Here is a 121,896-nt window from a genome sequence, read left to right as displayed (position 1 = left end):
CCCGTCGACGAAGAACAACGCATTTTGACTTAAAGAGGGACTCACCCACATACATAGACACCATAGGGTTTCCTCGGGGTGTTCCAGACCAATATAAATTAGTGGATCAAGTTGCAGCGGGATTTGTGTCTATCTGGATATGGGTAACTCCCAACAAAAACGTGGATCGCATTAACTACGTCCATTTCAATTTCCAACGCCTCACCAACCTTACTCGAGACGCCATAACAGGCCTATCCGAACAGCTCGCCCCTACGTCCCTTATGGTCACACAGAACCGAATGGCCCTAGACCTCCTACTGGCAGAAAAGGGTGGGGTGTGCACTATGATAGGGAGTTCTTGTTGTACATTTATCCCAACAATACCGCCCCTGATGGCTCGGTGACCAGGGCCCTCTCCGCCTTACGCACCATGGCACAGGACATGGCCGCAGACTCTGGAATTAACAACCCCCTACATAGCTGGATGAACACTGCATTCGGCAAATGGAAAGGGCGAATTGCATCCTGCCTCCTCTCCCTAGCTATCTTTTCAGCTATCCTAGTCACCTGTGGCTGCTGCTGCATCCCTTGCTTTAGGACCTTGCTCAGCCGACTCATCACCACGGCTCTGACCAAGGAAACCATGCCCCCTCCCCCACCCTATCAGTTGCTTTGTTGGGTGGTGATGATAGTGATGAGTTTGCATTGGATGTGATGGAGGTTGGGGAGTTCGTGGATGATCCCCAGTAAGTTGTTCACACCATGAAATGGTGTGAAAGGAGGGATTTGTTAAGACTAAAATCTATGTTCTTCTTTGAATATGTGTCTGTGAAGATGGCAATGAAACTGAACTAAACAAGTGCAGTATGTTAGACAGGGGTGGGGGCAGGGGCAGTTTGGGCTGAATCTGAATAGGTGGGAAAATGTGTGGCCTTCACATAGTGACTGATAGTAGCCGTTGCTGGCTGGTTTTAATCTTGAAGTTGATTGTTGTGTGTGTGTGTGCGTCACATCGCAGTTCAGTCTTGCACCTGTCTGATAATGCCTGTTTGAGAAGACTGTACATCTGTGGCAGACAATACACTGTACTTTAACTTGTTCTCATACCTAACTTACTATATTACAGCATAAACTCCATTAGCTTTATTTCAAAAATCACACATAGATGAATGCACTGTTTTCTTAAAAAACTGTGACATACCCTTAGAAAGAATTCAAGCAGCGGCCACTAGGGTCTGAAGGACAGATAGGAAAGGCGTTGTTTTGTCTAGAAAATGCGCATGCCATACTGAAAGCTCACAAGCTGTCAGCCGATTCAAGGCTTGTTTTAAAACACCAAACCAAACACTGTCAGAATGTGAAGATTTGTCCCAGCTACTGTCAAAGGAGGGACGAAACTGGGAGCGGCTCCTCATCATTGGCGAATTCCAGTGCCTTGAGGCTGGGACCAGCCTGTGCACTAGCCACGTGACTCCCCCTCCTGCTGAAGTTCTACCTATTATTATAAATATTGCACCCACCGTCCGCTCGGGGCGACTCTTGACTTCCCTGGCGGTATTAGGCGGCTTGCGGGTTGTACGTTGAGTGCCCATAGCTATGTAGTAGCTGTTCATTGCTTCTAAATAAATACTTTTTTGAACCAGACCGACTCTACCATCTCTACCTAAGGAAAAAAGAACACGACAGGAGTAATATCACACTCTTCACATCTATTAACTGATTCCGGTTCCTGAATCTACAAATATATGTGATGTTTCTACCACTCACTGTGATTTGTGTGTTCGGGCATTAGTTTATACACATCATTGTGAAAATATTTAGCATAAGGCACAATAGGCCTCTCTCTACTGATCTTCTGATCAAGCTCACAATGGTCAATAGCAATCTTAATCATCTGTTCTATGTCTAACATTAATTCACATGGTGTGTGTGTAACCGTGTTCTTACTATAGTGACGTGCTTGAAACTCTCTCTCTCCATCTCAGTGTCCTCACCAGATGAATTCCTTCACTGTCCCCAGCTCACCGCTAATCAAATCGCACTGTGTGCGCTGCTTCCCAGGGCATTCTCTTGCCCACCTCTTGGTGGAGCTGAGTCCAGATCAGAATCTAGTCGGAAACACTGAGACTGGAGATTATTTCAGTTCCTGCATATTCACTTCAGTTAAACAACATCCATACACTCTTCAATCCAGCACAAATATCCCTTTCATTTTTCCTTTTCCTTTGTCCTCTCTACTTCGTTCTTATTCTTTGTATTTCTCTCTTTTCACACGCAGTTTAGTTTTGAATTACCAAAGATAATTTAAACTCAAACTTCCCATGCTCAGAAAAGACAGTCATCCTCTCTATTTTAAAACCTATTTTCTCAAATAGGTTGTCTCAGCAATTGTGAACCCGACTCTTATTTTATAAATTTAAACTCTGGTTTGTTCAGCAGAATACGAAATTTGGAAAATAAAGTTCTGCTTATATGGGAAAAGAACTTAAAAGTCTCTTAATTTAATTTTTTAACCAAATCGTTTCTATCTCTTAAAAATTTATTTTAAGATTTATTATGAGGTTGTTTATTTTTCCTTTTACTATTAGCTTTTTAAAACGCAATTATACCCCAAATATATTTAAACATATACTCACCTTTTTCTCCAGTTTCGAGGATTCTCAGATTCCTCTCTTTTTCTTTTCTCCTCTGCTTTCTCAGCTGAAATCCTCAGCTTAAATACTCAGTTTAGTTTCATCAAATTCTACATGTTTCTTCTTTCACAGTCACACATATCCATCAACAAAAATGTGTTAAGTTTTAGTTTATTAGTGTTTTAGTGTTAGTAACCTTAAACCTTCAACCAACACCAAAATGCTTTTAACCTTCAACCAACCTTCAAAAAATGCTTTTGTAAGGAACAATAAAACCCATCTCCGATATAATGTTGTCTATTGTAATTACCTCTTGTAATTCCTGATCACTTGGCAAATTTCTCCATTATTGTTCCTACGTTTTTGATTCCTTAATACATTTTAAATACTCTGCCTGATATAATGCCTTAGAGAAATCTCATATTCACACTTCTCTTTAGCACCTCGCATGCAGGTATAAAATGTACTGGAATTATCAGATTTTTAACAGATTGCTGTACTGAGACGATCCGGACCTGGCCTTGGTCCTTCCGTCCCAGCTACACCTCTATTGCAAAATAATAATAATATTACTATATATTAATAATAACTACTAGTCATGAGCCCGACATCAGAGCCCAATCTTATCTATAATATTTGACCTTTTCCTAAAGATCGAAACCGAAGCTTCATGGATCCTACACCGATTTCCAAAACCTTGCCATGCAGACACGTCTGTCCCTCAATACAATGAATGAGTGAATCTCTTTTTCCTGGATCTTTTCCTAATAGATCATATCATAACATTTTAATTTTACTTACCCGAGAGACAATGCTTGTTTTCCAAACCAGGTCCGTTGGATCACCTCAGTGAGTGCACTCCTGGCTCTCAAGCATTCGGCCCTCATTTTGTTGAGGTATGAGTCCCAGACTTTCCTCAGCGTTGAGATCCAGAGTGTCTGCTCACACGAGTGATCCTGCCGACAACGCCAAAATTGTGGTGGCAGTTTCTGTTTAATAATCATACTCTATTGTATAATAATACACACATAACATTGTCTCTAGGAAAGTTCAACCAAAACAGAGCACAGAGCACAGGAGAATCACTTCACTTATACAATCAGAAGCCCCTCCCCGCGAGGAGCCAAAAGGTATTCTTCAGCCTCTTGATGTCTGACCAGGTTGGGCAGAGTTCCTGTCTCAGATCTCCGTCTCAGACCCCTGGTGTGCCCTTCTGGTGTGAGACAATCTGTCTCCGAGATCCCCTATCTAGATCTACAACATCAAAAGACTCCAGTCCTGTATACAATGCAGAGTTCCCCTCACCCATCTCTATCAGACACACTAAGTAACCCCTGCAGTGAAGCATTTGCTAAGACACACATGTGAGGGCCATAAACACTTCCTTCTCCTCTGCAACTCTTGTAAGTCACAGAAACACATTTGTTATCTACTTCTTCTAAATACATATCTGTTCTTCTATTAAACATTACACAAATGCAAAATCTGCCATTACACGTCCTAGCAGCGACTCGATGTCCTGCTTGCAAACTTCAGCCAGCAACTGAACTGAACTCAACAGAAACCAGCAAGACGACACAAAACTGCGAACTGCACAGCAACTTCCGTTTTCCCCTTTCCACGGACTGGTAACACATCTGGGCTTAATAATTATACTAGGCTAAGCAAGACTTGTTTATTCGATTCTGTGTGAGGTTTATAAGTTTGATTTGTGGTGTTGTGATATTTTGGGTACAAGTTATTGAGAAAGTAATGTTGGTCTGTTATGCTCTTCACAGTCTTTCGTTGCATCCAATCTAGTAACTTCCTCTAACTTGGCACACACACAGACACACGCATAACTCTTCACCTCATTATCTCTACAGGTCGTAAACATTCCAATAGGTGGGGGACGGGTGTTATCTCTTTGGCCAGCCACCATCTTGAAAGCACGCTGACTCACACAGACACACACACATGTATACACACATACCTATCTTTGTTTAGCAATTAGACCGTTAGTAATTTGTGTTTTTATACTTTATTATATTCATAATAAATGTTTTTCTTTCACAAATGTTTTTTCATTAATGTTGCATAAGTGAATTTCGCCAACCTCTACACTGTCAAGAACCCCCTATCCTTCAACTTAGCTAACTATCTATATGGTAATTTTGGTTATAGTTATTAATTTAATTGTTAATCAGAGTTCCAAATTTGTAGTTAGAACCTTTATCTATGAGACTTAATCAATAAATTGGCTATCTTTTCCCTTCCTTTGAAGGGTGGTGCCCCGAGGTAACTTTAATCAATTAAAGTTATTATTTAATATTAATAATAAAATATTAATATTTAATATTTTTTATCTTGATAACCAAATTTATTGAATGCCGAAAGGCACACCATTTTATGGTATCACGTTTGATGCATTATGGCACAACATTAATGGCGTCCCTGGGTGGGCAGAGTACAGTTGGCAAAAAATCATAATTATGCAACATTAATTGTTGTTATTTAATTAGCAATTAGTAATTTTTATTTTTAAGAATTTCTTTTCCAACATTTATGGCGTCCCTGGGTGGACAGAGTACAGTTGGCAAAAATTCATAATTATGTAACATTAATTTTTTCCTCTTCCATTTTTGGCTAACATAAATGGTGCCCCCGCGTGAGGGAGAGTACAGTTGAAAAATGCATAATTATGCAATATTAATTTGTTTTCATTTCGGCAAACGCCAGAAATAAGTGGAATTTTGAATTTTCAGTCAAGCCAAAGGTTTGAATTCAATTCCACTGGTCTGCCACCGGAGTAGAAATTCAACCGTATTTACAAACAAGTGCATTGTGGTGAAATTTAATTTATTCATAAATTAAATGTTTATTAATAATTAATTATTCATAACTACCATTTTAGGTCCTCATAGTGTTACGCTAAAAGATTGCTATCGTTGCTAATAACTCCAGTTGAATATTCGTTGTTGAAATTTTAAGAATTTCTTTTAACATTTGAATATCACATATTCAATGTTAACTGGTCAAGCTGTGAAATTTCCTGTAACTGTTAAGTGCTTTTGAATGAAGACATAGCGCGCCACCGGCCCTATGTAACAGAGCTTGTACCTGGCTGTTACTGCCAAGCATTTCAGCCCAAGTTGGATAAGAGAACCTGAGAAAGAGCCACAGCGTGCTTCCAGCCCTGTGAATTTATAGAACCCCTAACTGTTACTGCCCTGCATATCAGTTAGTGATTAAAAGTTTGGTGAACTGTTTAACCCACCATAGTTTTGGTTAGGCTAGTGTACGATCAAATCCACACTACAAGGTGTCTGCCAGTGCAACACCAAAGCCAACCACACTGCTTTTTGATTTATAAACTTGTAAATCTAATTTTCAATTTCAGACCCAACAATGGAGAACCCCTGTGTAGAACAGTTTGTTTCTTCCCTAGCACAGAGTCTGACCCCTGGCTATCCTGAATTCATCAGCAAGTTGAACTTCAGTGAGTGTAATAAAGAAATAGATTCTCTACTTAATGACAGGTGTGATGCACAAACAGCATCAAATGGTCCATTGTTGAGATGCATGATTCTAAATTTCCACAGGCAAATCAACCTTGCCTGTCAGAGCAAAGCAGCCATGGAACAGGAGGTAAATGCCCTAAGAGCGCAAAATGCTCTTCTCCTCCAGGAGGTTCAAACTGCTAGTAAGAAAGCCCTGCACTATTTAGAAGACCTGCACTCAGCAGAGTCAGATCTCATTTCACACAAGGAGGAATTGTTAAAACTTAGATTAGAAGGCCCGGCCTCACATCAGTTTTTGAACCAATGTGATTCTGGTTATTCCGATTCACACTCCTCCAATAGTGTACGGTTAACTCCCTCTTCACTCCCAAGATGGGACAGAATCCCATCCGACCCGAAGTCTTTGGGAATTAAGTCACCTCCTGATCCTCCACTGACAGGAAGAGGTAACAGCTTCTTAACTTCCCATCTCCCTGACTCTGACACTGACATTGATGACATATGTAGTTTACCCTCAAGAACACATTGTGCCTCATATTCTTCTCATCCACGGATGCATGACACATTTTTCCGTGCACAACTCTCCAAAGGGGGGACTTCAACATTTCAAGATGTTTTAGCACCTCCCCCTCAACCAGAGAGACCTGCAGCAGGTGATGCACGTGCCCGGACCTCAGTGTCCTCGCTTTGATTTGCTTGAGTTTCTAGCTAAAGATATTGAACAATTTGATCCAGACAACTGTGATAACAATATTGATAATTACTTTAGAGAACTAGATCTCAGCTTAAGTGATGTGCCAAATGCAACAGAAAGAGAGAAGGTTAGACTCGTGTTAAAAACCAGCTCTACAGCTGTTCACAGGTTTATTCAGTCACTTCCTTCCAGTGTCACAAGTAACTACACAGAGCTCCGTCAAGCACTAGTCGAGGAATTCTCTTCTACTGCTGACGAGATCACATCCATTGTTACAGCATCCCAAATTAAACATTCACGTCGCGAAAATCCCAAAGATTATTTTCGACGTTTGAGGCATGTTTATTTTCAGGGAAAGAACGCACCAGGCCTAGAAGAAAATCCCACCTTCAAGTCCTTGTTCTTACGTAACTTACATCCATGTATACGCACACATGTTGTACTGATGACACAGCAAGGAAAACCTTCAATGCAGCAGATCAGGAAGATGACACAGGTGGCTTGGGAAACTGTTATCACTTTCAAGGCTACAGTAGGTGCAACCGAGTCCGTCAAAACAAACAGCACGGTGCCAAATTCATCCGCTGCCTCAAAACAAAACGAAGGGGGGTGACAACAGGCAGCGTAGGGACACTGAGCGTATCCGCCATGTCCACCAACTTCCCAGAGATAGGCATTCCCACAGTAGAAGCTGTAGGAAGCCATACTCTGAAATTCTGGCCCAGACAACTTACCACTACTCAGAAGATGACGACAGCGTCTCTGAGTACAGTTTAAAATATGGTTATGACCGAGCACACAGTGACAGCGCCTCTGAAGTCCTCCTGGACTCTGGCTCCCCAGAGCGTTACGGCCCTGAGCCACGACACAGGCGATCCAGAGCTCGCTTCTCACGGCCATAACCAACACAGTTAACTCCTGTACTGACAGTCAGTATTAAGTTTCTTGCAGTTAATAGGAAAACTGTTTTGTTAACAACAGCAGCAAACTTCAAAACCTAAATTCTGATTAAACTTATATACCACTGCCAACTTTGTAAATATGTTTGGATCGACTACTTTTCATTTCATAATAATGAAGTCCATACCACACGTTAGGACATTAGCATATTATTACAGAAACAATGATAGTCATTTGGATCTTGAGAATTTGAAAAATTATGACAACCTTCCGCAGGAAAACCTGCTGAAGATTAAAATTGTTAAGTCTAACAGATCAGACTGAGTACTACATTGAGTAGGATTCCATGAGTGAACAAAACTCTTGGACATTCCAAAAATGACCTTATCATTGTACGTGCCACTCTCTCTGCATCTTATCTTACAATTTACAATGTCTTATTTCTTCCTTTTTCTCCCTAACCTAGTGAAGAGCACAGGTTATTCATATTGTACTGTCATTGTAATCTGAATTATTTGTCTAACTTGAATCTTGCTTAGCCAAACTAGATAGTATACACAAATGCCCAGATGTTACAATCCAAATGAACTGACAATTGACTTTTCCAGCTTTGGACTAAACATGTTCAAGTTCGAGAGGAGCACAAAGGTGCAGCTTCCAGCTCATCTCACCAAGGAAACCTCCTCGCCCTCCAAGCTCTACCAACGTCCTAGCAGCGACTCGATGTCCTGCTTGCAAACTTCAGCCAGCAACTGAACTGAACTCAACAGAAACCAGCAAGACGACACAAAACTGCGAACTGCACAGCAACTTCCGTTTTCCCCTTTCCACGGACTGGTAACACATCTGGGCTTAATAATTATACTAGGCTAAGCAAGACTTGTTTATTCGATTCTGTGTGAGGTTTATAAGTTTGATTTGTGGTGTTGTGATATTTTGGGTACAAGTTATTGAGAAAGTAATGTTAGTCTGTTATGCTCTTCACAGTCTTTCGTTGCATCCAATCTAGTAACTTCCTCTAACTTGGCACACACACAGACACACGCATAACTCTTCACCTCATTATCTCTACAGGTCGTAAACATTCCAATAGGTGGGGGAAGGGTGTTATCTCTTTGGCCAGCCACCATCTTGAAAGCACGCTGACTCACACAGACACACACACATGTATACACACATACCTATCTTTGTTTAGCAATTAGACCGTTAGTAATTTGTGTTTTTATACTTTATTATATTCATAATAAATGTTTTTCTTTCACAAATGTTTTTTCATTAATGTTGCATAAGTGAATTTCGCCAACCTCTACACTGTCAAGAACCCCCTATCCTTCAACTTAGCTAACTATCTATATGGTAATTTTGGTTATAGTTATTAATTTAATTGTTAATCAGAGTTCCAAATTTGCAGTTAGAACCTTTATCTATGAGACTTAATCAATAAATTGGCTATCTTTTCCCTTCCTTTGAAGGGTGGTGCCCCGAGGTAACCAATCAATTAATCAATTAATTTAATCAATTAAAGTTATTATTTAATATTAATAATAAAATATTAATATTTAATATTTTTATCTTGATAACCAAATTTATTGAATGCCGAAAGGCACACCATTTTATGGTATCACGTTTGATGCATTATGGCACAACAACTGTAACACACAGAGCCCCCCCACTCGTTACGCCGGGTTACACCGGACGCGGAAGCGCCGCTGCGAGGCAGCGCAGCGGCGTTCTCAAGCGCGCAGCCGCCTGGCTGTTCACACGGGACGTGCATTTCTCCGCTGGTCAGCCCCATAGACTGTATATATAAGGTCAGCCCGCGATTCTGCTTTCTCCGCTTGTTGTTGTACCCGTTGAATGTCGGGGTTCGGGGGTAAATGATGGTCTTCATAGCCCCCCCCCCCACCCCTCTCTTTCTCTCTCTGTCTGTCTGCTTGTGTGCTTGTAGTGGATGGGCAGAGGGGGACATTTAATTATGTGATTGGGAAAATTTAAACTCCAGGACAACAGAAGGGGAATACAAAGTATGGGATGTATATTTGATAATTTCTATCATATAAAATATGTAATTTATATCGTTTAAAATCATGGGGGGAGAGGAGGGAGGGGGGAGCTGGCTCATTAGCATTTAAAGGAACAGGCACTCAAAACAGGTCACTCTGTGGAGGGCTGTTTTAGACAGGGTAAAAAGGGTGCTGTTTTAAATGATCCTTGTGGTATTTTGACCAAAGTATGTTACAGACATTTCATTAAGACCCCAAGGAACCATATCAACTTGTGGTAAAATGGGCATGCTATGTCCCCTTTAAGTAAACAAACGCACACTCACTCTAAGTGTCTACACTCCAGACCAGCTGGTGGCGGTAATGCACCAAATGGTTATTTGCCAACCGCCGAAAAAAAGATATTACGAATTTATAGGGCTTATTCTATTGAAATACAAACGCAAAGTTTTTATTTTAGGCTCACTACAGAGTTAATATAACTTAGATATGAGGATTATATCCAGTTTTTTTGCAAAGAGAGCATTAGAAAACCTTAGACATCTTACACACTGCTACTTTGAGACTTTATCATTTCTTTATTTCATAAAACACATCAATAAACCTTAAAAAACAAAACACACAAAAAACAAAACAGATGCACCATGTGAGAAATCACAACATAAATTCAACATTGGTGCTCAACTTTCAACAAGCCACCCACCTTCAATTTAACATTTATTAGATCTGACATCACACTACCAAAACTAGTGGATTTCAAACTAATAGTTCATTAAAAAATTTAAATCATTTAGCTTCAGGAGGCAAGATGAATAAATAAGATAAAAGTTCAAATGTAGATCCACTCACCGTTACTGAATTATAAAGGGATAGTTCACCCAAAAATGAAAATTTACTCATCTACTCACCACTATGCCGATGGAGGGGTGGGTGAAGTGTTTGAGTCCACATGACACTTTTGGAGTTTCAGGGGTAAAAAACGTTGCAGCCAATTCCAATACAATTGAAGTAAATGGTGACTGATTCTTGAAACGTGGAAAAAACTGGAAAAAAACCCATAAAATGCCTCCATACTGTTCCTGTGTCCCAACATTTAAATTTGACTCGAAACGGCATCATTTCCGCCATGTTTTTAGCCTAAATGTCCTCTGATATCCTCCAATGGAGCCGCATTCAAGCAAGGATTATAGCGGACATTTAGGCTAAAAACATGCTGTAACAGGACCTTGTTTCAAGTCAAATTTTATTGGCGGGGGTTACGGACACTTGGATGACACCACAGGAGCAGTGTGGAGGCATTTTCTGTTGTTTTTTTGACGTTTGAAGAATTGGTCACCATTTTCGTCAATTGTGTTGGAATTGGCTGCAAAGCTGTTTAGCCCTGAAACTCCACAAGTGTTTTGTGGACTCAAACACTTCACCCACCACTCCATCGGCATCGTGGTTAGTAGATAATGAGTACATTTTCATTTTTTGGGTGAACCTTCAAGGTTAAAGTGCAGCTGAAAACATACACAGGCAGCTTGCAACTGATCACAGTTCGCCCCGTCATATCATCTCCACTTAATGTGAATCAGCTTAATTTACAAAGGAATTAAGATAAAATATGAAGTTAAATTATTGGTATGGATGAAAAAAACATATTTGTCAGTAAAAAAAGGTACCAAAGTCTCCCATGCCGTTACGTCTAAACTGGTTTCCTTGAATGGAGATGAAAATCTGGTGGTCCATCAGATCCTGGACCGCTCGACTGCAAGTCTCCTTGTTTCTGCTCAGCTGACGACTAAATTGCCATCTCCTGCCTGAGAAGGAGGCTATGTCACCATCTGTGCTGTTGTTCTCTTTTGACTTGGGCTGAGCTGCTGAACTGCTGGAGGTTGGGCTTGCTAAGGATATTGAGACAAGGAGAGAATCTGAAACTCCTGCCTGCTGTCCATCTTCAGCTGTCTCTCCAGCAAAGTCTTTTACAGGGTCGTCTGGGAACAAAGCGTCAGTTAAACTGATTCTGTATTCATTTTTCTTCTGAACATACCTGCTGGCTTTGGATCAGGAAATAGAGTCAACCACTGACCAGAAGGTCGGGGATTCGATCCCAGTCTCCTACACACTGAACCCCAAATTGCGCATGATGGCTGTGCAGGCTGTGTGTGAATGATGTGTGATCGAGAAAGTGCAGCACATAGATGCACTGAATGCGAATGTGTATTTGAATGGGTAAATGGCAAACTTTTACATAAATACAGACTACTTAACATTCCCTCTGCTTCCTTATGTCTCATTTATTTAACGATACATTGTGACTGTATACGGAACACTGCCTACCTTCATTTCTGTTCCGAGGAATGCTGTGTTGAACCCCTGTGTTGGGCTTCACGACAATAACTCCATAGCCTTCATTGTTGTGGATTACATTGTTCTCCATGGTGATGGTTGGCATCACATCCAGCTCATCAGCAAAATCCTGTGTGCACACACAACCATTTTAGATTTTAAATGACACATTGATTAATGACACTGGTTCTTCAGATATAAGGAATAGGACTCCACTTTAGTTGCTTTTAAGTGCTGCCTATAGTCTAATTTCTAAGTGTGTTAAACATGTGATTCATAAATGCGGCCAGGTTTCCACATCTAACCACAGTGTTGGCTAAACTGATAAATCAGCTCCTAGATTATGTTACAACAGTGTTGAACGTAAGAACCCATCAGGACAAGGCTGCTGTGAATTTAAAGCCCCTTTTCCACTTAAGAAAAAAACTTACTGGCTTTTGTATAGCAGGTTTACCAGTGTTTCAAAAAACCTGCTTATACCTGCTAATCTTGGTGAAAATATAACAGCAGATTTTGGCTCAGTGGCCATTTTACTCACCACGACTGTATTGTTTATCATCATCACCAGATGTCCTTTAACAGGCACAAGTACTAAAGGACTAAACACATCATCATTTTGAGGTTTTGTTAATTTATTTATTCAATTTAAAAACTACTATTTGAAAACAAATATTTTATTGTAAATCATGAGAGATCTCAAGTGGCCAGTAATTTCATTATAATCAATTATATATTTAAATGTATTAGCGTTAAAGTTTACATTCACTGTCTGGGAGGCAATGAATAATAATTAAGTTTGATTACCTATATGAGCACCTAGATGTCGTTTGTGATAAAGGTTTTATCATTTTCAGCGCCTCATTTGTTCTTATGTTTCTTATTATTTGCTGATGCCTTTTTTACTCTTGCTGCTATAATACTGCAAATTTCCCCAATGTGGTTCCAATAAAGGATTATCCTATCTTATCAAACATGGTTTCAAATAGCTTTTGTAAACACTGAGAACAGTGTTAAATTCAGTTTTAAGTCTCTTCTCACCTTTATGAGGATTCCGTCTTTACAGTGATGGATGCCATTACTAATCAGACTGCAAACACTGCCAGGGTAAATCTCCACACCAGCCCCCTGTACAGAAAACACAGCACCATAACTAAGAACAATCAAAGAATCACTGTAAATGATAGCCAGTAAGGCCCAATCCCATTTCACCCCTTGGCCCTCCCCTACCCCTTGTTTTCGGGGGTTATCTTGCCCCTTGAAATGGAGTCACAAGGGGTAGTGTTTGAAATCTTCCCCCACGAATTAGGACAGCCCTTCAAGAAGCCGTTACATCATCAGTAGTTGTTGCGAAAACCCGACACGTCATCAGTAGTCGTCAATATAAACAGATGAGACAGTTTTGCTGGGGATGTCATTGTAATAACATTGTTGAGATCTTAAATATACCAATGCTATTGATTGCAGTTACTAAAGTGACAAACCTATAATATTCAATTATATTTGAAATTGAAAAGCTTGGATGCTCTGCATTATTTCACTTATGATTCAAAAGCACACATCCTGCCAGGATGCTTTGTTTGATGCTATATGCGGATTCAATCAACAGCATCGCGTGTCTTCAATGTTATGTATTTACACATAACATGAAGTTATGTGTAAATACGGGATTATCATGCAAAAAAAAGATCACTAGCATGCTAACGCGATATTTAGTTTTAAGGTTTTGTGAAAAAAACGACAATACATTGAAACGATATTAAACTGAGGTATTACAATCATTATCGTAATTTTTAAATCCGTATTAATAGAGAAATTGCTACATTTGTTGGTCTCTCTCCCAGCTTGCCGGTGATTCGCAAGGCATTCTGGGTACCCCTAGGTTTTAAGTGAGGGTTGGAAAAATCTCTGTTTTGTCTCTGTTAAAGTCCCACCCCTTGGCCCTACCCCTTTGTCCCAACAGGTATTGGGACAGCCTACCCCTACACATGAATGCGCAAAGCGAAGGGGAAGGGCTAAGGGGTAGGGCCAAGGGGTGAAATGGGATTAGGCAGGTGAAGTGTCAGTCAGGCTAGTTAGCTAATTAACCTACGTGTCTTTGGCCTGTGGAGGAACCACAGAGAACCTTTAGGGTCCCACACAGGCATATAAACATGCCAAACTAAACAAAAAGGCCCCAGCAAGCAGGCAAGTTCAAACCCAGAGGCTTCTTGCCGTGAGGCAACAGTGCTAACCAATGCACAACTAAGCCACCCTGATATGAGATATGAAACAAAGGCTGACATGTCTAACTTTAAGTTGATAGATTGAACATCAAACAGAAGCTTATTTCCATATACAGCAGATACAAATAAAACATGAGCATCCCTTTTAGCTGTTTTTGAACTCCACTCTAATTGCTCCACTATGTTTACCAGCTGTTCTCAACTATGTCTACCGGTTTTGTAAAGCTGTTTCTCTGAAAACAGGTGCTGTAGCTAAAAACAACAATTTGACTGGTCATGGTTCTTGTACCATTTTAAAAGTCAAATTGAATGTTGAAGACCTTTTTAAGACCTCAATAAATTGACTATAAATATATATATAAATCTAATAATAACCTTAATAAGATATCAGAAAAATAAATGGAGTAGGGGTAACTGTTTGAGCTATTTACTGTTTTCTTTAGTGTTTAATAGTTAAACATTTAGTTTTTTGTTTCGTTTCACATAACTAGTTAGATTATGCCTTTAGAATAATAATAATAAAAAATAATAGTGATATTGTTTTAGTTAGTTTTGGTAGTTTATGCTTTTGTTTTGAAGGTACTAAGCACCAGGTGATATTATACACTGCTTTAAAAAATGAAGGGAACACTTAAATAACACACAGATCTTGACTAACAATTTGTTCAAGTTGAAAATCCTTACTGATGTACATTGTATAATTCGTTGAGAACAAAATGACCTAACAACGGTCAATCGAAACCAAAATTATCAACCCATTGGGGGCTGGATTTTAAAACCACACCGAAAATCATAGTGAAAAACCTAAAATCGCAGGCTGATCCAACTTGCGTGTCTTTCATCACGGCAACTCATAATGTGACTCAGTAGTGCGTATGGCCTCAGTATGCACTCCTGACAATGTTTGGGCATTGTTGAGGAATTTTTGACCATCCACATCCCATTACTGTATATGCCACTATACAGGACTGTCTCAGAAAATTAGAATATTGTGATAAAGTTCTTTATTTTCTGTAATGCAATTAAAAAAACAAAAATGTCATGCATTCTGGATTCATTACAAATCAACTGAAATATTGCAAGCCTTTTATTCTTTTAATATTGCTGATTATGGCTTACAGCTTAAGAAAACTCAAATATCCTATCTCTAAATATTAGAATATCATGAAAAAGTATACTAGTAGGGTATTCAACTAATCACTTGAATCGTCTAATTAACTCGAAACACCTGCAAGGGTTTCCTGAGCCTTGAAAAACACTCAGCTTGGTTCAGTAAACTAAATCACAAGTATGGGGAAGACTGCTGATCTGACTGCTGTCCAGAGGACCATCATTGACACCCTCCATCAGGAGGGTAAGACACAAAAAGAAATTTCTCAAAGAGCAAGCTGTTCACAGAGTGCAGTTTCAAAGCACATCCACAAAAAGTCTGTTGGAAGGGGGAAATGTGGCAGGAAACGCTGCACAACCAAGAGAGATGACCGCAGCCTTAACAGCATTGTGAAGAAGGGTCGCTTCCAGAATTTGGGGGAGCTTCAAAGACAGTGGACTGAAGCTGGAGTCCAGGTATCAAAAGCCACTGTTCACAGACGTGTCCGGGAAATGGGCTACAATAGCCGTATTCCCATGGTCAAGCCACTTCTGAACTCAAGACAACGGAAGAAGCGTCTGACTTGGGCTATGGAAAAGAAGCACTGGACAGTTGCAGAGTGGTCCAAAGTCCTCTTTTCAGACGAAAGCAAGTGTTGTATTTCATTTGGAAGTCAAGGCGCCAGAGTCTGGAGAAAGGCTGGAGAGGAGCAAAATCCAAGTTGCTTGAAATCCAGTGTGAAGTTCCCACAGTCAGTGATGGTTTGGGGAGCCATGTCAGCTGCTGGTGTTGGTCCACTGTGTTTCATCAAGTCCAGAGTAAATGCAGCTGTGTACCAAGAGATTTTAGAGCACTACATGCTTCCGTCTGCTGAAAAGCTCTATGGAGATGAGGATTTCATTTTCCAGCATGATCTGGCACCTGCCCACAGTGCCAAAACCACCAGTAACTGGTGTACTGACCATGGCATTACTGTCCTCGATTGGCCTGCCAATTCCCCTGACCTGAACCCCATAGAGAATTTGTGGGGTATTATGAAGAAGAAGCTGAAAGACACCAGACCCAACAATGCAAATGAGCTAAAGGCCGCTATTGAAGCATCCTGGGCATCCATAAACCCTAAGCAATGCCACAGGCTGATTGCCTCCATGCCACGCCGCATTGATGCAGTAATCCGTGCAAAAGGATTCCCAACCAAGTACTGAGTGCATTAATGGACATTTTCAAATGTTTGATTTTGTTTTGCTGTTATAAATCTTTTTTTTACTTGGTCTGAGGAAATATTCTAATTTTTTGAGATAGGATTTTTGAGTTTTCTTAAGCTGTAAGCCATAATCAGCAATATTAAAAGAATAAAAGGCTTGCAATATTTCAGTTGATTTGTAATGAATCCAGAATGCATGACATTTTTGTTTTTTTAATTACATTACAGAAAATAAAGAACTTTATCACAATATTCTAATTTTCTGAGACAGTCCTGTATATTGTGTATATAGTGGCGCCAGACAGAGAGGCACCAACTTCAACTCTCACCAACTTCAACTCTTTTGCGTATTTCACCAGTTGCAAGACGTAAGGACACAATTCGATTTAGGAATGAATATTTAGACTTAAATATACAATAGGATGCGAACACCTACATGTAACATAGAGAGTGACAGCAATTCTAGCCATTTATGGATGTCCTGTTAGAATGGGTGACGCAAGTAGAGGTATATGGGGATATATGGGGATGCTGTGGGAGACATCTTCAGACTTGGGGGCGACAATTCCTCATGTTACTCTATTGGCGTTCTTACATCGTTTCACCTTCGGGTCGCCTTGATGCATCAAGTCTATATTAAAATCTTCTGCATAAGACAACAGCTGTTGCCTGAGTTCTCCTTTCACCAGCTTCCAGAAAACTTCCATAACAGGCATGCTCCTGATGAGTCGGCGGATGATGTCCTGGGGGATTTCCTCCCAGACCTAGATCAGGGCATCAGTGAGCTCCTGGACAGTCTGTGGCAGTACTTGGTGGCGTCGGATACACTGATACATAATGACCCATAGGTGCTCAATTGGATTTAGGTAAGGGTAACATGAGGGCTAGTTAATGGTATCAATGCCCTTGTCATCCAGGAACTGCCTACACATTCTGGACACATGACACATGCATTGTCCTGCACCAGGAGTAACCCAGGGATCACTGCACCAGCGTAAGGTCTCACAATCGATCTGAGGATTTCATCCCGTTACCTAACAGCAGTCAGACCATCACTGACCCACTGCCAAACAGGTCATGCTGCATGATGTTACAGGCAGCATAACGTTCACCATGGCATCTCCAGACTCTTTCACGCCTGTAACATGTACTCAGTGTTAACCTGCCCTCATCTGTGAAGAGAACAGGGTGCCAGTGGCGGACATGCCAATTCTGATGTCTGAATGCCAATTGAGCTGCAAGATGCTGGGCTGTGAGCACAGGTCCCAGTAGATGAAAGTTGGACCCTCATGCCGCTCTCATGGAGTCTGACAGTTTGGTTATAAACATGCACACCAGTAGCCTGCTGGTCATTTTGTAGGGCTCTGCCAGTTCTCCTGTTCCTACTTGCACAAAGGAGAAGATACCGTTCCTGCTGCTTGGTTGATGCCCTTCTACGGCCCTTTCCAGCTCTCCATGTGTAATGGCCGTTCTCCTGGTATCTTCTCCATGCTCTTGAGACTATGCTGGGAGAGGGAGCAAACCTTTTTACAACCACACGTATGGGTGTGTCATCATGAAGGAGCTGGACTACCTGTGCAAACTGATTTGCTGCAGGTACAGTGCCTTGCATAAGTATTCACCCCCCTTGGACTTTTCCCCATTTTGTACTGTTACAAACTGGAATTCAAATAGACTTAAATATACTTTTCCCCATTTGATCAACACAACATGCATAGTACTTTGAAGGTGCAAAATACCTTTTATTGTGAAACAAACAATAATGGGAACAAAAAAGTTGACATCTGTTGGATGCATAAGTATTCACCCCCCTGAGTCAATACTTGGTAGAACCCCCTTTCGCTGCAAGTACAGCTGCAAGTCTTTTGGGGTATGTCTCTACCAGCTTTGCACATCTAGAGATGGAAATGTTTGTCCATTCTTCTTGGCAAAAAAGCTGAAGCTCAGTCAGATTGGATGGAGACCGTCTGTGAACAGCAATTTTCAAGTCTTGCCATAGATTCTCAATTGGATTTAGGTCTGGGCTTTGACTGGGCCATTTTAAGACATTAACATGCTTTGATCTAAACCATTCCATTGTAGCTCTGGCTGTATGTTTACGGCCATTGTCCTGCTGGAAGATGAACCTCCGCCCCAGTCTCAAGTCTTTTGCAGACTGCATCAGATTCTCTTCAAGGATTGCCCTGTATTTGGCTCCATCCATCTTTCCCTCAGTTCTGACCAGTTTCCCTGTACCTGCTGAAGAGAAGCATCCCCACAGCATGATGCTACCACCACCATGTTTCACTGTTGGGATGGGGTGCTCAGGGTGATGGGCAGTGTTGGGTTTCCGTCACACATAGCGTTTTGCATTGAGGCCAAAAAGTTCAATTTTGGTCTCATCTGACCAGAGCACCTTCTTCCACATGTTTGCTGTGTCTCCCACATGGCTTGTGGCAAACTCCAAACGGGATTTCTTAGGGTTCACTTTCAACAACGGCTTTCTTTTTGCCACTCTTCCATAAAGGCCAGATTTGTGGAGTACAGGACTAATAGTTGTCCTGTGGACAGATTCTCCCTCCTCAGCTGTGGATCTTTGCAGCTCCTCCAGAGTTACCATGGGCCTCTTGGTTGCTCCTCTGATTAATTTTCTCCTTTTCCGGCTTGCCAGTTTGGGTGCACAGCCTTGTCTTGGTAGGTTTGCGGTTGTGCCATATTCTTTCCATTTTCTAATGATGGATTTTATGGTGCTCCGTGAGATGTTCAAAGCTTGGGATATTTCTTTATAACCTAACCCTGCTTCATACTTCTCCACAACTGTATTCCTGACCTGTCTGGTGAGCTCCTTGGTCTTCATGATGCTGTTTGTTCAGTAATGCTCTCTAACAAACTCGGAGGCCTTCACAGAACAGGTGTATTGCAGACAGGTGGACCCTATTTACTAATTATGTGACTTGCAAATGTGACTTGTGAAGGCAATTGGTCGCACCAGATCTTTGTTTGGGGCTTCACAGTAAAGGGGGTGAATACATATGCACTCAACACTTTTCAGATTTTTATAATACTTTTTTATCTGTGATTATACCATGAGAAAAATTTAGAAAAGTCCAAGGGGGGTGAATACCTTTGCAAGGCACTGTACCTCCTCATGCCAGTAGTGACAAGGACACTAGTAACTAGAGAAGAATCAGTCAGGAAGGATAAGGAGAGAGCAATTGTCTGTTGCCACAATATGCAAAACCATTGCCTTTTTGGGGGTTGTCTTGCTTTTGCCACTCCATTGCACCTGTTGTCACTTTCATTTGCACTAAAGTGGTGAAATTGAATCACATCACTTGTGCTTCCTAAATGGACAGATTGATATCCCTAAAGTGTAACTGACTTGGTGTAATACTGTCATGATCAAGTGTTCCCTTAATTTTTTTGAGCAGTGTATATATGGTTAGGCGGGCATAGGCAGGCAGGCACCGGGATGGGCTCATGTTTTATCTATAAGGGCAAGAGAGACAGCAGACGCCATTGCCATTTGTTTGTTTGCAAAAAATAAAAAAAATAAGCTACACAAAACATGACGCTTGCCTGGACAATGGAGTTATTCTCTGCGTAAGATTTACCCCTCAGGCTCTTTGATTTTAGTTTTTCTTCTTTTGCTTTTTCTAATCAAGTTTGAGGACAAATCGCCATTATAGTAACACACACACACACACACACACACACACACACACACACACACACACACACACACACACACACACACACACACACACACACACACACACACACACACACACACACAATTGTTGAGACCTAGTATTTGTGAACTATAGTTGGGCCTACATGTTTAGCAAAAGCATGCAACCACATATTTCTTTGTTCTGGAGACAAAGGAGAGCCTCCAGAACTCAGTCTCCCAGGGTGCTTCAACCTCACACCCAGGTGTTAAACTGCCCCTGGACACAACTTTCAACCACTATTGGTCACTCTGGGCCCCATGACCCATAAGATCACCAGGCCAATATAAGCCCAGTTCCCTCTCTCTTCTTCTCTTTCTACTCACTTCACCTGGAGGAGAGGTGTAGCTCTCCAGCTCACCCAGCCAGGGAAACTTCATCCCTGCCCAAGCTCTACCAACCTTCAAGCAGGCCTGCCGGGAGCAGACTGCTGAAACCTTCCAAAAGGCAGCAACGCGAGAGCCTGCCGAAGAACTTCAGCACAAGAGCAGCATCGCACAGCAGAACCACAACAACAGGTGCCCCAAACCAGCAAGACCACTTCACTGGACTTTAAACAGCACATCAAACTTTTTTCCCCTTTTCATGGACAGGTAACACAACTGGGCTTAATAATTACACTAAGCAAAGACTGTTCAATTCTATTCATGTGATGTTTATAAGTTTGATTTGTGTTGTTGTGATATTTGATAAGTTATTTGAAAGTTAATGTTAGTTATGTTATGTTCTTCACAGTCTTTCTTTGCATGCAACTAACTACATACATGTGACCTCAACCACATGGTGTAAACACTCCAGGGGGTCTTTTGTCTTCATAGTGGCCAGCAGTGTTAATTTCGTTGACGAAAAATATTCGTTAACGACCTTTTTCCCATGACTAAGACGAGACTAAGACGTGACGAAAACGGATCTTTGAAAATAAAAACTATGACTAAATCTATTTTAACTTTCGTTGACGAGACGAGACGGAAATGTTGGTGGTTGACTAACTCAGGGGTTCCCAAACTTTACAGCCCGCGACCCCCAAAATAACGGTGCCAGAGACTGGCGACCCCCACCTACCCTGGATGTGGTATATAATGTTGCGCACAGCCACGCACACGCACTATTAGGCCTATGCAAACACGGGCATTAATACAAAGCAAAAGAACAGCAGCCTTACAGCCATGATATTATTTTATAGCAATTTAAGAAATAGAATATAACCAGAATACAGGGAAACTCCCTGTATAAACAGCAGGGCTGAGTGAGCACATGCTGTAAGTATAAAAAAGTGCGCAGGTGATGTCTGTGTGCGTCTGTATGCAAAACGAGCAGCAGACACCTTATTGCTGCCATGTGCAAAATCTTTAGGGTTATTTATTTTAGCCTAAACATTACTTTAATTTCTTAAACTCACTATAGGTGGGCAATATGCATGGAGCAGAGCAAGTCCATTCTCGGCTTTATTTTGGAGACGGCAACTCAGATTATTCTCCACGTTTAGCTGCGCTCTGTATTTATTCTTTATGTATGTTAGGGCTGAGAAAGTCTTTTCGCACAAGTACGCCAGCCTTGTTAACCAGTCAGGGTCAGTGAGGTGGTCAGCGAGCTGGGATCCATGCTCGATCAGAAATATGCGCACCTCGTCCCGCAGCTCACACAGGCGGCTCAGCACATTTCCCCGCAAGAGCAAGTCTGATATTGAGTGGACGTGTTTTTATGTAGTGGACCATTTTTATTGCAATGTCAAGAATATGTTTAAGCTCTGGTTCAAGTGTTTTGCTTGCAAGAGATTCTCTGTGAATAATACAGAGTGTGAAATTTACATGCGGCGCCACTTGTAAGACACTCGCTTTCAGTCCTTTCTTTTCCCCAGCATCGCTCCAGCCCTGTCCCGACACACACCAATACAGTTTTCTGAAGATAGTCCCTCTTCTTTTAGTTTTGTAAAAATGTCCTCACCTGTGCATGTCCACTCCGGAGTGCGGAGCGCGGAGCAAAACAGGATAACGTTTTCCGTCAAAACTGTATCTGATGAAAACAAGCAGCTGGGCAGAGTTTAATATATCTGTGGATTCATCTAACTGTAAAGCATATTTCCCTTTCTTAACTCTATCCACCAGCTGGCAATTTATGTCCTGGGCCATGTCGGTGATGCGCCGGGCAATAGTCCCGTTAGACAGCGGCACTGATTCCAGATCACGGGCTTATTTATCTACAGCAGCGGGTTTAATTAACGTTTCGCCGATTGTGTGTGGCTTTTTTGCCTGTGCAATTAAATATGCCACATCATATGATGCATTTTGAGCTTCGGCTGGGATTGTCTGTTTGTTTAGTAAGGACTATCTTTTGGCCTTGCAACTCTCACTCGTTCCGCTAATCCGTGTAGTAATAACCTCATGGGTCAACAAAGAAAAGGAAAAAACTGATGGAAATGTTTTTATTGCATGGTTTTATTCTAATTTCAACTCATATTTATTTATACATTTATACAATAATGGGTTAAATTTCCATTTTAAATTATTTTAAAATTGTATTTATTTTTTGGACGGCATCTCGCGACCCCCCGGGGGGTCGGGACCCCCACTTTGGGAACCCCTGGACTAACTCACAATAAAAAAAAAATTCTAAACTTGCATGCACCTAACATCATTGGTTGAATGTTGCCGGGTTCTGTATCCATACTCCACGCCCTCCCTGACATGCCCAGACATGCAAGTGAAGCCCTAACGACTGGTTCAACATTGTATGATGGCTCAAGGACAAGGTCAAGCGTCTGGAAGGAAAAAAAGAATGGATATTTGAACACACTTCAATTATATTGTGACGGAAAAGAAAACCCAATGCACCGTAATAACGGGAGATAAATCATGCGGTTTTAAAATGAGTGGGAAGAACACAACGAACCTCCAAAGGCACCTGAAAGCCCACCATCCTGCAGTTCATGCCACGGTAAGTTCGCTAGTAACTGTCAATGATAACTAGCTAATATTAACTAGTTATTAGCATATATTAGCCAACGTTAAGTCAATTTCAAAAGGGGCAGTCGAGTGTATAGGATGTCAACTTGGATAGCTAGCTAATAATTATCGATTGAAGCCTCCCGTTAGCCTTGGCAAATGATTGACAAAAGTTTTAGCTAGCTAACGATGAGGTAGCATAGCTAACTTAAACTAGCTATCGATAACTAGCTAGTAAGCTTAATTGCATTAATCAAGAAAAAATTAATGAATATGCGATTGGTTTACATATCCTTGTCTATTTGGGCAATTGTTATTATCATTGGCACCGTAAAATGATTATTTACATTTAATTAATTGGAATTCAGCTGTAGGCATATACTAGGAGATCTGTATATATCCTAGAGACTAATTGTATCCACAATTTTTTCACCTAGATCCCAGACACAACAAGACCGGAAAAACAGTAGCCTGATTCAGAGAGGATGGGGTCAACTATTCAAGCGTTCTTCTCTTCACCATCGAAGTATAAAGCCGACCCAGCCGAACAACAAAGTAAAGAAGAGGCGATTGCCCAGTGGATTGGACGCACTGGCCTACCTGCCCGTTCGGTTGATGACGAAGATTTTGTTCAAATGATGCTGACCATTGATAAGAGGTTGACCATACCCAAAAAAGCAAAAATAACTAATTTAGTTGATAAACTTTACAATGCCGAAAGGCAGAAATTTAAAGACAAGACTCACCACAGCACGCAAAATCACAATTGGGCTGGACATATGGACAAAAAAAGGGCTCACTGCAGCATTCCTTGCCATTAGTGCATGCTACTGTTGTACTCAGCAAAACAGGGCAAAACACATACTGCTGAGGCTTGAGCAGATCTCCCACTGCAGAGTGTATAAAAACGTCATGTGTTGACCGATGCACAGAGGACTGGGGAATATCAAAAGAAAAAATTCTGACTGTAATAACAGATAACGGGAGCAACATGGTTGCAGCCTTCAAAAACGAAGATGATGATGAGCCCAGCTCTGAGGATGAAGAAGTCCAGAACAGTGATGAAGAATCTCAGGAGGGTGAAGAAGAGCAAAGGTAAATTATTTTAGTTTGTAGCTGTTTTAGTAGTAGGCTAGATAATGTCTTTGAGCTATATTTGGTTATTTATTCTATGGCGTTATGATGATGTGTGTTAATACATTGTATATTGTGATTGCATTGTGTTGCTCATGGCAATTTAATTTCCCTTGGATGATTAATAAACTGCCTGTCTTCTCTCTATGTTTGTCTGTCTGTCTTATCTATCTAGGTACGGAGCCATAAAGAGGACACCCTGCGTTGTACATATGCTGCAACTCGTGGTGAACTTGATGCAGAAGGAACAAAGTGTCAAACGACTCTTTGACAAAGTAAGAGGACTTGTCAGGCTCTTCCGCAAGTCGTCTGTAGCAACTGAGCGACTGCTCCAGCTGTGTGGATTTACTCTGGTCAAAGACTGCCTCACTAGATGGTCCAGCTCATACTAGATGATCTCCCGCCTTCTCGAAGTAAAGGACTCAATTGTCCAGGTTGCTGATGGGATGGACTGGGACTGTCTCCTGCCCAGTGAGTGGCAGAAGCTGGCTGCTCTCAGAGACCTGCTCCTCCCCTTCGCAGAGCATACCAAGATGCTACAGAGTGACACCATGTCCCTATCCTTGGTGGTGCCCGCCCTCTTGGACCTGAGTGCTCACCTGTCTCAGTTCCCCCAGGGCACTGGCTACAGGGACCTAGCTGTCCTGGCACAAAAAATGAAGGCAAACATGGAGCAGCGCTTCAGCTGCTTCCTTGATCCCAGGGATTCAAAGTTCTCGCCCCTCGCCACTGCTGCATGCTTCCTTGATCCAACTGTTTCACCTGAAACCCTCATTGAAAATGAGGACAGCCAAATTCAGGAGCTTCTGAGAAGAGCAGAATAATACATTGCTCAAACTGTATCACCACAGGAGGAGGAGGATGATGCATATGAGGAGGAAGAAGAGAGAAGGGAGGCACCAGAGACAGCCCCATCTTCAAAGCGTCCCAGATTTCGATTCTTCTCAAAAGCAAGTACAAGCCGGCCATTAAGACCAAAGCCCTGTGTCAGGCAAGCGCTACAAAAGTTCAAGGAGCAGCTTTCTCAGCCCATACAAGAAGAGAGTGCTATTGACTTTTGGGCTGCACAGGGTTCTACTGTGTACCAGACCCTAAAACCATTTGCCTTTGACCTTCTGGCAATGCCAGCATCTCAAGCATTTGCTGAGCGGGTTTTTAGTATTACAGGCGACCTCACTCGTGGTCGGCGAAATAGAGCAAGGCTCATTTTAGAGAGAAGTGCTTTCCTCAAACTGAAGAGAGATCGGTAGCCTCATTCTGCTGACTCGAGGTGGGGGGTTCATGTTGCTGTTAAGACTGCAGACTAACATCTGATTGTTAAAGCATGTGTGTGGTTTTTTTTGTGTGTTTTAAGTTGTTACACTGTTCTGTTTATGTCTTGTACACACACACATCCATGCACACATACACGAACAACAAGCACACACACATACTCACGCACGCATACACACACAAAACTTATTTTTTTGTACGCACACATATAAACACTGTTCATGCGCACAAGCACACGCAATCTGTTAAAAGTTTGATATATGTGTGATGTGTTAATATGTGTTATGTTTTATGTGTCAGAAAATAAATAGACCGACTGTAGACAAAGAGACTGTTTTGTTTCTTTTTGTTGGAAACGGAGATACAGACATAGAGATTTGCCCATTTATGTGTTAGATAACTCATCCCTTCCTCCTACATACGTCACATCCTATAGACCTATGCTAGGAGGGATATCTAATGGACAACCTAAGTACTGCAAGCTAGACTATTATGCAGTTGTAGACACAACACAGGGGGTCCCTGGGCCTGAGAAGGGAAGAAAAGGAGTTTATTGTGGCTATTAAATGTGACTAAAACTAGACTAAAATGTAATTAGTTTTCGTCGATGAAAACTAGACTAAAACTAAGAAGGATAAAAATGACTAAATGTGACTAAAACTAATATGCATTTTCGTCTAAAGACTAAGACTAAGACTAAATCAAAAATAGCTGTCAAAATTAACACTGGTGGCCAGCCGCTATTTTGAAACCACACTCACTCACAAATACACACACACGCGCATACTCACATACACATCTGTATATAGCAAGTACACAAGTGTGAATTTTGCCAACCTCTACACCAGGGGTCACCAACTGGCGGACTCCGGTCCAAATCCGGACCGCGACTCTCCATAAAAAAAAAAAAAGTATAAATACATCGGCGGCCTTGTTTGACTTTTAAGAGACTTTTAATCAGGCATAATGACGCCAGCCCAGTGGAGCCGCTTGGGTCCTATGTGTTGTTATCATATACTGTGTAGCCGGGTTGCTAGGTAGAGAGAAGCACGCAGACGGAGATGAAGGCGAAATATGGCGTTATCAAAAGTTAGGGAAAGTTGACGTTTAAAACCGAGTCTTCCGAGCAGAGTGGACAGAAAAGTATGTGTTTGTTCTTTCTGCAGTGAGCTCAACAAGACCGGTGTGTCTCATTTGCTCTGAGTCTGTTGTGGTTGTCAAAAGCGGCAATTTAAAACGCCATTATTAAACCAAACACAGACACTTTGAAGACTCCTACCCGCAGCAGTCCGAGGTAAGGACGCGGAAAATAAATGAGCTCAAAGTCCAATGTGAGCGATCTACGCGGGTCCTCTCTCATTCCCTCTCCGCACAATAGCGGACATACGAGTGTTCGCTGAGAATACAGTGGATTTTGGGACAACATAAAAAGCCCTTTACAGATGGGAGCATCGTTATAGAGTGCATCAATGCTGTGTCCGAAACAATTCTGGATGGAAAAGAAAGACGTGAACTGACAGAAAAAATTCAACAAATCCCTCTCTCAGCCACAAGACACACAGAAATATTAGGAGAGGATGTTCAGTCACAGCTCACTGCTGCTATTAAGAGTGCACCGTGCATAGCTTTAGCAGTTGATGAATCAACTGATATTAGTGACAATGCTCAACTTTTGGTATATGTCAGATTTTACCACGCAGAGAGGAACGATTTCTGTGAGGACATTTTAGGCATCACAGCACTTACAACACATACCAGAGGGGAAGACATATACTTAGCTATAAAAGAAATGATAACACAGAGAGGTATCAGTATGAAAGATGTTGTGTCCATCACCACCAATGGAGCTCCCTCCATGATATCACTGCATTATGCATCAGTCTGTTCTGCTCTTTCAGAAGAGTATGAAGAGGTTATGAATACTGTGATGAAATCGTCATCACATAAACATCGCCTCCTTCGAGAATTCCTGACGGAAGTTGATGCAAATTCAAATGACCTACTGCTGAATTGCAATGTTAGATGGTTGAGCAAAGGCAGAGTTCTAGCACGCATTTGGGCCAATCGAAATGAAATAAAAATGTTCCTGGAACAACAGAAGAATCATAAGGCCAGACAGTTTGCTCATTTTTTGGAAGATGAGAGAAAAAATGATTTTATGGCCTTCTTAGTTGACATAACCTCACACCTAAATGACCTCAACTTAAAACTGCAGGGCAAGAACAACTCTGTGTGTGATTTGGTAGCAGCTGTCCAGTCTTTCCAGCGGAAGTTGGAGATTTTCAAAGTGGATCTCCAAGACAACTTTACACATTTTCCAGCAATGAAGCAAATTCAGGGTGAGAGAGATATTTCTTCTCATGTTGAGTTCATACAAAAACTGATTGGAAACTTCAGTGATCGTTTTGATGACTTCAGCCTGGAAGAACAGGTCCTCCTTTTCATTCAGAATCCTTTTCTGTCAAAAATGTGACCACGTTTTCACAGGAGGATAAAATGACCTTCAAGTGGGTAGATATGGCATCTCTACAGATGGAACTTGTTGATCTGCAAGCAAATGTAGTACTGAAAGAGCAGTGTGGAGTTAGTAATGCTGCCAGCTTCTGGCTACAGACTGTACCTGAGAAAGTTTTCCCTTGTCTCAGTAAAATGGCAGTACTCACCTTGACGATGTTTGGCTCCACATACAGTTGCGAATCAGCATTCTCAACACTTAACATTTTTAAGACCAAATACCGTTCAAGAATGACATTCTTTTACATTTACACACCTACTTGCTTCAATCTTTAAGTGGTTGTTAAGCTCAGTTCAACTTAAAGCACTTTATATGTTTGTCTTTGAGGAAGTTACATCTTTATGGTTGAAAGGAATGTAGGCCTATATGCAAATTCCAAGACAAAATGTTTATTGCACTTTGTTTCATGTTTTTCCAGAATAGGCATTGTATTTTTGCCAGTTTGTGTTTGATTTTGTATTGTTACAAAAGCAACCTTGTGCAATAAAAATGTTAATTAAGCTGATTTAGTCAGAGCCCATATTTGTATGTCTCTAATTATCCGGACCCCAGAAGGGGAGGAGGGTTGATGTCTAGACCTCTTGCAATTTTAGTTGAAGACCCCTGCTCTACACTGTCAAGAACTCCATATCCTTCAACTTTGCTAACTACTTATGTGGTAACTTTGGTTATAGTTATTAATTTAATTATTGATTAGAGTTCCAAATTTGTAGTTAGTACTTTCATGAGACTCAATCAATAAATTGGCTATCTTGTCCCTTCCTTTGAAGGGTGGTGCCCCGAGGTAACATTAATCAATTAAACTGATATTTAATATTAATACTAATATTCTTTCTTTTCTGATAACCAAATTTATCGAATGCCCAAAGGCGCACCAATTAATGCTTAAGGTATAATATTCCCAACACAATATATATACACATTCACAGACGTGGAAGTTCTTTTTTTGTTAATATCCTGTTCATTTACACTTATTGTTATAACCATTATTGTTGTTGTATATATTATATTATTATTGGTCTGTTTGTTTATTAGTTTATTGTACATGTCTGCCAATAAAGCTTCATCGACTTGAACATAAAACTTGTTTTCGATCACATGACATTATATTGCGCAAAAATCTATTGCTCACTTATCCTTTACATACACCTCATGACAACACAAGAAAGTTCTGTTTTGCCACAGCGGGCATGAGGAATAAACACAGGCTACCTACCAAAAGTGCCACGGTAATGTTAATGTTCATAAAAGCTAGCCAGCAGCCCTCGTCAGCTAACTTTAGCATCTGTGTGCTGCCTACAACCAGCAGATCTCTTTTTCTCCCGTTTAACGGTGATGTTTTCTCAAAAACGACAGTGTAAGGAAATAAAGGAATATAAATGATACATCCCTGTGTCTAACTGCTCCACACTGCTTCTTTCTTAAATTTGCAGATGTTTGATTGTGTTAAGAAACTATACTGTTTAATAGTACACACTACAAACGACATCGAGACATAACTGTCAGGCATTAAAGGGCTCATTGCAGTTCCATAGCTGACAACTGATTTGCAAAACTAAGAATTGTGTGGCACTGTGTCCAGCTCTGCCCACATGGACACTAAATATTCAGCGTAGAAGAAATCAACACCCATCGGTGTTATGCTAGTAAAAACATGAAACTGGCAGTTTTATGACCAAAGACATTTTTGTGGTAAGACACTCTGCGTGCCAATTTTCCCGTCAGACTTTTTAAGGTGCCACAGGAACCCTGCTGGTGACTTAACTAGAACAGTGAAATCATTGTCTGAACAGTTACAAAATGAGCTTTAAGATGTTAAAAGACAGTTAGGTTGAGCCTCAGACAAGTTTGTACTTGTAATCAGCATTATACCTTGGATCCATACAGGTCACACATGTTCATGTTTAGATGGGCTGATGTTCGGACAGTAACTCCAGTAGTCTCACACTGCAGCACACAGTTTTCCATGTTCAGAGATCCCTGTCGGACACCTGGCAGTTATAAAACAAAAACAAGTTTATTAACCAAATTAAGACACTGTTTAACTACTTATTTAAACTGTAATACACAGAAACATAACTGTAAGGTAGTGCCTGCTGTATCACTTGTGCTGCCACAAATTGAGCACATTTCCAGCTACAGTGGCAGCAGAAAATGTTTGTGTTGATTGCAGTACAAAGACGAAGGTAGTCTGTGTGAAAGTTATCCAGTTTCTAAACACTTATCTAAGGCCTGTTCCAAAGTGGGGGTTTACGGGTTAAATGTGCCAACCATGAAAGGTGGGACACTGAGAATACTTAAACTCAGTTACCATGACAGTTACTATGGTAACTTACTGGGAATATAACCTGTTTGATGGCAGCTTTTCTGAGTTTCACTCCTCCTTTTGCCAAATCAAAAGTTTATGAGACAGATTTATTTCCATAGTCATACAGTCAATATCAAACAGAGTACCTTAATTTTCAAAAGTTAATGTCGGGAAGATCAAAATTCCTGGTGGATACAGATCTTTATATTATATGGCATTACATTAATTTACCATGGATTCATGATTTACAAATGGAGGAATTGTCCATATTTTAACTCTCTCAATAATTACTCATCTGAGCCAACTTAGAACTTAGCAGGAGTATTGCTGAACACACAAGCAAGAGCATTGACACAGTTTTTTGGATGAGTGGTTCTGATTAAAATTTTAAAAAGAATTACATGTTACGGTACTTGTGGAAAGCAAAGGGTTCCAATGGCTGCTCATGGCAGATTTAAGACACGTGGAACATAGTAATGAGAGCACTTTCTATGGAGTCACTCAGACACTGTCTGAGCGGAGTGGAGTAGCCAACTCCTGCAGTATCAAATGCGCAGTGTCCAGTGCGAGATGGGTTAACACAGGCCAAGCAGTCAGGCCCTGCAATCAGCGATCTGCCAGCACATTCGTTCAGGCAGGTCTGAATGGGCACTGTACTAGTCACTGACTAAAGGAAACATATCGACCTATTAATTCCACAAACGTCTGTCTGTATGTAAAACACATTTTTCATGAATCGTTTATCTAAATTGCTTCACACTTGGCATGTCTATTGTAAATTGCACGAGGATGCTGCAATGCTTTAAATTGAGCTAAATTACAGAGCTTTTATATTGAAAGGTTGTTAACGCGGGTCTGAAGATCGTGTTGATTGTGTAATGGCAGATTTTGCATTTGTGTAATGTTTAATAGAAGAACAGATATATATTTAGAAGAAGTAGATAACAAATGTGTTTCTGTGACTTACAAAAGTTGCAGAGGGGACTATAAGTGTTTATGGCCCCCACATGTGTGTCTTAGCAAATGCTTCACTGCAGGGGGTTACTTAGTGTGTCTGATAGAGATGGGTAAGGGGAACTCTGCATTGTATACAGGACTGGAGTCTTTTGATGTTGTAAATCTAGATAGGGGATCTCGGAGACAGATTGTCTCACACCAGAAAGGCACACCAGGGGTCTGAGACGGAGATGTGAGACAGGAACTCTGCCCAACCTGGTCAGACATCAAGAGACTGAAGAATACCTTTTGGCTCCTCGCGGGGAGGGGCTTCTGATTGTATAAGTGAAGTGATTCTCCTGTGCTCTGTGCTCATTCTATACACGTCACACTAGGTGGCTGTGTGGGGTGAGCCCACCTGCAGGTGTTTTGGTTGAACTTTCCGAGAGACAATGTTATGTGTGTATTATTATACAATAGAGTATCATTATTCTACAGAAACTGCCACCACAATTGCTTAACAGACTGCTTTAAAAGCATTCAGTTGTATAAGCCACACAAATGAACAGCAAGTATGCACTGCAAGGCATTATTCCACAAAAAATAGCCCAGTCTGAACTTCTAATCTGCATTTTACAGTTCCATACAAAATGTGTGCAAGAACTTTTTCCATTAAGTAAAATGAATACATCAATCTAGATTAAGCTGTCCAACAACAAATAAAAAACTAGGGCTACGTTGTAGCACTGAACGGGCCCGAGCACACGCAACTCGGGACCTGTTGCTGTTGGTAGAGAGAGCGATCGGCGAGCAGGCACACGACTCCGCGTTGCATGCGCTTTGCGCACTGCGGGAAGGATAAATGCTTCACTTCCTGCGTCTGTCACGAGACGTCGATCCTTGCCTGCTAAATGCGCATTACGGTCCACGGTATCAATTGCAGATCACACGGTGAAAATTGTATGTAAATCGAATAATAGTTGTAAAACAAAGCTTACTTCCTGTTGCCAGTAGGTGGCGCCATCACTATTATTACATACAGACTAATAGATCTGTTCAAGTAGGGGCTCTGATGTAGCGTGAGCAATTTTAAGTCGATTGGACAATGTTACAACAACTTAATTTTCACACTGATCAGTAGGTGGCACTATGACCCTGCACTAATATTAATATATGGAGCTGTTCAGGTCAGGATTGTGATCATAGGTCAGAATTTGGGGGCCGGTTGGATAATGCAGAGTGGATTTACAAAGTACTTCCTGTCTCATGGTGAATCAGTAGGTGGCGCTATGACGCTGAGGAAATATTGACACATGTAGCTGTTCAGGCTTGGACTCTGATCAAGAGACAGAAGTTTGGTGGTGATAGGACAATTCACAGTGGAGTTATGACAACATCGTGTCCTTTGGCGAAGGATGAACCTTTGCCGCACCTCAATGTTTACACGGTTTGAGGAAATGTCACAATTCTGACCATGGTCCTATGACTTGACTGAGCTCTTTTGAGCTGCATATTGTAAAGCAGCCAGGAGCAGTACATCAAAGTATAAAACATGTCACTTCCTGTCGCCAGCAGGTGGCGCTGTAATGATGAGTGAATATTGACACAGGGATCTGATCAGGTCGGGACTGTGAATGTGTGAATGAGGTTTGAGGCTGATAGAACAATTCACAGAGGAGTTATAATAATTCCCTCTTTCTTGGCGAATCTTCAAGATTCTACGCCACGCCACGGTCACACCGTGTTATGAAATCGTATATACCGAGGTAGTTTATATCTCCATCTTGTTGAGATGACATTCATGTCAATATGAAGTTGATCTGATGAAAGCCCTGGGACAAGTTCGTCAAAGTAAAAATGGCCAAAATGGCCACTAAATCCAAAATGGCGGGCTTCCTGTTGTGTTTTTCACAATGCACCTCAGACTTTTTTGTGCGTCTGGTCATGATACACAGGTGTCCCGATTTTTGTGAAGATCGGTGAAAGCTAACTGAGGGGCTTTTCCTTAGATGGCGCTGTTGAGCCATTTTGCCACGCCCATTTTAAATTACTCCAGAATTCAAATACTTTTTAGGTATTTGAATTTCCTGCTAACTTGGGTGATAATTTGAGCATGTCTAGGCCCTGAAAATGCCCCAAAAGGGAAATAAAAATCCTTCGAAAAACAATAGGGCCTCCCACCGGAGGTGCTCGGACCCTAATGAAAACCGGTCTCTGACTAAAAAGTCCCACACTTTAGATCAGGGGTAATCAATTAAAATTCAAAGAGGTCCAGTTAGAGAGAATTTCCTCAAGCAAAGGTCTGAAACATCATGTCTAACATACTTATGACTTAATGCCATTTGAAGTAGCCTAGTAGTTGTATCAATGTCTGTATGAAGTCAAAAACTAACTGTCAAATAAAATAAAGAAAGTTCAATTCAAGTATTTCATCAATATTTATTTAAAATGTTCACATTGACTCCAATAATAAAATAATAAAATGTTCTTTTCTCGTTTTAAGTAAAATAAGATTTGCATTTAAAAACAAAATAAAGAGCTTTTGAAAAAGGCATCTTTAAATAAAGTGCTTAATTTTCAAATAATAAAAAAAAAAAGTAGTTTGAGTTTCCCCTTTTCTTAACTACATTTCACATATCAACAATCTCGGGGCTGGGACTCATCATTGCAAGTAATGTCGATCATGACTACAGTGCGTTCACGACAACATCAACAGATTGTCCATTTTGGGATTCTGCATACTGAGTCAAGCTCCTCTGAACTTTGAATTAACAGATCTTTGTACAGCTCTTTGTAAGTTCACAGTTCCAAAAATGAACTAGTTCACATTAATTTGTTCCTTTTTTTTATTGGGATGGTTATGATTTAGATAGCAAACTTACGATCATGTATTTAGTCATTATCGATAGTGTCAGATCATGAATCTGGATCCTCCTGTCACTCTACCACTGAGTCTTGACTGTGAGCGTCACGTCTCGAGTTGTACTGAGTGCGCACAAAATGATTAAAGGCAGCCTCACAAACTCTGGAGCCAAACAAACAAACACAAAGTAAACTTCATGTACTGATCAGGTCCTGATAGCTTGTGATGAGTGTTGGTGTTTATTAGTTAAAGTGAGGGCAGGTCAGCAGGACAGTGGAGGGAGGACACAGGAAACTCCAGCACCGTATACTGCACACTGCACTCAGGGGTACGTGTGTGTCTCTGTGTGAGTGAGTGGGGGGCGGGGCCCCGGGGCCTGTTTGAGTGTGTGCGTGCGTGTGAGTTAACTTGCTCCCAGTCGCAAACAAACTAGCTTCAGCAGTAGTAGATGCATCTATACCGTTAACACCAGCCATCTTGGAACGTCTCTGTGGAGACGTCATGCAGTGTGTGGTAAAACAGTGTCGTAGAACATGTTCATCATTTGTAAACTGATTCGTTCAGTTCAGCATTCACAAAAAATAAAAAACACATTCAATGAACGACATTCATGCACAACACTAACAAGCATGAAACCGGGCATCTATTGCTCCTGCAAATATTTCACAATAAAAAAAACCTTTTTGTTAAACAAAAGAATGGATTCGGTCAAAAGAAATGCTGGAGTGCTTTTATTTTGAAACTCTTTCGGAAAATGTTGCAACCATTTATGTTTGTGGTATAAATTCAACAGATAAACATGAAAAGACGAGCAACAGACTGTTGATTTTCTTTTCTCCCTTCAAGGACAACAAGTGATCTCAGCCGCCTGCAGATGAAGCCCACTCTCTTTTCACCCCAGTCAATTCACCGTTTTCCTCCGCTGCCAAACCGAGGACCAGTTTGTCGTTATATTTGTAGAATAACTGCCAGAGGAAAAGTAAGACGCTTTTGTCTAGGCAGAGACAGGATAGATGTTTGTGTTTATTGTAATGACTTGACTACTGTGTAGGTAAAGACTGGAAAGTCTGTTCTGTGCTTTCACCGTGTAACTTTGAGTCGATTGTGTTGCCCATGCCATTGGGGCTATTGTGTTGCTTGAAATTGAAACTTGAAATAATAAATGCTGTTGAGTAAATATTTCAAAAAGTAGAATAGACACCTGAAACTTTGACCTCAGTTTTACAGACACTTTTTCCAACTGCAAATCATCAAAATTATGAGTCTGTTGCTGGGTCAGACTATAAGGTATTCATCAAATCTCTAAACTTGTCTCAATTGTTTGATCTATATATTGCCCTTCTGCCAAAAGCACTGTCTCGATTTGGTTACAGCTGAATGAATATATTCAAACATTTAATCTAACAAAGTATGATTTCAGCCTTTTATAAATAATTAAGGAAATCAAATAACATGCTGTAATATTCTACACAGAATAAATTTAATAAATATACAAAAATATACTCGTTGATTTTAGGGACATGTGATCTTAGTTTTAACAATATTGCAAGATAATGGTAATTAATACGTCGCTTCCTGTCTCTGTCTGACGCACCTGTCTGCTCCAACTCCCGCCTAAAAACGTGGACTCTGGATAATTACACAAGCTGCTTCAGGACAGATGCTCATTAAAAGGTCCGGCCGTCCTGTGTCAGAGTGTCAAGTAAAGCCAGGCGCCTCCCATCCACCCCCGTTAAACCTTTGTGCGGTTCACATGGGCCGCGCCGCGCCAGCGCCCTTCACCGATGGTTTCGGCGTGCGAGCGAGCGTATCGCGCCAGGAAACAGACTGAAAAATGATTTTAAACGATATAAATGACATATTTTATATGATATAAATGATCAAATATGCATCCCATACTTTGTATTCCCTTCTGTTGTCCTGGAGTTTTAATTTTCCCAATTATCCCAATCACATAATTAAATGTCCCCCTCTGCCCATCCACTACAGCCACACAAGCAGTCATATAGATAAAAAGAGAGAGAGGGGGGGGCTAAAGGCTTGCTTGGAGAATACGTCATTTACCCCCGACACCCGACATTGAACGGGTTACATACAACAACAAGCGGAGAATCGCGGGCTGACCGGCGCGGAGAAATGTGGGTCCGGTGTGCACATGCGCAACAGGTACTACATACAAACAGCAGAGACAATGTCGGCAGCGTCGGCTGTGTGGGATTTCTTCACTGTCTCAGAGAAAGACATGTTCAGCCGACATTTCAAGAGGGGGTAATACCACCAAGGATTTCAACATGGCATCTAAAGTTACACTTGTCACTTTTTCTGTTTTTCATATTATTCAAGTAATAAACAAATATCGGTATCGGTATTGGCTATCGGCTAGATTGTTGTTTTAAATATCGGTATCGGTATCGGCCAAGAATTTCCATATCGGTGCATCCCTACTTATGAGACATGTTACAACCTGCTACACAGCAACGAGACATAATGTGACGCTCAGTCAGGACATCAGGGTTAAGACGCAGTGCAGAGTTTTAACTTCATTGTTGCAGAAGAAGCAACACCCCGTTTATCCAGGAACATAAATATGAGTTCAGCATGTTTTTATAAAGATCAGTTCTTAGTGTGATGATTAGAAAACAACAGAAGAGCAGAGTCACTTGTTGACCCCTGAGTTATGAGCCTCAGTGCAGTGGCACTGCTAAGGGGGGCCAACTTGATACAGTAAAGGCTATAATCAGAATTTGTCCTTTTCTGCACACAAGTCGAAACTGAATGAATGTCAAATCAGTGTGGAGAACACTGACCACTGTCATACACTTACTGTTGTAGTCTGATTTATGAATTGAAAAAAGTGGGCACACTTGTAATAACATTAACAATCTATAATACTTTTTAAAGCACTTTCTAAATAAAAAGAGAGTTCATATCATAACCCCTAACCCTAACCCCCCTAACCCTAACCCTGTCCGACTGATTTTCTTAACTGATATTAACTGATGAAAAAAGCAGCCAGTATTGTAGGAAATTGTGGATGTGATACATTGAAATAAATCAAGTTGCATCGTTGTTTCCTTTGTGAATACTAAAGAAGACCATGGTCTCTGTGTGAACTGTTGAATATTTAACAATTGCGTGAGTATGAGGGTAATAAAATAAATTGTTAAGTAAGTCAGAGATGTTCTACTATATTCAACTTTTTGTTTTAAAATTATAACTTTTTTTTATAAATATGAGAAGTGACCTTTTTCTCACTTGAGCCCCTGCCCCCCAAAATGTCTGTGTACGTCCCTGACTACGGGTAAACTCCGTAGCCAATTCTCTGTATTTTACCCATAGGTCATGTCTGAAAACCGCTTCTGTGAGGTTAATCTGGGGGTGATGGGCGCATGTCAATTTGTGACCCACCTTACAGGTTCGGCACATGGTTTCGAAGACCGGAGAGAAAAATTGTGTGGTTTTGCAATAGCATTTATCAAGGGGAACAGTTCCACCCACCGAGAGTAAAAAAAAACATCTCCCAGGGCTGTTAGAACATGAATTGCTGAGGTTTACTTGCCTGTTTTTTGTTAATAAAGTTGACAAATTTAGAAGTTGTGTACATGCTGTCCACCCAGCTCAGCTTCAGTTAGTAGACCAGGACAACACGGTAGATAAGATCCTCCATTATGGTGAAGGAGGTGTTTGACTTGATGACAACTTTTCTATTTTCTACAATCTTTTGGTACAGGGTCTGGCAGTCAGAGTCTTATTGCTGAGCCGTCCACACAGCCTCAATGGAGATGGGAAGCTCTTTTGAATGTTTTGGGGAATCAGACTTGATGGTAACACACACAGGTATGGTTGGCTCAACTGTTGGGGCTCTAAATAGGGCATCTGGTACAGTGTTGTACTTTCCTTTACTGTACTTGACATAGAAAGTGAACTCCTGAAGCCTGAGCGCCCACCTGATGAGCCAAATGCTGGGTTTGGTGGTCTTAAACACCCACAGAAGAGAAGCATGATCGGTCACCACAGAGAACAGTCAACAATTCAGAAAGGTCCTCCACTTTTACACTGCCCCACACCAGTCAGGCATTCCAACTCAGTGGCTGCTAAGTTTCTCTCAGCTGGATTTAGGCTGGGTCTGGCAAAAGCAATGACTAAGCCCCATCTCACTGATGTCAGTATAGACAACAAAAGGAGCATTGAAGTTTGGGTGGCCCAGGATGACAGTGCATTTTTGTATCAACCGTCCTCTGCCTGAGGGAAGAACAGGAGGATCCTGAGGGGACTGTAACACACCTGCCATATCCACCATTACTGTAGATTGAAGGCACTGCCTCTGAGCCTCCCCCAGCTCATCAAGCTTTGGGGCAGCCTGAACAGGGACAGTTAGAAGTGCAGATATGTTCAGTGTTTGTTTCATTGTCACCATTTCCTGTGACATTGAATCTGTACTCTGAGACAATTTCCACACATTATCATGCAGGGGATCTACTGTTTGCACGACTGTGGTCATTAACTCTTAAATGTCCTTCAACATCTCTGTATAATGACATGTAAGACGCCAGTTAAGACTTGCTGCAACCAATCCAGTTAAAAATCCAGACAAAACAAACAGCTCCGGATTTTACCGTGGATCTTAACAAAACAACAGATCAGGATATTCAACAGAAATAGAATCCCTCGTGTTGCAGTTAAATAACAACAGCGTTCTTATATACAATATACTGTATGTACAGGGCACTCATGGTACCGTCGACGGTCAGTCAGTCAGACAGACGGGCATATGGCGTCAGCCTTCAACTCTGTCAAGACCGGCAGCTCCAGGGAAACGTCACAGGGAAATAAACAATTCACTGGACTTATCTCCTCAATGCTGAGATAAGGTGTCTGCTCCCTAGGAGTGACTTTAAAATGCGCCTTTTCAAGCATTAGTAGTCACTTCCGTGTAATGATTCAGATTACACTGGGGTATTGATCGGACTATTGAATCAGTGTTCTACACAGGTTTTCAGTGAGGTGCCATCGTAGTGATGGATGTGCGTTTACTTTCATCTATACTCACAAAGAATGCCCTCGATAGCATCATGTTGGATAAACTTAATGTTGGACAGTCTGACATCCGCTCCTGAGGATTCGACAAAGGAGTCGCCCTTGTTTGTCTTCTCAATCACCACATCGTCAGGAAAACCAAAGCCTGGCATACACATTCAACACAGGAACAAATAAATCTGTCAGTATATGGCAAAGGTTGGTATATCCACATATTTTCTGTCATTTACTGATTTTTCTGGAACGGTGAGCGAAACATATTTGTCAGGTTGAAACACTGTAACAGTAAGTAATTTGTACAACACTGTCACAAGCCACAGACGGAGTTGTACCCCGGCAGACAACAGCCTTCCTCTCCCAATGCTAATGCCTCGATGCAGTTAACCAGCAAAGTATAAAGTAGGACGGATTATGTCTCATAAAAGTAGAGTGTTTTTCCAGTATTTTGATCAGGATAAAATAAACATATTACAAACGTATTTAAATACTCACTAGACATTTATGAAATCATGGAGTGGCCAATAGAGAGAACAAATATGTATTGAGGCCAGTTTTTACTACACTGAGTGCTTGAAATATTATTGCCCAGGCACAAAAAGTCCCCACCTTTTAATTAATTTATGCAGACCAGCTAAGTGTGGAGTAAGAAGTTGTACCTTGTGTTTATAGGAGGAATTCCCATTGTTAGCTTATTATCTAGCAGTAGAATAAGGACTACTCATTGCTAGGACAGTATCATTTGCCTTTTACCCTTTTCTACATCAAAGCACCTTCCTGAATATTGAAAGTGCAATATGTGGCTTCACAGTGAATCTGTGGTATGATCAATAAGATGGTGTATGATCCTCCAACTATATCACAACCTGAACAGAATAATTAAACATTCTTTGATTAACAAAACTTTCCTTTTCTTCACCGTGACCTTAGGATTACGATGCAATTTTTGTCTTCACAATTTTCATACTGCTACACACAATATATTTCAAGCGCTCAAATGCAGTAAAATGTGGCTTCAATATAATTTGTTTCCTTTATGACCACTCCAGGTTCTCATGAGTTTAACCAAAATCTTAGTTGCTGTATTCATTGGGCATGGCCTATTACATATTTCCTCATAACTCAAAATGCCGTAGAGCATCCTGATTAAATTTGGTGAAAACATTATGCACAATTACCTGAGCATACATGCATACATTCAAATCTGATAACGGGCAGATATATGGCAAAACGTTTGGTCTATAATTATTGTAATGTTGCAGGATTTGGAATGATGTTTCATCTTCATCTCACGCCTTCTTAAAACAGAATTAAAACTAGGTAAAGTGACTTTGTTTGGCCTTATTTTAATTAAGCTGCTACATTCTATTGAGCACATCAAACAGAAACAAAAAATTGATAATTGCAGCTATTTAATTTTTGGATTAGAATACATTTATATGTAAGAAAAAACATATGTGGCATTAGTCCACATGTTCCTGACTACCCTAACTGTGTGAGAAAATAACAAAAGAGAACTAACAAAATAAAAGAACAAGATTATATGATCTCATTGGAAATACGATAAAGTTTTTTTTTTTCCAACCTTCTACAGTTATGGAGTCTGGTATGAATATGGAGCTATTGACATTGTAGATCCCTGGGAGAACAATGACCACATCACCCTGATGACATGAGTCCACCGCTGATACTGGCTCTCTGTGGAACTAAACACATAATTCAGAGGTTAGGACAGATGCACAAAGAGAACTTACCCACCATCATACATACAGTACAGCTTAGCACTATATATAAATAATAAAGAGTGCTAAATTGAGTGTGCATTATAACAGATTGCACGTTTGGGTGGTGGGTGTTTTGCTGGTGATCTACTAAAAATAATTGTGTAAATGATAACAGGTGCAAACATGGTACAGGCAGTAGTATTTAAATGAGTGTTACTGGTTTCCACCATGGAGCATTACAGAGAGCAGAGTGACCGCAGGTGCAAAGCGAAATTTAATGCCATGGAATTGGAAGTGTTAGTGGAAGACAAACATGTTGATGAGCTACAGCAAAGAAATACTAATATAACTGATAGAAACGCGATATGGGAGAGTATCTGCGAGAAAGTAAATGCTGTGACCTGGATCTCAGTGTCCCCACAGGAGCACAGGGGCAGTAGTCTGGCAGTGAGGAGGGACTGGAGCTGGACGGTGCTGCAGGAGGCTGTGACAACGTGGATCACCTTCACACCGGATGCTCTGGGTCCGCGACTCTCCACACAATGCTGCCTCGGATTACCTTTATAGCCCAACACGTACCTAGACAAGAGGTGATATGTGCAAAAGTAAAAAAGGCTGGATGAGAGAGACAAAGAGACAGTAGTGGTGATGTTGCAGAGTATTTGTGAGATGTAGTGTGGAGACACAGATCTACCTCAACAAAGGGTTCTCAATTATGTGCAGTTTACGTTTGAACTTCTCCAGTTCGTCATAGAGCTTCAGACCCTCCACCATTGACACACTGTCAAGCTCAGAGTCTGAGTCGGGGCTAAGGACACTGCGCAGAACAGAGAACTGCTGGAAGCACTGGGAGCATTTCTCCAATAAGGACTGGTATTCTGCCACCAGGCCTGCTGGGACTCTATCCTCTAAGATATCGTAGTACCTGACACAAGACACATTTTCAAGCAAGATTAATAGGAATGAACAAACACACAATACTGATTACAAGGAAACAAATCACGGAACCACATTGTGTACTCACAGCCTGAGACGGGGCTCCACACAACGAACAAAGTAGTCAAAGTCATCATCTTCATCTTCCTCATCCCACTGCCTCCAGATGTGCTTATAGAAAAACCTGAAGGGGCATTTGGTTATGCAGCAGTGGGATGCATAGAATTAGCACATATAAAACACAAGGCAAAAAAATGACACCATAATACAAAACACACAATCAGAACATACAAAGAGAAAAACAACTAATTATAACTATGCAAATAACTACCTCAAAGGGGTTTAGGAGGGAAATGGTAGGTGGTATAAAGGAGTGTTTGAATATATTGGTTCTAGTTAGTTGAATTGTGAGGTTGGTAACAAATGAATATGTATAACTGTAACTGTAACTATAATGTAAGTGAGCAAAGACTCACGATGATAAAACAATGTCTCGTCAACTTTGAATTTTGAGGCCAAAGAGACACTGTTGGCTTTATGGAATGGCACATGTGGGCAGGTAATTTAAAATATGTGGACAAACAAGTGAACTCCAGGTACAGCATACAGCAGTCTCACCTGAGGTGCTCCAGAGCAAGGGCGGTCTGATCAAAGTCCCCTGACTCTTCGTACACGACATGCAGCTCCTGCAGTGGGATTTTGTGCTGGGTGGCCTCTAGTAGAGAATTCATGGCTTCTTCGCTGAGTTCACATCCTCTGGTGTCACACTGCATAGGCAGCACCAGTTTAACACATGCCTTCAGATCCTTCAGGACCACATCATGCACCTGAAATCATCAACAGCTATTCAGCACTCACACCTGAACTCTTCAGCACCCATAACTGTAATTAACATTTTTTAGTTCCTGTTCAGGTGTATCTTCACTTCCAAATAGTCATTTAAAAAAAATTCAGCATTATAACACAACAGTTTTAGTAAATTTCTGAAACAGAAACTCAACTTCTCCTCACTCCCTCTGACCACCGCTCACTTTACACTTTAACAATAAACACCACCACTGATCACAAGTTATTAGGACACGTACAGGACTGACATTTACTTTGTGTTTGTTTGATTCTCCAGAGTTTATGAGAACTCACATGTTTAAATCTGCTACACAACACGAGACGTGATGCACACAGTCAGGACATCAGGGTTAAAGTGATCCGGAGTCATGATCCGACATCATCGATTAATAACTAATTAAATAAGAGAAGTTCCTTCCACAGATTAACGCAGTGTTTTAGCTTCATTGTTGCAGAAGAAGTGGCCCTGTTTATCCAGAAACATAAATATGAATTAAGCAGGTTTTTATAGAGCTGATGAGGAGGAAAGGGCATCAATTTCATATTTATTTAAAATATTTGGTCAATTATTATCAAATTAAATTATTGCTGTCTATCTACAATTTTTTTTACAGAGAGGCACCAACGTCAACTCTTTTGCGTATTTCACTTTTTTGTTTGTTTGGACATGATACGTGTGCCGAATTCTGTAAAAATCTGTAAAACGAGACCCTAAGCGCTGCATTTTAGGCAGCATGTTTAGGCCCTCAAATAGGGTCCTCGCACTGTTAGTGCTCTGGCCCTAATAATTGGAGCAATTCCAATAGGGTCCTTGGACTGTTAGTACATGGGCCCTAATTAAAAGACTTTAGGATACTTTTACACAGCTTATTAGACACAGATCCTCAGCATAACCTCTAGTCTCTTCACGTTCTGTGTTTTTGAGGTTGCAGTATAGAGCGTCCACACCTATTATATTCTGTAGGCCTACATTGTTTATCTGTCAAGAGTCCTGATTATATACTATATGGGAATGGACTTAAGTCTTTATTTGATTATGTTTTTTCTCTCTCTTAGAAATTATATTCCCAGAGTTGGGACCAGGACGCAGAGCTAAACACTTCTCTGCACTCCCTCTGGATCAGTCACACAACCACAAACCCATAGAGATTGTGTCTGTCCACCGCCCCATTAAATTATGTGAATCAAACAATAACAGAGGGAGAATTCTACACAAAAATCTAATACAAATTAACACAGCCTCTGCAACAACTCAAGTAACATAACTTTTAAATGTGGACTTTTAAACATAAGATCATTATCATCAAAGGCTATTTTAGTTAATGAACTAGTCTCAGATCAAAAAATTGATTTATTGTCCTTGACTGACACCTGGCTGCATCCTGATGAATATGTCAGTCTAAATGAATCTACTCACCCCAGTCATGTAAATTCACACGTTCCCCGAGAATTTGGCCGAGGAGGTGGAGTTGCTGCTATTTTTAACTCCAGTCTATCAATTAATCCTAAACCTAAACTAAGCTACAACTCATTTGAATGTCTTGTTCTTAGTCTTCCACACCCATCCAAGAAATACCAACAGCCAATCATATTTGCTGTAGTTTACCGTGCTCCTGAGGCTTATTCTGAATTTTTAATGGAATTCCCTGAGTTTTTATCAAGCCGAGTCCTAAAGACCGATAAAATTATTATTGTCTGTGACTTTAATATTCATGTTGACAATAATAATGATAGCCTTAGCGTAGCATTTATTTCAGTACTAGACTCAATTGGTTTCAGTCAGTGCGTACACCAACCTACTCATTGTTGTAACCACACACTTGACCTTGTATTATCATACGGTGTCAAAATTTAACATCTAATAGTACTTCCGCGTAATCCAATTCTATCAGACCATAATTTAATAACCTTTGATTTTTCATTATCAGAATATATGCCACGAATAAAAAACTCCTTTTCTAGATGTCTACCTGATAGTGCTGTAGCTAAATTTAAGAAAATGATTCCAATTACATTTAAACCTGTACTATTCATCGATATAACCAACGAACTCTTTAAAAACCCTAGCTCCACTGAGATTGACCATCTCGTCGATAGCTCTGTAAAGTCATTACGATTAACATTAGACTCAATAGCGCCTCTAAAAAAGAAACGTGTAAAACATAGTAAATTAGCTCCGTGGTATAATTCCAACACACATGAATTAAAACAAGCGTCAAGAAAACTAGAAAGGAAGTGGCGCTCCAGCAACCATGTTGAATATCTCCTAGCCTGGAAGAATAGTGTTAAAGCATATAAGAAGGCCCTCCACAAAGCAAGAGCTGCCTACTACTCCACATTAATAGAAGACAATAAAAACAACCCCAGGTTTCTCTTCAGGACTGTAGCCAGGCTGACAGAGAGTCACAGCTCCACTGAACCCAGTATTCCTCAATCCCTAAATAGCAATATCTTTATGAACTTCTTTAATGATAAAATTCTAACTATTAGAAATAATATCAACCATCTCCTGCCCTCAATTGGCACTAATACCCTATCAAGAACAGAAATCTCAGAAACTGCTGAGAATCTTACCAATTATTTAGACAGCTTCTCTCTGATCACCCTTGATCAGCTGACCAAAATAATGTTCTAAACCAACAACTTGTATCTTAGATCCCATTCCTACAAAATGACTGAAAGAAATTCTGCCCCTAATTAATAGTATGTTACTAAACACAATCAATCTCTCATTATCATCAGGATATGTACCACAGTCCTTTAAAATTGCTGTAATCTAACCCCTTCTCAAAAAAACCACCCTAGACCCTGAGGTTTTAGCCAACTACAGAACGATATCCAACCTCCTCTTCCTGTCTAAAATCCTTGAAAAAGTTATAGCCAATCAGCTGTGCGAGTTTCTCCAGGAAAATAATATATATGAAGACTTTCAGTTGGAGTTTAGAGCTAATCATAGCACGGAGACAGCCTTGGCAAAAGTCACTAATGACCTTCTAATAGCTTCAGATCAGGGATTTGTGTCTGTCCTCGTTCTGTTAGATCTTAGTGCAGCATTCGACACAATTGACCATCAAATTTTATTACAGAGACTAGAACAGTTAATTATCATTAAAGGAACCGCCCTAAACTGGTTTAAATCATATTTTTCAGATCGATTCCAATTCGTGCAAATTAATGATGCCCTGTGCGCACCAAAGTTAACCACGGTGTTCCACAGGGCTCTGTGCTCGGCCCAATTTTATTCAAATTATATATGCTTCCACTAGGAAACATTATCAGGACACACTCTGTAAATTTCCACTGCTATGCGGATGACACCCAGTTATACTTGTCAATAAAACCTGAACAATGTAATCAATTAACTAAACTCCAAGCATGTCTCAAGGACATAAAAACCTGGATGACCCGCAATTTTCTCTTGTTAAACTCAGATAAAACAGAGGTTCTAATACTTGGCCCTAAACACCTTAGAGATACATTATCTAATGATATAGCTGCACTAGATGACATTGCCCTTGCTTCCAATGAAACAGTAAGGAACTTGGGAGTGATCTTCGATCCTGATTTGTCCTTTAATTCTCACTTAAAACAAATTTCTAGGACCGCCTTCTTCCACTTGCGTAATATCAAAAAAATTTGACATGTCCTTTCTCAAAAAGATGCAGAAAAACTAGTCCACGCCTTTGTTACATCCAGACTTGATTATTGTAATTCCTTATTATCAGGCTCCAGCAGTAAGTCGTTAAAGACTCTGCAGCTTGTCCAAAATGCTGCAGCACGTGTCCTGACAAGAACCAGGAAAAGAGACCACATTTCTCCTGTATTAGCTTCGCTACACTGGGTTCCGGTTAAATCTCGAATAGAATTTAAAATTCTCCTCCTCATCTTCAAGGCCCTTAATAATATGGCACCATTATACCTCAAAGAGCTGATAGTACCTTATCAACCCACTAGAACACTGCGCTCCCAGAATTCAGGCTTATTTGTCATCCCTAAAGTCTCTAAAAGTAGAGTAGCAGCCAGAGCTTTCAGCTATCAAGCTCCTCTCCTGTGGAATCATCTCCCACTTTCAGAGGCAGACACCATCTGTACGTTTAAGAGTAGGCTTAAAACCTTCCTTTTTGATAAAGCTTATAGTTAGAGCCAGTCCAGGCTTGTCTTAGATATCTGTGCTGTCTTTAAAAGAATGTTATGAGTGCAGTGACCGAGAGATGTTTCAGCAGTCCAGTTATGTTGATTTCTGCAGGGACATGACCATCCCAAGCAAGAGGGTTAAAATGTACCTTAATAATAAACCCTGGTTCAACAAAACGGTGAAATCTGCATTACAGAAAAAGAAACTTGCTTTTAAAATGGGGGAAACGTCTGACCTGCAAATTGCTACCAAAGAGCTTAAAACAGGAATTTTAAGAACAAAACAAAACTTTAAATCAGATCGGGAGAGGAAAATGGCTGCAAACAACCTTGGCTCAGCATGGTCGTGCATGAAAACTATTGCAGGCCTCCAGAAGAAAAAACTAAAAGCACTCAAATCACTTAAGATTGTTTTGATGGAGACACTGCTTTTGCCAATGCTCTTAATTGCTTTTATAATCGTTTTGACGTGATTGATTTTAGAAATGAGTCTTAAACTTCGAGAAAATCAGCATACGTTGAAAAGGCTTTCTGTTCTTCAAAGGTGAACAAGAGCCATGGGCCAGAAAATATTTTTTAAATATTGTGCAAAAGAACTGAGCCCAGTCTTTAATTTAATTTAATTTAATTTTTAATAAATCTTTAGAGACACAGCACGGTCACACGGTCTGGAAAGATGCTGCTGTGTTCCCTGTACCTAAAAATAAACACTCCAAAAACCCTTAATGATTTCAGACTTGTGGCTTTAATTTCTATTTTAATGAAAAGTGGAGAAAAAACTGTGTAGTCTGAAAAGTTAAGACACTGAGCACGCCCTTGACCCACTGCAGTTTGCCTACAGACCTCAGAGAGGAGTGGAGGACGCCTCACTCACTCTGCTCAATTTGCTTTTCAAACACTTAGAGGGAAAGGGCTGTCATGCTCGGCTTTTATTTATTGATTTTTCATCTGCCTTTAACACAATTCAACCTTACATTTTAACCCGTAGGATTTTAAAACATTTTGACGTCAGTTTTAATCTTGTGGGCTGTATTTTAGATTTTCCAACGAACAGGACACAAAGAGTGAGAGTGAATGAATTTTTACCAGATAAAGTTTGCTCTTCCACTGTCTCACCACAAGGGTGTGTGTTCCCTCCTTTGTTTTTTATCCTTTATACAAATATGTGTCAGAGCTCATTTAAAGATAGGATAATTTTAAAGTACGCGGATGACTCTGTGATTGTGAGTCTGTCTGCTTCAGGCAAATGAGAACAGCCATGGACCACTTGTTGAGCACTTTGTTAAGTGGTGCGAGGAGTTATTCCTCCAACTAAACATATCAAAAACCCAGGATTTGGTAATTGATTTTAGAAAACTTGCCAACACACGTAGACACATTTATCAAAGGTCAAACTGTGGAATGTGTGGAATCCTATAAATACCTTGGGACTATTGTGGACTCCAAACTGAACTTTGAGGTAAACAGTGAAGCTTTGTGCAAAAAGGGGCACCAGCGTTTGTACTGTAAGGAAAATTACTTCCTTTCATATTGCCACTTTAAAAACTAACTGGATATAGTTATATATTTGAGTTCATTAGCTATATTATTAGCTATATATTGCTTGTCGTGTGTCTTTTTCCTTCCATAGTATCAATAATAGTGATATTTCCTCTGACAATAATCAATTTCATATCATGACATCCCTAGATGGTACGATAAGATAAGATAATCCTGTCATAAGAGAATCCCACTCTGAATACATGGATGTACATTACAATAGACATTTAAAAAATGGATAAGATATCAGCATCTGTCATCTACAAATTTTGTCATATAGGCAAAAATGGGTTAAATATGTAACACCCAATAGACCGGATTTTATTTTCGCAAATCGATGAACGTACAGTAAAGAATAGATCAATCCCTAGTTATATATTTTTTTTCTCCTATATGAGCATACGTAAAATAGACATCTGAAGATTTGTATATGAATTATACATTGTCTGAAAGACATATGAAAAGGTCTGATTGATTCCAACTATCAATAATATATATATATAAGATAATCCTTTATTTGTCCAACAATAGGGAAATTTGCAACTAACAGGAAGTGGTTGTAGCTGAGGCCCCACGATGTATCGAAAATCTATTGTTATCGCGATATCAATGTGTGCGATAGACGTATCACAAATGACAGCAAAAACGGAGATAATTGGTGTTCCATGCAGCATGCACTCACACTCTGCATGTCAATATATTTGGCCTCTTGGATGGAGCCCTGCTGCCCTAGATAATAAATTAAAGACATTCAGATCATTGGCGGGTTTTTCCATCAGTGAATAATTGTCGGAAGAAGAGAATAGAGAGAAAAGAGAGAATTTGACAGAGCGAGGACGCTTTCTCTCTGTCTCGCTCTCTCACAAACACACACACACAGTGTGATCAGAAACATGTATAAACTCAGTCGGGGTAAGAACAACAGAATTTATAAACTTAGTAAGTGTATGTAGAGCTGGGTTTGAGGCAGTTGGCGCAGCGCTAATGAGACACAAGAGAGGAGCAGTAAATTACTGACGTTAAAACTTTTCACGGTCCAAACATGTAAGAAAAGCCCTGAATTAACACTGTAGGTGGACTTAGTGGACCTGTGCATGGCTCCCTGGTGTCTGCCCTGTCTTGGTGGCGCTGCGACCAGGCTGTGCGCCATCTCCTGGCTGTGGAGCTGTGTATGGTCTCTGCATCCATAACCAGGGACTGTTTATTTATCGCAGTCATATCATCATCGCGATATTAAACAATGTTATCGATATCGCATGTTTTCATAATATTGTGTAGCCCTAGTTGTAACTAGCGGGAGAAGGCACACAGCCGGGTCCCAGCGCCAGCAAGTCCGCGGCAGACACCAGGGAGCCATGCACAGCTCCACTAAGTCCACTTACAGTGTTAATTTGGGTCTTTTCACACATGTTTGGACCGTGAAAAGTTTTTTACAGTCTTTAGCGGCTCTGACAGTAATTTACTGCTCCTCTGTGTCTCCATTATTCGTGCTGTGTCAAACCAAACGGAGCACTCCCCGCCACCTCCTCCAAATTTATAAAGTCTGTTGTTTTTACCCAGGCTGAGTTTATACATGTGCCCGATCACACTGTTTGTTTGTGAATCTCTGTGTGTGAGAGAGAGGAAAAGAGCGAGCGAGCGGCTGCTGAATGCGCTGCTCTGAAGAAAGATTTAACTCATTATTAAAAGAAACGATCATTATGTGATGAGCAGTGTTGATATTGTGGCGACAAACAAATCAACTTTTAAACTTTAGCGAGTCAGAGACGTCAGCTGAGAGAGAGAGAGAGACACACACACACACACACACACACACACAGAGCAGCGGAGTCAGTGTGTGTGCGCTGTTACTTCCCTCAGGTTCTGGGATCATAAATAAGCTTCATAATTCTTTTATATAATCAACCGCTCATAGTGATGAATTTAACTCGGGACAAACGTGATCACTAGAAGTTTCCACAGTAGAATTTAGTCGGAGGAGGCGGAGCGAGGTTTGACGGAGCCGCGTCGCTACGTCAAATCTCTGTTTTCAAATTGTCTGTTTTCTCTCTATTCTCTTCTTGTTATCTTTTTCCGACAATGATTCACTGATCGAAAAACCCGTCAATGATCTGAATGTCTTTCATTTATCATCTAAAGCAGCCAAATATATTGACATGCAGAGCGTGAAAGCGTGGCGCATGATCATCATTATCGATAATACTCGATAGCGTGAGCTCGCACATCGTTAAAACAACAATTAAGATATTACCGTAGACGATATATATCGCACACCCCTAGTTGTAACGTCACTGCACATGCTCTAAGTAGTCCCTCTGGTTAAAATTTCATTGGAAAAACCTACATTTTTCACAGCCGGCTCAAGACCTTGTAGCTGTATCATGCGACATAAAAAGCAAGAATTCTCCAGTGCCACTCGATGGACCCACTCCAACATCCTTCCTGTTGAGTCCCAAGCGAGTGCCTCTTAGTGAGCGTGTTGGCCGGGAAGTGGTCGCGACACTTCCCGCTCATACTTGCTTGCAAGTTTTGTTTTTTGTTTTGTTTTTTAGTGCACACTCTAAGGGAAGGATAAGGAAAGTATAAAACAATGTCTGGTTGGTTAAGTCAATCCCCGCCCCTAAGACACCCATCTCAATGTCCCCTTGTTTCAAGATGCGCCAGGCGCATCCTTTAACCAAGTGCCAAATGTGCACAGTCACGCTCCCTTTACAATGTTTTCATTGACTCATAATTGCAAACGTTTGCACAACAGTGTGGCATCAATCAGAGTCAGTGCAGACAGTGTGTCTCAAACTAAAGCTCATTAAAGAGGCTACATCATGTGATTAATTGAAACGTTTCAGTTCAGTTCACCAGGTCTTGTTAGCAAAGAACAGATTCAAATCTCGTGGCCCACAACTTAATAAGTTGGTCAACTCATCAAGGTACACTGCGGGGCAGTCCGTGTGCAGCAAGCTTAAAATTACTGTATCTGACTGCTGCCCCTAATATTGCCTGATTTTATTTGAATGTCTGAAGGTGTTGGTAAAAAGTGGGTCCACAACTTTTAAACCTTATGTAATATGCATGCGTCATTGAAAATCTGAAGATAAATATGAGATATTATTAACAAGCTCTTTTTAAATCATTAAAAAATATTGATATCCTTTTTATTGCACGTGAATGACTTAATCTTTCTCTGGGGACATTGCCGTTTTAGATGTAGTGGGAAGACAGTAAGTATCATCGATTTTATATAATAATTGTTGCATTAAATTGAAGGGGATAATTGTGTTGAATATATTCTCTCATTAATCTCTCATAACATCTACGACTGAAAATATTTTCATTCTTAAACCCAATATCAGTTTTAACTGCTGGACGTGTTTTGTCCCATGTCTCAAGAATCAGTGCAGTGTGGTGTTGTAGATATCATTAACTTGAATTATGACGAGTCAGAATTAAATTGCAGATATCTGAAACTGGAATTTAAGATTATAAAATAACATAATTATAAAATATAATAATTAAACTGAATTGTAGATATAAATAATGAGAAACTGCAAACACAAATGACAGACGTAGTTTAAATCTTACTATGTTCTACAGATGTTGAAAATTGGAGTTTTGGTAGTTAAAACAGAATGAATAATATTGTTTTGACAGTCAGAATGATGTTATATATATATATATATATATATATATATATATATATATATATATATATATATATAATACAAAAATTCGTACTAGTCACAGTGAAAGTACGACTAGTCAAAATTACATTACTGATATATGTGAAGTCAATTCTGGATAATCACACTTGTTTAACTATTGTTAAAACGGCATCACCTGCTGAATGTGTCAGAGATAGAGAGAACCTAGTCATTTATGATTTGTCAGTAAACTGAGTTAAGAAGGAGACACGTTTTCTCTTCATGTTCATACCACAGTGAATTTGTGCTGCTGTTCCATGTGAAATCAGCTTTACACAGTTTGCAGCGAACAGCCTTTTAAGGCTTTAATGTAAAGTGTTCCCACACTTGTGATAACAATTCTCTGCTGCACCGTTAGCGGTGTTTGCCTCCGCCATTTTTCAATTGTTTACTCCTGAGGAGACTGTGTCGTCATCTAAGCTAAACAAGGCACGGGATTGGCTGGTTTACTGCCCCCACCTTAAACCCAAATCATGCTTCTGCGTCGAAGCTATGCTGTACCTTATGCATAGATGCGTACCCAATGCAGAGGCCTGCGCCGTACCCTGACATGCACCTCCCCAAAAATGTAACTACGAAGCGAGGCGACGCAGACCGCAAGAGCTGTTCTGGGAGATCAACGCCATTTTTGAATTGAGTTGAAGGATCGAAAGCGGACAACGCAAAACGTAATTGCTCTTCAACATCTATCAGCTCCAACACGATCCGCTTAGTAACACTTGCCATTGTTCTGAAGTAAACAGAGACACCAGAGAACTAAGTTGAAATAAGTTGATCACCATAAAAACTCTACCGCCACTAGCGTTTCCGCGGTGTAATTTCTGCACGACTCACACACACTCACACGCAAAACTATGAATGCTTCGGACCCTCAAGTCGGCTACTTTTCCCACTTGCAACTCAATATGATTGTGGAAAGCCCCTGCAGTCTTTATACTAGAAAGGAATTGTGATAATTATCAATATCGACTGATGTGACATTTTTTATCTTGATAAAATGTTTAGCCCCGAATCCTAATTACGGTAATTAAAGACTGAAACTGTACAACAACATATCTGTCTTTTTGCAATTGTTTATCATGAAAACAGTCACAATTTCATCCTTATGCATCATCGATCTGTATATACAATCTATGGTATGAACGGATATCTCAGGACTGATGTTGTAACGTGTATGGTGCAAGTGAGCCTCACCTCCAAAAGAACATCAAAGACATCAGTTGACCACAAAGCCAACCAATCACATGGTTCCACGACCTTCTCTAGGTAGTCTGCTGTGAAGACCTTTACCTCAGAGGGCTTACAGTCTCCTGCACACAAATATAAATCCAAAAACTAAGAGCAGCAGTCTAATGAATCTTACAGAGTATAATTATAATTTGGTATTTGAGTTAGACATGATGATATGTATGTGCTGTTACCAAGCATGTAGTCCTGATATGCCTTAAACCTCTCATAGAAGAGCAGGTGGCTTGTCTGAAAGGTGTCGGGAAGACTTAAAGTCCCTCCTCCATGACGTTCACGTCTCTGCAGCGTAGTGCCTGACTTTTCAACGTTAGAGTTGTCTGTGCAACTGTCATCAGTATCACGCTCATCTTCACCATCCTCATCATTCTGAAACAGAGCTGTTGTGGAAAATAAAAAAATCAATCAATCCAATTATATTTGTATAGCCTATATTCACAAATCACAATTTGTCTCAACAAGAGTAAGGAAAAACTACAAAAAAAAAAAAAAAAAAAATAACAGGGGGGGGGGGATGCAAAGGGATTTGGGATTAGATAAGATTTAGTCTAGGCCAGATATCTTTTTTCATTTGTTAAATAAAATTAAACTTTTTTTTTTTCAATAGGATAGCTATCCTGACAAAGCACTGGATACACTGCAGAGTAAACTCAAACAATCTGCTGAACACTGTTCATTTGTAAACAATTTATTTCTATATGATACAGCCTGACCATCTGCCACAGGTTTTTTCCTGCATAGAGAATTGCGAGGTGGCCGCCTCCTGGCAAAATTCAAGTAAATATTAGACAAACAGTAATGTGTTTTTTAGCTGTGTTTTAATTAATACTTAAAAACTGTACCACACTGTACTGTAAAGCTCTTTGAGTGGTCCACAGGACTGGAAAAGCACTATATAAATACAGACCATTTACCATGAAGTGACTGTACTAGTTTGTAAAATAAAATACAATTATCTTAATAATTGTCATTAAAACTTAAGTTAATGTTACCTCAGGAAATACTACACTTAGGTAACATTATTCCAGGGGATGGTAACTTTTAGTTAATAAAATAAAACACATATGTGCATATAGACCTACCAAAGATTTGTTGTTGTTTTCGTGTTGGACATTGTGTGCAGAGGGAAGTTGGGCAACTTTATGTTCATTTTTGCAATGATTTTCAGTTATTTGACTTTGTCAATGTTCACATGTATGGTTTATATAAGTTTGAATGATATACTTCTTAACTGGTATTATTTTTCATACCACAACTCCGAGCTCTGTTAAGGAAGTAATACAATCTTCAATCGGTAGTTCACAGCTTTTCGGGATTAAAATCAATATAACACAGCTCGTAACAAAGCACTCAAGTAAAAACGAACGTTGTGCTTTTACTTTGCAAACAAATGAAGAGGAAGTGATTCTACTGATGTTGCTGCCATGATGGAGATTGGCACTTACGTCTCTCCTTAATGTTTTTTCCGTTGGATATTGTGAAAGAAACAAAAATCTAATGATCAAAATTATCTGGTGGCCCAGATATTATTGACAGTTGCCGACCACTTTTGGAGGCTTACGGATAAACATAACCACGTTAGTGAACACATTACATTAACCACCCCGTTTTACATATTTTAAAAGTTCAACAGGTTATTGCTGACACAAACCTTGAGTTGAGGCCGACACACAATGTACATCTCCAGAATCGTTATTATTGTTTTCCACGTCGTCAAGATCAACGTGGACGAAAGACGAAAAATCTGCCCCCAGCGCGTCCGACATCGTGTTTACGGGTTCCATCCTTAAAAAAGACGTGGTTTCCCGAGATTCCTGCTTTATGAAGAGTTTAAAGGAGCTACTTGGTATCGAGTACTATATTATTATTTTATCATTAAGGACTGAATGCCTGAGACATTGCAGTGGCGACTCGGTTTAACAAATTAACTTAAACGGAAAGGCACACGCCCTATTCCTTTCAAAATATTCCCGGTCTGCGCAACCGAAACCAATCACAACACAAAATCCACCGGATGTTCCGCCCCTGATGACAGTTAAAGACGTCTGAACCAATGAGATAGGTGTTGAGCATGGGTAGAACAAGACAAGTCCTGCGTCAAACCAATCAGAGCAATGTTGTGTCAGCCCCAAGTTGCAGTAAGGGCAAGCTCAAATCGTGGCAGCGGCAGCTCGTAGAGGCACTTCCGGTCGCAACAGAAACTGCAACAGATTTATAAAGGCAGTTGACGCGATTTGAGGCTGGTAAAAACTTAACATCTGAATTTAAACCCAATATTATAGGATTTAGAAAGAAACCTGCAAAGTATGATAGTTCTCTCGAACAGAATATATCTGTGGAAACACAAAGGATTAGATCCCACCCTTCAAAAACATTACAGAGAACATTTCACTCTATTTAATGACATGAAGGTACTTACAGTATTCTCTTTTTGTTGTTGTTTTTTCCACAAAGAATCCCAGGTTGTCAAATGATCCTAAACAATGGAATGTGATACACATACACATTAGAATGATGAAATAGATTAATTTAACTGTATTAGTTTTTCAGTTATGTAACACAACTGCTTAACACACATAAACAAGCATTTCCTTCAAAGATATTTAATTTGTTATTGTCAACTATTTATTTAGCAATTATACTGTCAGTTTTGGGAGAGGAAGCCTTTTGATCATGGTAATACTGATGAACAGGGGAGAGATGGTGTTACTCTTCAGTTGGATTCCAAGTCTTTTAGGCAGAAGACAGAGAAAGGGATGAATTCACAATTTGCCAAAGTCGTGTGTTGTTAGTTTCTACTGTCAGCATGATATATAAATCAGTTATTTCCATGTTTCTTCTTAATTGTCATGGCAGACAAAAGACATTATCCAGTGACTTAAAAAAATCCTGTCTGTGCCCAGAACTTTAGCTGAGAAGCAGTTATTCCTTACAGAGGTCATTTTCCGAGAGGTGAGCTAATAAGGATATATATACACCGAATGAATAGTTACTACAAGTATTACATTTACAGAAACAAATGACTGAGTAAGTGAGTGATATACAAGTAATCTTTAGCTGTTTGATTCCAGCCTGCATGAATTAAGTGTATATATAACATATATATAACAATCGTAAAATTGGCATCTTAAACTCAAGTTTTCATTCTTGTGTTTTCAGTGACATTCATATATATACAGTGCTGTGAAAAAGTATTTGCCCCCTTCCTGATTTTTTATTTTTTTGCATATTTGCCACACTTAAATGATTCAGATCATCAAACAAATTTTAATATTAGACAAAGATAACCCGAGTAAATACAAAATTAAGTTTTTAAATGATGATTTCATTTATTAAGGGAAAAAAGCTATCCAAACCTACTTGGCCCTATGGGAAAAAGTAATTGCCCCCCCTTGATAAATCATGAATGAACTGTGATTAACCACATTTTTTGGAAAACTGAGTTCAATTTCACTAGCCACACCCAGGCCTGATTACTGCCAGACCTGTTGAATCAAGAAATCACTTAAATACAACCAGTGGTGTATAAAGTACTTGAAAGCCATACTTGAGTAAAAGTACAGATATCTTACCTGAAAGTGACTCCGGTAAAAGTAAAAGTCACCCGTAAGAAAATGACTTGAGTCAAAGTCTTAAAGTAGCTCATATTAAATGTACTTAAGTATCAAAAGTATCTGGTGTTGAAATGTACTTAAGTATCAAAAGTAAAAGTACAAGTACCAAACTTAAAAATGCAAAGTGATTTTTATAGTAGGCCTCTACAGACACAAAACAACCCAAAATTGTTCTCTTCAGGATTTATTTCAACTGACTAACTATAACAAAAATATACATATAATGTATAATTTTACAAATTTTGAACCCCAGATACTGAGGTTCAAATAGTAATGGACTAGTGCATCTGAACTTCTAGGGACAAGAAAGAACCAACACAACAGAATAAACAAGCCTCTTGTGTCTGCCTAAGAACACTAATAGACCACAGTATAACCACTAAAAAATTGTTAACTGTAAATATCACTAAACATGGACCTTTCACTTTCTAATCAGTAGCAGGAATGGCACACAATGCCCCTTATGAAAACTCAGCAAATGGAAACAAGTTCGAGGCACACATAATAGGATAGTTTTCCTCTTTTGTTAACAACCTGCACAGTGCTAGTACAGAGAAGAAAAAATCACTGGACACAGTCTAGTTTTGCTGCAGGCCAAATTTCAGACCAAATAATAAAGACTGAACTGAACCGAGCTCCTGCATGAGCACCTGGATCATTCTAAAGGGAATAAATGGATGAGGAATGTGCTCGCGTTGATTAACGCCTTTTGTACACACATCACTACTACCCATTGGATGGTTTAGTGAGGTCCTCGGATCGGCCCTGCCAGAGTTGGTCACGGCCCTGGCGGAGCGCCGAGAAGACGATCAAACTTGACTATCTAGAGCAGTGGTATTCAACTAAAATTTAAAGAGGTCCAGTTAGAGAAAATTTCTTGAAGCAATGGTCCGGAAGATCATAATGTCTAACTATTTAGTGTGATATATATTTAAGTAGCCTAGTAGTTGTATCAACATCTGCATGTACTAAATACCTGACTGTCAAATCAAATGAATTCAGTACGATTCAAAAACATTTTGACAATATTTATTGTCACGTAACATAGAACTGAACATATATGTATGATTGCAGATATGTATAATGTTCTCTCATTAACTAAATAAAAGTAGGGCTGCATTTCAAAATAAGACAAAATAAATAAAATGTGAAAATTGTGCATGTTCAAATAAAGGGCTTAACTTCAGAAAAATAAAATAAAGGGAGCAAAAGCTTGAATTTCCCTTTTTCTGTTTCACATCTTGACTCAAAAGTATTATTTTACAGATAATAAATCTCAACATATCTTAACAATTGAACAGTTTTAGAATCACTTTCTTCCCCTCTTATATCCCACTCCCCCACTTTGTTCGTCTGTTTCTCTCCCTTTCTCCGTCTCACTCCTGTTTCTCTCCCTTTCTCCGTCTCACTCCTCTGTTTCTCTCCCTTTCTCCGTCTCACTCCTCTGTATCTCTCCCTTTCTCCGTCACACTCCTGTTTCTCAACTTTCTCCGTCTCACTCCTCTGTTTCTCAACTTTCTCCGTCACACTCCTGTTTCTCTCCCTTTCTCCGTCTCACTCCTCTGTTTCTCTCCCTTTCTCCGTCTCACTCCTCTGTATCTCTCCCTTTCTCCGTCACACTCCTGTTTCTCAACTTTCTCCGGCTCACTCCTGTTTCTCTCCCTTTCTCCGTCACACTCCTGTTTCTCAACTTTCTCCGGCTCATTCCTGTTTCTCTCCCTTTCTCCGTCACACTCCTGTTTCTCAACTTTCTCCGTCTCACTCCTGTTTCTCTCCCTTTCTCCGTCTCACTCCTCTGTTTCTCTCCCTTTCTCCGTCTCACTCCTCTGTATCTCTCCCTTTCTCCGTCACACTCCTGTTTCTCAACTTTCTCCGGCTCACTCCTGTTTCTCTCCCTTTCTCCGTCACACTCCTGTTTCTCAACTTTCTCCGGCTCATTCCTGTTTCTCTCCCTTTCTCCGTCTCACTCCTCTGTTTCTCTCCCTTTCTCCGTCTCACTCCTCTGTTTCTCTCCCTTTCTCCGTCACACTCCTGTTTCTCAACTTTCTCCGGCTCACTCCTGTTTCTCTCCCTTTCTCCGTCTCACTCCTGTTTCTCAACTTTCTCCGTCTCACTCCTCTGTTTCTCTCCCTTCCTCCGTCTCACTCCTCTGTTTCTCTCCCTTTCTCCGTCTCACTCCTCTGTTTCTCAACTATCTCCGTCTCACTCCTGTTTCTCAACTTTCTCCGTCTCACTCCTCTGTTTCTCTCCCTTTCTCTGTCTCACTCCTGTTTCTCAACTTTCTGTCTCACTCCTCTGTTTCTCTCCCTTCCTCCGTCTCACTCCTCTGTTTCTCTCCCTTTCTCCGTCTCACTCCTGTTTCTCAACTTTCTCCGTCTCACTCCTCTGTTTCTCTCCCTTTCTCTGTCTCACTCCTGTTTCTCAACTTTCTCCGTCTCACTCCTCTGTTTCTCTCCCTTTCTCTGTCTCACTCCTGTTTCTCAACTTTCTGTCTCACTCCTCTGTTTCTCTCCCTTCCTCCGTCTCACTCCTCTGTTTCTCTCCCTTTCTCCGTCTCACTCCTCTGTTTCTCAACTTTCTCCGTCTCACTCCTCTGTTTCTCTCCCTTTCTCCGTCTCACTCCTGTTTCTCAACTTTCTCCGTCTCACTCCTCTGTTTCTCTCCCTTTCTGTCTCACTCCTGTTTCTCAACTTTCTGTCTCACTCCTCTGTTTCTCTCCCTTCCTCCGTCTCACTCCTCTGTTTCTCTCCCTTTCTCCGTCTCACTCCTGTGTCTCAACTTTCTGTCTCACTCCTCTGTTTCTCTCCCTTCCTCCGTCTCACTCCTCTGTTTCTCTCCCTTTCTCCGTCTCACTCCTGTTTCTCCACTTTCTCTGTCTCACTCCTCTGTTTCTCTCCCTTTCTCCATCTCACTCCTGTTTCTCAACTTTCTGTCTCACTCCTCTGTTTCTCTCCCTTTCTCCATCTCACTCCTGTTTCTCTCCCTTTCTCCGTCTCACTCCTCTGTTTCTCTCCCTTTCTCCATCTCACTCCTGTTTCTCTCCCTTTCTCCGTCTCACTCCTCTGTTTCTCTCCCTTTCTCCGTCTCACTCCTGTTTCTCAACTTTCTGTCTCACTCCTCTGTTTCTCTCCCTTCCTCCATCTCACTCCTGTTTCTCTCCCTTTCTCCGTCTCACTCCTGTTTCTCTCCCTTTCTCCGTCTCACTCCTGTTTCTCTCCCTTTCTCCGTCTCACTCCTCTGTATCTCTCCCTTTGTTTTCTCTACCAGTATCTCTATCTTTCTTTTTCTTTCTACCATCTTTTCATGTGTAACTTGCCTCTAACTCTCTCATCTGTCCGCACTGTGGAGTCGCAATGTTTACCGCCTGGAATGCACAGACTTGATTGGCTGAGTGGTATCACGTGGGATGGCTTAACTCGCATGCAATTGGTCTGTGCGTTTCCTCATCCGCTAAACCACTACCGTAAAGACTACAAAAGCTGCGCCGGTTACAAATAGAAGCGCCCCGTCAGGTTTTAAATCATAACCTTCTGTTTTGGCTGTAGGTCCGGGTCCGTACGGGACGGCTTCTGGGTCCGGACCCGGACCGCGGTCCGCCTGTTAGTGACCTCTGGTTTAGATGATGAAACTAGTGTAGTCAGTAGTAGTAGGAGTGGAGATACCTAGAAGAAACAGAGACAAGCGTGAGTATAAAAATAAAACAGGAAGTGACATAGAACATGCAGCAGGAAATGGTGACCATGACATTTACATAATTATGCAATTTAACCTTTTCAAAGATCAATTAACTTAATTGTTAAGAACATTCAATCCGACCAGTCAAACCACTCACAACTAAAACAACAGATAAAACAGACTTTCCAGCCCTGTTAACAAACATTGCTCTTGAATACATATAAAACATTTGACACAGGATATATGTTACCAGCTCAGTAAACTGCTTCTCTGAATCGTTAAAATCTAAACATTAATATTCTACAATTACAAAACTATGGGACAATTACTAACTGACCTGGAGATTTTTAGATCTTCACACTTGGGATAAGAACACTTTAATAATTACATCAAATAGGAACACAAAAATCTATTAAATCAAAAGATATGCTCAAACATAAAGTTAACCTGGGAATCAAATATTTGAATTGAATACAAATTATTATATACAATTAATCACAAAAAGGTAAGTCCTGTAAATCATTTAGAAAGTCTTAATTATCTCTTATTAGGGTTCTGTTGTTAAAGCAACAGAAACACTAATAATAGTAGACTAAAAATTCACTGTCTGATTACTAGAATTCACACTTGTAACAAATCATGAAAGCATTAGGGATTTGTCTCAGGTGAGACAAACATTGATGGCCCCACCCACAGGGGTGAAGTCCTGCAATCTTCCTCATCTTCTCAGAAAGATTAATTTAATTTACCTTTACCTTTACCTGTGAAACATACAATCAGTGTCAGGCTTTGGGTCGGGTATCTCATCAGCCACACTTACATACTTGGACGTCTGTAATCAGCCTTATTAAGAAAAAATGGGATTAAACATTGGAGGATGCATCAAACAGATCCAGTCAAAGGTCATTATCTATGTTTCTCTTTGCTCATAGGAACTTAGAGGTCTGCTTTGTTCTGTATAGTCTCAATACGTTTGAATGAGAGGGATTTGCCCTCTGCTGTGATCACATGAGCTAGAAAAGTTACCTTTTGTTGAACAAATTGCAATTTAGTTGATCCAAATTTGTCACAACCTGCAGGCCGTCAGGATTTTAACATGAATCCTATCCCTAGACAGCACATAAGGTCTCGTCCTAATAAGTTAATAGGACAACATGAGTTCGATCATCATTAATGTTCCATCATTAAAGGAACAGAATATATTTCTTTAACAATTTTGCCAGAACCGCCAATGGAGTGTATGAATTGACTACTTTCTTTGGGTGGAACAGGACCAAGTCGAGATCGTAGTCCACACACTGACACACTGAGGCATTGTAGGATACAAAGAAGACTTTTTCCGAGCAGATTTATGTGTACGTTCTCATTCATTTGTCATTCGTTCACGTTCATTCATCTCATCATCTTTTTGTGATACAAACGGCATTTCTTTTTTCTTTCCCTACATTCTGATTAATTTTTTCACACGCTCAGTGATTTTAGACGTGTCTCTATCTCCCTCAGATCCTTTTTTTTAAACCTTTCTTTTTGGCTTTCTCTTTTTAATTCACAGATCTATTTTCTCTCTCAACCTTATTAATTGCCTCGGACTAAATGTTCCCCATCTGGGGAATCCGAACTCCTTTATCCATATTGGTAAAGGTCCTGTGGCAACATCACCATATTTAGTCTGCATTATTTTCACATTTTGAGCCTCCAAATCGGGCAAATTATCTGGATTCTCTTTAAATCATTTGTTTCCCATCTCATAGCAGTATCTGATCCCGTAAGGTCCCTGACCTTAAAATGGAAAAGGTCCTTGACCTTTCATGTGTACACTATTTTATTCTTTAAGACACGGTCGTCACCGCAAATTCAGATAGTTTACACTACAATGCTGAAAAAAGCTGTCAAACAGATAGTATTTTAAAGGAGGTCCCAGATCTATATGTTCCGAAAATGTAACATTTCTCTGCCCTGTATTGACTATATCGGCAATCAGCAGATTTCCATCAGATAGGAATTAAGGAACAATTTGTTTGAATAATTTGTTGACTAAATCTGGTTTATATAATTATTCTCAGAATTATTTCACAGTCTCACCGTAAGGACGATGAATGTCCCGTTGTGTGGAGATCCCAGTGGTGACTGTCTGTGGCTCCCGACGGTCAACCATCTATTCTCTGTGTTTCACTGAGGTAGAGGCTAAAGTACTTTTTCTCTCAGGATGATCAGTCACTGTCCGTTTGTGGCTCCAGATGAGTCACACAAGGGATCCCACTTCTGAAACCAAGGTTGCGGTGGAAATTTGACCTGGTGAGGCGTCTAAAATAAAGAGATCTAGAATGGTCTTGGTATACTTTATTCCTTGCAAGGAAGGTGAGACAGATCTTACAGCATGCCAACATGTGAAGGTGTGAAATACAAAGAAACACACTCGCAGGCATGCTCTTCTATAACATCCCAGGGGATAAGAAACAAACTTTTGGCCTCTTCAAGGTCTTTGTGGAGGAGGCAAGCACAGTGTGTTAAGATTTGTGGCTTTGACATCCCGGAGCTTTTGTAGACTGATACCTACTGCATCTGCTGTGAGGCAGGTCATCAAAGGTCATCTTGGCAGTTACACAAGCAGAAATGGTATACATGAACAGAGATAATATATAGTACAGTATAGTAGTATAATTTGCCATTACACTTCTTTGTCATATTTGTACCGATTCTACTTAAATGCTGTTAATGCTTTGCCTATGTTTTGCGTCATTGAACTGAAACTTGAAATTACACTGCTGCCAGGCTGCATTACGGCACCTGCCACGGCAGCTCCCACCTTTGTTTGGTGACATCTGTCTCTGTTACCAGGCTGTTTGGAGGCAGCCAAGATCAAAAGATCAAGCAGAACAATGTAAAGATGTTCTCTTTTTCTCTTAAGTATTGTGTCCTCATATTGCTTAGTAATTGTGTTTTTTGAAATGCATTCAAACATTTAAGTGATATTACATGTTCTGCAGTCAAAAAACTTTTGAGGACACCATCATTACTATTCACTGTAACAATTTACAACAAGTGACAAGTGGACACTTAATTGCACTACCATCTGTATATTCAGGTATTTCCACATGTAACCAGTTTCTGATGCCTACGGGAATGGTGTGTCTTTCTGTGTAATGACTTTTATCCAGGCATAATTTTTAGATGTTGATGGAGAGTTGGGCTGTTATTAAAATGATGTACAACAATCTGGTACACACAAATATGGTAGGAACATGATGCTTAATGACTGAAACTGGAACCCTGCTTTCTTTTCAATGAGTTACATAAAAAGACTCAAATTTGCTATGACTTTACTCCTCTGTCTGAAATGATGATGGTCAGAAGCTGTTATTAATTTTTTAATATTAAAGTTACTATAACCCAGTCCTTACTACAATACCTTTGCTATCTTTGACATATGTAAAACCTGCTGTTTGTGTCTGTTATTGCAGCTCTGTAGCCCTTTTTAAGGTTCCATTATTAACATTTACCATCACTGACACAATATGTCATTACAATAGACAATTCTATAATTTAATGCTTTAATTTAGTTATTATGATCTGCATTTACACAAATTACACAAACATAAAAAATAAAAGGCAATTATTTACACATTTTTAATGTCTATCTGTCATTAAAAGCAACTTTAAAAATAATATTTGTTGTGTATGAAGACGTGAGGTTGCTGTTTACATTTTTTAAGTTCTCTATTCATCATTTTTCTCACACATAAATACAAATTTAAATTTAGTTGATACCCTGTGACTGCTGCATAGGTCCACAAGGGTAAATCACTCTTCCTCAAATCTGGAGAAAACTCTTTGATTGTTTTTATCAATCATTTCAGTGGTCAACTTCTCATAGTCTTCTTGTTTTTGGAACACACTGAAAAGTTCAGCAGGAGAATTTTCATCCTGATCACCTTCCCAGTTTTGCAGGTCCTAATGATTAGGCTTGTTCCTCTTCATTCATCACAAGGACAGTGGAAAGTTTATGTCGTCCTTGAAAACTTGTCTTCCGGCACCAGTCAGCTCCAGCCATGTAAAAGAATGCTCTCCTGCTGTAAAGGAGAAAGTGTGGTCAAAGCATTTAGTCTAGATTGATATTGCTACCAGCTAACACTTCTAACTTGTAAAACATTTACAGTAACCTTTATCATCAATGCATAGATTATATTTTAAAAGAAGCAAATGCTGTCTTTAACACTCAAACCTTTACCATCTAATCTTTATTTTCAGAAATACACAATGTGTATGTTACTGATTTAATAAAAAAATAACGCTAAGGGGATCAATCCAGAGCCTTCCAAATTAGATACAGTACATAATCACTTTTTGCTTAATTGTTAATGTCTAATAACGAATGGTAAAAATCCATAGCTAGAGCTTGATAAATGCACATCATTATGTACTTAAGAGTGACACTCACATTATGTATTGTGTGGAAGGCTAAATTACATTTTATTCTTGTTCTTTATGTTTACTATTTTAATATTTCATACTGTGAACTGTTTTGGATCGCTTATCCGTGACCCACAATTCATTTTATTAATAAAATTAATTTCTATTATATGAAGTTCTGATGTTTGTGAATGCTGTCCTGCTTATACCATCGGGTGTTACCTTTGAGCAAGTCAAGTGGTATGTCATGTTGTTGCTGCTGTGTGTTGCAATTATAGACTGTATACACAGTGGGGGGAGGTGTGTGTGTGTGTGGGTGTGGGGGGGGGGGGGGGGATATATGTGTATATTTGATATCTGTGTCACCTGTTCTGTGGAAAAAGAAAATGATCTGTAAATAAATACATTTCACATGATTTGAAGTTGACCTTCAAATTGCCCCCACTGGCAGAACAGATTTAGAGATGTTGCACATATACATGCTTACTCACAATTCAAAGAAATATACTTGTTAATTTCCTTGGAAGATGTACCCTTCAGAAACCCAGATTTAAAATTTAAAATCGTAAAATTGTTATCTTAAACTCCATTCAAGTTTTCATTCTTGTGTTTTCAGTGACGTTTTCAGTGACATTCATATATATACAGTGCTGTGAAAAAGTATTTGCCCCCTTCCTGGTATCTTATTTTTTTGCATATTTGTCACACTTAAATGTTTCAGATCATCAAACTAATTTTAATATTAGACAAAGATAACCCGAGTAAATATAAAATGCAGTTTTTAAATGATGATTTCATTTATTAAGGGGAAAAAAGCTACCCAAACCTACTTGGCCCTATGTGAAAAAGTAATTGCCCCCCCTTGATAAATCATGAATGAACTGTGATTAACCACATATTTTGGAAAGCTGAGTTCAATTTCACTAGCCACACCCAGGCCTGATTACTGCCAGACCTGTTGAATCAAGAAATCACTTAAATAGAACCTGTCTGACAAAGTGAAGTAGGCTAAAAGATCTCAAAAAGCAACACATCATGCCGCGATCTAAGGAAATTCAAAAACAGATGAGAATCAAAGTAATTGACATGTATCAGTCTGGAAAGGGTTACAAAGCCATTTCTAAGGCTTTGGGACTTCAGCGAACCACGGTGAGAGCCATTATCCACAAATGGAGAAGACTTGGAACAGTGGTGAACCTTCCCAGGAGTGGCCGGCCTACCAAAATTACTCCAAGAGCGCATCGACGACTCATCCAGGAGGTCATAAAAGACCCCAGAACAACATCTAAAGAACTGCAGGCCTCACTTGCCTCAGTTAAGGTCAGTGTTCATGATTCAACAATAAGAAAGAGACTGGGCAAAAATGGCATCCATGGGAGAGTTCCAAGGTTGGTCGGGCTGCCTTGGTCGACCGGGGTCGAGCAGGCTGTACCGGTAATGATCCTTCCGCAGGTTCACCTTCAGAAACTTTGTTACGAGTTTTACTTCCTCTAGATCAGAGGTCACTAACAGGCGGACCGCGGTCCGGGTCCGGACCCAGAAGCCGTCCCGTACGGACCCGGACCTACAGCCAAAACAGAAGGTTATGATTTAAAACCTGACGGGGCACTTCTATTTGTAACCGGCGCAGCTTTTGTAGTCTTTACGGTAGTGGTTTAGCGGATGAGGAAACACACAGACCAATTGCATGCGAGTTAAGCCATCCCATGTGATACTACTCAGCCAATCAAGTCTGTGCATTCCAGGCGGTAAACATTGCGACTCTACAGTGCGGACAGATGAGAGAGTTAGAGGCAAGTTACACATGAAAAGATGGTAGAAAGAAAAAGAAAGACAGAGATACAGGTAGAGAAAACAAAGGGAGAGATACAGAGGAGTGAGACGGAGAAAGGGAGAGAAACAGAGGAGTGAGACGGAGAAAGGGAGAGAAACAGACGAACAAAGTGGGGGAGTTGGATATAAGAGGGGAAGAAAGTGATTCTAAAACTGTTCAATTGTTAAGATGTGTTGAGATTTATTATCTGTAAAATTGGTTGAGACTTTTGAGTCAAGATGTGAAACAGAAAAAGGGAAATTCAAGCTTTTGCTCCCTTTATTTTATTTTTCTGAAGTTAAGCCCTTTATTTGAACATGCACAATTTTCACATTTTATTTATTTTCTCTTATTTTGAAATGCAGCCCTACTTTTATTTAGTTAATGAGAGAACATACATATCTGCAATCATACATATATGTTCAGTTCTTTGTTACGTGACAATAAACATTGTCCAAAAGTTTTTGAATCGTGCTGAATTCATTTGTACGGAAGCGTATTGCATTCACTTGAAAAAAAAAAAGTTCTGTTTTTCCGAGATAACTATCTCGGAAAAACAGGAAAAAAAATTAAGTAGAACAACTTTTTTTTTACATACTTTTATTTTGAAAGTGAAGTTCCTGTATAGACGCGGACCTACTGTTATGAATCTGTAACTTCAGAAAGGAAAAGTTTGATGTTTTAGCGACCCTCCGAAGAGGCACATGCTCTTACGGTGTTGTTTACGGAAGTTTCAAATAAACCTGAAAACATCAGTTGAAAGTCTCGACCATCTTTCGGGGGATATGCTGCAGATAGATAGAGGATAGTTTTCGTTTTTGTCCATAATTCAAATATTTCGTTTGTTAGTGTAAGCTATTTTATTTAGTGGCTTTATTATGGAAGATTGATGTGTAGTTCCTGTTATAAGCAGGGTGTTGGTTGGGACTCTTGTTTTGAAAAGGGTTCTAACGGAAGAGGGTTCTGTCGATAGAGAAGTTTTGAAGTGTGAAGGAAAGTAAACGGGTGTGATGTCCCGATTCAATAACCATCTCTCGTGTCCTTCTTCGGCTGAGGCCTGTGACAGTATAAGAGAACAACACGCTCGGCTACATTAGTCTTTTGTGGTTCATGTTATTTATACAGAAGGAGAGTCTGACAGTTTGAAGCGACGCTATACGTCATGGCGCTAATACAAGAAATCGTGCGAAACAAAAGACTGTCTAAGAGTGCAGCAGCTACATGCAGCCCGCTGAACAAGGGCTCTATGTGAAACGTCCATGCAAAATTTTTTCAAGTGAATGCAATACGCTTCCGTATATTAGCGCCATGACGTAAAGCGTCTATTCAGGAACTTCACTTTCAAATCAAAAGCATGTAAAAAAAAGCTCTGTTTTTCTAATTAATTTTTTTTCCTGTTTTTCCGAGATAATTATCTCAGAAAAACAGAACTTATTTTTTTTTCAAGTGAATGCAATACGCTTCCATACATTTGATTTGACAGTCAGGTATTTAGTACATGCAGATGTTGATACAACTACTAGGCTACTTAAATATATATCACACTAAATAGTTAGACATTATGATCTTCCGGACCTTTGCTTCAAGAAATTTTCTCTAACTGGACCTCTTTCAATTTTAGTTGAATACCCCTGTGCTAGAGGTTTCTTCTCCACAGTTGCCAAAGTGCTTGCTCATTGTGGGAACTATTGTAAAGGTCTTGACCTTCAATGTAAAGTACCTTGAGATAATGTACATTAATATTTGGCGCCATACAAATAAAATTGAATTTAAATCGAAACAGGGTGGCAGCAATGGCAACTGCCCCCAAACAGCTGTGGCAACAGTGGCAGCTGCCTCAAATCGTGGCAACTGCCAATACAAATCAGTGGCAGTTTCTGTTGCCACTGGATGTGCCTCTACGAGCTGCCTATGCCACGATTTCAGCTTGCTGTCTCTCCAAAGTTTCTTCAGCTGAGAGCAACTGCGCGTTGTGACTGCAGCCGGCACATTCCCACGTTTTTTTTCATCCAAACTTTTTAAATAATTTTTTATTGAGACCAATGGTGACAAATAAAAAACATTTAAGGCATGTATCAACATAACAACGTTTACACTGGCGTTGAGACAGTATTAAGGAGAAAAAAAGAAATACTAACAAAGAGCAAATGTAAAATAAATAAACTATTAATAAACTTATTCGATCAACATAAACAGTAAAGAAAAAAGTTTGACGAGATTAAATGTCTTTAGTTAATTCTTCTATCCCTTGATATGGATCTTTACTTTTAAATACTTACAACTAACTAAGTTGTTAACTAAGTAAGGTATATCTAAGGATTGGAGCCACCTCTGAAATTAAAACCAAAATTCTTCAGGATCACAGTGGAAGAAAACATGTTCCACAGTCTCAATGTCCTGCTCACAGACACATTGTCATCGTCATTCCAATTGAATCTTTAATGTTATTTGTCATTCCAAATTTTGACTGGGCAATGGAGATTGTATTAGTCACACCAATCTCTGTTGTTAAGGGTTAAGGGTTAGGGGTTAGGGTTATGATTAATCTATCAAATGAGATAAAGCTCAGATCACTTCCCACAATGTTTTAAGGTCATGTGACCTGTGTGACGGACACAATTTCTAAGCAGCATGCATTTTGTTGGGAGCAGCATGCATCATGTTTACCTAAGCATGTTAATTCGAACAAACCATCTTATGCCTTCTTCCATGATGCATTTAGGGTCTGTGGTAGTCAGAGTATCATATTTAAACAACTTTATTTGTCCCCGGAGGGGCAATTCTAAGGCATTCTAGAGAATGTCAAGTCAAACAAGTAAAAACAAGAATGAAAACAACAAAGACATCAGTGCAATATCCACGGACAATTAAGAATCAGTGCAGTATACTATATTTGTAAAGTAAGAGTCGTGTATATGACTTTAAAAGGGCAGTGAACAAAATAACGGCTGTGAAAAAAGTGATTGTAAGAATGTAGATAAATACTGAATGTTAAAGTGATTTGAGTTTATTGAGGTAAGTAATACAGACATAAATTATGTATAGTTAAGGTGAATGAAGAATATATGTACAGGACCAGGTAGCAGGAGATGAATAAATACTGTACCTGAAAATCAACCTTGACAAGAAAGGGAAAGGCTCTCCCACCCACGACCTGACTATTACCTTTGACAACTCCGTGCTATCCCCCACCCAGACTGCTAGGAACCTGGGTGTGGCACTCGACAGTCAACTCTCTGTACAACCCGCTCCTGTAGATACATGCTGCACAACATCAGGAGAATACGTCCCCTACTCACTCAGAAGGCAGCGCAGGTTCTGGTCCAGGCTCTGGTCATCTCACGCCTAGACTATTGTAACTCCCTCCTGGCTGGTCTACCTGCTAGTGCCATCCGACCTCTGCAGCTCATCAAGAATGCAGCAGCTCGACTGGTCTTTAACCAACCTAAATTCACTAACACTACTCCGCTCCTCCGCTCCCTTCACTGGTAACCAGTGGCTGCCCGCATCCGTTTCAAAACACTATTACTTGCCTTGCTGTGAACGGAGCGGGTCCAGTCTAAATTCAGGACATGGTCAAACCTTACACCCCAGCCCAACCAACTTCAGTCCTGATCATAAATACCAAATATTTATTCATTTTCAGTATTTTAACCCTTAAAATGCCAACGTGATTCATATAAAAGAATACATATACCATATACTACATGGTAATGAGATTTCTTTTGTAGTGTTAACACAGCCTGGTATATGTCACTAATTAGCAACAATATTGACTTCTATGCATTATAATTTTGTGTGTATTGCATCAAAAAACACCTTCTGCATCTTCTTGCCAAAAATGTCAACTCCCTAAAACTGCTATAAAACTCTCTATATTTTAATATTATTTTCACTTTTAATGATTTAATTTTATTATACAACAGCAGTCCTGATCATAAATACCAAATATTCATACATTTTCTGTATTTTAACCCTTTACAATACCAGTTTGTTTATTTGAAGGTTATTTTGCATGGTTTTATATAGATGTTTTTAGTTATTTAATGTGGGTTTTATTATATGTTTTACACTTTTAAGTTGAAAGGGGTTTTCTTTATAACTTCCTGCCACTGAGAGAGCTCAGGCTCCAGGGGGAGGCACATAGCTCTTCTACCAGGAAGTAAGGAGAACCTTGTGCCTCCGGACACGGAAGCTACAGCCAATAGGGAACGAAAGTGAAACGGAGTTGACTTATGGTTGAAAGTTCACAAGTGAGAGAAAGTAAAGACACGATTGATGAACCTGAAACTGCAGGTGAAACCTGTTAATTGGAGGCGAGGGATCACTCTGGATGGTATGGGGAGATCCAAGAGAGACGCGAAAACGGCGGTGGACAGGCACAGCTATGCTGTGAATGGGCCTGAGTGGGGAGAGGCAGACAGATTGGAGAGTGTATGGAAATCAGTCAAAAGAGAGAAATAATATTTATTTTGGTGGATTAGGGGGAGCATGTAGGATGAAGGAGGTAGGAAAGTGTAAAGTGACAAGTGCAAGCCGAGTGGAGAAGGGAAGCAGGTGGAATAAGGGCGTGATTTGGGCAATACCAGTTGAAGTATCCATCGATGAAATAAGAGCAAATCTGAAAGGTGGGAAAGTGAAGGATGCACAGAGATTACAAGTTTTCAGAGAAGATAGAATAAAGAGAGAGATAGTAAAAATATATTCTTGAAACTTGAGGAAGAAATTCTCCCAATAAAGAAGTGCTGGGAAACAGGACATACACAGTAAGGGACTACGTACCAAAACCGATTTGGTCATACTGCTACGACATGAAGAGGGAAAAGAAGGTGCGCTAGATGTGGTGAGGATCATGAGTATGAGCACGGGGGGAAAGGGATGCAACCAAAATGTTGTAACTGTGGAGCAAACCATAGTGTGGCATATGGAGGATGTGAAGGGTGGTAAATCTAAACCAGCAAGACGACTCCACTGGACTTCAAACAGCACATCAACCTTTTTTCCCCTTTTCATGGATGGTTAACACAACTGGGCTTAATAATTATACTAGACTAAGCAAAGACTGTTTATTCGATTCCGTGTGATGTTAATAAGTTTGATTTGTGTTGCTGTGATATTTTGGTTATAAGTTATTTTAAAGTCAATGTTAGTTATGTTATGCTCTTCACAGTCTTTCTTTGCATGCAACTAGCTACTTTTAGTAATTTGTGTTTTTATACTTTATCTTCATAATAAATGTTTTTCTTTCACAAATGTTGTCTTCATTAATGTTGCATAAGTGTGAATTTTGCCAACCTCTACACTGTCAAGAACTCTATATCCTTCAACTTTGCAATCTATATGGTAATTTTGGTTATAGTTATTAATTTTATTAAAGTTAGTAGTAAAGTTAGAGAGAGAGAGAGAGAGAGAGAGAGAATTACATACTGAGCGGGTCTACTGGCCCGCTTGAAAAAGGTGAAATCTTTCACCTTTGCAACTGTCTAAGACATCAAAGATTCCTTTGAGCTATGCCCACTGACACTGTGACATTGTACAGAGCTCCCATTGTTGAAGAGACACCTACACACTAGCGAAACCCTCAAACTAAAAGCGATTGTTCAAAAACAATTAGCCCTATCTCAGAGCAATCCCAAGACTTTGCCGAACGCACAGATATATATTTTTATTGGTGAGAGTTAAGAAATACAAATACAAAAATACAAAAGTATGACTTCAAGGCTCCATCCAGAAATGTTCTCTCAAAATTAACATTAAAGTCAATAGAGAAAAAATCTGACCACCTTCTGCTTTAGACCTCATAGAGCCAAAAGTTTAGGTCTGAAAGATTTCATAAAGACATTTCTGCGAAGCTAACCAATTTTCCTACGTTTTGATGTATGACAACCTCCATTTGTGGCTTTGAGAGCAGTTTAGGCACAGAAAAAAATGGCTGAAAATCTGTCATTTTCTCACTTGTTCCTTTGATGTATGCTCCCATTGACTCCCATTATTTAGTTTTTCGGAATTTACGAGCGAAACGTTTGGTAAAAGTCTCAGAAAAATCATAGCACACCATTCCCGACCGAGCCGCACTGATGTAGTTTTTGTGCATGTGCGACAAAAACTGCGGGAGGAGTATTCCTTTGAAATTTATGGCAGAAGAAGAAGAAGAAGAAGAAGAAGAAGAAGAAGAAGAAGAAGAAGAAGAAGAAGAAGAAGAATGGAGAATAATAATATATGTGCAATGCAATGCATTACTGCACACATAATAATAATAATTCTATCATGATTAATGATGTGTTCTCTGACATAGGTTGCGATATTGGAAAATCATTATTTGCTGATGATGGGGCTTTATGGAAAAGGGGTAAAAACTTAACACTAATCAAAGGGAAGATACAAAATGCAATCAGCGTTAGAGAAATGGTCATATTCATGGGATTTAGGTGTTCAAAAGTAGTAATTTTTCTGGAATGAAGATAAGAGAGGCTGGTTTAAATATGTATGGGGAACAGTTAGAGCAGGTAAACACTTTCCAATATCTGGGGTTTTGATTTGATACAAAGCTGACCTGATAAAGAAATGCAAGATGGTTCTTAACGTAATGATCTGAAAGGGCCTGAATGGGGCACCAAAAGAAAAGCTTTGAGGAATATTTACATTGCTTTAATTAGATCAGTGATCAATTATGGACGTGTGGTCAGCAGCAAAAACTATAGCTGTCCAAGTGGAGGTGGAGAAAATGCAGCTGAATCTTAGGTACAAACAACTCCGACTCCGACATGGTTATTTCCCCCAGTATGACCAGATTTTTATATACAATAGAAAATGAGGAGAGGCAGAGGAAAAGGAAATTGGGCAGACATAGTAGAGGGAAGGTTAAGGACTACACATAATACACTGTCCCCAATATATACAGATGGATCAAAGGAGCCAAAGAATGGAAAGACTGGGCTGCTTTTGTTGTCCCAGAACTAAATATAAATATAAAGGAAAGTAAGCCAGATCACCTAACATGATATCAGTTAAGATGTTGGCTATATCAATGGCATTGCAGTGGACAGAGCAAAATGAGAATAAAAATGTTATAGTATGTTCAGATTCACTATCAGCATTGTTATCATTACGGTCCATGTCATACCACAGCAGACCAGATACACTGTATGAAATATACAAGACACTTTTCAGACTACATCACACACAAACAGAAGTCAGGTTCATGTGGATCCCAGCTCACAGGGGCAATGAAATAGTACATCCACTTGCAAAACAATCTATCTATCTCTAAAACAGGAGAGTTATAGAGGTAGCTTTCAGTAAGGCCGAAGCTAAAGCAGTAAGTAAGAATAACATCATGAGGAATGAAACACCAGAGAGCAATAAGTCATATCAAGATTAAGATTAGCACACACAGGATTAAGCAAAACAATGCATTAAATAGGGAAACATCCATCAGGACAGTGTGAATATGGTTTAGGGGAAGAAAAATAAGACGTGGGAACACGTCTTATGACACTGCCAGAAATATATAACAGAAAGAAAAAAATAAAGAAGGAACTAAGGGAATGTGGGGTGAAAGTGTTAAACCTTAAGAATTTGTTCAGCATTAAGGAAGGGAAATATTAAGCCTTGTTTGAGTTTTTGTAAGCTATTGCGTCCCAGTGCTAGTACGAAACCTAACACTCAGTTCCCTAAAACGTAAGATCCTCACAACGGGACCAATTCCCACACATGGCCGAGGATTGGGGCGTTTAAGCAGGCTGATTAGCCTGAACACCTGGCTGTCCTCTGCCTGTCCTGCTCGTGGTGTGCCTTATGTCGACAATTTTAATATCTTCTGGAAACAGGTGGAACTTTTTGTTGCAGATGGTCTTCACCCAAACAGAGTGGGAGCTTGGATACTGGCAGCTAATTTGGCATATGGACTCATCTGATCAGACACACCACACTGAATTACACGCCACCCCTCAACTGTAGTCACTGGAAATGATCAGCCCAGCTGCAAATGATGTCCGTCAGGTCCCTGTCCCTATCTGATTGGACCCACATCAAATATATATAACTTTTCTTCTGGGCTTGGACCAAACACAGACAACTCCGTAACAGAGGTGGGAAGTAACGGAGTACAAATACTTCCTTACTGTAATTAAGTAGATTTTTCAGGTATCTGTACTTTACAGAGTATTTATTTTCCTGACGACTTGTTACTTTTACTCCCTACATTTGAACACAAATATCTGTACTTTCTACTCTTACATTCTCAAAACTGGCTGGTTACTTGTCTTTACAAAAGAGACTTTTTTTTCATTGAAGTTAAACATTTTTACTTTTGTACTTAAGTACTTTTCAGAGCCTGTACTTTCTTAATTTTACTTGAGTAAAGGAGTTGAATCAGTACTTCTACTTTTACCAGAGACTTTTTTTACACAAGTATCTGTACTTCTACTTAAGTAAAGAATGTGAGTACTTTTGCCCGATTCAAGTTTGTTTACACCGACCATGCCATCCCCGTTGTGGTGTTCGGCCGGCTCCATCGCACCGTGACGACTTCATCACAACAAACCACACGTGCACACCGGAAATCTGAGACCCCTCGTCTCTGTTGACAGCATCATTCCCCTCACCCCCTCTACCTCAGCTTCTACCATCACCAACGCAACTTTTATGTTACAGAATGCTCGCTCCCTAAACAATAAAGCACTACTCATCCATGACATCATTACTGACAGGAAAACAGATTTTCTTTGTCTGACTGAAACATGGCAGAACCAACTGGACTTTCTCACCAGTTTTTGTAATCTCTTTTAAAAGCTGGAGTGATAGTTCCATGTGAAAAATCTCCTGTTCGTACACCTATTTTTCCTGTAAGGAAAACAAAGGAAGCAGGACTTCAAACCCGTCTCAGAGCTGTGGCAGCTGCTGAGAAGGCTGTGATGCATCACGCGATGTTGTGATATATGATGATGATGAATTTACTGGTGCCACATGCTGTTTCAATGATTTTGCTTGAGCAAAAGACCTCCCACCTTTCAACAGCCAGGTGGCTCAGATATAATACAGTATTGCTTCAAATGCCAAACATCACTATTAAAAGATGCACTGTTCTTAACCATGTGACTCTCCTCCCTACACCAAGTGATGGAGAGCCAAATGATTGTGTTGCAGTGTTAAGAGTTTTTCTCCCAGATTAGATTTAAAAGATAAACCGCTGATAATGCAGAAGTGGAGTTGTTTGTTGACAGCTCAGCATCAAAAGATGCAGCAACTGGTAGAAACCAAGTGGGTTACAACTTTGTATGATACAATTATGGCGAAACCACTCCCATCACATTATTCTGCACAGGCTGCAGAATGGGTTGCATTGACTGAAGAATGCAAATATGCTAGTGACAAGAGTGTCAACACCTACACTGATAGCAGGTATGCATGGGGGGTGGCATATGATTAAACCCATTACCCTTCATACTTTGGTTGCTGCTCTGCTTGATGCTGTGTTGTTACCCAAACTGAATGCTATCTGCAAATGTAGAGCACTGTGATGGAAATTCATCTTGAGATTTGAAATAATGAAATTCTCAGACTGGAGTTGCCTTTGAGTCTTTATAATAGTAAGCTCTGCAGAGGTTACACAACAAGCACGGGTGCTCAAAATGGAACTGGCCGCAAGTTCACAAAAGCCAGAACTTATACAAAGAGGCGTTTCATAAAACATAATATGAAAAAAGACATGAAAGACATGAGATCATCTGTGTCTGTCCGTCCGCTGTAGCAGTTGGAAGAAAAACATCACCAAATAAGGGCATGCACCCTGTTGATCAAGGTCATAGCAGTGAGACACCACCAAGTAAGGGTTCCATCCTGTCAGGTAGACAGTATCACAGCAGTTAGACACCTGGTCAGGGGGATTTCCAATACCTTAGACACTGGTCAGTTGAATTTTCCACTACACTTCCCCCTTTGATCATCAATAAAAATATGATCACTAACGAAAAATAATCAAGAAACATCATAATCAACATCATAATCATAGAAGAATATCGACGAGTCTTCAACCCTGGCACTTTGCGCACAGACAGGGTCACATCCACCATGGAGAGGTTCTAGAACATACGATGCATGGTGGGGAGGTGCAATAGGTAGCCGCTGCTGTTTTTGTGGAAAGAAAAAAAAAGTTCTTTTCCTGTGATTGAGCAAGCATTTGAAATGAAAAATGGAAGGAAATCAGGTCAAACAACATCATCATCTCATTAACCATTATCAAAAGTTAATATACTGTATAGATTGGCAAAAGTAACTCATATTAAAATGTAATAAAACGTTAAATGTCAACATACAGTATATTTGAGGTTGAAAATATGCAGTAAAAACTTTTTAAATTCTTGCTAGGAAGTAAAAATGTATTAAGGATGTACAAACTTCATAAAGTAACTCACATCAACCTAAAAAATTCACAGAGATTCAAATTAAAGCATCATAAAATATGAAGTTGAAAGGATAATTACAGTAGCTGTTTTTGTCTTGTGAAATCATTAAGAAACACATAAGCAAGCTGGGGGGAGAAAATAACATAAAAAAACCTAAAATTGAGTATCGTCATCAGAACCATCTGTGCTGTCAGTGTCCAGGTAGGGAGGGATGGGGAATAAGTTACAGATCAAGGGGACCTGAATCACTTCTCTTGTGTCTAGTCAAATTTGCATGTGCTGGATGGTTCTGAGAGGACACCGTAGGAAAAGACAGTTCGTTAGATCATCAGAGACTTTCACAGGAGTGCATCTAGACAGAATAATGTGCAAAACAATAATAGAGGAGATCATGAGTAACACGTATAGCGAGCCTCTCAGGCCACACAACCCTGGATGTCGAAATGGATGCCATGGCCTGTCCATGGTCTCAGTTGTCAGGCAGATTTCTTCTGTGTTGTGGCAGAACGCTCGTGTGGTTAATCATACAACACTCTTGGTGCTTCTCAACCTGTGGAAGTATCAGTGTGTGTGCTTTGAGTTGAAGGCGTCAGCTGGTCAGATGGAGCTGGTACTCATTTGCAGTGGCTGGCGTGGATCCAGGTGGCTCTTTCAGCAACTTTCACTGCTGTGTGGGTTGTGAGCAGTACCTGGTAGGGCCCTTGCCACCTGTTTCCTGATGTCTGAAAGAGAAGAAGTCAGGTTAGAGCAATAGGACAACATATCAAGTCTGTGGATGGAAGCGGAGAAGACGGAGGATCCACACCAATGTGGGGTTCGTTTTCTCATCCTCATGTACATCAGCACCAGAGGCAGGACTTTTGTCGATGCAAGACCTGTGCCTTCACAGCACTTTGCAAGTTTAGTTTTGAGTGTGCCGTTCTCTCATTCCACAGTTCCACCACTGGCTGGATGATATGCACAGTGTGTTCGCACATCCATAGTTAGATGAGAACCGAGTTGTTTGACAGCTTCGTTTACGAAGTGTCTGCCATTGTCACTGGAAATTCTGCTAGGAATTCCCCATTGTGGAATAATGTCTCTTAACAATGCAAAATGGCAGACAGAAGATCTGTGATGAGACCGTGGTGTGCTATCTTTTTACCAGAAGATGTGAGGAAGTTTCTGTGTTGCCAAAGGGCGCCAAAATCATGAGTTACACCGAACGCATATCTGGAGTCAGTGTAGACTGTGAGTGTTTTACCAGTAGCCAATTTGCATGCTTCCGTGAGTGCGATGAGCTCTGCTGCCTGTGCTGAGAGGTGATGAGGAAGAGAACTCGAGAGGAGCACTTCGTTATCTGAACAAACAGAAAAACCAACACAGTTAGTACCAGAGACAGGGTCACGTGAGGCGGACCCATCGACATACAGAATCAAGTCAGAGTTAGAAAGAGGTTTGTCAGAGAGGTCAGGTCGTGGGGAACACTGGACTTGAAGTTCAGCCACACAGTTGTGTTCTTCCCCGTCATCCGGAAGCGGAAGAAGCGTGGCTGGGTTCAAAGTTGAACAGCGTTTCACTGTGATGTTGGGCATGTCAAGAAGAACAGTGTGATACCTCAACCAGCGAGCAGCAGAAAGATGTGAGGTCTTCTGTTCTGTAAGAATGAGAGACACAGCATGAGGAACAAGGAGTGTCAAGTCAGAGTAACCTACTATGTCTCGTGAGGCAAGGACGGCTTTTTTCACAGGCGGCCACTGCACGCAAACAACGTGGAAGGCCAGCTGCCACCGGATCAAGTTCGGCGGAGAAGTAGGCGACAGGGCGATATTTGTCACCATGAGACTGAAGGAAGACGGAAGTCATGCAGCGGTCTCTCTCATCCACAGCCTGAACAAAAGGTTTGTCAGGGTTAGGGAGAGCAAGAGTGGGAGTTTGCTGCAGCGTCTTCTTCAGTGTGACAAATGCCTCGTCTGCCTCGTGAGTCCAAACGACACGTTCGTGAGGAGTGAGTGATTTGCCATGGTACAGAGCACCTAAAGGGGCTTCAAGAAGAGCAAAGTCAGGAATGAACGTTCTACAGAAAGAGCATGTGACGATGAATGACATGAGTTGTTTCTTCGTCAAGGGTTTAGGCATGTTAACAATAGCTTCTACTCTCTTATCAGACAGGGATTTGCCATCTTTGGTGACGACATGACCCAGAAATGTGACAGTTTGTTGAACAAACTAGTTTGCTGAGGCTGACATTATGGCCCTCACGAGCCAGATGTCTCAGCAAAGCGATCGTATCTGTTTCACATTGCTCCTGTGTGGGACTGGCAACTAGTAGATCATCAACATACTGCAAGAGAACTGAACCCAGAATGAGGATGAGGGATTCAAGACTGTTCCTGAGAGCCTGATTGTATAATGATGGAGATTCACAGTAGCCTTGACATAGGCGTGTGAACGTGTAAGCCTTGTTTTCAAAATTAAAAACTAACCAGTACTGGCTGTCCCTGTGGACAGGAACACTAACAAAAAAGCATTGGATAAGTCTACAACCGAAAACCACGCTGCATTAGGCGGAATTTGGGAAAGCAGCGTGTATGGGTCGGGAACAATATGCGATCGAGCAATTACAGCATCATTCACAGCCTTCAGATCCTGCACAAACCGCCACTCAGTAGGTTGACCTTTGTCTCTGATCTTCTTAACTGGGAACAGTGGAGTGCGGACCGCTGAATCAGGGCAGGGGACAATTACACCAGCCTGCAAAAATGATTCAAAAACAGGACGTATCCCCTCCACTGCTTCCTGTCTGAGTGGATATTGTTGTTTACATGGCCTATAATCAGATTTTGGAGTGATTTTGACTGGATCACAGTTTCTGATGAGGCCCACATCATATTTGTCCTTTGCCCACAGTGTTTCAGGCAGATCTGAAAGTAAAGGCGAAACATCAGAGGGGTTGGACAACATTGCATAAGAATGAAGGTGATTTTCAGTCACAGCTAATGAGCGTGTGGCTGGAGAACAGAAGGTTGGATACATTTTTAGATCAAATGCACTCAGACTTGGTGAATACATTACGTCAGGCGTCGTTGTGGGTTGCCAATCAACGGCAGCCTGGCATGATCTGACAAATGGGCCTAAGTCTTGCCACTGGTCATCATGGGACTTGGAGAGCGAGATGTGAGGGCTGGAATTCGAGATGCGAAACAGTGCCATCTGATGGTCAGTGAGTGAGACGGAAGCTGCACTTCTGGAACCAGACCAAAAAATATTGGACACTTTTCAGAGAATCATCAGGAAAAGGCAAAAACAGAGATTCATAAACCTGATCTGCTGTGTCTGTCACATGTGAAGTGCAATGCAGTGAATCAGTGTGCATAAAATCAGAAAAAAGGGGTGTCGAGAGACCCTGACCTGGAGAGCAGATCAGTGGAGGCATTTATAGGAAGTTGCCACTGATATACAAGCAGCTGCTCATGTGTGGTCTGTGACATTGTGAAGAAGAATTGTGCGTAATTGTCATTCCATCAGGGGAGGATACTAAATTGAGGCCTAACACCATCATCAAATCTCTTCCTAATAGATTAATTGGGCAACAGGGAGACAACAGAAAATCATGTTCAAACCTTATGGAATTTTTGTCAAACCGAGCGGCGCATTTGAGAGGTTTTGTGAAATTTTCTTTTACAGTGGCACCGCTGGCACCTTGAGAGAATATAAAGCGACCACTCATTTCAGGAGATGTGGGCAAATCTGACATCCTAACCACAGAATAACCTGCACCAGAGTCGACCATGAAATTAAGTTTGTGACCGTTAACACACAGTTCGAGTTGAGGCATTTTCTTAAAAGCATCACTATTGTACTTAACATAAGAACCACAAAGTTGTGTTTGCTCTGGTGTGTGTGTGTGTGCGGTTAGATTAGCAAGCGATTTCTTCATTGCTGGAGCTTGTGTGTGTGTGTGTGTGGTTAGAATTGCAAGCGATTTCTTCGTTGCTTTGGCATGTATGTGTGTGTGTTTCACTTCCCTTTCTCTGATCCTCGGCGGGTAGATTGGTCGTCTCCCCCCCGTCTGCCTCCTCCTCACTTTCTGTAGATCAGTCAGCAGTGAAAGTTCTTGTCTCCCCGTCATCTCGCCGTTGGGGGCAGTGCTTTGCCCAGTGTCCTTTTTGTCTGCAGATTGAACACTCATCTCTGGCAAGTGGGGGTCGTCGAGAGAAGCCTCTCCCACGGCCACGTCCGCGACCGCGCCCCTCTCTTCCTGGTACAGTGAAGTTGGCTCTGCTATCAGCGTTATCTTGTCTGTGTGGCCTTGACAGGGCAGACACAGCCTGCATCATGGTTAACTGTGCTTTCTGGAGTTGTTGATTCTTTTTCTGCTGAGTTTTGTCTTTGGTTTCTTTGTGTTGACGTTCAGCATGTTCAGAATGACATCTGACCTCTGTCAAGCGAGCATCCTCAAGCCCGATGCAGGTGTGGCCTACGTCTGCCCCTAGTGGGGGGAGCAGACCATTCAGGAAGGCCTGTTTCAGATGTGTTTCATAAGCCCCTGGCTCGTTGCCAAGGGTGTCAGGTATGGGGATGCCTCTGTGTTGATTAAACAGGACGGTCAGACGTGTGAGGAAATCTCCTACGGTTTCGCCTGGTTGTTGTTTGCACCCCGTTATTTTGGACATGTCAATTTTATTGGGGACGGCGGTCCTCAGGGCGTTGAGGAGTGTGTTGAGAGCGTTGACGTATGCTGCATTAACCGCATCATCCCAGTCTGGTGAAGTCAGACGGAGGTCTCCCCCACAGTGCGGACATATCTTTGCAAAGTCAGTGGGGCCTAAAGATGAGGAAGAGGTGGCGTCATCATTCAGTCCTCCCGCTGCCCCGTCTCCATAGACTGGGAGAGTGGGGGGTGGAGTCTGAGATGGGCCTGATCGTTGATTGGTGGAGTCTGGTCTCTGCACATCATCATGGAGGAGGGTTTTGTCGTAGGTGAGGAGGAAGGCAGGCGTTGAGGAGAGGACTGCCACACCCTGTAATGGAGAATACAGAGATCTATATGATTTCTTTTCAACTTTCTCAGTTTCCTTCTTATCAACCTTAGCCATCTGTTTAAATGTTTGTTTTCTGTCCCTACACTCTGCCTCTTTTTCCCACATTTCAAGACACTTTCTTATTATCTTCTGTCTTTCCACATTGCAACCTTGATTTATTTATTTTTTCTCTTTTTTTTTTTTTTGTTGCTTTTTAATTCTTCCTCTTTCTCGAGGAGTTTCTCTCTTAAAAGTTTAATTTTTTTTTTTTTTTCGACAATAAATGACCCGTTATGAGGAAAAGCAAAGTCTCTGGACCATATTGGAAGAAAAATGTCACACTTTCCCGTCCTCACTCTTGCAACCATAAAGCCCACCATTTGGACTTTCTGGGTTCTGAAGTCACTTACTTCCCTTGTTACCCATCCTTATCAATTAAGTGTATGAAATCGTGCACATCTACAATTTCCCTTGAACACTCAATTTAAGACGTGGACGTCTCCACGAATCCTTGTTTCTTTCTCCGGCAAAACAGGAAAAAAGCCTTCAACAAGGATGATTGCCACAAGGACGAGTCAGATTAACATCATTAATCCACAATAATCCAGAGAGAATGACTAATACACCCGTTCCAAATAAAACCCTTTAAATGTATTATTTCTTATGTTTGATTTTGTATTTGAGAAATCATCTAAACAGTCATGAAAATCTGAATTTCAACATCTCACCAAATATAAGATGACCAAAGAGAGGTCTTTGGATCCCTGTGAAGAAGGTCCGGAACCCAAGTTATTTTGGCCCTCTCTTCTCTTAACTGTTGGAGGTAGAGGCAGAAGATTTTCTCTCCCGGGTGATCAGCCACCGAAAACTTCTCGGGTCCAGACGATCTTTCAAGGGATCCTGTTCGTGACGCCAAGTTTGTGATGGAAATTCATCTTGAGATTTGAAATAATGAAATTCTCAGACTGGAGTTGCCTTTGAGTCTTTATAATAGTAAGCTCTGCAGAGGTTACACAACAAGCACGGGTGCTCAAAATGGAACTGGCCGCAAGTTCACAAAAGCCAGAACTTATACAAAGAGGCGTTTCATAAAACATAATATGAAAAAAGACATGAAAGACATGAGATCATCTGTGTCTGTCCGTCCGCTGTAGCAGTTGGAAGAAAAACATCACCAAATAAGGGCATGCACCCTGTTGATCAAGGTCATAGCAGTGAGACACCACCAAGTAAGGGTTCCATCCTGTCAGGTAGACAGTATCACAGCAGTTAGACACCTGGTCAGGGGGATTTCCAATACCTTAGACACTGGTCAGTTGAATTTTCCACTACAGCACATATTAAAGATTTTGACTCAGTTCCACAAGGGAATGCAAGGGCAGATCTGCTGCAAAGGCTGCAGCAAAGAACACAGCCTGCCTGTCCAAGGGTTTTCTTTATCTGATGTGCTATTAACACCTAATGTGGATTTATAGGAGATGCAAACAAGGGTCAGTCAGGAAAAATAAATAAATACCCAATGGGAGGGGGCTATGGGTTATAAGAACACAACTCTCATGCCTGTTCTTTGCTCATTTGTACATGTCATTCAGGTGATGTGTACTGTGAGTCCATCTGCAGATGCTGGATTAAATTTACCGAAAGACAACCGTTTGACTTTGTGCTTGATTCACAGAAATCACAATGCCAATGGTCAAAATTTTCATTCTCTGTTAAACCACGTGAAACAGTGTCTGGCGCAGTGGTCATTTCTATTAACATCCTTTGTGGGCCGAATAACTCTATTAAGATGAAAATGTTCCCATAATTTCTGTACCTTTTCTAATCTATACCAGCTTTTATTCCTCAAACTTTTTTTGACTCGCTAGACTCGATCATATCATCCTATTTTTGGAGGGGCAAGTGCCCCCAGCTGAAGTCCATCTTAAAAAATCTAAGGAGGCATGTCGCTTCCCAACTTTCGTTTTACTATTGGGCGGTTAACATACGCTCTACAACGTTTTGGTCACACTTTCATAATCGAGCTGACTGTCCATCTTGGGTGGCGATGGAGTTGAGTTTCTTCAAAGGACTTTCTATTTTATCATGCTTGGATTTTCAATTCCTCTCCCTCCAGATAACTTAATCGGTAACCTGGTTGCTAGATATACAGTGAGAGTGTGGGCTCAGTTCAGAAAACATTTTTGTTTTCATGGTTTTTCTCTCTTAAGTCCTATTCTATCCAACCACTTTCTCCAACCGTCCTTACTTGTCTCGGCGTTTAAGGAGTGGCAGAGGAAGGGTATCACATCTTTTAAGGATCGTTTTATCAATGACAGCTTTGCAACATTTGAGCAACTTTCTGAAAAATTCAGCCTTCCAAACCCTAACTTCTTGAGGTATCTGCAGACCAGACACTTTCTTGACTCTAGGATGCCAAGTATCCCTGAGGCACCTGAGTCAAACACAGCTGAGGTGTTGCTTAGACTACACCCATTGCGCAAAGGTCTTATTTGAGTTATTTACGACAAGCTGACAAATATAAGAAGTGCTCCTCTCAACAAAATTAAACTGCCTAGGAGCACGATCTTAATTCTTCAATATCGGAAGACATTTGGGACACTATCCCGAAGCTGGTTGATTCAACATAAGTCTGTGCCCGTCACTGTCTATTACAGTTGAAAGTTGTGCACAGGGCCCATATGTCCTTTTGGACATATGGTCCAAAGGGACCAAATTGTCTCGTATCTACCCAGATGTGAGCCCCTACTGTGAAAGACGTAAAATAGCTGAGGCTTCCCTTATATACATGTTCTGGAAATGTCTTAGCCTCGGAAAATACTGGAAGGAGATCTTCCAAACTCTGTCCCTAATCCTTGATTTCAATGTGGACCCTAACCCTCTGGTCCCACTTTTTGGCACCACCAGAGAGGTTGACACATGTGTGACTCCAACCAAGGCTCGCACACTGTCCTTTGCCTCCCTGTTGGCCAAGCGAGTGATACTTCTTGGATTGAGGGATGCTGCCCCGCTCACCCACGCTCAGTGGTTGAGGGACATCATGTCATGTCTTCATCTTGAAAAGATCCACTACTCAGTTTATGGAGCGGGGGTGGTGGGTTCGGAGGCTGGACTGGTACCGGCTGGGTGGGGCTGAGAGAAGAGTGCTATTCCATGATGACATCATACGGAGAGGAGGTGCGAAACGCGACGTTTCAATAACATATTTCTTAAAATGGACTGAGTAAAAAAGTCCGTGGAGTGACTGTTTTCATACTATGAGGGTCCCTACTGACCCTTTTCAAGTAATTACAGATAGTAAAAGCCCAGAAAATGTATTTTACACAATATGGGCCCTATAAAGTTGAATATGCACAAGTTTTAGTCATTCAATTCATCGCATATTATTAAATAGAAAAAAAAGTGTAGTATGTTGACAGCAAAAGCCACAATTTATTCAGCAGGATTATGCTCCAAAAAGGTGATTATTGTAAATTGCATTGTATCACTGGCCACTCTTTACTATAAACCGTTCATTAAAAAAACGGCTGACGTGAGGGTTTTTTCTGAAAGAGAGCGCACTTTGTTGCTTCAGTGTGTATTAACCAGTAATGGGTTGTGTAATTTATGAGAAGGTGAAAACGTCCTAAAAGCCAATGACTTAGTCGTTTTGATAAATCAGGCTAAAGGAGGTAAACTTTCTCCTGTTTCTGTGTTGTTTTGATCCAGCGTCTCACGCGTTGAGGAGCTTAATAGTGATGATGTGAAAATTGAAAATAATGATTTCAAAACCTTCTTCTCTGATGGGTCTGTGTCAAGGTACAGCAGCAGGGAAAAGGAGCCAATAAAAATCTTGAAACACTCTTTTATTGGAAACTGTATTGCCGTTTACATCAGAGACTGATTCAGGGGGCATTATTATGATGAGATGGATGTGGATTTGTGAGTTGCCTGTACCTGTGCATAAACTCTGGCTTGACTCAAAGTTGGTGCAGGGGGATGTTGGTGTAGGTGTGCGTCCTGCACTGCCTGTTGAGGGGCTGGCCTTCATCCTGGGTAATGATTGAGCAGGCAGCAGAGTTTGGCCTGATGATGATCCACAAGCCTGTGGCGCCTTCTACACTGCCTCCCTCCATGAAGTTGGATGAGAGCATAGATAAGCATTCAGGTGTGTTTCCAGCATGTGCTGTGACTTGCTCTCGCAGCCATGCTGAGATTGAATCACCTCCAGTTGTGCCTGGGCCCAGTCAGGGTCTGAATGTAGTTTCACTGTCTGATCTTCCTCAGTCTTTTCCATGAGATGAGTTGGTGGAGGAGCAGTGCCTTGATTCGTTGCTTTTTGGTTTGTTTGAAGCTGTTTGCCCAGTCAGTGGGTGGAAAAGTTCTGGTCAGGGATATTTCCTTCAGAAGGGCTCCTGGTGAGAAAGTGGGTGCCCTGTAGTGAGCATTTTTTGGCTGACCCGATTGTTCAAGTGGTGGTCCCTACTAAATTCTGTCATATGGTTTTGATGTTGTCTTATGATCAAGCAGGACATCTTGGGGTGTGGAAGACATGTGACCTAATTTTGCGGTATTTGATGATGTTTGTATCAGAACGTGTCAAAACAGAGTGTCAAACCGGCACCCCTTGTGCAAATTTCCGCCACTTGCAAGCCTTTTGATCACTTGATTGTTCAATGTGTGGGACCTCTCTCTCGTTCCTAGTCTGGTGGCATGTATTTGTTCAATGTCATGTGCCAGAGCAGGAGATATCCTACCGCCTATCCATTATACACCATAACCACTAAGTCTGTAGTGAAGGCGCTGACCCTATTCATATACATTTTGTGCATTCCTTCTGTTCTTCACCTTGCATGTCAAACACCACGGCTAGTCCGCGTACCACGCACAAGCACATATGTGTTCACTCAACTGTTATGCGCGTACTGTACAGAGATGGATGGTGATTGGGAGGAGGGTTTGCCTTGGCCCATGCTGACTGCCAGGGAGGTCGTACAAGAAAGTACGTGTTTTAGCGAAAGAGGCAGCTCCACCGGTGAATCGGCTGGATTATGTTAATAGGTTCATGCACCAGCTTTATGCAGCTGGTGAGTTGGAGAGGGATTGGCCACCGCACAGTCAAAAATGAAAAACTGCATTATCGCAGGGCAGAGCGTCATCAGTTTAATCCTGGTTATCAGGTGTTGGCTTTCCTTTCTATTGTGGGTTCCCCGTTTCTGGGGCCGTACTTGGTTGGGGCTGTACTTGGTTGTGAAAACCCTGTCTGAGTTTAATTACATTGCCACAACATCTCCATTCTGGACAGTCAGAAAGTCACTTAAATCTGTTAAAGCCGTACTACTCCCGTTTTGTGGCCAAGTTCCCTGAGGTATGTATGTCCAGCCCTTCTCTTTTGGTGGGGTACGTTTGGTTGGTTTTGCCCGCATCCAGGTGCAGTGAGTTAGTAAATTTAATCCAGTTCTGTCCGGGGACACGCCATCTCACACTCACTGGATGGAACATCACATTGATGTGGGGAATGCTAAACCCAATGTCAGCTGATAAACTCAAGATGTTAGACAATGAGGTAGAGTATATGTTAAAACATTTTATTTATTACTGTGCCGTCTTCTTCCAGCTGGGCATCTCCCAGCCTGCTAGTCGAGAAATCTGACCGAATGATAAAACATATTAAGGGTGTGGTGGAAATTTATCTTGAGATGTGAAATAAAGAGTTTCTCAGACCGGTGTTGGGGATCGAGCTTAGACAAAGGATCGTAAACGAGGCCTGTAAAAGTTTTTCAAGGCCTGTCTAGAGTTTGCTCTCTGCCAGGAGACAAACTCCCAGAGTTTCGACAGAGCAGCCATGTTGTCTTGACCGGGGCCCGAGGTCAACTTGGGCCTTCTATTGGCCGAGAGCCAACAAACCCCCCCGGCCCTCTCCAGGAGGGAGGCCGGACACCTCTCAGGTAATAAATACCGAGAGCTCTCCCAAATCATTGCTCATTTCCCTGTGCACTGAAGATAGGACCAGAACCTCTCCAGGTTCCCTCCAGATGATCCAGACACTTAAGGGAGCAACCACAAACGTTTGTAGTTTTTTATATTTTTTCTACTTTAAGTTCATTCAACTTCTTTTATTTTTTCACTTGAACTTTACTCTGAAAGGACCGCAGCAAAAGTCGAATACTCGCCGGCCGAGTTATCCACAGACTTTTCCTCGGCTCCCACAAATCATAGCTGCTCCGCCGCTATTCATCCCTGCAGAAGAGCAAGATTATATTCGCCAAGGCATTGAGACTTTTCGCCACGGAGAACGAGACCGATTCTCTCCACTTTCCGGCCCGCAGCTCCTGTCCCGCTGCCATCACACGAAGCAGCTGATCACTGTTTCCAACGGCCACGAACCAAATCCACTCGTCTTCCCGGAACACGCCGCTCGCGCATGAACCAACCGCGGAACATCGACAAGTAAGAGGCTTATGTCTGGGCAGAGACTAGTTTAATCATTAATGTGTTATTAATTGAGCGTACATTTGTGTGAGACCGCCGTGTCCACTTTTGTCCACATTGTGCCCACGCGTCGTGACGTATTCGGCCTTTCCGGCTACGTCACCGCGTTGTGTTACCGTCAGACCGACTTTACGGAGATTCTAACCTATTAAAAGATCGGTACACAGCGGGACGGATCTTAGTTCGTCCGCTTGGGTACCGAGTGGTAGAGTCCCCGCAAAGCTGTCCCTGGCAGTGTTTGAGATCTCCTCTGACCAATTAGTGTATATCTTTTCCTTCCTCTCTCTCTTCTCTCCTAAATCCGCCTGCACGCACGTCCGAACTGCATCCCCGCACTTCACGTCTTATATACATTCTAGAATCTAGATAGTGCGATCGCATCTCGACGCCATTCGGCGCTTTGAACCACGAGATAGATCAAAGTAACCTTTGTCCACCATTCCCTTGTGGTCAAACCACATGGTGCACCGCCATTTTGTAACCCGACCCCACGTGTAATTTGTACGCCATTTTGGATTTCGTAACCCGACACCACGTGTAACTTGTACGCCATTTTTGATTTCGTAACCCGACACCACGGCTTTAGACGCCATCTTGTCTCCATCTTCCCCGTACATATACACACACACAGACACACAGACACACACACGCACACACACATCCTCGCCTCCGGGTATCCACATTGGAGGTATTACATATGTGTTACGATTGTAATAGATGCTTGTGGTGTTTTATCTTTGATATAGTGGGTTTGCTGTGATAATAGTCATTGAGTTACATTGATGTCATTATCTTAAATAAATCCCTTTTTATAATTAAAGTACCGGTATTTTTGTGATTCTTTGTGCATATATATATATGTGAATACAGCTGGATTATGACTGCCTGTGCTCGAACTTAAAACCTTCACTGTTCGTTATATAATCATTAATAGAAAATATTGAGATTTCTAATTGAACTTTTCAGATTATGAGACTGATCTTTATTGACTGATTGTTGGTCCCTGATCCCAGGGTGGTGCCCCGTCTTTGATAAATTATAATTACAACTTTTATTATTCTTAATTGATAATTTTATTGTTTTTCATTAATTATTTCATTATTCTTAATTGATAACTCTATCATTTTTAATTAATTATTTTATTATTTTAATTAAATAATTTTATTTATTTTAATAATCATATTTTATGATTATTGAAAATTAGCCAACATCCAGTCTACCTACTATTGCACAACATAATTGGTGCCCCGTGTGAGGCAATCTTATTCCAGCTGTGTCATAATATTTGTGTATAAAATCCAATAATTTTTTGGGGGGAAATTAAAAATATTTTTTTTTATTACTTACAATTTTTTTAAGTTTTTTTTTTTTTTTTTTTTGAAAAAACTTAATTTTTTTTCCCCTTGCACCATTGCCAAACAGGTATACTAGTGCTTCGTGTAACCGTGGTTGGCTGCTTACTGCATAGTAGTGGTTGTGTCATTTTGATGACCGATAAATAATAATTAATTTTAGAGAAAGAAATAATTGTAGAAATTAACTTTTCTTTGATAATTGGTATTGTTTAAATTCCCCTTGCTAAGCAGACGCTGTGTAACTGTGGTTGGTTGCTGACTGCGTTTCAGTGGTTAGTAGCTTTTATTGGAGAGATTCTACATGCTTTTTTGATTTCGAGGAAACTCACAACTATCTAGGATTGAGCCGCCGAGCTATCCTAGACAGTAAAACACAGGGTAAAGCTCACCTGTGCCTTGGCTGTGTTTTGTACACGTACGCATTGCACCCGCTCGGTGTAAAAGCAAGTTAAATCCGTCCACCAAGTGTCTTGTTGCAATCACAAAGATGAGTAACAAAGATCACCGTGAGACAAGGGCTCCTTCAGGGCCAGGCGACCTGTCAGAAATGGTCGCCGGTCTCATAAAGATGTCGGTTGATGATGTGAGTGATTTGAGTGGTTACGATATGAGTACCTGCGATCGAAAGATTGAGGAACTGACGAGATACATCGATAACCCCATTGGTCCACCACAGTCAATACCCCAAGTTCTGGGTCAACTGACCCTCCTGTATAACCAGAGAGCCAAGCTGCAAACCCAGGAACATGCGGAGGAGCTAATGGCCATGCAGGCAGTATGTCGGAAGGAGCAGGAGTCAAATTCCCACCTGCGGCACACACTACAGGAGTGGGAAAGACGGTGCGAGCAGACCCAAGAAGAACATGAGCAATCCAGGCAGGAGTGCGAGTTTCTGCGTGCGCAGGTCCAAGCTCAGGATCAGGAGAAAGGGGGGAAAAGCCCAAGAAGGCTGGCCTCCCCCGAACCGATACCCTGGACGGCAGGGCTCGGAGCTGACGCCCTTCCCGATGGAGCCAGCAGAAGCAAGACACTGGGAGGGCAGCTGCGAACACAGCTGCGCGACCCTCAGGCAGAGGAAGCTGTGCTCTGGAAGGCCCAACACGCCCCACACGCCCAGCAGACAATCACTCCAGCCAACGCAGCGTCTAGGGGGGAGAAAAAGGCAACCCCTGGGAGTGCAGTGACTTGGGACTACCAAACACCTCCAGCACACCCAGCCCGGAGCCACCCTGCTCCAGACTATGACGACAGAAGGACTCCGCCCTGGAGGGCTGGAGGATACTCTCAGTTGGCAAGAGACCTGATGGGCTGTGAACCCCCGTCTGCCGCTCGGGCGTACGCGCATTATGGCTCACGACCGCGTCCGGGCGAGTCCCCCATTCCCGGTGCAGGGCGAGAATATGGTGACCACGATGATCAATACCGTGGTGGATACGAGTCGGAAGACTCTGATGGCTCCGCGGGGTGCGGAGAGAGGGAATCCGCACCCGACAGCTGGAGTCCCTGTCCAAAGACGTTGAGCGCTTCGACCCAAACAGCAAAGAGTCCAACATAGACGACTACCTGCGGGAGATCGAACGTTGCCTCTTGGACTTGCCAAACCCATCATTCAGAGAGAAGCTGAAGCTGGTTTGGAAAACGACAACCAGGAGCGTCCACGCGTTCATGGAAACGCTCCCCCCCGGTACCAGAGATCGCTACTCCGCACTCTGTCGGGCCCTGCGAGAAGAGTACTCACTCTTCACCGACCAGGCCTCTGCCACCCTGGGTGCCTTTACGGTACTGCATAAGAAGAATGAACCTCCAAAGGAGTATTACAGACGCCTGAGGGCGGCGTACTTCCAAGGTCGCAACGCCCCTGGGTTAGAAGAAGAGACAGCCTTCAAATCCTTATTCCTGCATAACCTCCACGAGAGTGTGCGGTATGATGTCACCATGCACTGCAGAGCAGGTGACTTCACCATGCAGGAGATAAGGAGGTATTCTCAGCTAGCCTGGGAGACGCGAACACGCCCAAACAGAGCACCTGAACAGGACGCCAGAGTTCTGGGGATCCAAGTCCAACCGAATGTGGACCTGGCGCTGGAAGGTAACGAAATACCCCGCGCCAAGATGAACCCCAGAATAGGGAACCAGGAACGTCGACCCTTCCAACCGGGTGCCACCCAGAGCCGGGGGGGGTGAAGATTCAAACCAGCCCCACAATCAGGGAAGACCTCGGTATCCAAGTAATTCCCAACAGAGGGGTAGGGACTGGGCCGAACGAAAAACCCATCAGTACCCCGAAAAGAAATATGGCGGTCAATATCCTCAATCTGGAAGGCCTCATGGAACACAACCTGAGAGACAATATGGGAGACAACCGGAGACCCATCGACAAATGCATCCACACATGCATGAGGTAATACGCCGATATGTGGCAGAAGCAATAAGGAACCTTGAGGTCCCTGCCCGCTCCGCGACACCCCCAGGCCCACAGAAGCCAGACACTGGTCCCCCATCAACGTGACTAGAACCGGTGTCCTCCGCCCCCATCTCCAGAGTTTACCTTGTCGGATGGGAAGGATCAGGCGTTACCAGAACCCCCCCAGAGATTTTCACCACAGACACCGCTCCCTTCTTAACCTTCAGAATCAGAATCAGAATCAGAATTATTTTTATTGCCAAGTATATTTACATATACAGGAAATTGCCTTGGTGTGGTTGGTGCCTTTGGACATAACAACAAATCGGACATAAAACAACAATATATACAGAAAAAACAATAGGCACGTGCGGTGCTAAGGTGCAGTGATTGGTTCCGGATAGTGCCAACAATATATAAGTTATAAGTTATGTGCGGGGGGCAGAGTCAGTGTGATGCAGGGGGCTTGTTTGTGAGCCCCACTGCCATGGGGAAAAAACTGTTCAGGTGGCGCGAGGTTTTGGTCTTGATGGCCCGGAACCTTTTTCCAGATGGGAGTCTCTGGAATAGGTGGTGGCCGGGATGGGAAGGATCAGCAATGATCTTGCCTGCTCTCTTCCTGGTCCTGGAGTGGAACAGGTGTAGGAGAGCCGGCAGGTCACAGCCGATGACCTTCTCAGCTGACCGAATGATCCGCTGGAGTCTGCCCTTGTCCTTGGCAGTAGAGGCAGCGAACCAGACGGTGATTGATGCAGTGAGGATGGACTCAATGATGGCCGTGTAGAACTCGACCATCACTTTCTGCGGCATGTTGAATTTCTTCAGTTGCCGCAGGAAGAACATCCTCTGCTGGGCCTTCTTGGTGATGGTGGTGATGTTCTCAGCCCACCTCAGGTCCTGTGCAATTATGGTCCCCAGGAATCTGAAAGACTCCACTGTTTTAACTGGGGAGTCGCACATGGTGAGGGGGGCGGTTTGGGCTGGGCTCCTCCTGAAGTCTGCTATCATCTCTACAGTTTTCGAAGCGTTCAGCTCCAGGAAGTTGTGGCTGCACCAGGAAGCCAGGCTGTCAACTTCCTCTCTGTAGGCGGCCTCGTCCCCATTGGAGATTAATCCAATTAGGGTTGTGTCGTCTGCAAACTTCAGGAGTTTGACAGAGGGGTGGCTGGAGATGCAGTTGTTGGTGTAGAGGGAGAAGAGTAGAGGGGAGAGCACACAACCTTGTGGGGCTCCAGTGCTGATGGTCCGGGGCTCAGAGACAAGCTTGCCCAGCCTCACGCGCTGCTTCCTGTCTGTCAGGAAGTCAGTGATCCACCTGCAGGTGGGCTCAGGCACGCTCAGCTGTGTCAACTTGTCTCGGAGAAGAGCTGGGGCGATAGTGTTGAATGCGGAGCTGAAGTCCACAAACAGGATCCTGGCGTAGGTGCCGGGGGAGTCAAGGTGCTGGAGGATGAAGTGGAGTCCCATGTTGACTGCGTCGTCTACAGACCTGTTGGCTCTGTAGGCAAACTGCAGTGGGTCGAGGAGGTGGTTGGTTATGGCCTTGAGGTGGGTCAGCACGAGGCGCTCAAAGGTCTTCATTACTACAGAGGTCAGGGCGACTGGTCTGTAGTCATTAAGGTCTGTGATCCTCTGCTTTTTGGGAACGGGGATGATGGTGGATGTTTTGAGGCAGGCAGGTACCACGCATTCAGCCAGTGAGGTGTTGAAGATGTCCGTGAACACTGGAGACAGCTGGTCCGCACAGTACCTGAGTGTGGAGGGGGAGACAGCGTCTGGTCCAGCTGCCTTGCGGGGGTTCAGTCTCTTCAGTAGTTTGTTGACATCTCTCTCCTGAATTGAGAGAGGTGTGATGGGGGGGAGGGGGCAGTCTGGGACCATTTTGTGGGGGGGGGGGGGGGGGGGGGGGGGGAGTGTCTTTGTCCAGGCTGGGAAGAAGAGGTGTGATAGCTGTGGGGGGGGGGGGGTTCAGAATGTGGGGTAGGGTTAGAACTGGTCCATTGTCTGTTGAATCTGCAGTAGAACTCATTCAGGTCGTTTGCAAGTTGAAGGTCTTCCACAGAGTGGGGGGATTTGGTTTTGCAGCCGGTGATCACCCGAAGGCCTTTCCAGACTGACGAGGAGTCGTTGGCTGCAAATTGTTGTTCCAGCTTCTTTGAATACTGTCGTTTGGCCTCCTTAATCTCCTTGCCAAACGAGTATTTAGCCAGTCTGAACCTATCCTTGTCCCCAGTCTTGAAGGCCACCTCTTTCTCCAAACGAAGCTGTTTGAGTTTTGCTGTGAACCAGGGCTTGTCGTTGTTGTAACTCACCCTGGTGCGTGTTGGAATACATCTGTCCTCACAGAAGCTGATGTATGACGTCACAGCATCTGTAAATTCGTCCAGGCTGTTGGAAGAAGTTCTAAAAATGTCCCAGTCTGTGTTGTCCAGGCAATCACGCAGCTCCTCCACAGCTTCACTGCTGCTCCAGTTCTTAGATCTCAGCACAGCAGGTTTAGAAAGTTTGAGTTTCTGTCTGTAGGCCGGGATCAGATGAATAAGCGCGTGGTCGGATAGACCCAGAGCAGCGCGGGAAACTGCATGATAAGCCCTGCTGATGGTACTGTAGCAGTGGTCCAGAGTATTCTCCCCTCTGGTCGGGCATTTAACAAACTGTTTGTATTTGGGGAGTTCGTGAGTTAAGTTGCCCTTATTAAAGTCCCCAATGACAATAACAGGGGAGTACGTGTTCTCTCTCCTTCTCTCCACTCCTAGTATCTGATCAGCGAGTTGACGCTGAGCCTCGCGCACGTCAGCTTGCGGTGGGATGTAAACTCCGGCCAGGATAAAAGAAGTGAATTCACGGGGAGAGTAAAACGGTCTGCAGGTGATGAAAAAAGATTCCAGGTCAGGAGAACAGGATTGTAAAATCACTTTCACGTCGCTGCACCAGCCATGGTTTATATAGAAACAAATCCCTCCGCCTTTTGCTTTGCGTGAGAGGATCGGGTCGCGGTCCGCGCGTAACAGCTGAAAGCCGGTCAGCTGTGCGGCAGAGTCCGGTGTAGATTCCGTCAGCCACGATTCCGTAAAACACAAAACAGAAGAAAGGGAAAAGTCTCTATTTGTCCTGATGAGAAGGCGCAGTTCGTCCATCTTATTGCACAGTGAGCGGACATTGGAGAGGAGTATACTCGGGAGAGGCGAGCGTAATCCTCTCTCCCTGAAGCGCACCAGGGCCCCAGCGCGCTTTCCTCTCCGTCTCCGCCTCAGTCTCGCTGCGTGACCGAGGACCACGGCACCTTTGATAAGTAAATCCACTAAATCCACAGAAGAGGCGAGAAAGTTGGGAAATAAATCAGATGGTGTTGTGTCCCTGATGTTAAGTAGCTCGTCCATCGTGAAAATAATCCGAGTTGAGTCGCAATTAACTGAGTTAAAGACTAAAAACAAACAAAAAAGTGCGCACCAACACACCGAGGCGGCCGTTCGAGGCGCCATCATCATCATAATCTCTTGGGCGACCTCGTCCGCAAAGGCAACGCACAGCGCATTTACACCTCAGTGGTGATAGGAGGCTGCTTCAGCCTCCTGGCCCTACTTGATTCAGGCTCCGAAATCAGCCTGATGTGCTCCAACACCTTTTCCCAAGTCGAAAGAACCATGCTCTCCCTTGGAAAACCCCTGCAGATTGAAACCTGTAATATCAACATCACCAGCTACACGCAGGACCAGTCCCCCGTCACTAAACGTGCCTGGATCGATATCACCTTCCAAGAGATGAGTCTGGCCCATCCCATGTACATTTGTTCCATCGATACAGAACCACTGCTCATCGGTCAGGACTTGCTGGATCGACTGGCTCCGCTCATCGACTGCCACCAGGGACGCATTTGGGCTCAAGTCAAAAACCCCAAACCTCTCGAGCCTGGTGATAGTCTTCCCACCTTAGACGGACAAGTCGCCTAACCCTAACCCTGTCATCCAGACACCCAGCAGAATTTCACCGATGAACATGCCTCTCCCCAAGACCGACTCCAACTCGGATCCCACCTGCACCACAGCAAGTGGACCAGCCCCACTACAGGACTCGGAGAACATGTTTACAAATCATGGTTCATTCCTGTGTTCGTTGAACAATGAGAACCTGTCATTGTACAGTCCCTGCATCACCGAAGGGATCTCTCTGAACGGTGTCCTAACCTCCAACGCCCTGGTAGCTCTCTGGTCCGAAAAATCCGCAGTCAGTATGGACTTATACACTGATTTGTGCAACCTCGAACTTCCCCCTCTTTTCGTGCGACGTAGTCACCGCCTCCTCTCAGCAGAGTTACCACAAACTCCCCTCAAAGCGATCGGAATATGCGCTATCTGTATACAGATCGGAAAAAGACAGATCAGGCATTTCGTGAGCGTGGTTCCCCAACTCCACTCCTCATTCTGGGTGGGAGCGGGTCTTCTCGTCCGACTCGGAACACAGTTGGACACCATCAACCAAGTCTTGTGGTCCCAGGTCAGTGCAGAGAGACTCTCTGTCTTCTGAACCAGCCCAGATGCTCTCCGGACAAACCATCCCTCAGGCATGTCAGGTCGCCAGTGAGATTGACGTGATCATTCCTCCACGGACCGCAGGAGCTCCAATCCGGCTCAAAATCCTCAAGGGACAGAGGATACCTGGCCCACAAGCATTCTTCCAGCCATTGCCCTCCTTCCGGGAACTCAACCTGGAAATCTGTGGCACGCCGATGCTGGAGATGAACCAGCGAACAACATATGTGCTGGTCAAGAATCCCACGCAATGTCCCGTCCAGGTGAAAGCACACCAAGCGCTAGGAATGTTGATAGACAGTTCCTTCCATGACTTCGAACTGACCATACCGGTCATTGGGGAGCTTCCCCCATCTTTAGTCAAGGATGACGACGTGGACCAAGTCCTTTACACGTTTCCGACCAACATGATTGCTGTCATGCGTCATGAGACACTGAAAAACGAAGCCATTTGCGGAGCCTCTCTGACAACCGAAGGGGACATGATGGTATATGCTCTGACGACTAATCCAGAACAGGATATCTCAGAGGACTCGCAACCAGAGGAACTATATCCCGGTTTTGAGGCTGAGATACAGCAACAGCTTGAAAAGGCAGACGCTCTGACATCAGAAGAACAGAGAGAAATGCTAAGAAAATTGTTTCTCGACTTCCAACCAATCTTTTCGAAGGATTCCACGGACTGTGGGGTCACTGACCTCCACACTGTGCGCATCCCCACGGACCCAAACGCGCTACCGACCTTCGTACGGCAGTACAGAATTCCATTAGCAGCATACGAGTCCATTCAAGACATCCTCGACACCCTGCTAGAGAAACGCATAATCAGGGAATGTAATTCGACTTACAATTCACCCATTTGGCCGGTGCTAAAACCAACCGGAAAGTGGCGCCTCACCATTGATTATCGTCCCCTGAACAAACAAGTTCCCCTTTCCCGCTGGCCCATGATTCACCTGGATCAAGAACTGGCCAAGGTAAAAGGAGCCACGTTTTTCTCCACCGTGGACGTGGCAAACGGATTCTGGACGATGAAAGTGGACCCAGCCGACCAGTACAAACTGGCTTTCTCTTTCGGCAGCAGCCAGTATACCTGGAACCGATGCCCGTTTGGGTACTCAAACTCCCCATCTTCCTCCATAAGGCCATGAGCGATGCCGCAGCCCGCGGAAACCTCATTTATGTGGACGACGTCCTCATGAGGAGCCAAACCTTTGAGGAACACCTCACTGAGATCCGACATGTGCTCACTCAACTGTCCGCCGCAGGAGCCAAGTTGGCCCTCACCAAAGGCCAGTGGTGTTGCACCAAAGTGAAATACGTGGGTCTGACAGTCGGCGCGGATGGCATTGAACCCCAAGCGGGGCGGATACAAGCCATCCAGGATATCAAGGCTCCAAGTCGCTTGACAGAACTCAGGAGCTTCCTCGGGGTCTGTAACTACTCCCGCCAGTTCATCGAGGACTACGCAGAGATAGCCAGACCTCTCACCGAACTCCTTTGCAAAGACAAACCCTTCAAGTGGGAAGAACCCCAAGAACAATCTTTCCGTCAGATGAAGGCAAAACTCTGTTCGGCATCCTGTCTGGCCTACCCAGACAAAGACAAAGAATTTCATCTTGAAGCAAGTTTCTCATCCCACTGTCTCAGTGCGGCCCTGGCACAGAAGTACGACACCGACAAACGTGTTGTTGCCTACGCCAGTCGACCCCTTAGCAGTGTGGAGATAAAATTCTCAGACTGCGAGAGAGCCCTCCTGGCCACAGTCTGGGCCGTAGAACACTTCCGCAGCTACATTGGAGGACAGAAAGTCATCATAGAGACGTGCCACCAACCCGTAGCCTTCCTAAACAGCCAAAGGCTGAGGGAAGGGTGAGTCACAAACAGCCGCATTGCTGCTTGGATGATGGCACTGCAAGGCTATGACATTGAGGTGAAGTACGCCCAAAACAATAAGATGGCCCTGGGTAGAGGCCTGGCTGACTGTCACCATTGCAATGAGGACGAACAGCCACCTCCCATATCTCTCTTAACAACCACTCCATCGCTGCCTTCCCACCACCGATACTATGAGGAGAACGTCTGCCAAGATCTCCCCAAGGTCTACGTTGATGGCTGCTCATTCCACCACGAGACTCAACTCCGGGCCGGAGTGGGTATCGCCTGGGTCGGCTATAACTGCAGCGAACCAGACCACTACCAACTAGGGCCCAAGACGAGTCAGTACGCAGAGATTGCCGCTATACTCATTGCTCTGCAACAAGCCGCTAAGCTGGCTATAACACAGTTGGTGATCTGTACAGACTCCAACTACGCTCGGCACAGCTTCATCTCCCATTTTCCTTTATGGAAGGAAAAGGGAATGAAGAATGCCAGAAATAAAGAGGTCAAACACTCAGAGCTTTTCCTAACCTGCGATCAACTGGTAACAGACAAAGGACTGACGGTCTACTGGAAGAAGGTCAAGGGTCACTCCCAGATCGCTGGGCAGGAAAAAGATGGAAATGACGAAGCGGACCGCCTAGCCAAGCTAGGCGCAGAACAAGGCACGCCCTGGGAACTACAGAGCGAGGGACTCCAAAGTCCCCATAGCTGTGTAGTGAACGCCATCACCCGACGACAAGCAAGAGAGAGGCAAGAGAACCCTCAAGCCTGCGACCAAATCCTGCACCTAGGCCGTAAACCTGGAGACGCAGACTTGGTTGCTATGCAGGAGCAGGACTCTGTTATCAGCGCCATCTGGCAGATAATCATGAACCCTCCTCAGCAAGACGCACAACCCTCAACTGATGAATCCAGAGAGACAAAAGCATTCCGACGGGCATTACCTCATTTAAGGCTGGAGAAAGACTTACTCATCTACGCCCGCGATGGCCAAGAACCAAACCGGTGGGTCGTCCCTACCGACCATAGGGGGGTAATGTTAGCTCACGCTCACGATTCCCCTGTCGGAGGCCACAGAGGTTACAAAGCCACGTTAGCTACACTCCAGCAAGTCGTGTACTGGCCATCAATGGCAACCGACACCCAGGCATATGTACGAGGGTGTCTCACCTGTTGTCAGTTCCAACCTTCACGACCACTGAGTCGAGCCCCACTTCAAGGAAGGGGGGTGACATTTCCATGGTCCCACCTCCAGATCGACTGGATTGGACCAGTCCCAAAATCCTCACGAGGTAACAAGTACCTTCTCACGGTTACCTGCGCCTTCACTAAATGGGTGGAATGCCTCCCAGCGCCCAATGACACGGCCGTCACCACAGCAGTCCTACTGTTGAATCATGTGTTCAGTCGCTGGGGCCTACCACTCTCCATTGACTCAGACCGTGGAACCCATTTCACCTCAAATGTCATGACCTCCCTATGCGACGTCCTGGGAGTCGAAGTCAGGTTCCACATCTCTCATCACCCCCAATCATCGGGCCAAGTTGAGCGTGCCAATCGGACCATTATCCACATGTTAAAGAAGTACGTGGGAAGTAATGGCAAGGACTGGGATGTAAAACTTCCCCTAGTGTTAATGGCAATCAGGTCCACTCCGCACCGCTCCACAGGGGTCACACCCTTTGAAATGATGACAGGAAGGCAAATGACTCTCCCCCTGCACCTGTTGTACCAGGCTGAAGACCTCAGTTTTATGACCGCATACACTGCCCACCAATATGTGGCAGAGCTGCGTGACCACCTCAAGGCAACATTTGCCTTGGCACAGGAAAACCTGGAGGCCAGTGTAAAAGCTTCGAAGGCCTACTATGATAGGAAAACATCCCACCGTGAATACCAAGTGAAGGACAAGGTGTTCTATTTCAAGTTCATACGACCAGTGGGGGTTTCCAAGAAATTCCTCCCCAGCTGGATAGGTCCCTTCGAGATCGTGGGAAAACTCTCACCGGTAGCATACCGAATCAGGATCCCGAAAGAGAGAAGACCACCCACATACAAATGGGTCCATGCAAACCAGATCAAACCATATGAACCTTCCCCAATCTCAGGAGCGGACGCTGCCCCCACACCTGATAGGGGGGAGCAATCCCAACTCCAACAGGGAGACCAGTAAAATCACTCACACCATCAATAGCCGCATGCGTCAACTCACACCGTCAGCATGCACTAGATATCCTTTTCGTTCCACGCCCCATAGTAACTAAGGTTTGTTTGTTTCAGGATGATACTCCTTTGGATCCTTGGCATGTTCCTCAGTCCACAAATGGTTCGACCTGTTCAAGTGATTGAACAAGGCCCACCAACCGGCATTGTTCTTCAGAACACACCTGGACTCCTCATCACCCGTTGTGGACTCTACACCCAAAGGGTCTACGTACGACTGGACCCCTGGGATGTGTACCGAAAGCACGTCCATAAACCCCCACGGTTGACGGAGGGGAGTTTAAGTGTAATCCACAGGACACAAGACGCAGTGGAACATGCAAAGCAGACCACTGTGCATATTCTCGAGCAACTGCAAAAGTTGCTGGTCACTGAGAAAGATCTCAGTAACCAAAATAGACCAAAAAGGTTCCTTGGGGCCCTAGTCGCTGCAGCATCAGCTATCGGGTCCCTTTTCTCTATTGGCCTATCAGTAACTAACTCAATCAGTCTCGGTGCACTCCACAGACACATGAGTGAGCTAGACGGGGAAATGCCAGAAATCCAACAGAGACTTAACCTCCAACAAGAGCAGTTACAGGACCTGGGCACCACACTCCAGGGCACGGTACTTGCTGTGAACCTCCACTCTACTCTCCTAAACCATACCTTGTATGCCTTAAATACTCTGTCAATAGTCGTGAGAGATGAAATAACGTATGTTCAGGTAGTGAAAGACTTAATGCAGGACCTCGTGAGAGAAGTTAGCTCCACGGTTAACAGTCTGAGCGCCGGTAGGATCCCCACCTACTTGGTTTCCTTAGAACTCGTTGAGAGCATCCTGAAGTCCGCTACCACTACGGTTGTGCAGTCCTCTCAGGTACATTTGGCATTCAATCTTGGCAGTGCAGTCCCAATATCGGTAGATCCGCAGAACTTAGAAATAGGATTTATCATAAATCTACCGGTTATTGAACAACAGAACGTGTACCGTCTGAAGTCCGTTCTAAATGTTGGGTTTTGGCAGGATAACACACATATTCATCTTAAAACACCACCACTACTCGCCTACCACGACGAAAACCCCTCGCTCTATCTCATCCCAAATTTAAGTTTATGCACAAAAACAAAGGACATCCATTGGATTTGTCCCAGCACCCCTTTTATCAGGGATGCCACAAATTACCTCTGTGGTCTGCGATCCGACGCCCCAGAACAAAAGTGCCAAGGCCGTATGTCCACCAGAAATGAGGAAACACCAACTAGAGTAGAGCGAGCCGGTAACAAATGGTTGGTTAATACACCCGCCACTGAAGCCATAATGGCCTATGACCGTCATGATACATCCACTAAACTAAGCCTGACCAACCAGACGATGTTTGTAGTGGTTCCCCAAGGAGCCACTATACATATTGGCGACATTGTCCTCCATCATCTCAACTCCGACAGACACGATGTGGAGATTGAGATCTTGGACGCCTTTAGAGGTCACAATCTTACGATTGACACAACCATCCAACAACAGCTCATAGCTGAGGGGACAAAGGAGGTAAGGTTCAGTGTCAAACCAACTGGACTTACCACCAAATTGGGTAAACACCCTAGTCGGTCACCAACGTATGTAGAACATCCCATTAGCCTGGTCGCTCTTGTGCTGCTCCTTAGTGGTTGGGTCATCACGTCATTGGTGGCTTATCGGATGTATAAATATATTCAGAAACTTCAGGCAAAATTGGACTCACTTTTCTTCGTTCCACCGAGAACGGCTGCGACAGTGTCTACTTTTTCCCAAGACACAGCTTACTAACATATATTTTTCCTGCTGCTCCTCTTTCCCTTTCTTTTCATTTCACGCTCACAATCAATTCATGGATATGTGACAATGACTGCCGATCGCATTATGTGAAAGTGAAATTGTGTGCCGTATTTAGAAATATTATATAGCCTCTGTCTGCCCAGACATTTTGTTATGCCTCTGTCTGCCCAGACATTTTGTTATGCCTCTGTCTGCCCAGACATTTTGTTTTGCCTCTGTATGCCCAGACATTTACAGTCTCTCTGCCCAGATTATGCCTCATGAAATGAACTAACATTAACTGCTTCAACCTCACTCAGGGATTACCTTTCCGTGGATTATAACTGAACTCTCGACCCTAGGGTTTGCCCTGGAAACTGTGGCCAATGCCCCACTCTCCAGACCAAAGGGGGGATGTTGGGGATCGAGCTTAGACAAAGGATCGTAAACGAGGCCTGTAAAAGTTTTTCAAGGCCTGTCTAGAGTTTGCTCTCTGCCAGGAGACAAACTCCCAGAGTTTCGACAGAGCAGCCATGTTGTCTTGACCGGGGCCCGAGGTCAACTTGGGCCTTCTATTGGCCGAGAGCCAACAAACCCCCCGGCCCTCTCCAGGAGGGAGGCCGGACACCTCTCAGGTAATAAATACCGAGAGCTCTCCCAAATCATTGCTCATTTCCCTGTGCACTGAAGATAGGACCAGAACCTCTCCAGGTTCCCTCCAGATGATCCAGACACTTAAGGGAGCAACCACAAACGTTTGTAGTTTTTTATATTTTTTCTACTTTAAGTTCATTCAACTTCTTTTATTTTTTCACTTGAACTTTACTCTGAAAGGACCGCAGCAAAAGTCGAATACTCGCCGGCCGAGTTATCCACAGACTTTTCCTCCGCTCCCACAAATCATAGCTGCTCCGCCGCTATTCATCCCTGCAGAAGAGCAAGATTATATTCGCCAAGGCATTGAGACTTTTCGCCACGGAGAACGAGACCGATTCTCTCCACTTTCCGGCCCGCAGCTCCTGTCCCGCTGCCATCACACGAAGCAGCTGATCACTGTTTCCAACGGCCACGAACCAAATCCACTCGTCTTCCCGGAACACGCCGCTCGCGCATGAACCAACCGCGGAACATCGACAAGTAAGAGGCTTATGTCTGGGCAGAGACTAGTTTAATCATTAATGTGTTATTAATTGAGCGTACATTTGTGTGAGACCGCCGTGTCCACTTTTGTCCACATTGTGCCCGCGCGTCGTGACGTATTCGGCCTTTCCGGCTACGTCACCGCGTTGTGTTACCGTCAGACCGACTTTACGGAGATTCTAACCTATTAAAAGATCGGTACACAGCGGGACGGATCTTAGTTCGTCCGCTTGGGTACCGAGTGGTAGAGTCCCCGCAAAGCTGTTCCTGGCGGTGTTTGAGATCTCCTCTGACCAATTAGTGTATATCTTTTCCTTCCTCTCTCTCTTCTCTCCTAAATCCGCCTGCACGCACGTCCGAACTGCATCCCCGCACTTCACGTCTTATATACATTCTAGAATCTAGATAGTGCGATCGCATCTCGACGCCATTCGGCGCTTTGAACCACGAGATAGATCAAAGTAACCTTTGTCCACCATTCCCTTGTGGTCAAACCACATGGTGCACCGCCATTTTGTAACCCGACCCCACGTGTAATTTGTACGCCATTTTGGATTTCGTAACCCGACACCACGTGTAACTTGTACGCCATTTTTGATTTCGTAACCCGACACCACGGCTTTAGACGCCATCTTGTCTCCATCTTCCCCGTACATATACACACACACAGACACACAGACACACACACGCACACACACATACTCGCCTCCGGGTATCCACATTGGAGGTATTACATATGTGTTACGATTGTAATAGATGCTTGTGGTGTTTTATCTTTGATATAGTGGGTTTGCTGTGATAATAGTCATTGAGTTACATTGATGTCATTATCTTAAATAAATCCCTTTTTATAATTAAAGTACCGGTATTTTTGTGATTCTTTGTGCATATATATATATGTGAATACAGCTGAATTATGACTGCCTGTGCTCGAACTTAAAACCTTCACTGTTCGTTATATAATCATTAATAGAAAATATTGAGATTTCTAATTGAACTTTTCAGATTATGAGACTGATCTTTATTGACTGATTGTTGGTCCCTGATCCCAGGGTGGTGCCCCGTCTTTGATAAATTATAATTACAACTTTTATTATTCTTAATTGATAATTTTATTGTTTTTCATTAATTATTTCATTATTCTTAATTGATAACTCTATCATTTTTAATTAATTATTTTATTATTTTAATTAAATAATTTTATTTATTTTAATAATCATATTTTATGATTATTGAAAATTAGCCAACATCCAGTCTACCTACTATTGCACAACACCGGAGTTGTCTTTGAGTTTGTAATTGTAAGCTCTGCAGAGGTTTAAACAGTCAGCATCAATGCTCAGAGTGGAACCAGGGTTACACAGTCAGCATCAACGCTCAGCGTGGAACCTCGAATAGTTAAAAAGGAAGGTTTTTATACAGGAAACATAACAGAAAGCAGACAGGAAATGTCTGCCATTTGCCTTTGCCGCTACAGAAAGAGGAATCAACCCCAGCACCCAGTTGCACAGATCAGGGTCAACAGGAGGTGAAATTACCAAGTAAGGGCATGAACTCTGAGGTTGCATCTGCTAAGTGCACAGAAAACAGTCATAACAGTAGTAAGACATTGATCAGTGGAATTTTCCATTACAAGGGTAAAGATAATATTGTGGCAGACGCTTTGTCCTGTTGGATGACACCACACGAGCAGTATGGAGGTAAGTTATGTTTTTATGTTGTTTTATTATGTTTAAAAAATGTATCACACGTTACTTCAATTTTATTGGATTTGGCTGCAACACTGTTTACCCTTGAGTCTCAAAAATTGTTTTGCTGACTCAAACACTTCAGCCACCCCTCCATCAGCATAGTGGTGAGTAAATAATGAGTGAATTTTCATTTTTCGGTGAACTATCCCTTTATTTCTTAATTGGATCCAGTTGCTGAGGGTGGGACAGTGTGGGTAATGTGGGTTTTCCCTTGAGCTCTGTGTGTCTAGGTTTAATGTTGTGTATGTGGTGTATATACACTACTCAATAAAAGTGTGAACACTTAATCGTTACAGTATAACACCAAGTCAGTTAAACTTCAGAAATATCAATCTGTCCATTCAGAAAGCATAAGTGATTGTGAATCAATTTCACCTGCTTTGGTGCAAATGAAAGTGGCAACAGGTGCAATGGAGAGGCAAAAGCAAGACAACTCCCAAAATGGAATGATTTTGCATGTGGTGGCCACAGACAATTGCTCTCTCCTTATCCTTTCTGACTGATTCCTCTGGTAGCATGAGGCGGTACCTGCAGCCAGTGGTGGACTGAAACAATAATTAAGGCCAGGAATTTGACTCCATCACAGGCCACTGCCACCCTGTTCACTTAAACCACCAGACCACTAATCCTGTAGGCTACACCTATTTGTTGATGTAACGGGTACCAGACTAGTTATGAATTTGGCCTCTATGTTCATCTGGGAGGAAATTTTCCAGATTTCAAGGTATACTATAGCTATGGATGAACCCTCAAAAACTGATTAGGAATTCACCAATCATACTATTATAGCACATAAAGCTCAAATATTTATATTTATTTTCAAGAATCAAGCATATCAAAAGTATCAAAGACTTCACACAAACACACACACACACACACACACACACACACACACACACACACACACACACACAGAGAGAGAGAGAGAGAGAGAGAGAGAGAGAGAGAGAGAGAGAGAGATTGAACATAACCTACAACAATGTAAATAGGTAAAAAGTTTTAGATTACAACTTTCACTCGCTGATGTCCAGTTTAGCCCGCTATTCAAATTCACCCAATGCCTATTTTTATATGCTTAAGACAACAGACAATAACATTGATATTGTAGTTTAGGGAACACTAAGACCTAACATACAGCTCATTCCATAAAACTGAAAATCTGAATCCGAGGCTCTTCAACAGCCTGGCATTATGGCTGAGCTTCAGTTACAGTATGGAGTAGAAGCAGTGAAGGGAGCCACTGCAGCACGACTCTACTTGACCCTGGAGCTCGACCCAAGACCCAGACCTAGGGTGCCCAGGTCAAACCCCAGTGGGGGAGCAGCACAAGGTAAAGGAGACCTCCAACCCGACTGAAAGATTATTTAGTTGGCTATAGCATGAAGCACCATGAACTGGGATAAGGAGGCTTCAGTCAGCAGTTTTTCATCGGCTCACACACGAGATCCAGTCAAGCAGTTGAGAGAGGCGCTCATTCCTGCACAATCAGCAACTTTGGAGGAACATCTGAGACGTACGGAACTGAATGAGCTCAGCCAGCAGCAGCATGAGGAAGAGGAGGCGTAAAAATATTATCAGAGTTTTGATGACCAGGCCCGGGAAGCTGTCCACAGCAGGGAGTCTCTAACCAACCATATGTCAAGGGTAAGGAGGCTCAGACAAGCTAAGCAAGAGCTGGAAGAAGCCAAACTTGTTTCTTCTTTACTTCAAGATGAATGTCCTGACTTGATGAGGGAGATCCAAGCGAGTGCTAGCTCATCCCAGGTGCCCCTCTCTTCTCATTTGCTTGGTGCCATGACTTTTACTGCCCCTCAACCCTCACAACCAGAGTCTCAGATATGTCCTCCAGGTCTCTTGTGGCCGCCGAGCATTCCTCCCATTCCTGTTGACATATCAGCTTCTGATTCTGCTGTGCTTCACCCTCCTTAAAGCAGGCCCTGTCTACTTCAGCTCCTCTGCAGCAACCTCGTGGGTCCTGGCCTCACCCACGAAGTACTCACCACAACAACCCCAGAGGGTTCTTCCTCCACCTAATATCAGGCCAAACCTAACAGAGTTGCTAGTTTCTTCTTCCTTTGGTGTCCCAAAGCCATGTCTGCCATACTTTTACTCTGGTAAGGAGAGTTATTTTCTTCTCTCAAAGATGGCCTTTAATAGTTTGCTTAATAACCAGCCCCATCTCTCTGAACACTACAAATACCAGATCTTTCTTGGGTGTCTGAAATATCCAAATGCTTACAAACTTGGCAGAGCTTAAGTTTATGACGACCAACCATACACCTCTGCTATGAGGGCTCTATACTTTAGATATGGCCAGCCACGTCAACTCATCCAGAGGGAAATCAGCCTTATCCTCAACTCCCAACCAGTGAGAATAGGAGCTGTCGATGCCTTTGAGGGCTTTTCCTTGTATGTCCAGTCCTTTGTTGGTTTGCTTAAGTCCACAGAAGGAAGGAATGGCACTGAAATAAAATGCAGTTCACAGTTACCTGGTACCTACTGTGATTCGTTCATTGAACACTGCTTGCAGCGGGGCATTCTTGGTGATGGTGTCCAACAAACTTACACACTTGAAGACTTTTCAATATGGCTACAGGCCAAAGCGAATGCCGAATGCACCTTGCTCAGAAGGCCATCCTGACCCCCACATATTCTGAAAGGAGAGAAATCTCAAAGAGCAGGTCTGGGCAGCCCCCAAAGGAAAATATTAAGAAGGCCACAGTGTATCTTGCACAGGACTCACAAATTCACCTGGAGACCAATACTGCTTCCAATCTGCAATAACACTTTCTCATTGGCTGCAGTGACTTCAACAAGCTTAACATTGCAGAGAAATTTAAGTGGATAAAGGACAATAAGCGGTGTTGTATGACTCATTCGAAACCTTGTTTGTAACAAGATCCACATAACCATTCTCCATCACACCATTCCCTCAACTGACAGCACATGCATGATGGTCAGTTCACCAGCTCCCAAACTCTATCTAGACCATGGGTCAGCAACCTAAGGCACGCGTGCCATCATTGGCATGCGGCGCCATAATCATTGGCACACGGACGATTTCTTATTAAAGAAATGTTCAAAGGTTTTGCCGTCACGCAGCCTGTATTATTTAGCTTGATTGATGTTAACACCTCCCAGCCACTAGGTGCCAGTAATGCGCCATAGGCTGGATGCCAATCGCCATTAAATAATAAGAAGAAGAAGCCTCCCAGCCGGCGCTGCTCGCATTTTCCCACATGAATCTCCGTGAAGTGCAGTCGTTCAGGTGTATTGGTGATGGCAACCCCGCTAGCAAAAAAAACGAAGACACGGGCATTTCAGCCCTCATGGGCAGAAGACTATGGCTTTGTTTTTCATAAGGACCATGCTGTGTTCACGTTATGTTTTGAAAATGTTGTGTGCCGAACGTCCAGTGTTAAGCGCCACTTTGAGAAAGCACGAAAGAAGTTTCAAGGATCAGGCAGACAAGGGAGAATCAATCAAACGTGCAGTGTCCAGGTATGGGAAGCAAGTCAACTCTCTCAAAGTCTTTGCCACTGCCAAAAACCATGCGACTGAAGCAAGCTTTCGCAATTCTGAATATGAGTGTGGTTGGTGTGGTTAATGACAAACTTATTATTGCAATCATAATGAGATAAACATGTTTCTTTAAAGTGTTGTTCTATATATAGCCAATATGGATGGAATAAAATGACACTAATTAACAAGAAAATTTCACATTGGCACTTATTGTCAAAAAGGTTGCCGACCCCTAATCTAGACCATCCTAACAAATCTCCTCGAGTCATCTTGAAGGTTGTTCCAATTGTGCTGCACAGTCGAAACCAAGAAACGACAGACATATGCCATCTTAGATGATGGCTCCGAAAGGTCAATTATCCTACCGGCTTCTGCCAAACATCTTGCCCTTAAGGGTGTACCTGAGGTCCTCAGTCTTCAAACCTTCCGGCAAGATGCTCTGCTGGTAAAAGGAGCCACAGCAACTTTATAAATATCAACAGTGGGGGACCTGTCAACCAAATATCAGTTGAATAACGCATTCACTGCCAATGAACTGAGTTCATTGAGCATTCTTGTCCAGCTGATGCCCTCCAGCTACGTTATACACACCTCAAGGATTTATCCTTTCCTCAGCTTGACAAGGTTCAGCCACATGTTCTCCTTGGCTCTGATCATCCTCATCTTCTCATTCCCACTGAACCTGTTCGTGTCTGGCCTCCAGGTGCCCCACATGGAGTCTGTACAGCCCTTGGATGGGCTATGCAAGGGACTTCAGGGCTGATCCGGCCTACCACACAAGGTCTACTTTGCTGCTACCCCTTCCTCAACAGCATCAAGTGAGCTCATGAAGAACGTATAAAGTTGTGGCAGTTGGATACCTTCCCCCATCAGAATGAAAAGGAACTAACCCAATCCAAATTTGACCAGTATGTCCTTCACCTTCGGGACTCCCTTGAAGAAAGAGTCAACATTGATGGTCAGATGCGTTATGCCACTCCTCTGCTCCATCATCTCAATTTCAATTTTCTGTATGCTACCAAAGCATCTGCTCTCCCTCTTCGCAAACTAGTTGATGCTGGTTATGTCACCCAGCTAGAGCCAGGCTCTGACCATAACACTGCCGAGTCCTGGTTTATCCCCCATCATGTGGTCTGACAGCAAAGAGCAAAACACAGGCTTGTGTTCAACTGTTCTTAGCAGCATCAATGTCAGAGCTTGAACGATAACTTCCTACCTGATCCTATTCCTGACCCTAACTTCCAAAAGACAAGCCCCTTCTCCATTTTCTTTGGAGATCTCACTCGCAGGAGGAGCCCAATGTACACAAGTTTCAAGTCTTACCTTTTGGCACAACCTGTAGCCCTTGCTGTGCCATTTATGCTGTACAGCGCCAGGCCAGGGATCAGCTTGGAGAGGATGATGACATCCGAAAAACAGTCCTTCTATGTTGATAATTACCTGCAAAGTTTTGCATCTGCCGATGTTGCCCGTCGCTTCGTGGCTACTGGAGGATTTGAAATCCTGCAATGGACAAGAAACATTCCATCTGTAATGAAACATCTGCCCACTTCAGCCCGGCCTGAGTCCTGTAAATTATGGCTCTCACACAGCACTAGTGACCCCCAAGAGCCTACACTGGGACCCTTGACTGTCAGACTATAGCTCCCACTCTAAGAAAGATCTACAGAACACTTGCAAGTCAGTATGATCCCATTGGCTACATTCTTCCCTTCACCACCAGGGCAAAAATACTGGTACAGAATCTGTGAAGGACTGAAAGAGGCTGGGATGATCCCATCAAACCTGATAGCCTTGCAGGACGCTGGATTGCCTGGGAGGCTGAAATCATCACACCCTCGTAGGTGATGATACCCAGGTGTTATGAACCATCCTCTCTTAAACTGCAATTCTCGGTTAGTGCATGTGTTTTCCGATGCCTATGAGAGAGTTTATGGTGCAGTTACTTACCTTCGTTCTGAGGACCAGCATGGTCAAGTATCAATCGCCTTTGTCATGGCCAGATCCCGAGTGGCAACAAATAAACAAATCTCCATACCACGGTTGGAACTGTGTGCTGCCCTAAGCGGTGCACAGTTGGCCACGAGAGTAACAAATGAGATCACCCTGCAAATACACAAGACCACTTTTTGGAGTGATTCCACCACAGTGCTGTTGTTGATTGCTTTGGACCATTCTCTGTCAAAGTAGGCAGGAGGTCTGAAAAGCACTGGGGAATTATCTTCAAGTGTATGACAACAATATGTGTTCATCTGGACATGTTGGAAAGTCTGGACTCGGATGCATTCCTTATGGCCTTCCGGCGTTTTGTGGCAAGGAGGGGTAAACCCTATGAAATCTTGGCTGACTGTAGCACCAATTTCTGAGGAAGATGCGCTGAGCTGAAAAGGGCGCAGACTGGCCATCGGGAGCACCGGGAGTCTAGGTGGCCTGACGCTCGTTCTGGCCTGCCGAATTGTGCCGCGCAACCGCCGAGCAAAGCGCACTGCTCAGCAGACTATGAGCGCAGCGGTGCCGCATGAACCACCGCCGCACCGGGTAGTGGAAAGATCCGCTCGCCCGTGCACTGAACCCAGCAGGGATCTCAGTGAGGATCACAAGACTTCACCTGAGAAGGGGAAAAACGGAAGAAGCACTCCTGCGTGGGAAGGACAGGCCCCCCTCAGGTGGAATCACTTCAGCCTAATTACAGGCATTAAATACTGCCCTTCTCCATTTGTTCTGTCTTTTTCACCTCAGCCATGCGGTGTGCGTCCTGTAAGTCGAATTCCTCATTTATTTTGTGCTTCCCTTTTTTACTTACCAATGCACACTATTTTTGTTACCAAGAAATGAAAGGAAAATAAAATTGCTCTGCTTTGACCTCTGAACTTGGACTCTTGTCTCCTCCAGGGTTCTCCAACATACTCCAGCATAACCCCTAATCATCCGATTAGAATCTGACTAAGGGATGGTTCAGGACTCACCTGATCCAGCCCTAACTATAGGCATTGTCAAAAAGGAACGTTTTAAGTTTAACCTTATATGTAGGGATGGTGTCTGACTCCTGAACCAAGAGTGGGAACTGGTTCCACAGGAGAGGAGCCTGGTAACTGAAGGCTCGACCTCTTTTCTCCAGTGTTTCCTCTTTAGGTCTTTTATCAGCACCCAGTCTCCTGGTTTCAGGTTATGCAACCATCCCTCTGCTGGCTACAGGAGTGCTGTTTTCACCTGTGTGTGTATAAGGCTCAACATTTTGGCTAAGTGCACACAGTAACTAAGCATCACATCTTCTAGGAGGTCTGAGTTGAGGACTTGATTTTCTCAGGCGAGGGCCATCCCAGTATTCATGGTCTGCCTGTAAGAATTTCAAATGGTGACAGGCCTGTTCTGGCCCTTCCCCTCCCTCTCATGGCTATTAACACTAGTGGTAGTGCTTTTATCCATGAAAGTCCTGTGTCATCACAGCATTTGAGCAGTTTGTTTTTAATTGTTTCATTTTTTTTTTTTCAACTGCTCCACCACAATGATAGCTGCATTGCTGTTTCAGATTGATACCTAAAAATGTTGAAAGTTGATTAATTGCATTATTTACAAAATGAGTTCCGTTATCACTGGTGATTTTATGTGGGATTCCCCATGGGGGAATGATTTCTCGTACTAACACCTTTGCCACTGCAGAGGCATCTGCTTTACCTGTAGGGAAAACATGTCAACAGCCACAAGACAATATTTCTTTCCTTCACATGGTGTTAGTTCAATGAAATCCATTTGCAAGTGATCAAACGGTTGGCCAGGGGGAGGGTGGCTTGAGGCTTGTATGTCCTGGCCTCTTGTAGTTTTGCTTGTAAGACAAATTAAACATTTAGTAATTTGGGTACCCCACAATTTTTTAATAAAAAAACAGACCAAACAAATAAATAAACATTAAAGCAGACAGGGACGTCTGTCCTCAGTTTGCCATACATTATTAACATATGTACATCCAGCCCTTTTCCAGGCTGCTTCCTCTATGTTGTTAGCATGGCTCTGTGCTTCTGCTAAATCTGTGAGAGAGGCAAGAGGAGTATCAATCAATTGTGACATTTACAGTATGTTGGTTTGTTGTGCCACTTCCTTTGCTGCTGTATTTGCTTGAGCATTACCTGTTGAAACAGAATCACCTTTAGTATGAGCTTCACACTTACAGACAGATATCGCTGTAGGGAGTAAAATGGCTGTTAATAGATTGTGGCTCACCATCATCTATGGTGGGGAGTATTGTAGCAGGATTTAGTGCTTTCCACAGTTTGACTTTGATATTAGGCATTAGGTTGTTACTCTAGCACAGGGGTATTCAACTAAAATTTAAAGAGGTCCAGTTAGAGAAAATTTCTTGAAGCAAAGGTCCGGAAGATCATAATGTCTAACTATTTAGTGTGATATATATTTAAGTAGCCTAGTAGTTGTATCAACATCTGCATGTACTAAATACCTGACTGTCAAATCAAATGAATTCAGTACGATTCAAAAACTTATTTATTGTCATGTAACATAGAACTGAACATATATGTATGATTGCAGATATGTATAATGTTCTCTCATTAACTAAATAAAAGTAGGGCTGCATTTCAAAATAAGAGAAAATAAATAAAATGTGAAAATTGTGCATGTTCAAATAAAGGGCTTAACTTCAGAACAATTTAATAAAGGGAGCAAAAGCTTGAATTTCCCTTTTTCTGTTTCACATCTTGACTCAAAAGTCTCAACCAATTTTACAGATAATAAATCTCAACACATCTTAACAATTGAACAGTTTTAGAATCACTTTCTTCCCCTCTTATATCCCACTCCCCCACTTTGTTCGTCTGTTTCTCTCCCTTCCTCCGTCTCACTCCTGTTTCTCAACTTTCTGTCTCACTCCTCTGTTTCTCTCCCTTTCTCCATCTCACTCCTGTTTCTCAACTTTCTGTCTCACTCCTCTGTTTCCCTCCCTTTCTCCATCTCACTCCTGTTTCTCTCCCTTTCTCCGTCTCACTCCTGTTTCTCAACTTTCTCCGTCTCACTCCTCTGTTTCTCCACTTTCTCCGTCTCACTCCTCTGTTTCTCCACTTTCTCCGTCTCACTCCTGTTTCTCCACTTTCTCCGTCTCACTCCTGTTTCTCTCCCTTTCTCCGTCTCACTCCTGTTTCTCCGTCTCACTCCTGTTTCTCCACTTTCTCCGTCTCACTCCTGTTTCTCCACTTTCTCCGTCTCACTCCTGTTTCTCCACTTTCTCCGTCTCACTCCTCTGTTTCTCTCCCTTTCTCCGTCTCACTCCTCTGTTTCTCTCCCTTTCTCCGTCTCACTCCTCTGTATCTCTCCCTTTGTTTTCTCTCCCTGTATCTCTATCTTTCTTTTTCTTTCTACCGTCTTTTCATGTGTAACTTGCCTCTAACTCTCTCATCTGTCCGCACTGTAGAGTCGCAATGTTTACCGCCTGGAATGCACAGACTTGATTGGCTGAGTAGTATCACGTGGGATGGCTTAACTCGCATGCAATTGGTCTGTGCGTTTCTCATCCGCTAAACCACTACCGTAAAGACTACAAAAGCTGCGCTGATTACAAATAGAAGTGCCCCGTCAGGTTTTAAATCATAACCTTCTGTTTTGGCTGTAGGTCCGGGTCCGTACGGGACGGCTTCTGGGTCCGGACCCGGACCGCGGTCCGCCTGTTAGTGACCTCTGCTCTAGCAGAATAGAAGATACAGAATGTGGCACTAACGATGTGACCTCTTGATATCCTACAATGTCACATGAGGCGTTTATCGGCTTTTCTGCTGCGGCTACTGCTCTTAGACAGAGAGGCTGACCCAATGCTACGCTGTCTAATTTTTAGGAGAAATACGTTTTCCACCATGTTCTTGTAACTATACTGTTGTCATGTGTGGTGGCAGTTTCTGTAGAATAATGATACTCTATTGTATAATAATACACACATAACATTGTCTCTAGGAAAGTTCAACTAAAACACCTGCAGGTGGGCTCACCCCACACAGCCACCTAGTGTGACGTGTATAGAATGAGCACAGAGCACAGGAGAATCACTTCACTTATACAATCAGAAGCCCCTCCCCGCGAGGAGCCAAAAGGTATACTTCAGCCTCTTGATGTCTGACCAGGTTGGGCAGAGTTCCTGTCTCAGATCTCCGTCTCAGACCCCTGGTGTGCCTTTCTGGTGTGAGACAATCTGTCTCCGAGATCCCCTATCTAGATTTACAACATCAAAAGACCCCAGTCCTGTATACAATGCAGAGTTCCCCTCACCCATCTCTATCAGACACACTAAGTAACCCCTGCAGTGAAGCATTTGCTAAGACACACATGTGGGGGCCATAACCACTTATAGTCCCCTCTGCAACTCTTGTAAGTCACAGAAACACATTTGTTATCTACTTCTTCTAAATACATATCTGTTCTTCTATTAAACATTACACAAATGCAAAATCTGTCATTACAATTCCCCCTTTGAGCCTAAAAGGCTCAATATCCTTTATACATCTTTATACCATCTCATCATCCTGAAAGGGAAGCATCCAGGATAGATGAGTTTCAGGAAGTTGAACATATCGTCCAATCATAGACTTGATTAAGGAAATAACCATAGTCTTAAACTCAAAAGACAATACAACAGTTCAACAACACTAGTACACACATGAAAATCCAAATAGGTTTCAACAAACTTCAATAACATATTTTGCAATCATTCAAAAGTAGGCGTGACCATCAATTCCGCCCTTCAGGAATCTGAGTGTCCTTGTTCTTTCTCTGGACAATAGGTCATTTAAAATTTGAAACGATATGCATCATATTGTCAAAAATGTTCACTGTGTATGTGCCACAATTCGTCCTGATTATGTGACAAACACCTTCTTGGCTAGCATCTTTTTCTCAAAGCCTTTCTGTGATGCAGAGTCATTCCTGACCCTAGATAGTGGGAGAAAGAGTTGAAAACCCAGCCCCCCTCTAAAGATGTTAATCTTCCATCTCCAGAGCAAACTCATCTGTTTGTGTGTGTTCTTCACAGTGCTCCCCCCCGGGGTAAGTCCTCCAAAACCTTTCATCTGGAGACACTCACACTGTGGAACTCATCTCTTGATTACACACAATGAGTTGAATCTGTAAATGAGCTTGGGTCTCTGATGTTTTCATGGTCTCAAACCATGCATTCTCCAGACTTTGTCAGTTCATCAGGGAAGTTGTTACGATTAAAATCTAGGTTTTCCTTTGAATATTTGTTAAGACTAAAATCTATGTTTTTCTTTGAATATGTGTCTGTGAAGATGGCAATGAAACTGAACTCTAAACAGATGCAGTATGTTAGACAGAGGTGGGGGCAGGGGCAGTTTGGGCTGAATCTGAATATGTGGGAGAATGTGCGGCCTTCACATAGTGACTGATAGTAGCCGTTGCTGGCTGGTTTTAATCTTGAAGTTGATTGTTGTGTGTGTGTGTGTGTGCGTCACATCGCAGTTCAGTCTTGCACCTGTCTGATAATGCCTGTTTGAGAAGACTGTACATCTGTGGCAGACAATACACTGTACTTTAACTTGTTCTCATACCTAACTTACTATATTACAGCATAAACTCCATTAGCTTTATTTCAAACATCACACATACATGAATGCACTGTTTTCTTAAAAAACTGTGACATACCCTTAGAAAGAATTCAAGCAGTGGCCACTGGGGTCTGAAGGACAGATAGGAAAGGCGTTGTTTTGTCTAGAAAATGCGCATGCCATACTGAAAGCTCAAAAGCTGTCAGCCGATTCAAGGCTTGTTTTAAAACACCAAACCAAACACTGTCAGAATGTGAAGATTTTCCCAGCGACTGTCAAAGGAGGGACGAAACTGGAGCGGCTTCTCATCATTGACAAATTCCAGTGCCTTGAGGCTGGGACCAGCCTGTGCACTAGCCACGTGACTCCCCCTCCTGCTGAAGTTCTACCTATTATTATAAATATTGCACCCACCGTCTGCTCGGGGCGACTCTTGACTTCCCTGGCGGTATTAGGCGGCTTGCGGGTTGTACGTTGAGTGCCCATAGCTATGTAGTAGCTGTTCATTGCCTCTAAATAAATACTTTTTTGAACCAGACCGACTCTACCATCTCTACCTAAGGAAAAAAGAACACGACAAATATGGTGACCCCGACGTGATCCTGTAGGGAACTTTTGACCAGAAAGGCCAGAACCCAAAGTCGAGGCCGCTCCGATCGATTCTCTACATACTCACAAGGCGCCAACCTAAAAGGTAACAGAAACCTGTTAAAACAAATTCTGCATTAGTTATATAGGCATTGATATAGATTGTGAGTGTGCGGAGAGGAGAAAAGGAGGTAAACTATACCGTTCTGTGTTTTATGGAAGCAATGAGGGGCTATGTAAAATAAACAGAGGTCTGGGACCCTGTGAAAGGTCAGGGACCTTGTGTGGGGTCCGGGACCCTGTCTTGGCTCAGAAGAAACAAGATCAAAGCGAGGTCTAGGACCTGCGCGGGACGGGCGCCACACCCTGTGACGCACGAACCCTTAAAACTAATTCAGATTGGAGAAAAGACAGACGATTCATGCAATAGATTGCATCCGTGCAACCTAATCTGGGATTAGGGTGTGAACTGGAGGAAGGGGCTACCGGCACTGACGAGTGAGGAGCTTAACTAGCCAGACACACCGTTGCTTGAATCGGGCACAAATTAAAAGATGCCGGGACCATAACGTGTTACGAGGACTGACAGATGAAGTAACTGACTAGAATAAAAAGACTGACAGAGACCAAAAAACTGACAACATAAAAAATATAAGATTTAAGAGGTCTGAATGTGTGGGTATTTATTAAATACTAAACAATAGCGATTTGGAGATTGATTAAAGAACTTAAGGTAACTAATATGTGTGGGTAATGGAACTGATCCGAGTAGTCCTAATATGAACTTCATGTAAAGGAACTATGGTGACACAGCACTAAGTTTGATACAAATGTGAATGAAAGTGTGTGTGTGGAAAACGAGTGAGAACCAAATTAGGAGGAGATAACAAGAGGAAGGTCACCCGGCTGACAGAGACAGAATAAATAACGAAATAAGAAAAATAGAACGAGGTCGCCATCTGGTGAAGGATAAAAGAACGTACAACTAGCGGTGTACGCCTGCCACCTGGGGGAGACCAAGGGACATTACAGCTCGGGTTACAACTGGTTTGACAGCATTGGATTGGCTTGTGTTTTTATTTTTAATTTTTTAATTTTAATTTTTTATTTTTTCCACTAAGAGACAAATGACAACGGGAACTTTTTACAGTTAGAGATACACACCCCTGACATACCAACACGACCAACCCCGACCCACACAGATACACACACATTACAGCAACATGTCACAGCACTAGCATGTCACAACACCTCACTCGTCGTGGGTTGAAGCACTGCCCTTGGCGCTCATGTCAATAAGAAGTTCATCCAATGGTGTCACCCATCTATCCCCACATGAGCTTCTCACAGGACGGCCCATGCCAGGGCCTCCTCGAGACACTGGTTATGGACCCGGGTTGGATGTATGTCAGGAGAAATTGACTGACTACATGAAAGCTTTAACTAATCTTACTGAAGTTTTGTCTGCAAAGGTCTAGGCGGCTGCTGGATGTTCTGACAAGACCCCCACGGAGACTCCTGTTCCAGTAAGACCGGGTGATTGGGTAAGGGTCAAAGTTCACAAGAGAAAGTGGCCTGACCCTAGGTGGACAGGACCTTGGGAGGTAACAGAGTGTACCTCACATGCGATCCGATTAAAAGGAAAAAACAGGAGCAATTTGGCACCACCTCACACATTGTGCACCCACTGACCCACCTTCTCGGTCTTTACGAGAAGTAGCCACTGATTTGGCCGACTCCTCCTCAAAATCTTAAAGTAATACGTTGACCACAAAAGGAGGGTCTATCTGTATGTCTTGTCTTGATTATTTCCAAATATAAGCTTGTATACTCTACTTTAAACTCAGCTACGCACCTCTGAGTTCCATATGAGCAAAGAGAAACACGCAGATAATGTAAATGACGATGGAGATAGCAGGACTTCACCCCTGTGGGTGAGGCCATCAATGTTTTGTTTTTTTCCTACCTGAGACAAATCCCTACTGCTTTCCATGATTTCGGTTACAAGTGTGATTTCTAGTAATCAGGCAGTGAATTCTTATAATTCTAATAAATGTGTTTCTGTTGCTCTAACTCCATAGATAACTGTTGACTTTTTTGTGACAAATTCTATATAATACTTTGTAATGAATTCAGATATTTAATTCCCAGTTTAACTTTATGTTTGAGCACATCTTTTGTTTAATCAATTTTAGTGCTCCTATTTGATAAGATTATTAAACTGTTCTTATCCCAAGGTTGTGAAGGTAAAAAGTTCGGTTAGTAATTGTCCCAACAATTTGTAATTGTACAATATGAATGTTTTGTATTTTAACAATTCAATTAGAGAAGCAGTTTACTGAGCTGGTAACATATATCCTGTGTCAAATGTTTTTATGTATTCAAGAGCAATTTTCGTTAATGGGACTAGAGAGTCCATCTTATCTGGTATTTTAGTTGGAGTTGTTTATTTTCTTTATGTTTTTTATTGTTTTATTAGATGTTTGTTTTATTTATTTTCTTTATGTTTTTTTATGTCTTTATTAGATGTTTGTTTTATTTGTTTTCTTTATGTTTTATTCAAACAAGGATATTTTAAAATTCAAATTCAAATGTCAGACTGAATAATGTTCATTGCTCTTTGAAAAGGTGAACTTGCATGATTATGTTATAATATAATTTTTCCTAAAATGGTTTTAGAGTTATGACAATATAATCCAACTAAATTTGCTATCGAGACCGCCAACCATAATATTTTTTATAGTGCACAAAATTAGAGGGTTCCTTGCACTGTTACACATATCCAAGCAAAATTGGTACTGTGAAATGATATATCCTTAACTGAATAGAGATCGAATTTGGAGTGAAGAAGCAATTTCCACACAGAAATTCTTTATTTATTTAATTTTCTTTGTTTTTAGAATTGGAAGATAAAGACTACTTAAGAATTTTACTTGAGATTTTCACCCTTAGATATAATATGTGCTGACATTTTGCAAGTAAATTTTGTATCTGATGTTGTGATCATTTTATGATCAAAAGGGAGGAATGTAATGGAAACATTTTATCATTATACCACACTAAATATTATCTCTGCTTATGCATACTATTTCTGCTTGTGTAAACTGCCAAAATGACATCAGAGCCACAAATCTGAGACTGTGCTCATCTCCCCCAACAAGACCTCGAAGAGGCCTTCAGCATGTGTCTGTGTCTTATCTCCTGGGATTTTAATATTCCCTCAGTCCACACACGTAGTTCTCACAACACATAGTTCACACACACACACTCACACAGTTCAACTCTTCACACACACACACATCTCTTCATTGCATCTACATAAAAAGCATACACCTGCAACTGTTTCTTTGTCATTACAAATGCAGTGTGCTACCCAAGGGAATGAATGTGATAAAATGGCCAATGAATGTGAACGAACAGATAAATCTGCACAGAAAAAGTTTTCTTTGTATCCTACAGTGCCTCAGTGTGTCAGAGTGGACCACGATCTCGACTGTGCCCCTCTTCAGAGACCTGAAGTGGCTTCAGCCCCAGTCGTTCACCTCCGCCCTGTATTCCTCCACGAACAGAACAGCAGACACCTGCTACAGGTGTGGAAAGAGGGGACATTGGGCGAGGGAGTGTCCGGAGGAACGAGGTGCAGCTGCTCAGGCAGATTTGATGAGGGGGGGGCCAGGAGAGAGCGGTGGAAACTCTGATTCATTCGACGCCTGAGATACATGGTATCGCACCCACACCACACACACATGAAAGTGACACACCAAATGTCACTGACACACACACATTGATATTAGAAGCAATCACATGCTTAGAAATGAAAAATTACTTTTCGGCATTGTACATCACATGTTCATATGGTTCCTGATATCATATATAAAAAACAATGGTTTAGAGATGAATGCAAAATGATAAACCTTTGATAACACGTTTTGTGGAACACAGGCCCCAAGGGTTACACCCACAGATACAATGCACAAAACCCCTTAGGACAGCACCAAAGAAACATCACCCTCACCTGGAGGATCACGCCTGCCGGTTCCCCCGACAATAGTCTCTTAATGACTCTTAAACATCTCCACTATAGCAAATTGACTAAAAGAGCCGCACCAACAAGTCCTTATTATTTTGTTTTAGGAGTAGACATGACAGGAGCTGACCCAATGGGCATCGTTAGGATAAACGTCCGTTCCTCCTCCCCTAGAACTCAGCCTTCCCCTTCCCTGTCTGATGACTCCACGAGCTCTCCCCCTGAATCCACCTCACCACTACCATCCCCACCCAGCTCCCCTGCGGTACAATATTACGACGCCAGTACCGTTGAAGATGTGGTAGAAATAGAGACTGGATACACTGATGAAAACATATGGCTAAAATGGGTCCACT

At 42.3% G+C, this 121,896-nt stretch overlaps 1 protein-coding gene and 3 long non-coding RNA genes across 4 annotated transcripts; 1 reads left to right on the top strand and 3 right to left on the bottom strand.

The window, feature by feature from the left end:
- Window positions 1–11,161: 11,161 nt before the first annotated feature.
- On the bottom strand, window positions 11,162–55,298 carry shcbp1 (SHC SH2-domain binding protein 1). The gene is made up of 13 exons (XM_034581536.1): window positions 55,047–55,298; window positions 53,572–53,775; window positions 53,345–53,460; window positions 42,552–42,760; window positions 42,022–42,117; window positions 41,692–41,922; window positions 41,399–41,576; window positions 40,859–40,979; window positions 39,290–39,421; window positions 30,005–30,123; window positions 13,082–13,168; window positions 12,035–12,173; window positions 11,162–11,688 (listed from the first exon to the last, which is right to left on the bottom strand). The coding sequence occupies exons 1-13, from the start codon at window positions 55,177–55,179 to the stop codon at window positions 11,360–11,362; spliced, it is 2,094 nt and encodes a 697-aa protein (XP_034437427.1). The 5' UTR covers window positions 55,180–55,298; the 3' UTR covers window positions 11,162–11,359.
- LOC117759466 lies at window positions 22,400–27,839 on the bottom strand. The gene is made up of 3 exons (XR_004613484.1): window positions 27,828–27,839; window positions 22,833–22,837; window positions 22,400–22,466 (listed from the first exon to the last, which is right to left on the bottom strand). It is a non-coding gene; the product is annotated as an uncharacterized LOC117759466 (long non-coding RNA).
- Window positions 26,044–44,410, top strand: LOC117759458. Its single transcript, XR_004613476.1, has 5 exons — window positions 26,044–26,346; window positions 28,574–28,576; window positions 36,891–36,894; window positions 40,323–40,332; window positions 44,398–44,410. It is a non-coding gene; the product is annotated as an uncharacterized LOC117759458 (long non-coding RNA).
- Window positions 55,299–67,774: 12,476 nt separating the features above from the next.
- Window positions 67,775–71,576, bottom strand: LOC117759459. Its single transcript, XR_004613477.1, has 4 exons — window positions 71,566–71,576; window positions 69,072–69,081; window positions 67,988–67,995; window positions 67,775–67,951 (listed from the first exon to the last, which is right to left on the bottom strand). It is a non-coding gene; the product is annotated as an uncharacterized LOC117759459 (long non-coding RNA).
- Between the last annotated feature and the right edge of the window lie 50,320 nt (window positions 71,577–121,896).

This window comes from Hippoglossus hippoglossus, chromosome 3, assembly GCF_009819705.1.
Source record: "Hippoglossus hippoglossus isolate fHipHip1 chromosome 3, fHipHip1.pri, whole genome shotgun sequence".
NCBI lineage: Eukaryota > Metazoa > Chordata > Actinopteri > Pleuronectiformes > Pleuronectidae > Hippoglossus > Hippoglossus hippoglossus.
This window is presented reverse-complemented; position numbering and strand designations above follow the sequence as displayed.

What these genes read in the sequence shown, in the direction of transcription:
- shcbp1 (XM_034581536.1), bottom strand. Translation starts at nt 55,179, where the DNA reads ATGGAACCCGTAAACACGATGTCGGACGCGCTGGGGGCAGATTTTTCG. An exon ending in CTTGCTCTGGAGCACCTCAG is followed by an intron (nt 42,118 to 42,551) that starts GTGAGACTGCTG and finishes ATGCCCCTTCAG; the next exon opens with GTTTTTCTATAAGCACATCT. An exon ending in GTGGAGCCCCGTCTCAGGCT is followed by an intron (nt 41,923 to 42,021) that starts GTGAGTACACAA and finishes GTCTTGTGTCAG; the next exon opens with GTACTACGATATCTTAGAGG.